General features: G+C 42.8%; 1 protein-coding gene across 1 annotated transcript; it reads right to left on the bottom strand.

Annotated features, from left to right (window-relative positions):
• Nucleotides 1-14942: 14942 nt before the first annotated feature.
• LOC126291781 (uncharacterized) lies at nt 14943-125306 on the bottom strand. The gene is made up of 6 exons (XM_049985473.1): nt 125162-125306; nt 85232-85427; nt 51477-51642; nt 39309-39469; nt 29667-29799; nt 14943-15097 (listed from the first exon to the last, which is right to left on the bottom strand). The coding sequence occupies exons 1-6, from the start codon at nt 125202-125204 to the stop codon at nt 14981-14983; spliced, it is 816 nt and encodes a 271-aa protein (XP_049841430.1). The 5' UTR covers nt 125205-125306; the 3' UTR covers nt 14943-14980.
• Between the last annotated feature and the right edge of the window lie 8902 nt (nt 125307-134208).

Raw genomic sequence — 134208 nt, 5'->3', positions numbered from 1 at the left:
TTAATTAAAATGATAATTAAAACTTTTGTTCTTTAAGCCTTACATTTAAACATCGACACTATCAGTGATTAGTGTGAATAATGTTATTTATTTCATATTTAAATCTGAAGACGTGTCATAAAAATAGACTATAAAATATATTTTGAAAAGGTTTGTAAATATAACTTCGATAATCGATGTATCGCATTATCATCTTTGGACTTGTGTATAACGCAGCTCTTTGTGTATCCAGACGGAGAGCACATGTCCCATTCTATTGTGTGTTAAAATGAAAGGTGGACGTCTATAGTTCTTTGCTCATTTGTGTTGTTACTAAGAAATATGGATATAACAACTGGATGGTAGTAACAGAAGAATAAAATGATGTTTAAAAATGCAACTCGCATCTGAAACTATTTTTCGTGTGATTAGTATCATACAAGAACGTAAGCCCATCAGCTTTTTGCAGCAAAGCAGGAATTAAGAGGCTCTTAGATAAAACTAAGCCAACATACCACATGGAGATGATTTACAAGATTCGACTAGAAACAAGCTAAGTGGACAATTACAATCACCGTGGCCAATATTCGGGTCCTATTAAGTTTTGTTGTTTAATCAACAAACTCGCTGTAGCGGCGAATGTTGAAATATACTCAATCTGACTAGATTTCTATGATGAATTCTTCTCGGGTTATCAACCGAGTGGTGGCGTCGCCTTGTCACAACGTTTTGATGAGTTTCGTACCCATCATCTTCTGACCATAAGATGATGGGTACGAAACTCATCGAAACGTTGCGACAAGACGACGCCACCACTCGTCTGATAACCCGAGAAGAATTCATTGTTGGAATACACCGAGAAAGACTGATATCGCATATATGACTAGATTTCATCCATTATTAGCGAACGAAATAACCACAAAAAGAGGAGAATCTGGCAGCATCACCTTCCCTGGTCTATTCGCGAATGGCGAGTGGTAAGCCTCTGTATTAGCTCTAATTTCTCGAATTTTCTCGTTGTGGTCATTCCCCGAGTCGAATGTGGAAGGAAGTAATATGTTGTGTTATTATTTCCGGAAAGCGTTCTCTCGAAATTTCAGTAGTATATCCCTCCGTGATGCACGATGCTTCTCTTGTAGGGTCTGCAACTGGACTTTGTTGAGCTTTTCTGTAGCGCTGTCGAGCGTACTAAACTATTCCGTGACGAAACGCACCGCTCTTTGTAGGATCTTCTCTGGCTCTTCTATCAGTCCTGCCTGGTAAGGCTCCCAGATCGACGAACTACACACAAGAATCGGTGGAACAAAGACCTTGTGAGCTTTTTTATCTGCAGAGAAGAACTATTACACCCGACTGTTCAGATAAGCTATAGAAATACATAAAGATAACAATAGCTTCAACAAGAAGGAGGAAAGCCTCGAGGTAAACGGATCCTGGATTCCCGTGCTGCAGTGAACGAGCGTTGGAGGTAGTAAGAGGAAAACCGCAGCGGTAGTGACGACAGGAAAGCACTCGGACGTTGGCGTGCCTGGTACATACAATCTGCGACCACGCGCTTGATTCCAGTAATGGAGGGTAAAGCTTTGACAATGCCAACCACCCGGGCTGACAAAACGTCAGAAGTGATCAAACGAATGTCGGCCGATGAACGCCAGACAGTAGCTAAATGTACGTTTCCATAGGTGCGGAAAGTTATAACAACGTCCTGTGGTGTCTTGGTTCGTCTTCCGGTTGTCCAATGTGGTCCACAGGACGCTGAGTGAAACGTTTTCTTAGCCACCGGGTGGCAAGCATTCAGAACGTAAAAAAATGAAGCTGTTTTTTTTATATAATTTGACAACTGTACGTGGCAGAGTGACACGAGACTTACCTTTTGACACCTTTTTCTTTCAATTCTGTGAAAATTTTGTGATACTGAAATAGAGAATCTTTGAGTTTTGGAGAAAAAGTGGCGTCTCGGGATACTCAGTATCTATGACGCCATATCTCCTAAACTAGGTGTCGTACAACAACATTGATATTATATTTGGCTTGAGTAGTAAATGTCGAGAACAATATCAACAGGCAGTTTGTTGTCACTTCATTTATTTCGTGATCGTTGTAGCCATTGTTTCTGAAGACACTGCGCATGTGGTTCAGCTCATATAGCAGATTATTGGCATCTGATATCGTTCTTGCACGATGTATCAATATTTGTAACAGAGTGCAGTTCTCTGTTGGGTGATGCTTGCTGAATGCATACAAGTAGGAGTTTCCTGTTGACACGGTGGCCAAGGCATCCATTTCAACGCGGTGGGCGACAACATCGAGGACGGGCGATGAATTGGATGTTATTGTTAACGCTATTGTGATGCTCTAAGGACAAGTCGAATTTTTCATTGATGTAGGACAAAATAACGAACGTGTCGTCAACTTGTAGGAATCATCAACTAGGCTTTAACGGGAGCGTGACTTAGGCAATAGTAACGAAATTCTGTATAAGAAGTTTGCAACAGGTGGAGCTTACGCGCTTCACATACCAACATATTTGTCTGATCACATACTTGCTGTTGTTGAGAAAATAGGATGAGTGTGTAACACAACAACTCTGTGAGCTACCAAATTTTTTCCCTGTAATTTTACTTTCCGATGTATATTTTCTATGAATTAAAGTTTTAAATAAGAGTACTAATCCAGAATGAGATTTTCGCTCTGCAGTGGAGTGTGCGCTGATATGAAACTTCCTGGCAGATTAAAACTCCGCGCCGGACCGAGACTCGAACTCGGGACCTTTGCCTTTCGTGGGAAAGTGCTCTACCAACTGAGCTACCCGAGCTACCCGTCCGCAGAGCTTTACTTATGCCAGTACCTCGTCTCCTACCTTCCAAACTTTACAGAAGCTCTCCTGCGAACCTTGCAGAACTAGCACTTCTGAAAGAAAAAATATAGCCGAGACATTGCTTAGCTACAGCCTGGGGGATGTTTCCAGAATGAGATACTGGCAGACGAGGTACTGGCAGAAGTAAAACTGTGAGGACGGGGCTTGGGTAGCTCAGTTGGTAGAGCACTTGCCCCCGAATGGCAAAGGCCCGAGTTCGAGTCTCGGTCCGCCACACAGTTTTAATCTGCCGAGAAGTTTCAAGAGTACTAATGTTCGCATGATGAAACGGAACTTCTTCTCATCGTAAAATTAAATAAATGTGAGTAGTATAAGTTAGTGCTAGTAGAGACGCTGACTTAGTCAGGGCGATGCGATATTGTCAGAGAGTATAGTGAACTGGCAGTTGCATTATCACTGGACGCTCAGGCGCACCAGCAGGTCAGCATAGCGCAGGCAGAACGTAAGCGTGTTGACAGAGACAGACGAGTCGACAAATGGTCGTAAAGGAGTGGTGCTAAAGTACGTAATGGCTCGGGGTACATTTGGTGTGGGCGGGTGGAGCATATGGCATTAAATTACTCAGGGTCCAATTTCATTTGTTACGGAGCTATAAGAAGAATAACCTGTGCCACACATCGTCAACAACAATGCCTTACATTGTACCGACGACATCTCTACCTAAAGTCAGATCCAACTAATTACTTGGTCAGACTTTTATACGGCTAGCAAGCGTCGTAGTTCATTTTATGTTTGAATAATATTCAGTTATCCCAAAGTGTTGACCCCCATTTTTACCTAAGACAAAATTCCTAAGTCGGATTCACTACTGACGATCCGAGAGAGTCCTAATGATTGAGAAACTGTTACTGTTCTCGAAAGAAAACATACCATTGATGACCGTGCAGCTTCTCTAGAATAAATTATAATTAATTGAAACCCTCAGCTGCCGACAAGTGTTGTCGATATACCTCGATGGGAAGAGCTGATAATGTGTGCCCCGACCGGGACTTGAACCCAGGATCTCCTGCTTACATGGCAGACGCTCTATCCACTAGTATCACGGGAAGCGTGCAAGGGATAAGTCCGTGCATTCGAGCTGTTCATTTCTGTCCTCGGTGACTCAGATGGATGCAGCGTCTGCCATATAAGCAGGAGGTCCCGGGTTCGAGTCGCGGTCTGGGCACATATTTTCAGCTGTCCCCATCGAGATATATCAACAACATCTGTCGGCAGCTGAGGGTTTCAATTAATTATCAACTATTACTTTGTTTGTATTAGAGAAATAATAGCAATTAAAAATTCAATAATTTTCGGAACAATCATCAAAGCAACTACTTCAGTCTAGTAAGCAGTGAGTTGAAACACGGCGCTTAACAAAGTGAAATTCGGTAAAAGATATTTTTGTTGTACAGTACTGGCCATTAAAATTGCTACATCACGAAGATGACATGCTACAGACACGAAATTTAACCGACAGGAAGAAAATGCTGTGATATGCAAATGATTAGCTTTTTAGAGCATACACAGAAGGTTGGCGTCGGTGGCGACACCTAAAACATGCTGACATGAGGAAAGTTTCCAACCGATTCGTCATACTCAAACAGCAATTGACCGGAGTTGCCTGGTGAAACGTTGATGTGATGCCTCGTGTAAGGAGGAGAAATGCATACCATCACGTTCCCGACTTTGATAAAGGTCGGATTGTAGCCTATCGCGATTGCGGTTTATCGTATCGCGACATTGCTGCTCGCGTTGGTCGAGATCCCATGACTGTTAGCAGGATATGGAATCGGTGGGTTCAGGAGGGTAATACGGAACGCCGTGCTCGATCCCAACGGCCTCTTATCACTAGCAGTCGAGATGACAGGCATTTTATCAGTATGGCTGTAACGGATCGTGCAGCCACGTCTCGATCCCTGAGTCAACAGATGGGGACGTTTGCAAGACAACAACCATCTGTACGAAGTTCTACGACATTTGCGGCAGCATGGACTATCAGCTCAGAGACCGTGGCTGCGCTTACCCTTGACGCAGCATCACAGACAGGAGCGCCTGCGATGGTGTACTCAACTAAGACCCTAGGTGCACGAATGGCACAACGTCATTTTTTCGGATGAATCCATGTTCTGTCTTCAGCATCATGGTGGTCCCATCCGTGTTGGGCGACATCGCGGTGAACGCACTTTGAAAGCGTGTGTTCGTCATCGCCATACTGGCGCATCACCCGGCGTTATGGTATGGGGTGCATTGGTTACACGTCTCGGTCACCCCTTGTTCGCAGTGACGGAACTTTGAACAGTGGATGTTACATTTCAGATGTGTTACGACCCGTGGCTCTACCCTTCATTCGATCCCTGCGAAACCCTACATTTCAGCAGTATAACGCACGACCGCATGTTGCAGCTCCTATACGGGCGTTACTGGATACAGGAAATATTCGACTACTGCCCGGGCCAGCACATTCTCCAGATCTCTCACCAATTGAAAACGTCTGGTCAACGGTGGCCGAGCAACTGGCTCATTACAATACGCCAGTCGCTACTCTTGATGAACTGTGGTATCGTGTTGAAGCTGCATGGGCAGCTGTACCTGTACACGCCATCCCAGCTCTGTTTGACTCAATTCCCAGGCATATCAAGGACGTTATTACGGCCAGAGGTGGTTGTTCTGGGTACTGATTTCTCAGGATTTATGCACCCATATTGCGTGAAAATGTAATCACATGTCAGTTGTAGTATAATATATTTGTCCAATGAATACCCGTTTATCGTCTGCATTTCTTCTTGGTGTAGCAATATCAATGGCCAGTAGTGTACTTTTTCATGGGTAAATAAGTTTTTCATTTTACTTATCTCAGTCAGTCAAAAATATATGTTAACGCCTTGATCCAGTAATAGTACGAATTGCACAAAGTAACTAGCAGTAATTGTTAATGAATAGTAACAAAATTTGAAGTTAAAAGAAACCAGTGAGTCAGTAAAATCATGTTACGAACTTTGTCATCCTTATATATTCTAAATTTAGACTTTCCAAATTGCGTACCTGTAATCCACAGGAAGGTGATTATTGAATGACACTATATCGTTAGACTAAATTTTAAGCTAACTGAGAGCACTCAGTCGGCCGCGGTGGCCGAGCGGTTCTAGGCTCTCAGGTCCGGAACCGCGCAACGGCTACGGTCGCAGGTTCGAATCCTGCCTCGGGCATAGATGTTGTCCTTAGGTTAGTTAGGTTTAATTAATTCTAAGTTATAGGCAACTGATGACCTCAGAAGTTAAGTCGCATAGTGCTCAGAGCCATTTGAACCACTTTGAGAGCACTCAAAAAAAAAAAAAGGTTCAAATGTCTCTGAGCACTATGCGACTTAACTTCTGAGGTCATCAGTTGCCTATAACCTGGAACTAATTAAACTTAACTAACCTAAGGACATCACACACATCCATGCCCGAAGCAGGATTCGAACCTGCGACCGCAGCAGTAGTTCGGCTCCAGACTATTGAGAGCACTCAGTAATGAATAAACACAAATAACTTTTTGAGTGCCTTTGACTGCTGGAAAATACCAGGGGTAGGGAGGAGACGAACTGAACAGTGACTGTCGGCACCTGGAACGTCATAGACGGATCCCCGAGTGTCGTCATGGAATTTGCAGTGGGACCGAGTACACACCGCAGCTAGTGCGAGAACCACTACGCACTGGGCAGCCGCCGCTGCACCATGGTCGCTTGACGTCACCTTCTGTGCGTGCAAACCTGAGCTGACTCGACGGACGTCAGCTGAAATTCGACACGCAGTTGAATAACTAACAGCCGAGGCTGCTGTAGAAGAACGATGACTTGTAAACACCGTGAATAAACAACACAAGTCTGCTTATTAAAACTTTTTTGTCAGATGATTTGTTGGACGTAGGTGTTCTTTAATCAATTTTTTATGCTGCTTCTAGAAAGAACTACTGTTTTTGTCTATCACGTCAGGTTTTGCATAAAATAAGAAGTAATATTTTGACGATTTTCACTTCAGAGCCCACTAATACACTCCTGCAAATTGAAATAAGAACACCGTGAATTCATTGTCCCAGGAAGGGGACACTTTATTGACACATTCCTGGGGTCAGATACATCACATGATAACACTGACACAACCACAGGCACATAGACACAGACAACAGAGCATGCACAATGTCGGCACTAGTACAGTGTATATCCACCTTTCGCAACAATGCAGGCTGCTATTCTCCCATGGAGACGATCGTAGAGATGCTGGATGTAGTCCTGTGGAACGGCTTGTCATGCCATTTCCACCTGGCGCCTCAGTTGGACCAGCGTTCGTGCTGGACGTGCAGACTGCGTGAGACGACGCTTCATCCAGTCCCAAACATGCTCAATGAGGGACAGATCCGGAGATCTTGCTGGCCAGGGTATTTGACTTACACCTTCTAGAACACGTTGGGTGGCACGGGATACATGCGGACGTGCATTGTCCGGTTGGAACAGCAAGTTACCTTGCCGGTCTAGGAATGGTAGAACGATGGGTTCGATGACGGTTTGGATGTACCGTGCACTATTCAGTGTGCCCTCGACGATCACCAGAGGTGTACGGCCAGTGTAGGAGATCGCTCCCCACACCATGATGCCGGGTGTTGGCTCTGTGTGCCTCGGTCGTATGCAGTCCTGATTGTGGCGCTCAACTGCACGGCGCCAAACACGCGTACGACCATCATTGGCACCAAGGCAGAAGCGACTCTCATCGCTGAAGACAACACGTCTCCATTCGTCCCTCCATTCACGCCTGTCGCGACACCACTGGAGGCGGGCTGCATGATGTTGGGGCGTGAGCGGAAGACGGTCTAACGGCGTGCGGGACCGAAGCCCAGCTTCATGGAGAAGGTTGCGAATGGTCCTCGCCGATACCCCAAGAGCAACAGTGTCCCTATTTTGCTGGGAAGTGGCGGTGCGGTCCCCTACGGCACTGCTTAGGATCCTACGGTCTTGGCGTGCATCCGTGCGTCGCTGCGGTCTGGTCCCAGGTCGACGGGCACGTGCACCTTCCGCCGACCACTGACGACAACATCGATGTACTGTGGAGACCTCACGCCCCACGTGTTGAGCAATTCGGCGGTACGTCCACCCGGCCTCCCGCATGCCCACTATACGCCCTCGCTCAAAGTCCGTCAACTGCACATACGGTTCACGTCCACGCTGTCGCGGCATGCTACCAGTGTTAAAGACTGCGATGGAGCTTCGTATGCCACGGCAAACTGGCTGACACTGACGGCAGCGGTGCACAAATGCTGCGCAGCTAGCGCCATTCGACGGCCAACACCGCGGTTCCTGGTGTGTCCGCTGTGCCGTGCGTGTGATCATTGCTTGTACAGCCCTCTCGCAGTGTCCGGAGCAGGTATGGTGGGTCTGACACACCGGTGTCAATGTGTTCTTTTTTCCATTTCCAGGAGTGTATATTCTAACACCATTTCATACAAGGGGAGTTTTTAATCAAAAGGCATTTAAAAAATGAAATACATCTAAAAATACTCCTCAGAACTCCCCTAATTGGTATGATAATTACCTTCTATGAAAACAAGAAGTCGAAATTGTTCCATAAATGTTTAAAATTTCTCTTCTTCGATTTCTTTGTAGATGACAGTCCGTCATCAACATCCAACAGCAATCGGCGGTGTAGTTCCGCAGGTACCTCCTCTTAACGTCTCGGTGGATGCGTTCACTCTGCACTTCAATATAATGTTCCAAGTATCCGGAAAGAAGTTGATACGTGAGTGCAGAAAGTGGACTTTCACACTCATTTAACAGCCCATCTTCAGCAAATTTTGCAACTTTTTCTAACAATGGCCTTGTAATTAGAATCTTTGTTGTTGTTGTTGTTGTTGTGGTCTTCAGTCTTGAGACTGGTTTTATGCAGCTCTTCATGCTACTCTATCCTGTGCAAGCTTCTTCATCTCCCACTACCTACTGGAACCCACATCCTTCTGAATCTGCGTAGTGTATTCATCTTTTGGTCTCCATCTACGATTTTTACCCTCCACGCTGCCCTCCATTATCAAATTGGTGATCCCTTGATGCCTCAGAACATATCCCACCAACCGATCCGATCTTTGTTATTCCACAGGAAGTCTCAGTAACTGATCGGAAGGTGATCATGCATTACTTCGTCTTTTCTTCATGAATTGATGATTAAATCAAGACCCTAATCTCTCGACAGACGTCGATATACATCAACCGGGACAGTTGAAAATGTGTGCCCCGATCGGGACTCGATCCTGGGATCTCCTACTCACATGGCAGACGCTCTTGAGCCACCGAGGGCACAGAGGATAGTGCGACTGCAGGGATTCATCCCTTGCACGCTCCCCGTGAGACCCACATTCCCAACCTAATGTCCACACACTACATTCGTAGTGCCCCTGCCAATCACACACATTACTCGCGTCAGACTATCTTACCCAGTCCCGTAAGAGTTCGGGCAATGCGTGTGCATCCAGCACTGAAGAAGAAAGTGAATGTCCGGTTAGCCTTAACTATATGAGGATGGTATCTGTTCTATCGAATATATCAAATACCATTTTCATATACCTTTTCTCTATTGTCTTCTTAGAATCTTCATCCTTCATCAATTTCATTATTTGCGAAAAAAAAAAAGAAATCCAACTCTCAATTTGTCGAGTGGGGTGACGGGAAATTTTTAAGGAAGGTACTTGACGCAGGGCCCATCCTGCGGTAGAGCGTTTAGAAATTACTTCATCAAGCCCAGTTTTGTCTGTGGAGGTGGAAGCAGGACTTTTTTGTTCTACAAGTGCTTCATGCAGTATATTTTGAATTACAGGCATAAAATTTCTCCGCTGTGACCAAACAACCACACTCCAATGTTTCAGCCTTAAGCGACTGTCACATTCACATGGAAAGTTGGGCATTTTTGTGAACCCAGCCTGTTGTCCCAACAGTTTTCCGATAACTGTGAAGTCACCGCACATATGCCAAATGTGTTCCTCATACTGGATAGCTGGTAAGACTATCTTCACGTTCTCCATACATCGCTGTGGGCCTTAAGAATGGACCCATACACATTTCGATTACGCAGAGACACGCCTTTTAGGCTCCTCATTGACGAGTCTAGAAAAGTCTCCACTGTGTAGCATAATGTTCGATGCCATAGAAATGCATTAACTCGTTTACGTTGCTGCAGTAAAACAAGGACTCGTTTTGTGAAAATAAATGTACTAATTCGCTCTCTCTATGTCTGTACTATGAGTAATGTGTTCCTGGATCCAGAAAATTCTTACTTTTTAACCGGAAGCCAAGTAGATCCGCAGATTCCTTCGGCAAAGCCACATCTCGTTGAAAAGCATTAAGTTAACTCAGAGAACAGTTATGAAATTAAGTCGCATTCAGGCTGGTGGATATCAATATCGCCTTTGGTAGTTGCATCAACTTCATTTTCTTCATCACATTCTGCCACACTCTCTACAACAGTTGGACGAAGAGGAGGAATCAGATATCCTCCATGTGCAAACTTGTCTAATGGATGAATCAGTGCTTGGATACACAATTTGTTTCTTATTTTACGACCTGCAGCCATGACCATTAACTAAGCAGGAGTAACAGCCATTGAAGTGATTTTTAACTCCACCCACACTACTTGAATCACAAAGGGCATGTGTGTATTCTTTCCTTCTGTCCACAGTCTTAACCTTTCCACACAATAGAGGCTAACAGTCTCTGGCACACATCCCTTGTAACTGAAGTCTTCTAATGTTTACTGGCGCCGTTCACACTCCACAGATTCCAAACAGCTATCCTGATTTCATGCAGAGGTGTTTCCGCTCACACCTCTGTGCTGTCGTCCCCTGTGAGAGTTATGGCAGACCTCCACGCCGCTGCAGCCTGACTCTAGCAACTACGCCGTGCCACTGAGTAGGCTCCCAGATGTCAGCACTGGTCGGTGCAGACATCACAGTCGGCCAGTTGGCTTCAACAGTGCACTGCGGATCATCCATGCCGGCAACTAACAGGGGTGTGACCACTGTGTCACAGTGCTACAAGTGTGTTGTTGTTGTGGTCTTCAGTCCAGAGACTGGCTTGATGCAGCTCTCTATGCTACTCTATCCTGTGCAAGCTTATTCATCTCCCAGTACTTACTGCAACCTACACCCTTCTGAAACTGTTTAGTGTATTCATCTCTTGGTCTTCCTCTACGATTTTTACCCTCCACGCTGCCCTCCAATACTAAATTGGTAATCCCTTGATGCCTCAGAATAAGCCCTACCAACCGATCCCTTCTTCTAGTCAAGTTGTGCCACAAATTCCTCTTCTCCCCAATTCTATTCAATACCTCCTCATCAGTTATGTGATCTACCCAGCTAATCTTTAGCATTCTTCTGTAGCACCACATTTCAAAAGCTTCTATTCTCTTTTTGTCTAAATTATTTATCTTCCAGGTTTCATTCCATACACGGCCACACTCCATACAAATACTTAAAAACTTAAATCTTTACTCGATGTTAACAAATTTCTCTTCTTCAGAATTGCTTTCCTTGCCATTGCCAGTCTACATTTTATATCCTCTCTACTTCGACCGTCATCGGTTATTTTGCTCCCCAAATAGCAAAACTCCTTTACTACTTTAAGTGTCTCATTTACTAATCTAATTCCCTCAACATCACCCGATTTAATTCGACTACTTTCCATTATACCCGTTTTGCTTTGGTTGATGTTCATCTTACACCCTCCTTTCAAGGCACTGTCTATTCCGTTCAACTGCTCTTACAATTCCTTTGCTGTCTCTGACAGAATTACGATGTCATCGGCGAACCTCAACATTTTTATTTCTTTTCCATGGATTTTAATACCTACTCCAAATTTTTCTTTTGTTTCCTTTACTGCTTGCTCAATATACAGATTGAATAGCATCAGGGAGAGGCTACAACCCTGTCTCACTCTCTTCCCAACCACCGCTTCCCCTTCATGTCCCTCGACTCTTATAACTGCCCTCTGGTTTCTGTACAAATTGTAAATAGCCTTTCGCTCCCTGTATTTTACCCCTGCCACCTTTAGAATTTGAAAGAGAGTATTCCAGTCAACATTGCAAAAGCTTTCTCTAAGTCTACAAATGCTAGAAATGTAGGTTTGCCTTTCCTTAATCTATTTTCTAAGATAAGACGTAGGGTCAATATTGCCTCACTCGTTCCAACATTTTTACGGAATCCAAACTTATCTTCCCCGAGGTCATCTTCTACCAGTTTTTCCATTCGTCTATAAAGAATTTATGTTAGTATTTTGCAGCTGTGGCTTATTAAACTTAGAGTCCGGTAATTTTCACATCTGTCAACACCAGTAGGTTTTGTATGACTTGCAAAACGCAACTGCTACGTGTTTTATATCGTTCCACAGTGAAACTAGCTAGTGATTATCAGTTTCAATGTTATGATAATAAATACCACAATGAAAACTGAAACATGGCTCTGGTTTCTGTTATACAAAGGCATACATCCACAGAAGAAAATAGAAAAAATTTGTTCGCATTTTATGTATAACTGGTAAAAACGACAAAATGAAATTATTTTTCAGTGCTCAGATCATACCAGTTAAGAGTCTTACTGTAGTTATTAAGTTGATGATAGTGATTGTAATTTGTCGTTCTTTGTCGTTCTTAAGTGGTTTTTTATATAATTGAAGAAAAATTTTCTGTGAAAATTAATGACGAAGGCGAGGCCTACAAGCACTTCAAGGGAAAATTCCTACATTTGAGCCAATCAAAAGTCGAAGGATGTATCTCCGTTGGCCCAGAGATTCGGCATCTGGTCAACGAGAAGCAGTTTGGTGAAAAGCTACATGGCGAAGGGATGGCTGACTGGGAGAGGCTTAAGATTTTGCGTGTCAATTTCTTAGGAAATATGAGACCACGGAATTATATGCAGTGTGTGGATGAGTTACTGTCGTGCTATGAAAAGCTATGACCTGTTTCTTCAAATTTACTACCTTGATAGCCACCTCGAATTCCTTCCCAAAAACTGTGGATCACATTCTGAAGGTCAAGACGAGCGATTGCATCAGGTTATTCCAGTCGTTGGGAAGAGGTGCGCGTTCAGAGGAGTCCTGCTATTTTGGCAGGTTCACTACTGCTAGCGAGCACGAGATGTAACTGACGCACAAGAGAGGAGCCAAGTGCAAAAACAAGGCTGGTTACACTATTGACCATTAAAATTGCTACACCAAGAAGAAATGCAGATGACAAACGGGTATTCATTAGACAAATATATTATACTAGAACTGGCATGTGATTACATTTTCAAGCAATTTGGATGCATAGATGCAGCTTCAAAGGAGTAGTGACTGGCGTATTGTGACGAGCTAGTTGCTCGGCCACCACTGACGATTTCAATTGGTGAGATATCTGGAGACTGTGCTGACCAGGGCAGCAGTCGAACATTTTCTGTATCCAGAAAGGCCCGTACAGGACCTGCAACATGCGGTCGTGCATTATCCTGCTGAAATGTAGGGTTTCGCAAGGATCGAATGAAGGGTAGAGCCACGGGTCGTAACACATCTGAAATGTAACGTCCACTGTTCAAAGTGCCGTCAATGCGAACAAGAGGTGACCGAGACGTGTAACCAATGGCACACCATACTATCACGCCGGGTGATACGCTAGTAGGGCGATGACGAATACACGCTTCCATTGTGCGTTCACCGCGATGTCGCCAAACACGGATGCGACCATCACGATGCTGTAAACGGAGCCTGGATTCATCCGAAATAAAATGACGCTTTGCCATTCGTGAAACCAGGTTCGTCGCTGAGAACACCTTCGCAGGCGCCCCTGTCTGTGAAGCAGCGTCGAGGGTAACCGCAGCCATAGTCTCCGATCTGATAGTCCATGCTGCCGCAAACGTCGTCGAACTGTTCGTGCAGATGGTTGTTGTCTTGCAAACGTCCCCATCTGTTGACTCAGGGATCGCGACGTGGCTGCACGATCCGTTACAGACATGCGGACAAGGTGCCTGTAATGTCGACTGATAGTGATACGAGGCCTTTGGGATCCAGCACGGCGTTCCGTATTACCCTCCTGAACCTACCGATTCCATATTCTGCTAACAGTCATTGGATCTCGATCAACGCGAGCAGCAATGTCTCGATACAGTAAACCGCAATCGTGATAGGCTACAATCCTACCATTATCAAAGTCGGAAACGTGATGGTACGCATTTCTCCTCCTTACACGAGGCATCACAACAACGTTTCACCAGGCAACGCCGGTCAGCTGCTGTCTGTGTATGAAAAATCGGCTGGAAACTTTCCTCATGTCAGCATGTAGTAGGTGTCGCCACTGGTGCCAACCTTGTGTGAAAGCTCTGAAAAGCTAATCATTTGCATATCACAACATCTTCTTTCTGTCGGCTAAATTTCGCGTCTGTAGCGCGTCATCTTCGTGGTGTAGCAATTTTAATGGCCAGTAGTGTAACTGATCAAAAATAATTTGTGAAGTCATGGGAAGTTTGAAAGGTGCGAGACGAGGTGCTATGGAAGTGAAGCTGTGAGGACGGGTCACTAGTCGTGCTTGGATTGATCAGTCGGTAGGGCACCTGCCCGCGAAGGCCAAGGTCCCGAGTTCGACTTTCAGCCTGGAAGGTAGCTTTAATCTTCCAGGGAATTCTAGCACTTATGTGCTTCATTTATTAGAAATACATGAAATATTTGAGGTTGGTAATACCAACAGAAGACGCAGACGAGTTTCGTTAACTGAAGTCGATGTTTGCATAGTGTCTGTCTGTCAGAATACGTTGCTTGGGATGCAATAGGGTGAGAAGCTATAGCCCCAATAGCACCACCAAGGACTGTGTGTCCCCTGTACACTTCTTGCTCAGGACATAATTAACAGCCAGTGTTGGCAATCAGACTCTTCACAGACAACGTGACAGTCCACCATCAACCTTGTGTGAGAGTTCGCGGTGAGTCACCGTATTAAATATTTTATAGTCCATTCTACACCAATGTCTTTCCTTGAGCTGTGTCTCTATTGAGGAAATACGTTGCCATTATTTATGATAATATGTTGTAGACTAGTGTAGAAAAACAATCGACAGCAAACAAAAATAACTTTTTATATGTGATATATTTATACGTGTCAGCATTTACACAGACGAAACTTGACCAACACGGCACGCATGACGAGTACTGCACCTGTCGGTCGCCACCAGATCCTTCAGCACCAGGAACAGCAGCGACAGCACCACGTCCAACCCGGAGACCTGAAAGGACAGAAAAGGTCAATGTCAGCACCAGTCACAGGCAGCAGATGCATGCAGGTCAGCTTAAAGCAACAAGTCAGGCGACGGGTGTGAGCCTCATGGAGCATATGACCTGTTTTTTCTATTGTTATGTTCGGTATGAGCAGATCGCAGCACTATGTGACTCGTTATCAAGACATTCGCCGATTCTGTAACACAAAACATAGCACAGCGGTTGCCAGACCGTTTCGTATAGTACGAAGCGTGTTTTTTAAGTAACTACCGTTTTAAAATTTAAAAAAGACGTGCTAAGATACCTCAATTTTTATTTTTACATGAAAGCCTGTACCTTAATCTACGCACTGACGCCATTACAGTCTGATTATTCGTTGTTTACGTTGTGTACTGAGTGTTGAAGATGCCTCCGATAATGGTGGATCCCGCCGACTGTGAAGCACGGGCTGTTTTATGATTTCTTAGTGGTAAAGGCCTAAAAGCAATCGATATTCATCCTGAGATCTGTGCAGTTTACAGAGAAAACATTATGAGTGATGAAATGGTAAGAAAGTGGGTGAGAGTATTTAAAGATGGCCGCACAAATGTGCATGATGAACAACAGAGTGGGCGTCCTTCGGTCATTAATGAAAGTACGGTGCAGGATGCGCACAATAAGCTGAGGGAAAACAGACGCCTTACGATTTCCTCCTTCCGGGATGGCTTTCCTAATGTTTTTCGTAGAGTTCTGTATAGCATTGTGACTGAGCACTTGAATTACCGAAAATTCTGCGCACATTGGGTACCGAAAATGTTGACGGATGTGCACAAAACCAAACGTTTAGACAGTGGATTGACTCTCCTTGAGCGGTACTCACAACGAGAGTGATGATTTCTTAAGCCTAATTGTTACGGGCGATGAAACATGGGTGGCCTACGTCACACCAGAATCAAAGCAACAGTCCATGGAAGTTGAGCAAGGGCATTGTTTAGCTGCAAGACAATGCCCGTCCGCAAGTGACGAATCAGACCAGAGATCTCATCACATCTTTTCGATGGGAAACTCTAGATCATCCTCCGTACAGCCCCGATCTTGCGCCCAGTGACTGCCATCTGTTCCTGCACTTGAAGAAACAGTGGGCGGTCAGCGTCTTCAAGATGATGACGAAGTCAAAACAGTGGTGATGCAGTGGTTAACAAGTCAGGCGGCAGACTTCTATGAGGAAGGTATTCAAAAACTGGCACAACGTTATGACAAGTGCCTCAATAATGACGAAACTATGTAGAAAAGTAGAATAAGGTACAGACTTTCATGAAAAAAATTATTGAGATATTTTATCACGTCTTTTTTTAAAATTTCGGAACGGTACTTACATAAAAAACACGCCTCGTATTTACTTGATATATATATATATATATATATATATATATATATATATATATATATATATATATATATATATATATATATATATATATATATACTCTAATAAAAAAAGAAAACAAAACACATGAAACAGTTATCCGAATGGGACGGAAATTGGTAGACTCGATCTACATGTACATAAAACAAAGTCATTACGCATTGGTCCGCCTCTGGCCATTATGAAAGCAGTGATTCGGCTTCGGATTCATTGACAGAGTTGTTGGATATACTCCTGAGGAATATCGTGCCACATTCTGTCCAATTGGCGCATTAGATCGTCAATGGTTGGAGAGTCCTGCTCTTAATGCACCAAACGTTCTCAACTGGATAGAGATCCGGTGATCTTGCTGCCCGATGTAGGGTTTAGCAGGCACGAAGACACGGAGTACAAACTCGCGCTATGTGCAGGTGTGCATTGCCTTGCTGAATTGGAAGTCCAGGATGGCTTGCCATGAGGGGCAACAAAACGCAGCGCAGAATGCTGTCGATGTACCGCTGTGGCGTAAGGGTGACGCAGATGACAACCAAAGGGGTCCTGCTATGAAAAGTAATGACGAACCAGACCATCACTCCTGGTTATCACGTCGTTTGCCAGGCGATACTGAGGATAGTATCCCACCGCTCTGGTATTTGGGGCTCAGTTCGAAGCGGACTTATCACAGAAGACAATTTTACTGCAGAAAATGAGATTTCAGGTCAAAGAGTGTATGGGGACACCATGAACAGCCGTGGAGCACCAACATTACTTTCGCCCGCCATATAGTCCGACAGCTCCACTGATGGTCTGCAGTGCCATTCCCTTGTACTTCTGGACCTCTTTAGTTGTTATCTGCGGCATCCTTATAGCACACCGGTACGTCTAATGTATTTACGCCCCCTTTGTTATCCTTTGTGGCAAGTCATCGTGGACTTACATTTCAGCAAGATAATGCCCACTCAGACATAGTGAGAGTTTCTACTGCTTGTTTTCATGCTTGCGAAACCTGTCTTGGCCAGCAAGATCACCGGATCTTGAAAACTGCGAATATGTGGAGGATTAAGGGCAGGTTCCCTGAGCCAGCTCGATATTGTGACTATTTAAGGCGCCAATTGTACCGAATTTCGCACGATATAGAGGGGGCGGGGAGGGGGTTCGATATCCAAGAACTCTGTAAAATCAATGCTTGCGTAAGGGCCAGAGGTGGACCAAGATGTTATGGTCTTTCTCCAATTGGCCGAGAGGTTCTAGGCGCTTCAGTCCGGAACCGCACTGCTGCTACGGTCGCAGGTTCGAAGCCTGCCTCGGGCATGGATGTGCGTGATGTCCTTAGGTTAGTTACGTTGAAAGTAGTTCTAAGCCTAGGGGACTGATGATGTCACGTGTTTAGTCTCATAGTACTTAGAGCCATTTGAACCATTTCCCCAATTTATGAAGCTCTTTCTCTTGAAAGAATCATCCATTTTTTCTGAAATTGTAATTATTTGTTTGCCTGTACATGCTCATATCTATCGATTTCGGCCCTTTTTGGTTAATTCCTTCATGGTGCGGTTTATTTTTCGTCTTAGTGTGCATAACATACAACATTTATATGATCTACTTCAGTAGAAGCTAGCCTTATAATGAACATCGTACATTGAAAAATTTACTTGTCTGTACTCAAAAACCATGTCTATTAAGTATTCAATCCGGTTGTATGTTGACTGAACACTCCAACGTACAGACCCAGACTATACTCTTAGAAATGTGTACTGCAGTATAGGCGATGCTAGCTTACACACCATGTCAACTGCAGTGCAATAATCCAATCTGCCGTCTCAACTGCTACATGTTGGTCTGCACTACATTTTTAGCATTTAACAAATTAAGTCAGTTGCAAACAACGATTCTTAAGTTCTCCTACTTTTTGAATGTTGTTCCGTAACATATAACTCACACGTTACCAGGCGAGGAGTGCTGGTGTCAAAATGACAAGTCATCCCTGCAAGTCTGTACTATCATCGCAAAAAAAAAACATTGATCTTGTGGCAGTAAATAATGAGAGTTCATCTCTCATACTTGCCATACGCTTAATGAATTATTAATATATACAGGGTGGCCCCTTTGAAGTTTCAGATGAGATTATCTCGAAAACCATACATTGAGTGGATAAGACAAGTTCGGAAGTTCTAAGGCGGACACGTGACCTCCAGTCCCCTTCACCTTGGGTGGGGCGGGGGCGACTTTTAAATTAAACCCACATTTTTTTATTGCTGTTTCGGATTCTCCATAAAAAAGTAGTCATGTTTTGCCTGAAATGACAGATGGCGCTGAAACCGAGAAAAAATAAAATTGAGGAAGAACTCTGATTTATTTAGAATTATTCGAGAAAGATGCATCAAATAGATAAAAAAATGTGCAGCAATTCTTTCGTTACGCCAAGTTAAGCTATTTTTGTACAAAACGTACTGTATCCTACTTTAACCGTTACTCTGGAACAACGACATGGACGTAGTAGAATGATGTTCCCATGGGGTGCTTCATTAGTGTGAGTCCCCTTGCCTCTCACATGTTCGGCTGCTTAATTAATGAAATTAGCCGTGAATAAATTGTTCAAAATTATCCCCATTTGCTTCAATGCATAAAGACAATCGTCTGCGAAAGCTGTCCACAGTTTTGAGCAGCACATCCCATGGTTTGGCTGCACACGCTCTTCGAATGTGTTGGTCCATATCGTTTTTGGTTATGGGCTGTCTTTCATAAACAATATTTTTTAAATAACCCAGCTAGAAAAAAAATCAGGAGATGTTAGGTCTGGTGAACGAGGAGGCCACTGAATTGATCCTCCGTATCCTATCCACTGACCAGGTTATCGTAAATTTAAATCGTCCCGCACATTTTTAGCATAATGGGGAGCCACTCCGTTCCGTTGGACCCACATTCGTTGCCTAGTTTCTAAATCAACATCTTCCATTCACAGGCGAGAACGTTAAGGGTACGAGCGTCATTTTCATAGTATTCGCTATGACGAGGTGGACGGTGCATGTATGCATTTCGAGCTCACTGAGTCCAACTTCGAATAATGTTTTCGTTTGGATATCGTCTGTTTGGGAAACGATCCGCATACAATTGCGCAGCTGCAGCGTAATTGTTACGGCGTTCACCTAAAATTAACATAATATCAATAATCTCTGTAGGAGGTTAGTGAGCCATGTTTCGCTAAGTAATAATTTACTTTCGTCAGTTGGTATTAACGGTTCACAATCTGAAAGTGAAGTGACGTCTGGTCGCATTGCACCGACCTTTATACTGAGCCACAGTTTGCAGTTTGGCCAAGGTAGCACCACATTCGGGTGAGTAATGTACTTGTGAAGAGTTCTCTAACGAGGTTTTAAGATTATTCCACCTGCCTCCATCAAAAACTGTTGCAGGTAGGATAATACATTTTGTGAAAAAAAGCTTAATTAAGCATAAAGAAAGAATTGATGCACATTTTGTATCGATTTGAAGCGTCCTTCTCGCATCATTCTAAATAAATCGGAGATCTCCCCCAATTTTAATTTTTCTCGAGTTCAGCGCCGTCTGTCAGTGGTTTAAAAATTTTTCAGACAAAACTTGATTACTTTTTGATGATGGAGAATCCGAAACTGCAATAAAAAATGGGGGTTTCCATTTAAGATTTAAAAGTTGCCCTCGCCCCATCCAAGGGAGCGGGGGCTGCAGGTCACGTGTAGTATCATTTTATGTCCCCCTTTGAGCTTACGAACTTTCATTACCCACTATTTTTACCCGATGTATAGTTTTCGAGATAATCTCAGCCGAAACTTCAGATGGACCACCTTGTATGTATTACAACACAGGGTTCGAAGGGTGACAGGTCACCTTATGGGGAACAACTTTTGTCAAAATTATCCAATCCTGGGACAACGAGATGTCACCACGCTAGCAGGGTCTACAGCTGCGTGTGCACAGTAACTACCCCAGAAAATAGATAGAGGGATTTTCAACAACAAAATCTTAAGAACGAGTGTGTCTAGGAGGAGAAAGATATTTTAGAAGCGAATCAGGAACTTCAATTTTTACTCGGCCGGAACTCACGTGGAGCAGATTACTAGATTACGGCAAAACGCGTTACATACGCACGCAACAATATGTCTGCACCCTGTCAGCTCACAGGGAGATATCCAGTATCCCAGAGAACTGTGAGCAAACATTTTGTCTATAACAAAAGTTATTTCCGATGACGTGATAAATCATTCCTAGGTATCAGATGAAAAGACTGAAACACCCTGTCCAGTGAACAGGTAGTACATACACTCCTGGAAATTGAAATAAGAACACCATGAATTCATTGTCCCAGGAAGGGGAAACTTTATTGACACATTCCTGGGGTCAGATACATCACATGATCACACTGACAGAACCACAGGCACGTAGACACAGGCAACAGAGCATGCACAATGTCGGCACTAGTACAGTGTATATCCACCTTTCGCAGCAATGCAGGCTGCTATTCTCCCATGGAGACGATCGTAGAGATGCTGGATGTAGTCCTGTGGAACGGCTTGCCATGCCATTTCCACCTGGCGCCTCAGTTGGACCAACGTTCGTGCTGGACGTGCAGACCGCGTCAGACGACGCTTCATCCAGTCCCAAACATGCTCAATGGGGGACAGATCCGGAGATCTTGCTGGCCAGGGTAGTTGACTTACACCTTCTAGAGCACGTTGGGTGGCACGGGATACATGCGGACGTGCATTGTCCTGTTGGAACAGCAAGTTCCCTTGCCGGTCTAGGAATGGTAGAACGATGAGTTCGATGACAGTTTAGATGTACCGTGCACTATTCAGTGTGCCCTCGACGATCACCAGAGTTGTACGGCCAGTGTAGGAGATCGCTCCCCACACCATGATACCGGGTGTTGGCCCTGTGTGCCTCGGTCGTATGCAGTCCTGATTGTGGCGCTCACCTGCACGGCGCCAAACACGCATACGACCATCATTGGCACCAAGGCAGAAGCGACTCTCATCGCTGAAGACGACACGACTCCATTCGTCCCTCCATTCACGCCTGTCGCGACACCACTGGAGGCGGGCTGCACGATGTTGGGCCGTGAGCGGATGACGGCCTAACGGTGTGCGGGACCGTAGCCCAGTTCTTGGAGACGGTTGCGAATGGTCCTCGCCGATACCCCAGGAGCAACAGTGTCCCTAATTTGCTGGGAAGTGGCGGTGCGGTCCCCTACGGCACTGCGTAGGATCCTACGGTCTTGGCGTGCATCCGTGCGTCGCTGCGGTCCGGTCCCAGGTCGACGGGCACGTGCCCCTTCCGCCGACCACTGGCGACAACATCGATGTACTGTGGAGACCTCACGCCCCACGTGTTGAGCAATTCGGCGGTACGTCCACCCGGCCTCCCGTATGCCCACTATACGCCCTCGCTCAAAGTCCGTCAACTGCACATACGGTTCATGTCCACGCTGTCGCGGCATGCTACAAGTGTTAAAGACTGCGATGGAGCTCCGTATGCCACGGCAAACTGGCTGACACTGACGACGGCGGTGCACAAATGCTGCGCAGCTAGCGCCATTCGACGGCCAACACCGCGGTTCCTGGTGTGTGCGCTGTGCCGTGCGTGTGATCATTTCTTGTACAGCCCTCTCGCAGTGTCCGGAGCAAGTATGGTGGGTCTGACGCACCGGTGTCAATGTGTTCTTTTTTCCATTTCCAGGAGTGTAGTAATAACATTACTAATAACAGCAGTAAAAATATAGTAATCATTAAAATATGCATATTAAAAGAGGACTACATAATGATAAAAGAAAACAACAAATATAGCACTGAACATATGGAATTAACGAAATGTCACTCTTTCTATCTTTGTGTCTCCATGATTTGTTCTTGTTCATTGTAATGAGATCTAACAGAAATCCTTAGCAACGGTATAGAGTGAATGAGAGGTGGAGGAGTTAACTGCACAGACGAGTGCGAGAAATAAATGGGTGAAGTTAGCAGATGAGATGAAAGGAAGCAAACACAAATATGAAGGGGTGCGACATGCATAGTCAGAGTTGACATTCCGACTGAGATACCTGGTCTGAGAGAAGGGAAATAGCTGGGATATACCGAGAGCGAAGCTACGCTGATAGCGAGAGATCAGGGTAGAAGCCCTTGTTGAATGCTGGGTGGTTTTGGATATGCTATAGGCTAGAGCGTAGTTTTTTCCTGAGTATTGTAGTTGAAAAGGAGAAAGAGATGGAGATACATTTAGTATTTACTTACATATCTGGATGAAGAGACAATAACGACAACTGAGAGCCGTACGGAACTAATCAATACAAATAAAATTCAACCAAGAAACATAACCTAAGAATCCCCTACTTAGCCTTTGCAGACGATCTCGCAATAATGGCAGATTCTAGTGAGATGGCTATAAAACAGGTAGAAATTCTAAAAGAATGTGCAGAAAAAGTCGGCCTACAGATATCATTTGAAAAGACAGTGTTTACAACAACAAATTTAGAAATTTCCAAATTACAAACAAAATACGGAGAAATCAACAGAGTACCATACTTCAAATATCTTGGAGAAATTATCTCGGAAAAATTTGCACAACAAGAAAGAATACAAAAAGCTCGTAAAGGTTTAGGATTAGTGCAAAACCTCTATAATAAAAAATGTTTATCTTTAAATGCAAAAATTAGGCATTACAATACAGTCATTAAACCATCAATGTTATATGCCAGCGAAACCTTGGCACTAAACAGGAAAACTGATCTAGAAAATCTAAAGAAAGAAGAAAGAAAAATAACTAGAAAAATTTTGGGACCAAGATGGACCGAGAATGGATATAGATTACAGAAAACATCAAAAATTGAAGAATATTCTAACATAGAGATAGACATGAGGAAAAGACGCCTTAAATTCTATGGCCACATAATGAGACTTCCTGAACACAGATTAACAAAAAGAATTGTAAAATACGTAGATTCTCTTGTTAATGGAGGATAGTGGATCCCAAACGTTAAAAAAGAAGAAATAGCTGCAAGGAACAATTTTAGAATAAAAGTTGAAAAGTGGGAGGTTCAACCGGAGACAAAAGCACCGAGAACCGGAACAAAATGGAGCGAAGAAAGAAGAACTAAATTTTCGCAAACAATGAAAAACTGGTGGGCAAATAAAAATAACCAGAAGACCAAGAAGAACGGAAAGTGAACCAGCTTTACTTAGCGTCTTCCACATGGAAGCTTTACGACTAATAATAATAATAATAATAATAATAATAATAAAATTCAATTGCAGCATGTGTGAAAGTTCATCACCTGACAATGGCTCGACCGATTTGGTCGAGGATGTGGTTTGTATGAAAAAAGAAATTGGAACATCCAGTGGAAAATCCAGATATTTTGATAGTATTTTAGTATGAAAATCTCAATGGAGCAAATGCGGCCAACGGACTGATGGTTGTGCCGTCATATTTTTTCATAACAACAACAAAATTCCGCATTGAATATTGAAATTTACGAACAATAATGCAACTGAAAGAGCTATTTCAGTCATTTATCGGTAGAGGTCATACATCTGGTACGTTGCGAGGACAGAAGTGATCTCAGATCAACAATTTGGTGACTTGAATTTGTAGTTCATCTGACTGGAAAAATTCCACCAGTGAGTGTCAAAGCTTCGAAAGGTCCTAGCGCATTGCTTACCAAGTACATGATCGTCGAGTTAAAACAGATACCATTAGGAGTCAAATCGAATAGGAAATATACAATAAAAACGTATTACAGCGGCTGCGAGAAAGAACATGCTAAGCCGTCCTGCGAAAATGTGTGGTTTTATTTTCCTTGTCACAGTCATTTTTAACACAAAACAGCGTAGTTTTTTATGGCTAACCTTATAATTCTACCTCTTCATATATTAATACCATGCGAAATAGTATCATTAAAGCTACTATCCTCACATATCCGGCAGCTGGAAAGGTCTCTCTCAGACCCCCGTGTGCTAATGATTCCAACCGATTTACACTTTCATTTTGCCTTCCATTCCATGCAAGGTTACGTTTGCAATAACAATAAACAGGATCATAGAGAGGGGCGAGGAGGAGATGGACAAGGTAGGGGGAAGGAAATTGATACATACAGTTGGAGAAGGCGAACATGGGCAGAGAGATGATGGTGGAGGAGATGGATAGAGTGCATATGGGAGAGAGTGGAAGGTGATGGGCAGAGACAGGAGGGAGGAGGAGGAGGGAGAAGTGATAAAGAAGGGGGGAGGAGGAGGTTAGGGCGTATATCCAAGTCCCATGTGTATTCAGCAATTGCGAAGCATTTCCAGGTTCGCTATGTCGAAATAAATTCGCCGAAGGCAGGATGAAGACGATAATACCACGGGTCTGGATCCTCATAGTCTCGTTACCACTAGTGCAGGAATACAGAATAAAGCAGCGAGCATTAAGGAGCCACGGTGGGAGTCTTGCACTGATATCTTTGTAAACTCATGTCTCTGTCATTTTTTGTTCAATTTCATTAAAATTTAGCACACTTTTACAGAACTGTTAACAAAACTTTTAACGCTTTAAGAGATTTTTGAATTTGTTGCACTATTATTTTAAGGTACTCGTTTTCCTTATTTCCAGGCAAATATTTCTTTGGTAAAACAATCTACACTAATAAATGTCGAATCAAGTGCAGTAACATTTTGGAAGATTATCTCTATTATTTTACGTTATATTTCGAATTTGAACATTTTTTACAGATAAACTTTCCGTATGTTATCAACCATAAAACTGTTTATAATGTCTACATTAAAATTTGTTCCACTCGAATATGGCTTCCGTGTAAAAGAATAAAGAATAGGTCTGCCAAATTTGACATTAATATTTCCAATAGTTGATGATATATGTGTCCCTGAAGGTAGAAAACCTAAGTTGCAGAAAAATCGTTTTAAAGTTTGGATGAAATCTTTTGAAAACTTTTTAATCATACCTAACGCTGCCCACATCCATATTCCGGTTCTTCCTCATCATCCTCTACAACTCTTTTAGCTCCTCTGTTCCTCAGCCTAGCAATTTTTTTTATATTCTGTACCAAAGTCTCCGACTTCCCGATTCCTTGTTCATCAATGATCCGTAGTACTAAGTGAAGACTCCAGGTGTAAACTTTCCAAGGATGTGAAATCTTGTCACATTCCCGTCAATAAACACCGCTGCAGCTTCCAAAGCAAAAATCTTCATTGTCAAATTCAAAACAAACAGAGCCTTTGGACATCTCTTCCAAACAAGAGCATTGAAACTTCCATTTGGGTTCTACGTTTTGGCATGCAGAATTTTTTCTTGCAGTTCTAGTAAAGCCAGCGCTCGAAAAGTTGGTTTAATGGCCATTACAACCTCACAAAGAAGGTAATTTTTATGGCTGTAAGCTTCCCCATTTTCCTTGCTTTCCATAAATGTGCACAATTCATTCGAACATTGGCCACGTGTAGTGTCTGTCGGCAAGTAATGAAACCAAATGGCCCAAACTGCCTTCTTCATACTATCCAAATCTGTGACGCTACTTCTAATTGCAGCATCATAATAGATTTGCAGACTGTCACTTCATTTCCTTGTTAGTCTGTTTTTACCTCCCAATAGCTTCCCATCCTCTAGTAGATTGCCCTTATTGTCTGCAACGAGTCTTCTGAGTCGTCCACCCATCCTCTTCTGAATATGGCCTAAGAACTCCAGTTTTTTCAGTAGTGCAGTCTTTTCCATTGGTCTGACTTGCAACTTCATTCTTTAAAGCACTACAATCTCCACCTCCTAAATACTGTGTACCTTATTCTATACTTTCGCAATGACCTATGGAAAAAGAGTCTCATACCAGCAGTTTCCAAGTTTCCATCCCAATACTGGAGCCCACATAATTCCTGTTCCAGGGTCGATAATAACGACTATTGAAACTCCATGCAATGAAGTATGCCTCCTCTTCATCCAGGAACTGTCACAGGAAAGTGATATACCTTTAATATTAGTTGCATCACAATTTTCTTTAATTGTCCCCTGGACTGCCATTTTCATGGTCTCTTCCCTTACTTCTGCAACTGCATTGAGGAGAGTAGCGTTCATTGCTGTAAATTTCAGTGGAGGACCAGGTTTATAGTACCACACAGAAGGTTTCCATCATCTTTTCCAATCCTATACATCTTAGTCCATAAGCTAATCTCATATCGGTTCCAACGTTCTATTACTGGTCTTCGACATCTTGAATGGTGTGTCAGCATCACAGTTTTGCTATAAAATGTGCAATATGCAAACCAACATTCTCTCTTTCAATCATCTTCCAAATTCACATTTCCTCCACAAAAAAGCACTTTCGGGCTTTTCTAAGTGCATGTGCCACCAATTCCAGAGCCACAATTCTGAAAGTTGTATTTCTGTCATGATTTGTTTCTTCTGACACAAAACCTTCCGCGAGTTTTAGCTTAGATGCACTTTAAGACAAGCTAATGTTTGCATCTGCACTCCCAACCCTGACTTTAGCATCGGTTTTTCGCTTTATAGTGGAAATATGGGGCTTACATGTAGAAATACTTTATTAGGTCTAGGCATTGTAAAAATATATTGAACCCTGAATGACACAATAAATCCAACTTCTCTCAAATTCCACTAAACAGCACAAAACTTGTTTACAAAGTTCCGAGGCTTTCTATACCACACTGCTTGGACGAAAAATATGGCTCCAATGCCTTCTATACAACAGTGGTGTTGCATCCAAAAATTCACAGCCTTGTAGAGCTATATTTTCCAAGTGTACAGGAAAAATTGAGCAAGAAAATTTTTCCTCCACTGGGTACCTTGAAAAGTGGGTATGGCGCATTACATTGCTTAGGGTTTTAACTTTTCTATACCATTTGTAGTTCGAATTTCAAAAAGAAATTTGGAATAACAATCTTAACTATATTTATTTTAAAATAAGCAAATAAAAGAATTGTGATTCTCTTCATTACTTCTGTCACCATCTCCCCTTAAGTGATGAATGTAAGGGACTACAGCATACGGATGTAGACAACTCGCGATAAGCGATAAATACAGATTCAAATTCCGGTGCAGTAAAAGGTTTCATGAGTCACTATGAGGTAGTACATCAATATCTGACACAGCTGATGCCAACACATTCGAATTTGACGAATTTATTTCGAATAAATACTTAGTAAGGAGAGTAGGTACAGTCCAAAGGCTGCACGTGTCATGCCGCAGTGGTATGACGACAGGTATCTCAGGTATCTGCTGATACGTAAGGAGAGGTGCTGACAAGGAGGGAAACTCTCCATCGCACCTCCCCGCCCCCCTACCACTTCCCCCCCCCCCCCCCCACCATCCCCGCGTAGATTCAGTCATGGGTAAGATGGCACAGTAGATAGCCCATCAAAAACTGAACACAGATCAAGCATGAAAACAGAAAGAAGGTGCACTGGACTGTGAAAAAGAAGCTAGAATGGAAACAGTGAGTGGTCCAAGAACTTTGACAACATTTAAGCAGCCAACGCTTCGTGATTCTGTGGCTACAGTATTGGACTGCGAAGTAGGAGAAGCATGTTCTAACCTCCCTCGTGCCATTTACTTTTTACGTATTTATCTTTTCACATAATGAACTGTCGGTCCACTCGTTGAATTTTTTTTTTCTTTCTGTAGTCTTGCCAGTTGTCATACTATACGGTGGTTGTCGAATATGAATCATGTGGTAAGAATAAGTTACCGTCGCAAATAAATGTGATGAATAAGGAAAGCAGGCGAGATGCCACATAGACGTCTCACAGAAATGAAATCATCAAATAAACGGGTGTGAACTATGTTACAACAAAGAAATTTTAGAGTCAACCATAAGGGTAGGTAACTTTAAGAACGTCAGAAACATACGTTTTGACAGAGCACAGGGGAAAGTGTGTGATTGTGTTGCAGCTTATGTGACAAATTATTATGTTTTCATCATTTCCTTGGGAGTCATCGCCTTTACTTTCATACGAGCACCTACATCGGGCAAGAAGGCATATCTCACTCACTCACCAGTGCGTCGATAAGAGATTCCTATCGTATGACACACGTGCTGACACAATTGTCTTCCACGTCACACCAGACATGTTTTCCGGTGGAGAATTCGGTTCTCTTTGTCGACTTGTCATCAAACGTTTGCGGTTGTCATTCAAGAGCCACTTCCTTATCGCTGCTAATAGATTAGTTGTGCAGAATGAACTGTCATTATAGGACCCTTCCACACACGTCGCTGTAACAAACGGACATTACACCATGACACAGATGCAAATTTGAATACAGCGAAAAAAAGAAAAGGAACAGATGGGCTCGTGGGAGGTTTGAACAAGGGTTGTCAAGTTGAGACTCCAACACTGTAACCACTTCTCCACGACACCGTTGGTCCGTTACGTTACTCTGTATTGCACTTCCTGAGCTTGGACCGTTCACTGCCTCTATTTTTCTTTCTTTTTCACAGTTCAGTAGACTTTCTTCCTGAAACTTCCTGGTTGATTAAAACTGTGTGGTGGACCGAGACTCGAACTCGGGACCTTTGCCTTTCGCGGGCAAATGATCTACCATGCGAGCTACCCAAGCACGACTTACGTCCCGTCCTCACAGCTTTAGTTCCGCCAGTACCTCGTCTCCTACCTTCCAAGCTACACAGAAGCTCTCTGCGAACCTTTCAGATCTAGTACTCCTGAAATAAAGGATATTGCGGAGACATGGCTTAGCCACAGCCCAGAGGGGAGGGGGGGGGGGGGGGTCGCAGGAGAGCTTCTGTAAAGTTTGGAAGGTAGGAGACGAGATACTGGCAGAAGTAAAACTGTGAGGACCGGGCGTGAGTCGTGCTTCGGTAGCTCAGATGGTAGAGCACTTGCCCGCGAAACGCAAAGGTCTCGATTTCGAGTCTCGGTCAGGCACACAGTTTTAATGTGCCAGGAAGTTTCATATCAGCGCACACTCCGCTGCAGAGTGAAAAACTCATCCTGCTCACTTTCTTCCTGTTTTCGTGCTTGACCTGTGTTCAGTTTTTGACGGGCTATCCACTGGGCCATCTTACCACGAAATCTGAGGAAGTGTGTGATGGGGAATTTCCCTTGTGAGAAGACCAGTTGCTAAGAAACCAATGAACAACCTGAGAAACCAGTGAAGAAAGGTATGAAACTGGGAGAGCTGTTAGACCCCTCCCTCACGACCACACTCACCTGTGGCCGGACGGTGCCACTCCTCCCCTCGTCGCGGTCGTGACTCTCCGGCTCCCTGCTGGGCAGCCACGGCGGCAGCGGTTCCCGCTCCAACTGATCGTTCAGGTCCGTCACCATCTTCTTCATCCACTTCCTGAGGAAAACGTCCAACTGACAATGCTCTATTACCTACGTAAGACCATAAAAGGTTTCCATCATCAAAAAAATGGCTCTAAGCACTATGGAACTTAACATCTGAGGCCATCAGTCCCCTAGACTTAGAACTACTTAACCCTAACTAAGCTAAGAACATCACACACATCCATGCCCGAGGCAGGATTCGAACCTGCGACCGTAGCAGCATCGCGGTGCCGGACTGAAGCGCCTAGAATCCATCATCTCTTCCAATCCTATACATGTTAGACCATAAGCTAATCTCATATTGGCTTCAATATTCTGTTACTGGTCTTCGATGAGTGAAGCTCCTATGCTTATGACATTTCCTTTTCTTCACTTTTGTGGACTGTCAAAAAAATGGTTTAAATGGCTCTGAGCACTATGGAACTTAACTTATGAGCTCATCAGTCCCCTTGAACGTAGAACTACTTAGACCTAATTAACTGTAAAAGTGAAATGGCGGCTGGAGCTGGGGAAAGTCAGTACTCCGAGATCCACATTGTTAAGAGTGTGCTGAGAAATCTAAATTTCAGGCACTGCCTTTCACCAAGGATAACCCAGTGACCGACGGCTTTCGCTTAACAACTGAGAGCAGCGACGTTTCGTAGAGTTGTCAATGAAAAGGAACAAGCATCACTACGTGAAATTATCGCAGAAATAAATTGTGGAACGTACAACGAATGTACTTGTTATGGAAGTTCAGCGAAATATGACATTTATATCCTCTGGAAGAGTATGGCAAACGCGAGAGCCGTTGATAACAGGTTCACTTTGCCTGTAGCGTCTCATGGGCCGGTGGCCATATCGGTTGAATCTTAGACAACTGTGAAACCGTGGCCTGGTCAAATGAATTTTGATCTGACTTGGCAATAACTGTCTCTACTGATGATCCGCACGCCGCAGCTGAAATCCCACTCCTGGGAGAGCGTTTCCAATATCTGGCAAGGGCTTTCTATGAAGGCTCTTCCAGGTCAGGAAACGTCCTCAACCCATTCCCTAGGTCGGTATGACATGTCGCGCTATAAGCATGTGTGATGTCCATCAGACATATCCATGCCCGAGGCAGAAGTCGAACCTGCGACCGTCGCAGAAAAGCGGCGCCGGACTGAAGCGCCTAGAACCGCTCGGCCACAGCGGTCGGGTTCCGACATCTCTTCCAATATTATACATCTTAGTCCATAAGCTAATCTCATATTGGTTTCAACATTCTATTACTGGTCTTCGATGAGTGAAATTCGTATACGTACGACATTTCCTTTTCTTCACTCTTGTGCACTGTCACAGGAAGGGAAGATTTGCATGTACAGTACTCAGTATGTCCAAACTACTGCATCCACATCTGACGCTAACTACATAACAACGCATGGAAGCCACTTAAGACAATAATAATGTGTTAGGTGGATATTTTAATTAATACTTGTACACTTCACATACATCTAAATGAATATTCTGCAACTCAACCCTTTTATGACCAGCGACACATACACAGAGATGACAAAAGTCATGGAATAAGTCCTAATATTGGGTCGCACCTCCTTTTGCACAGCGTAGTGCAGCAGCTCCACGTGACATGGACTCAACAAGTCGTTGGAACCCCATCGCAGAAATATTAAGCCATGCTACCTCTACCCCCATCAAAAATTGTGGAAGTGTTGCCGGTGTAGGATTTTATGCACAAACTGAACTATCGATTATGACCCATATGTGTTCGATGGGATTCATGTCGAGCGAAATGGGCGGCCGAATTATTCGTGCAAACTGTCCACAACATTCTTCAGACCAACCACAAACAGTATTAGCCCAGTAAAATGGTACACTGACATCCATAAAAATGTCATCTTTGCTTGGGAATATGAATGGCTGTAAATGGTTCCTAAGTGCCGAACATGACCATTTTCAATCAATGATCGGTTCAGTTGGACCAGAGGACCAAGTCTATTTCATGTAAACATAAGCAAGAGGCAGAACAAACATTAAACGCCGAATCCCGGCCATTGTCACTTTTCGTCCCAGGTGCCGCTACTTCTCAGTCGAAGAGCTCCTCAATTGGCCTCAAAAGAGCTGAGTGAACCCTGCTTGCCAACAGTACGTGGCAGACCCGTACTGTGACACATCCAAGTGATAACCGAGGCAGACAGCGCTTCACTTCGATGAAGCGACGGGAACCGACGTTACCACTTCGACAGGGTCGTTGGTTCCAGGTAAATACAGGCCATACCACTATGGCACCAACAGGCTTTCACAGTGCCTTATTGCCAACCTGCGCCCATGGCTTCGTGGGGTCTACCCTACACTCTAACATCACCACCAGCTCTTGGCAAGTGAGATCGGGATTCATTTGGCCAGGCCACGGTTCCATAGTTGTGTAAGGTTCAGCCGATATGGCCAAGAGCCCATGAGAGATGCTGCAGGCAAGGTCAGCCTGTTATCAACGGCTCTCGCGTTTGTCATGCTGCTGCCGGAGGCTGTTAACGTCGTCATATTTCACCGCATTCGCGTAACAGATATATTCGTTGCACGTTCGACAATTTATTTCTGCTGTTATTTGACGTAGTGTTGTTTCTTTTTTTTTCCCCCATAGACAACACTACGAAACTTCGCTGCTCTCGGTTGTCAAACGAAGGTGTGTGCGTGTGTGTGTGTGTGTGTGTGTGTGTGTGTGTAACTGAAGCATACACGCAAAGAAAGGGGGAAAAGATGAAGAATGCCACATAAGGAAATAAAACATAACGCAAACGAGACAGGAGCGTCAATGGTACGACAGGAAATTGTGCAACGGGAGATCGGCGCGCCTTCCTGCGTCTGTTGAAGCGACTGACAGCGGACGGTTCGGGAGAGCGATTTGGGGGTGCTGCGCCACGTTTTCTCGAGAAATCGCAGTTTATTAGAAGTTAAGTGATTGGTGATATTTTGTTTGATTTACTTTTGTTAAATTCTACTTGTTTTTTGGTGAGGCCACCAGCCGTTTTGCTGTGGGGTCGTCCCTCCATTCTTCTCCGTTTGCCCATCCACAGGTAGGTGGTGGTTTATAATTTGAGTGGTCCGTTTTTCCCTTGTGTAATTGGGGAGTTTAAGAGCAATCTGCGGTTCGGGTTGTTTAGTGAACCCCCCCCTCCCCTCTCGTCAATCTACCATACGTTAATAGCTGCCTCTGTCATGTCATTCGGATTCGGTGTTAACGAATTTATTGCTTAAAGGCCGAATTCTTGAAATATGTTTCTATCTTGCTTATCATCTTGCGAGGTCGTGTATGTGTAATGTAGAGCATGTCGTGCATTTTATGTAAGTCTGCATTTTATGGGTTTTATTTCAATAGTCATTTTAGGTTATAAGCTTGCCACCCTTCCACAGTAAGAATGCTTAAATTTTTTTTTATATATATATTTCACTTTCGGTCGAAAATAATTTGAGGGTTGTATCATTTCCATTCCTCTTACGGGGTGCATAGTTTACATGTTTGTATGAGTTGTTAAAATTTTTTGTTTAAAGTAATCTGGTGTGTTGCAGATTTACACCAGTGTACTCTTTCAGAGGTTGTAGTGAGCGGTCATGCCTATGACCGTGTTGAGAGGGAGCCGGCAAGCTTCTCAGCCCGAAGGCTCCTACTGTTAACATTGTTCCTGCCTCTAAATAAAACTGTAACTTGATATTTTGAGGGTGCTTTTCTGCTTATAATTTTAAATCTGTTTTGAAAAGCTTTTAGGAATAAATTCACATTTGTTAAAGGTATAGTTCCATCAGTTACTTCCTGGCAACTACTTCCAAGCTCACCTAGTGTGATTAAATGTGTTGATGTTCTTGATGAATCGCTAGTACATAAAGTAAATTCTTTACGAAAATATTTTGAAAGTCTAAATCTACGGTTCAGGAAGGTTGGTCCTATTATGTTACACGCAGTTCGATTGGTTAAAATTCCGCTCCCCTCGAACTCTATACGTTTCGCTTCTACAAATACTACCTGCTCAAAACAACTTGCTACTACTATCAAATTTCCATAGGTGGAGAAGATCCAATGCATCCCGTCCCATTGCAAGCTCGATTTTGGCTCCATGATGTCCCTTGGACATCGTATTTCTTCCGTCCTGGCTAAAAATAACTGCACCGTGCACGTGTCCGTATTGGTGCTTATCACCCTGGCTGAACATACCATTACCTTCCCTCTATGGCAGCTCCATAATTGCTCTGTCATCTTGGCGTACCGGCTGTTAACTGCCGACATCAGCAATACCTTCTTAGTTTCTGCTCCTACAAACTTGCTCAACGATCCCCTTTTCATTGACCTGAGGACAGGGATCACCATCACCCTTCCTCGCTCTTCAAAAAGACTGCTGTACCTAGCAAGCTCACAATACTCCAAAAATATGAAAATCCAATGCCTAATTAGTTTACGCAAACCCAATGACACATAACAAAAAACAAGAAACTACAAATACTCCACTACTTTCTGGATCGCAAAGCGTAAGGTACGGCATGTTGTACTCTATCTTCCTGGTTTTCTTTGCGCTGAACACCTCTCTTCACTCTCTCTTTCTTCCTCTTCCCTTCCTGTGACAAGCCTGGAATCACATCCGGACAACCCTTAAGGGGAGTAGGACGTCAAACGGGCCGACTTGGAGCAGGAGAGGCACCACAGGACATTTTAATTTCTACTGTCTATAATTTTATAAATAAATTCATAACACTTTGTCACCATGACCAGAAAGGATTGAGGACTCACACTCATCGCAGTGGAAGTTCAAAAACGTAGCAAAATACCTTTTTTTTAATGTGAAATTTCATCGTTTTTTCACTTATTACTGGCTGCATTTGTTGCTATAGGTACACTTCTCTTCTTAAGTAAGAGAGATTCTTAGATGAATTTTTCATAGCATACAAACAGTAGTTACAGGTGTATGAAAATCTAGAATTTTCCAAATTGAGATAATTAACTATAAACTTGAGTTTTTTCTAAACATGAAGTTTTTCATAAATTAAATAACTTCTAGAGTTTCATACACCTGTAATTATGGTTTGTATGCTGTGCAAAAGTCATCGAAGAATATCTCTCACTTAGGAAGAAAAGTTTACCTATAGCAACAAATGCAGCCAGTAGTAAGTGAAAAAATGATAAAATTTCACATGTAAAAAAATATGTTTTGTTTCATTTTTGAGCTTCCACTGCTATGAGTATGAATCCTGAATCCTTCCTGGTCGTGCTGTTAAAGTTTTATGAATTTATTTGTAAAAGCATAGACAGTAGAAAATGTCCTGTGGAGTCTCTCCTGCTCCAAGTCGGCCCGTTTGACGTCCTACCCCCCTTAAAAGGCGGCAACCGCCCAGTGTGTACTATCGTTGTCTAGTTGACAGCTGAAGTTTAACTTTAATGGGGAATGTGGTTTCAACTACCTGGTATGGCCCTCGATACCTCATGACGAGCTTCTTCGTTTTCCCTTTTGGCGTATAGGGACTGGATAGCATCACCCATTGCCCTACTCTAAACTTTAGTTAACTTCCTTTCCACTTCACTGCGTCTTCCTGCCTTTGCAAACCCTTCGTATTGGCCTTTTGTACCCATTTTCAAACATTCCGAATTGTTCTCGCGAATTGACATACAGATTCACCAATCCTTCCTTTCTGTAGCTTCATTAAATCAAACGGTGACGGCATTTTTCGCCCGTATACTGCCTCGCACGGAGACAAACTGGTACTGGTATGGACTTTTGCATTGTATGCGCACACAATATGCTTCAAATACTCGTCCCACTGACAGATGAGAATCCACATAAAAACTCAGCATCTTCCCTATTGTTCTGTGTGCCCGTCCTGTCCTTCCGTTCGCCTGTGGATGCAACGTGCTCGTCCTCAACTTCTTTATGTTCAACAATTTACACAGTTCGTTCATTAAATTCGACATGAAGTAGATCCCTTGATCAGTAATTATTGTCTTTGGTACACCAAACTTCAAAATCCAGTTGTTTACTAACGCTTGCACGACCATTGCTGCGTGTTGATTTGGCATAGCCACCATCTCCACATACCTCGAAAAATGATCTATTATTGTCAGAACGAATCTGTTCCCCAATGGTGTTTGACTGAAAGGTCCTAAGACATCAGTTCCCAACAAATAAAATGGACATGTCGCTTTCAGTAATTGTTGTAGCTGTATCTATTTCTGACTCAAATCTGCTTTCTGCACACATGGTGCATAATTCTTTACATTCTGATCCACATCTACTTTCCTACCTCTCCACCGTTACCTCTCCGCTACTCTCCTATTCCAAAGCAGAGGTTGAAAATACCACTCCAGTTATAAATTACCTTGTTTTCACATGACCGGTTTTGGACTGTTATAAGCCCATTCTCAGGTATCGTAGTTGTCTGTCGTCCCCGGGCGCCATGCGTACCAGATGCGGTGGGCTGTCTATGGGTGCAGGAGTCTCTTTACACCCGCCATGACCAGATAACACGTGATTATGTGCTTCCCTTAAAACCTTATCTCTCACTGCCCCCGGCCCTAACTTCGTTTCCCTGCACAGAAGACTGTCATGCATATTAAACTGTGGCTGTATCTGATACAATTTACAATCGTTGTCAGCATCCTGTAGTTTTTGCCATACTGCTAGGTCACAACCTATGTCTTCTATTTTTGCCACCTTTCTACTGAGTGCATCCACACTACCGTGGTTCTACTCACGTTTGTGCACCACCTCGCAGTCGAATTCACTAAGCCTCACAGCCCATCTAGGGAGTCTAGTGGGTGGATCCTTCAACCCCAACAACCACTTTAACGCAGCATGATGTGTCACTACCCGAAAACTTCTCCCATACAAGTAACATTTAAAATATGTGGTTCCATAGATTACGCTAAGCATCTCCCTCTCTATTTTTGAGTAGTTCCTCTATGCTGCATTCAGCTGCTTAGACACATAGGCTACAGGATGTTCTTTCCCATCAATTTACTGACTAAGAACCCACCCTAATGCTCTATTTGATGCATCACCTGCTAGAATAAATTCCTTTTCAAAATCTGGAAACACAAGAACCAGACTTGAGGTTAACACTTCTTTCCATTTGTCCAACGCTTTCTGGCACTCATTCGTCTACTCAAATTTCATACCCTTCCATTACAATCGCGTCAATGGCTCTGCTAAATCTGCAAAATCCTTCACGAACTTGCGATAGAATTGCAAATTCCGACAAATGATTGCACTTCCTTACCTGTTTTCGGCTCCCAATAATCCCTTACAGCCTGGATATGACCCAAATATTTTACTTCTTCCAATGCAAAATGACACTTCTCCAGGCTCAACGTCAAACGAGCTACTCTTAACCTCATGAAGACTCCCCTTAACCGCTGTCTATGCTGCTCCATACTACTTGAAAACAATATGTTTTCCAAATAGATAAGACACTTCCGTGGTGTCCAGCCCCTTAACACACTGTCTAGCAACGTCTGAAACGTTGCTGCAGCGTTTTTCAGACCGAGTGCCATTCTGATGGCGCCCCATCTGGTGCTGCGTGTAGCCAGTGGTGTGACATGCCCCGCCGTCCAGGAGAGCTGTCACACTTGAATGCCTTGTTAGTGAACTGGGGCCTATTTATACGCAGCTGTGCACCACTGTTTTGCTAACACGCCACTCCGAATCACGTGCTCATAACACCTAGATTGGGCAAGTGGGCCCCTTCTGCCTGTAACTTGCGCAATGCAAACCGCTGCATTTACTCTTTTCAGCAGTTGAAAGGCCCTGTGGCCTGCATTCTGTTCCGCAACTGCTGGTCAACGTAACTTACTGTCTTATCTTACTTTACTTTTTCGTGTCCGGAAACTACAATTTGTTTGCCCAGTATTGGGCAATGTCCAATGTTTCTTCTTTAGCCTGCCATAGACCGTCGAGGGTGCATCTGTGGGGGCAGGCAGGCAGGCCATTGTAGGAGATGTTCCATGTCCTGTCGAGTGCCGCTGTCGCATTTGTCGTCATTTTCGTCCAACAAACCCCATTTGATCAAATTAGATTTCACAGGAGCCACCCCAGTTCTGTTGCGGTTAAGCATTCTCCAGGTCTTCCAATCACCAGAAACGCCGATTGGTGGGTCCTCTCTTAGTGGATAGTAGATGTGGGGCTCATCTAAGGCGCAACTTAGGATACGGCGTCTGGATTTGAGTCCGCTGGGGCCACACTCTAGGCCAAATATTGAGTGACCGGCATCAAAGGTTTGTTTTAGCTTCTCGGTACGTTCATGGGCTTTCCTAAGTGAGTCAGGGTTTGTGAAACCTGCGGCCCTGTGAAGATTTTCTATGGGGGTTGGTTTCATGCAGCCTGTCACTATCCTGCATGTTTCATTCAAGCTAATATCTACCTTTTTTGCGTGGGCAGGCACATTCGGCAGTTGAGAAGCACAGAGCTTGGGCTGAAGTTCTGACCACGGTAGGTTGGGCACCCAATTTCCTATTGGAGAGCTTTCTTATTAGGGAATTTCGTGCTTCTACTTTTTTGCCTGTTTTTTCCGCGATGATATTTGTATGTCAATGTTCTGTCCAGCACGACGCCAATGTAGGTTGGAGTATCTGTGTGTTCTAGTAATGTCCCATCCCAGGTAACATTGAGCCTGTACGTAACTTACTGTCGACAGGCCTGCGCCTGGCTGTAACTTGTGGGCTCAGAAATATTGCACCGAATCTGACTTTTCTATCTTAAACGGTGGTGCCGCTACATAATTTACACCATTTTTAAATCCCAGATGGGAATGAAACAGAGATAAATCTTTGTTTGGTGTAGCATTGTTTCTTCTGTCGTTTTCACAAAGTAGTTGTGTCTGTTCTTTTGGACATGTCGGAAAAACAGACACCCATCCACCGTCCCCCCACCCCCTGCCCCCCCCCCCCCACAACACACACAGAATACAAAGGTTAGATGGCCAATTATCTGTTTAGTGCATATGCAAACTAAACTCACTCTTACGGGAATGGTGAGATGCTGCCAGTAATGAGGTTAAAATGGCTCTGAGCACTATGGGACTCAACAGCTGAGGTCATCAGTCCCTTAGAACTTAGAACTACTTAAACCTAACTAAGCTGAGGACATCAGACGCATCCATGTCCGAGGCAGGATTCGAACCTGCGACCGTAGCAGTCACGCGGTTCCGGACTGAAGTGCCTAGAACCGCGCGGCCACCGCGGCCGGCAAGTAATGAGGATAATGTGCAAGAGAATTACATTAGTAGTGTGTGAATAGTAGAGAATTTGGGTCTGACGGGAGGCGTGCTAGGATACTCCATGCAGTTGCGATGACCGCTGTGTTTGGATGGCTTAGTGGTCAGAGCATCTGCGTAGGAAGCAGGAGACCCAGGTTCGACACAGATTTTCAACTTCCCTTACTGATGACAGCCAATGTCTGGTCAAGGTCTTTAATTCCCTTGTTCTTGATGTGCGTAGATATCTGTAAGGCCTTGCAGCACTTAATCCAGTTGAATAGAAGATTTAGTTAAGAAAACGGAAGGAGGTCATACGCGTAGGTGTGGACTTGTACGTAGACGTTGCCCTCGACGCCGACAGTGCAGGAATGTGGCTTCATTCTGCTGTAGATGACTCCCGTCGCCACAGCCACCAGGTGCAGATTCCCGCCCACGCGGCAGATCGCTGCAGCACCCAAGTCGCCTGGACACACCGCCTACACAACACAAAGGGACACACTTGCCTCAGAACACCCCGTGTTCCAAATGCACAGCAGCTACATTCATACAGGACAGATTATTCGATTGCTTGTCATTTGTTTTGCAGCTAATGGGCTGACTCTCAATTGCAAGTAAACACTTATCTCGTTTATAACAACTAATTCAACTCACACCAATATTCAGGTGTAGAATACTGACACGTTATAGGTCACTATGGTGTAGTCAAGTGTGCTCATGAAACGATGTCATACTGCTGCTTCCCCACCATCAGATGTAGAATACAACAGGTCGTAAAGAAATGTGTAATCTGTCAAAGGACCAAACACTTACACAGATCATAGTTCAACGAATTATATCCTATTACACCATTACAATCCTTTGATCTCTTGTCATTCAATGCCACAGAACCTTTTCTCATGGCAAACGGAGGAGTGAAATATGTAATAGTTTTCTGTGATGTTTTTCTAAATATCTGTATATATGTGCCACTAAAACTCTAATCAAAGGGTCTATAATCAAACAAATTGTGAGAGAATATTTTGTGAGTGTGGATAAACAAGCTATTCTGACTGGTAATCCAAATGACTTCATAAGTGTGAAGTCGAAAAAATTAGCCAAGTCACCCAAATTTCATCCTCCTGTTACGTGTATATAAAGATAAAGAAGAAGGCGAAACATATGCTGATTTACCAAAATCCTTATTAGCTAGTTCAGAAATGTGGTAGGTGCGAAATGCAATAATGTCTCTGTCCACAAAACTTTCAAGTCCAGGAACATTTGGTACTCCTGTACCACCACGAACAATGGCTACGGTAAACCATCCGTTACCATGACCAAATGAATCATTTACGTCTAAACTAAAATTCAGTCTGCAACTGACGAAAACAGCAGGACCATCCAGCAGGGCTTGAGCGGCGACAGACTTAACTGGAATACGATTCTTCTTGTCTCCAGCTGTTGTAGCAAATTCGATGTTCTCGATGGTCTTGTAGAATCGTATTCCAGTTAAGTCTATCGCCGCTCAAGCCCTGCTGGATGGTCCTGCTGTTTTCGTCAGTTACAGATGGAATTTTAGTTTAGATATAAATGATTCATTTGGTCATGGTAACGGATGTTTAACAGGTCTGTCAGAACGTATACACCGCACTGACACACCAAATGAAGTGAAACATGGCACATTTTCAGCAAATACTAAATAATTTGCTGCACTCATCAACGAGTTTTACACCAATCGAATTAATGTACGATAAGTATAAAGTAGGCGACTGGGTTTAGCTCCGTAAGTTTTCTTATAAGAAGATACCGTTATATAAAGTTTAGGCAAACCTTAATAACGTTGGAAGCAAAGGCAAGAGCTAGGAAACAACAGTACCATAACTGCTTTTCACATTCGACAGGAGGTGTTATTGCACATACAGCCTCAATCCACCAAGCACAAAAATCTTGAAAAAAATGCCCATACATTATACATACATATGGCCATACATTATACACAGGATACCACACCCAGGATGCTATTTATTGAGCAACACAAAAGTAGAGGAAATACGTGAATTATATCCACACAAAGATATCAAAGACTCTAATATGCTAAATGTAAGAGGTCAATGCGCCTCAACCTCTTCAGTACCTACAGTCTTTACGGAAAATATAACAGTCTATAATGCTTCTAGAAATTTGGAGAGTCCATCTGATAGTAAAAAATGAAATCACCTTTGGAATGTGACTCAATATACATTCTTCGCTTAACTACAAGCAAAATACCCTTGTTACTTCTGAAACAAATTTGTGACTCCCGAAATGAATGTTAGACTAGGTACAATCCAAGGTAAGTAGGAACATTCTTTGAAATCTATTACGTAAATTTTGTTACTCTATTCAGAGCGAAATGACAATATACAAACTGGATGAATGTAAGAGACACAACGTGTTGTTCAAACATTTACTAGTGACAATGACAAAATAAGACTTAGTTGAACAAACAAAATACTATGAATAAACCGCATTAAGTTAACACTGACACCGTGTAAGACCAAATTACATGAAATTTGAACAAGTGAAGTAACAAATTTTCAATGTTATTTATAAACTAGTAATAGGAAAAAAGAGCACTCTTAATAACCCATATCGCTGGCCAATGTATTAACCATAAACTTGTACATATACTATTACCACACAATTTGTATTTTCTACACAGATTTTGCTATTGGGAATTATTTTATCTAATGAAATATCTATTTTGCCAAGCCATTATATGACAAACTTCAAAACCAACGTCACACATACAATCGTATGTAGCCGTATATCAGAGTAAAAAGTTATATACAAAGAAACTATTTACACGGAAAGAGCTATGGTCCCCCGTGAAGAAAGAACTATTTACAGAAAGGTTACGATTATACTAAGTAATATGTAAAACAAATGTCATCGAATAAGCTGTGTAGAGGAACAGGCTAATGAATATAGTGACAGTACTCAAATTAAGTGCGATTGGTATTACATTATGTACTGCTGATCACAATAAAAAAGAACTATGCTATTCATATGTAACTACAATAGATTAAACTATGACGATTATACAATACTTTACACTGTTCAATTGAAAACTACCTCTACATTATCACAGGACGTTAAACCCTAATCTTTCTTCTTCTTCCTTTTGGAAAAAGCAAAATGAGATACAAATTTTCGACACCGCATTAGAAAAGTTAAAATCATAAAACTTTTTTTTCTTTTTACAATTACATATATAATAGTCGCAGGTAATAAAAAGTATAAAAAGATCGGAGCTATCTTTTTAGAGGCCGCTGGCCGTCTGCTATACAGGGTGTTACAAAAAGGTACGGCCAAACTTTCAGGAAACATTACTCACACAGAAATAAAGAAAAGATATTATGTGGACATGTGTCTGGAAACGCTTAATTTCCATGTTAAAAATCATTTTAGTTTCGTCAGTATGTACTGTACTTCCTCGATTCATCGCCAGTTGGCCCAATTGAAGGAAGGTAATGTGGACTTCGGTGCTTGTGTTGACATGCGACTCATCAGTACGTAGCATCAACAGGTTAGTGTTCATCACGAACGTGGTTTGCAGTCAGTGCAATGTTTACAAATGCGGAGTTGGCAGATGCCCATTTGATGTATGGATTAACACGGGGCAATAACCCTGGCGCGGTACGTTTGTATCGAAACAGATTTCCAGAACGAAGATGTTCCGACAGGCAGACGTTCGAAGCCATTGATCGGCGTCTTAGGGAGCACGGAAGATTCCTGCCTATGACTCGCGACTGGGGAAGACCTAGAACGACGAGGACACCTGCAATGGACGAGGCAATTCTTCGTGCAGTTGACGATAACCCTAATGTCAGCGTCAGAGAAGTTGCTGCTGTACAAGGTAACGTTGACCACGTCACTGTACGGAGAGTGCTACGGGAGAACCAGTTGTTTCCGTACCGTGTACAGCGTGTGCAGGCACTATCAGCAGCTGACTGGCCTCCACGGGTACACTTCTGCGAATGGTTCATCCAACAATGTGTCAATCCTCATTTCAGTGCAAATGTTCTCTTTACGGGTGAGGCTTCATTCCAACGTGATCAAATTGTAAATTTTCACAATCAACATGTGTGAGCTGACGAGAATCCGCACACAATTGGGCAATCACGTCATCAACACAGATTTTCTGTGAACTTTTGGGCAGGCATTGTTGGTGATGTCTTGATTGAGCCCCATGTTCTTCCACCTACGCTCAATGGAACACGTTATCATGATTTCATACGGGATACTCTACATGTGCTGCTAGAACATGTGCCTTTATGAGTACGACACATGTGGTTCGTGCACGATGGAGCTACTGCACATTTCAGTCGAAGTGTTCGTACACTTCTCAAAAATACACTCCTGGAAATTGAAATAAGAACACCGTGGATTCATTGTCCCAGGAAGGGGAAACTTTATTGACACATTCCTGGGGTCAGATACATCACATGATCACACTGACAGAACCACAGGCACATAGACACAGGCAACAGAGCATGCACAATGTCGGCACTAATGCAGTGTATATCCACCTTTCGCAACAATGCAGGCTGCTATTCTCCCATGGAGACGATCGTAGAGATGCTGGATGTAGTCCTGTGGAACGGCTTGCCATGTCATTTCCACCTGGCGACTCAGTTGGACCAGCGTTCGTGCTCGACGTGCAGACCGCGTCAGACGACGCTTCATCCAGTCCCAAACATGCTCAATGGGGGACAGATCCGGAGATCTTGCTGGCCAGGGTATTTGACTTACACCTTCTAGAGCACGTTGGGTGGCACGGGATACATGCGGACGTGCATTGTCCTGTTGGAACAGCAAGTTCCCTTGCCGGTCTAGGAATGGTAGAACGATGGGTTCGATGACGGTTTGGATGTACCGTGCACTATTCAGTGTCCCCTCGACGATCACCAGAGGTGTACGGCCAGTGTAGGAGATCGCTCCCCACACCATGATGCCGGGTGTTGGCCCTGTGTGCCTCGGTCGTATGCAGTCCTGATTGTGGCGCTCACCTGCACGGCGCCAAACACGCATACGACCATCATTGGCACCAAGGCAAAAGCGACTCTCATCGCTGAAGACGACACGTCTCCATTCGTCCCTCCATTCACGCCTGTCGCGACACCACTGGTGGCGGGCTGCACGATGTTGGGGCGTGAGCGGAAGACGGCCTAACGGTGTGCGGGACCGTAGCCCAGCTTCATGGAGACGGTTGCGAATCGTCCTCGCCGATACCCCAGGAGCTACAGTGTCCCTAATTTGCTGGGAAGTGGCGGTGCGGTCCCCTACGGCACTGCGTAGGATCCTACGGTCTTGGCGTGCATCCGTGCGTCGCTGCGGTCCGGTCCCAGGTCGACGGGCACGTGCACCTTCCGCCGACCACTGGCGACAACATCGATGTACTGTGGAGACCTCACGCCCCACGTGTTGAGCGATTCGGCGGTACGTCCGCCCGGCCTCCCGCATGCCCACTATACGCTCAAAGTCTGTCAACTGCAGATACGGTTCACGTCCACGCTGTCGCGGCATGCTACCAGTGTTAAAGACTGCGATGGAGCTCCGTATGCCACGGCAAACTGGCTGACACTGACGGCGGCGGTGCACAAATGCTGCGCAGCTAGCGCCATTTGACGGCCAATACCGCGGTTCCTGGTGTGTCCGCTGTGCCGTGCGTGTGATCATTGCTTGTACAGCCCTCTCGCAGTGTCCGGAGCAAGTATGGTGGGTCTGACACACCGGTGTCAATGTGTTCTTTTTTCCATTTCCAGGAGTGTAGATTCGGTGACCGATGGATTGGTAGAGGCCTGCCATTTCCATGACCTCCACGCTCTCCTGACCTCAACCCTCTTGACTTTCATTTATGGGAGCATTTTAAAGCTCTTGTCTGCGCAACCACGGTACCAAATGTAGAGTCTCTTCGCCCTGGTATTGTGGACGGCTGTGATACAATACGCCATTCTCCAGGGGTGCATCAGCGCATCAGGGATGCATGTATCCTCGCTAACGGAGGACATTTTCAACATTTCCTGTAACAAAGTGTTTGAAGTCACGCTGGTACGGTCTCTTGCTGTGTGTTTCCATTCCATGAGTAATGTGATTTGAAGAGAAGTAATAAAATGAGCTCTAACATGGAATGTAAGAGTTTCCGGACACATGTCCACATAACATATTTTCTTTCTTTGTGTTTGAGGAATGTATCCTGAAAGTTTGGCCGTACCTTTTTTTAACACCCTGTATACGGTAAATCTACTGCTGTCACCGGCTCGCCAATGGTTCGTCCATGTCGGGTATATTAAGCCACGTTGCTCTGATAACCGTTCGTCCAACACGAAACGTTGTAAATAAACACGCTCTGTCGAAACAGACAACATTCCAGTAGAACTACTGATAGCCTTGGGAGAGCCATTCATGACAAAACTCTTCCACCTAATGATCAAAATGCTTTAGATAGGCAAAATACCGTCAGCCTTTCAGAAGAATATAGTAATTCCAATCCTAAAGAAAGTGAATGTTGATAGATGTGAAAATTACCGACCTATCTGTTTAATAAGTCACGGTTGAAAGATACTAACACCAATTCTTTACAGACGAATGGAAAAGCTGGAAGAAGCCTACCTCGGGGAATATCAGCTTGGACTGAGTAGAAATGTTGGAACAAGCGCGGCAGTACTGACACAACGACTTATAAGATGGGTTAAGGAAAGACAATCCTGTTGTTGTTGTTGTTGTTGTTGTTGTGGTCTTCAGTCCTGGTTTGATGTAGCTCTCCATGCCAATCTATCCTGTGCAAGCTCCTTCTTCTCCCAGTACCTACTGCAACCTACATCCTTCTGAATCTGCATAGTGTATTCATCTCTTGGTCTCCCTCTACGATTTTTACCCTCCACGCTGCCCTCCAATGCTAAATTTGTGATCCCTTGATGCCTCAGGACATGTCCTACCAACCGATCCCTTCTTCTAGTCAAGTTGTGCCAGAAACTTCTCTTCTCCCCAATCCTATTCAACACCACCTCATTAGCTATGTGACCTACCCACCTAATTTTCAAAATTCTTCTGTAGCACCACATTTCGAAAGCTTCTACTCTCTTCTTGTCAGAACTATTTATTGTCCATGTTTCACTTCCTTTCTAGTATTTGGTGGCTTCGAGAAATCTTTTGACAATGCTGACTGGAATACTCTCTTTCACATTCTAAAGGTAGCAGGGTTCAAACAGAGGGAGTGAAAAGCCATTTACAATTTGTATGGAAACCAGGTGGCAGCTACAAAAGTCGAGCAGCACGAAAGGTAAGCAGTGGTTGAGAAGGGAGTGAGACAGGGCTGTAGCCTAAATCACATGTTATTCAAACCGTATATCGAGCAAGCAGTAAAGGGAACAAAAGAAATTTTGGAGTAGGAATTAAAATCCAGAGAGAAGAGATATAAACCTTGAGGTTTGCGAATGACATTGTATTTCTGTCAGAGACAGCAAAGGACCTGGAAGAGCAATTGAACGGGGTAGACAGGAGGATATAAGATGAACATCAATTACAGCAAAACAATGATAATTGGGTGTAGGGGTAGCTGAGGGAATTAGATTAGGAAATGAGACACTGAAAGTTGTACATGAGCTTTGCTATTTGGGAGCAAAATAACTGACGATGGTAGATTAGGAAATGAGACACTGAAAGTTGTACATGAGCTTTGCTATTTGGGAGCAAAATAACTGACGATGGTCGAAGAAGAGAGGATGTAAAATATAGACTGACTATGGCAAGGAAAGCATTTATGAAGAAGACAAATTTGTTGAGGACGAATATAGAATTAAGTGTCAGGAAGTCATTTCTGAGAGTATTTGTATGGTGTGTAGCCATGTACGGAAGTGAAATATCAATGATAAAGAGTCCAGACAAGAAGACAATAAAAAGCTTTCGCAATGTGGTTCTACAGATAAAAACTACCCTTCACTCCCAGTCGCCCCATACTAAACTGTCAAAAGTCGCGACTTATTTTAAACGCACTGTAATATTTATATTTTTCACTCAGCTAATCGCTGCTGAATCCTTCTTATTATGCTACAAACCGATTATATATGTATACCTGTTTCCATTGCATTTTATGTTAGGTTCACTGGTGACTCTGAGTGTGAATATTGTGTTTAAATGCCTTTACAACAATAATTTTGTATTACTCTTTGTACAACGTGAACATATGTCCAATGAAATACAAACGTGGTGCCACATTTGAGGGTGAATGAACACAACACTCAAAGCTGTACGTAATCGCTTAACACGCAGAGTAAATTAATGTGAGATTCACTGTACTTCAGCTAGCAGAGCTACACTAATTTTCAGTTGTTTCAACGTGCTGAATATAAATGTACCTACTTACCCACAAATCACAATTATACGTAATTTGAGGGGGAAGGGTTTTTATTTGGTACCTTCCACCTCCAGTGCAAACCTTCCGCCAAGAGGGATGTGCTATTTCGCACCATTCCCTACAAAATTCTTATTGCTTCATAACTCCTTAATTATGAATAACTGCCCTTAGATCAATCTGCGTGTGTATTCACATATACATACACATCAAGCACAACTCGGTACATTCAGTACTTTTCCTAATAACTTTTTGTCTCCATACCACTCAGAATATATGCTTATCAACATTTAATATTTTCTTATACGTTCTTTGACGATGATTTGCCTGCTGCATTGTTTTTGTGTAAGTAACGTTTCTTCCATAATGAAACTTAACTTATCTTCAGGTTTTTAGTTGCAAGCTATAAAAGATTTTGCCAGTTTCATCAGGTATGCCTAATTTCATTCAATGAGAGGAAAGGAAATCGGCCGTGTCCCTTCAATGGAACCATCCCGGAATTTGCCTGGAACGATTTAAGAAAATCACGGAAATCCTAAATCAAGATGGCCGGACGCGTGTTTGAACCGTCGTCCTCCCGAACGTGAGTCCAGTATGCTAACCACTGCGCCACCTCGGTCGATGGATGTCTGCAATATAGTTTCATGTGGATCATGAAAGTAACTCTCTGTAACTGTAAGTCGTTTAATACAGCAAAAAGAGAAAATAAATATTTTATTTGTGAAACGAGAAATGTTACATCTTACGAAGAAATATATTATGTCAGTCCCCCCATTTTGTTCATGCGAATGATAAAAACGCAAAAAATAAAGTAATCAATTTACATGAAATTACGAGATACGTAAAACCAATGTACTCTGTACAATAAGTATAACAGAAATATCTATAGTTCAAAATAATGACAATGTTTCGAATATTATAAACGTTATTTAAGAAAGGAGAGAGAAGTGATACACCAACACAGCGTACCACAGGTTAAAAAATGTTAATCTAGTCAGTTTCTTCAATTCAGTAATATGTCAGGTGCTAAGCATAAATTACATCGCAGATTATCGCGACAGCAAAGGAAAATAAAGAACTATTTCCGGTTCTGTCTTCTTACGTAATTGCACAAACTGCAAAACTACCCGAAAGCTTATATAACTGTGTTCAAAACCCTGGAAGAATTTAGAAAAAATAAGAAAACATAGGAGCTTTATAAAACTGACAAATACAAAACCTAAAATTAAGTTCATGAGAGAAATTTCGGACTAATTTGAGATTAAGACAGGAGTTAGACAAGGTGTCAGATCATCTCCAGTGTTGTTGAATTGCATAATTGAAAGCATCATCACGTAATATAGAAAGAAAGTAGCAGAATTTAACATCAAAATTGGAATACACATTGTCTGAGAGACGGATAATTTCAAAATTGGTTGCAAACGATTTAGTAATTCTGGCAGACAGCTTAGAGGCGGCACAAAATTAAAGAGCAGTACTTAACAAAATAACAAGAAAACATGCGCTAAGAATCTGCTTCGAAAACACGGTAGAAACTTCACTATCAAAATTAATCAAAAAGTATGGAAATACCAAGAGGACAGACAAAATTAAACATCTCAGACTAGTTAGTCAACCCAATGGAAGGGGAGAAAGAAGCCGTTAACATATGATTATGAAAGATATATCTGTACTTGCTATTTCATCTAGCAGAAGACGTTTATAATAAAAAACTCTCTGATTCAAAGAATTATAAGAGAAGGGAGTGAAATGCCATGACCACTTGAAAATAATGGGGAAATATCTGCGGCAGGGAGAGTATATGAGTGACCATTTCGGCTATCCGTAAACACTTCACGGTGTCCGCCTCGATAGCTGAGAGAGAATGCCATGCAAAGGGGCCCGGATTCGATTCCCGACTGGGTTGAGTATTTTCTTCGCTGAGGGACTGAGTGTTGTATTTTCTTCATAATCATCATATCATTTCCATCAACACGCAAGTAGCCGAAGAGGCGTCAACTGGAAAGGCAACTGGTCTACCCGATGGGAGGTGCTGGCCACACGACTTCACGGTCAGACTCAAACTTACGTATATCGTCGTCCATGTATGTATTGAAATGTGCTTGTTCAAAGAATTAAAAGAGAAAAGAGTGATATGGTATGGCCATATGAGAAGAATAGGGGAAATATACGAGGCATGGAGAGTTATATGAGTGAGCATTTCGGCTATGTGTGCACATTTCATGGCCAGATCCATACTTCCTTATGTATGTATATTGAAATATACATGTTCAAAGAATTAGAAGGGAATACGGTGAAATGCTATGGCGATTTGTCAAGAATGGGGGAAATAGCGAAGGCATGGAGGGTATCGAAGTGGCATCAGAAGAGAAGCAGATGATGGAGATTAAGAAAGAGCTGGACAAAACAAGTGTTGTTAAGAAAGCAAGAAGGAGCAATAGGCCCAAAGAGGTTTCTTGGTATGGTAGGGAATATTAGTGAAGACGTGAGAATGGCCAGAAAACTTCCAACGAACTCTAGAAATAAACTAAGTTGTATCCTAAAGATGTGGCCACCTCTGTGACTGAGTGGTTAGCCTACACGGCTGCCATGCGGAAGACCCAGACTGGGTTACCGATAATTCAAAGTCTGGAAAGACGGCAAAACAACCGAGAGAGTGGTTTGCTGCCGACGTACCCCGCATACCACATTCACATGATGCCGAGTGATAGCGGATGACACGGCGGTAGGTCGGGGTCTCTTAGTCCTTCAGAGCCTGGACTAGTAGCCTGTTTATGTATCGATGGTTTGAGACTCCCAAATGCCATCATGGATATAAGGTGTGGAAGGAATGTAGGGCGCATGACCGCTGAAGTGTCGGAACATTGATGTTGTCAATCACCTGAATGGCTGTCTTCAGCTCAGCAATGGTTTTGGGGTTATTGCTGTAAACCTTGCCTTTCATAAAGCGCTACAAAAAGATTCAGAGAGTATGGCAGCCAATTGAGGCCCATGCCAGTGGCCTCAGGGTACGCCAGAGTCAGAATGCGGTCCCCAGGACATCAAACACTCAATGGTATCGAGCTCTATCTTCCATGAACCACATCTTGAAATCAGGGTGACTATGGATAATGAGGATGAAATCATCTTCCAAACCTTTTACATACCATTCAGTAGTCACCATGCCATTAAGGAATATCGCACCAATTAATCTGTGACTGGACACTGCACATCACACAATCACCTGTTGAGTGTGAAGAGACTTCTCGATCAAGAAAGGTGGATACACAGTCCCCCAAATGTCCCAATTTTGCTTATTGACAAACCCTTCCAAATGAAAGTGGGCTTCATCACCAAACAAAACCGTGGATGTGCATACTAATTACCATCATGCCCCATGGCCAACCATGCAGTTTGACTGTCCTAACATAAACTGACAATTTTATTTCATATTGTTCAGTAACTGTCACAGTGTATGTACCTTATAGAACAGTTCATGATGGGAAATGTGGTGTTATACAATATCGACAACATGCCAGGCAATCTATGTCCAGAGGATGCAGTGAAACGTGCCACCTGGCTCATAGAGACACACCCTCTGCTGCATGTGTGAGTAGTGCCACCACTGAGCCAGCTCGTAAAGACGCCACACTAACGCCAGTCAGTCTAACCATGGAGTTCACTTGGAGCCTATGCAGCATTGCCAGTTTGCCCCTCCATTATTGTGATTGTCTGTAAGAACTAATTTGGCATACTATTTGGGCTTTCAGAAGAAAGAAAGTAAACAACATTACATAAATGTTATATGTGGGTCTAATTATTATGCAGTCTGACTCAAGCGCCAAGCTGTCCCTCAGCCTCCAGCTATGGACTGACCCAACAACTAGCAAGAAGGTTGTAACCAAGGAAGTTCCCAAAATTGGCCTGCACTTGGTAATGTTTTTTCGCTATTTTGCGTCTCTAACAAATAGTTGGATATGGTGAAGATGAAGAAGTACAACAAGGAGAAGAGTATGAAGATAGTGGTGGTGGTGGTGGTGGTTATGAATTCGTAGTTGTTAGTGGTAGCATTTCCTACACTGCTGGCCCGGCCACACCTCCGGCAGTTGGCAGGGGCGCTTGTTGCAACTGACCTGGGTCTTGGTGTCCCTGGTGCAGATCGAGGTAGGGCCCCTGGCGTGAATACCGGGGCAGTCCCACGTATTGGGAATCTCCTGCAGAATGGACCGACCCACGAGGCACTGTTTATGCGATTCGTCGCTTAATCCAAAGCCTGTTACTATGCACGTTAAATTTGTTCTGAAACAAAAAGAATTAGAAGGTTTCTAAGTTGACAGATTGTAATCGGATGTAATACACTACTGGCCATAAAAATTGCTACACTACGAAGATGACGTGCTACAGGCGCGAAATTTAACCGACAGGAGGAAGATGCTGTGATATGCAAATGATTAGCTTTTCAGAGCATTCACGCAAGGTTGGCGCAGGTGGCGACACCTACAACGTCCTGACATGAGAAAGTTTCCAACCGATTTCTCATACACAAACAGTAGTTGACCGGCGTTGCCTGGTGAAACGTTGTTGTGATGCCTCGTGTAAGGAGGAGAAATGCGTACCGTCACGTTTCCGACTTTGATAAACGTCGTATTGTAGCCTATCACGATTGCGGTTTATCGTATCATGACTTTGCTTCTCCCCTTCGTCGAGATCCAATGAGTGTTAGCAGACATATCGAATCGATGGGTTCAGGAGGGTAATACATAACGCAATGCTGGATCCCAACGGCCTCGTATCACTAGCAGTCGAGATGACAGGCATCGTGTACGCATGGCCGTAACGGATCGTGCAGTCACGTCTCGATCCCTGAGTCAACAGATGGGGACGTTTGCAAGACAACCACCATCTGCACGAAGTTCTACGATGTTTGCAGCAGCTTGGACTATCAGCTCGGAGACCATGGCTGTGGTTACCCTTGACGCTGCATCACAGACAGGAGCGCCAGCGACGACGTACTCGACAATGAATCTGGATGCACGAATGGCAAAACGTCAATTTTTCGGATGACTCCAGGTTCTGTTTACAGCATCATGATGGTCGCATCCGTGTTTGTTGACAACGCGGTGAAAGCACATTTGAAGCGTGTATTCGTCATCACCATACTGCCGTACCACCTGGCGTGATTGTATGGGGTGCCATTGGTTACACGTCTCGGTAACCTCTCGTTCACATTGACGGAAATTTGAACAGTGGACGCTACATTTCAGATGTGTTACGACCCGTGGCTCTACCCTTCATTCGATCCCTGCGAAACCCTACATTTCAGCAGGATAATGCACGACCGCATGTTGCAGGTCCAGTACGGGCCTTTCTGGATACAGAAAATGTTCGACTGCTGCCCTGGCCAGCATATTCTCAAGATCTCTCACCAACTGAAAACGTCTGGTCAATGGTGGCCGAGCAACTGGCTCGCCACAATACGCCAGTCACTACTCTTGATGAACTGTGTTATCGTGTTGAAGCTGCATAGGCAGCTGTACCTGTACACGCCATCCAAGTTTTGGTTGACTCAATGCCCAGGCGTATCAAGGCCGTTATTACGGCCACAGGTGGTTGTTCTGGGTACTGATTTCTCAGGATCTATACACCCAAATTGTGTGAAAGTGTAACCACATGTCATTTCTAGTAAAATATATTTTTCCAGTGAATACCCGTTTATCATCTGCATTTCTTCTTGGTGTAGCTATTTTAATGGCCACTAGTGTAGAATAGATGAAAAAAGAATCACTTTTAGCAGGGCGGCAATCCTGTTTCACAGATTTGTAAGCCCACAGTTTGCAAAACGGTTCAGCACACAGAACGAATTTCACGCATGTGGGGCAGTGCAATAGCATAAAAGACGTTAGTGGCATCTTGTATATTTGTAGAAACTGTTCTCTCTCTCTCTCTCATCATAATCTACTTGGCGTTGGTTGAGCTTATTAACACTGAAGATTTGGCGCCGCACACAATATACAGGATGTTCGGAAATTCCTTTTGCAAACTTATAGGACTTGTAGAAGGGAGTGAGTACATAATATTTTGAATTGTAACCCATGTATTTGAGTACATGCTGGTAATGCTACCTGTTTTACAATAATTGGTTAGGCGTGACCAAGTGCATCACTTGCTTTACATTTCCACTCATTAATAGCCAAATAAATTGCTCATATAGTTGCTGGCGGGTTCTCTTCAACTTGATGCAGTCCCGCCTCTTCCAGTTAGGGTGAGCGGTGTCTCCTTGGAGCATCACAATCACACTTGCTGATGGTGAAGCTGCTCTTTCGTGAATCCGGTGCGTAACTGTGACAAAAAGGGTATGCGAAAAAGGGTATGCGATGGAGCCGGACGTTGTGGAAAATAATGTTAATAAAGGCGACTAGCAGCTCTTCCATTACCGTGATATTCCCCATTCATAAGGATCATGTCGGTGTATTCTACAAACCTTTACTCAACCATGTCGCCGTAACACTCGCGTACATGTGACCGAGGCTCGAACCAGGGCAGAGAGGTAGGATAGACGTCAAATGACATCAGCCGATCCGAAGTAACCACCTCCCACCATGACTACCCTGTTGCACACCTACCTAGCAAACATGCTGCCAAACGGCTGTAGCACGGAAATGGTACGTATCCAGCCATGGGTTCCTATTCAAAGTATTATATACTCACTCCTCTCCAGGAGTCCTAAAAGTGCGTAACGGGAATTTTCGAGCACCCTGTTATTTCAATAGGTTGTCTCCATTGAACAAGTTTTCTAGTATTTCTATAAAAATCGGTTAAAGAATATTAATGAGGAAATAGCACCTCTTGTCATTTTTATGGGCTGTCTAAGGCATCTGACTGTACATATCAGAAATTTTTGTAGCCACTTAAAGTTTATGGCCCTCTCGTTACAACGAGTAAATGGATTACTTTATATTTAACTGATACCAGATGATCATCTATTTTCTGTCTTGTGTATGTTTATGATGAATCTTCTTCTAATCTGGGACAAATTAGTATTGGTAGTCTACAGAGCTCAGTCTACATCTACAGCTACATTCGTAAATATACTGCGTAAACCAGCGTACGGTGCACCTATACATAAAACTGTAATTGGTCGATGTCTGCACATAGGACATCTTTAAGAAAACTTAATATAGGGGGTCGTTCTAACATCAATAGAAAGTAAAACAATTACTTTTTGGAATATTTTTTGTTTGTCTGTCAGTCTGTCTGTCCGTGTGTTTGTATGGGTATCAAGCAAAACTGCTGAACGAAAGTGGATGTGGTTTTCCACAGTTGTATTGTTGGAGGTGTAACGTAATATCTGGTACATGTTTCATTTTCATATGCAGCCTAGAAGCCGAGTTCTAGTTCTCTATGCATACAAAGTGTTTTCTTTAACTGTATCAGCAATGGGAAATCGGAATCCATTGCAGATACAGGGAGATTGTCTTAGGAACATTTAGGTGTTTTTTCTGAAAACATTTTTGCTCTAATCAAATGTTTGTCAAGCATGTTGTAAGGTGTCAGGCGAATCCAACACCTTCCATGGAAACCCTGACATGATAAGCAAATCCAGTAGTATGTCAGGTAGCTCCGAATATATCGTGACATTAAATTAACCAAAGTAATACCAGTAACGAGTGAGCAAATGGAATACCACAGACTAACACAAGAATGCCTAAATGCATGTCGTACCTTCCCACCGTGACACCGACGCAGTTCCGAGGGGAGAAACGAGAACAGAAGCCGAGAGCAGAACCGTGTTAAGCTAGAAAGCCCTACGAAAAGGGACCGACTGGACACCCACGTCGCCAGCTAACCACTAGGACCACCCCAGCTGCAAGTTTTAGTGTGGGACTTTTTCGCGTCTCTGTTACGTTACGACCACCCCCCAGCCCATGTTAAAAGCTAGAGCCCTCCAGGAAAACAGTATAAATCTTACGATAACACAAAAAGGGCCACACCACCTGCTAGTTTTAGCGTGAGACTTTTTCGCGTCTCTGTTACGTTAGGACCACCCCCAGCCCATGTTAAAAGATAGAGCTCTCCAGAAGAACAGTATAGATCTTACGATAACGCTAAAAGGACCACACCAGCTGCAAGTTTTAGCGTGAGACTTTTTCGCGTCTCTGTTACGTTGCAAACTTTAAAAACATTGCCCCACCACGAAAAGTATAACGTTTCTCATTGGATAGACAGAATTTTTATAGGCAGAGCTTAAGGTTAACATTGAGACCCGGATTGGTCAGATGAAAACACAGACAGACAGTTTTTTTTAAACCAACTTCGGTAAATTGTAGTATGGAGAAGTTAGGACAGAGTTGCTTCCGAGAGGGCGAGCTGGACGGAGTTGGGCCGGCCGCCGCCCCCTCACAAACACCGACAAGGTAATGAACGCACGCGATGCCGCATAACAGCGCATAAAGCTTCACTCAGAACTGCAGAAGTCTCATCTGTTACACCCCCTTTTTGCGTAATACTAGTGTCGATCGTCAATTAAAGCTCATGGTGTTCACATTCGCCACTTGAAGTAAAAATCTGAAACGCGATGACTTTTGTGTTATATAATTATTGAGAAGCCACATCAGCCACTGTGATTTACGACAAGTTAGATAAGTAATTAAAGATAATTGATGGTCACTGTAGACCATTTAGATAGTTTTCTCTTTTGTGAAACTTAATTTAAACCTAGATTATAGATGCGATATGGCATAGGTCATCCTTCGATCCATTGTAGAACTTGGAAACCCATTCAGGGAATATTCGTTCACATTTTTGTTGAACGCAGTTGGTTTTTACCATCCTGTATTAAAACATTTCCTTTTATCAATAGTGCAATTTATAAACAACGTTTTGTGAGTAGAATAAAGCTTCCAATGGTAAACGTAACAGCTTTTTCGACGTTATTTTTCCAGCTAACTAAAAATAGGAATGCCTTGAACCCCTTCCACTAAATTTAGTTAGTATTAAGATTCTTTTACAGGGAGTGCAGTGGAGCTGACGCTGAAATCATTAAGTATTTGGTTATATCATCGCTAGTCTCACTGAACACTTCTGAATTCTACATGTCATGTGTGGTCTGACGTCTCCTTACCGGCAACAGGTCCCAGGTTCAAACTAGTCAGTTCCCCAAAAAACACGCTCAGAGCGTCGTTGCGCGAAAGTGGTAGGGAGACACGATATAGAACAAACAGACACCATGCAGAATGTTAGAATGTTTGTCTATGAAAATGAGTAATATCGTCAAAATTCTTTTTGATGTAGCTCGATTCAATTTAGTGCATCGATAATTTCATTATATCGGAATAAAAGAATCGAGACACCAGAAATTTCATAATACTAACCAAAATAAAGCAGGATAGAATTTATAAAATCTGTAAGAAGTAGTATTTTGGAACGTTTTATCATCAGAATAATATTGTTAACAGTTTAATACCGTTTCCCATTGACATTCTTGAGTCGGTAAAAACCATTACCGTTGTAAGTTCGTCACGTTGATCATTAGGCCTAAAATCACTTTTGTACGTGTCCTTAGAGGTTTTTGTCGTGTGTTGTTGATATAACAAGTGATATAATTATTGTGGTTCCGTATCAGTGTCTTCGTTTGTTTAAATTCTTTCATCCTTGAATTCAGTCCTCATTTGTTGCAACTATTATCGACGGTAAGTTTCCTGAGTAGTAGAAACGCCTTGCCCACTATTTCGAGAGCGCGTACCTCGAAACTCCATGAATGCTGAAAATACTCAAGCTTATTATCAGTAATAAAACGGACATAAAACACTGAAAGCGAAGCTGTCAAAAGGGCGCAAGGTTAAAGAATTGATGTGTTTGTAAGCACAGATTCTTTAATTTTCATAAGTTCATTAAATACAACCCTCCCCTATTCAGATCTATTGGTATTCCGTACTTTAAATGTCCGCTTCTGTGCTTAAAAACAAGTTAATTTTTTACTGTTGTGCCCTTTGCCAGCTTCTCCTCCGGTTTTCGCGAATTAATTTTAGACTACAAAAAGATTCGACTTTTGCGACACGCAAATATGCACATAATGGCGAGCTTGAATGACACGCAAATCGAAACGTCACTAAACTGAAACTTATCGGTTCCCAACGTAATTAGATCTGAAACACAGACACTTGCTTGACATTTGATTATTACAGGATATTAAATGGTTACGGTAAATTGAACTGCGTATTTCACATTAAAGATTGTGATAATTATTCTAAATAACAGGAGTAATATAAAAGTGCATCCTTATAATGACGTGGACGGATCAAGACAGACCGTGGATACGACTCTAACTCGTGCGTCATCTGTTTTTCCAACTAAACATCAGAATTTAGCTCAATGGTTTTGTACAATGATAGTATTACACAGGAAAACGTAGCCTTATTTCAATTATAACAAATTAATTTCTTACATCACTATCTTTTTGTCGCGACTTCGTCCGCGTGGATCTCGAACCTCCCTGAGTTTTAAAAAACTCCTTAAGCTTACTATCGGAGGGAAAAACAGATATAATAAACTGAACGTGAAGGTGTCAAAAGGGCGCAACGGTAAAAAAAACTGATATGTTTGTAAGCACGGATACGGGTATTTGAAGTGTGAAATACCAGCAGACATAGATAGGGAAACAGGCAAGTGTTCTGCTTGAAGAAATTATGAAAATTAAGGGCTTCCTTTACATACTGTATGAAAGTAATTTTTACTGCTAGCTCCACAAACTTGTCAACAACAATAGTTTCACCAGTTGAAGAATAAATTCGAGAATGAAAGATGTTAAACGGACGTAGTCACTAATATGAAATCACAGCAATTGTACTTGTTCACTTATATCAATAAGTTACGGTGAACGCCTCTGAAGAAATATATTAAAGTCATTTTTAGTGTCAACTCGTCATCCTCAAAAAACGATAACAGATTTAGTATCAACTCGGCAAAGCTATCAGCCATAATAATAGCGTCAATTTGAAATACGTATCAAAGATAATAGTCACACTGATTCAAGAACGAATTCAACAATATCTATGCATAAGGGAATTAAACTGTTAACAATATTATTATTATTACGATAAAACGTTCCAAAATAATACTTTTTACGAAATATATCATTTCTATCCTGTTTTGATTTTTTATTCCAATATAATGAAGTGATTCTTACGCGAAACTGAGTTGATCATGCATAAAAAATTACCAGTTTCTCTCGTTTCCATGGACAACTCACCCTTGACAAAAACTTTATGGCAAAATTGTTTTAACACAAAAGCACTAAAAGTTTCGTAAGACAGTTTCCCTGTATCTCCTATGGATTGCGATTTCCCTGCACTGCCCTAGTTAAAGAAATCACTGTGTATGCATAGATAACGCGGCTTCGAGGCGCGGTATCAAGATGAAACATATATTTTAAGGTAGATCCCCAACAATACAAGCATGAAAACCGCATTCAGTTTCGTTCAGTAGTTTTTACGTGATGTGCATACAGACAGACAAGTAAGCAAAGATTATAAAAATAATTGTTGTCTTCTAAGGCTGTTGTAAAGAGACTCATGTTACGTTATCTTAAATATCTCTTTAAGTCATCTTAAATATCTCCTTTGTACAGACATCGGCGAATTATAGTTTTGTTACATGTATATAGATGTAGATGTTAACACGGTCAGCCGTCATCAATCTTATCTGCCCGCCAGCAATAAATGTGGACCGAACGACTACTAAAACACATGATCAAATTACTTTCTTCGACGAGAAGCTGGCTAGTCACCCAATACTGAGAATTTTTTTTAATGTCTTTCCGTCTTCTTCCCCTGCTGTGCTCCTTCTATTGTTTTCGAGACTTTGGAACAATTAATTTGTGAAAGAATGCAGCCCTAGCATTTCAATTCAATTTCCATTTCCTCCTTTTATTATATACACTAATGCTCATAAATTAAGGATAATTGCAGAATGTGGTGCCACATAACGTGGCACTACACAAAATAGGCGGTAATAGGGAACACACACGACACAGATCTGTAAGTGCACGGTATTGGGGATAAGTTGAGAAAAACGTCCCGAAATACATATGCTGCAAAACGCTACTGTTTCCTGCGCATGTACCCTGACATTAATATGGGATATGATCAGCATGCACATGTACACAGGCCGCACAACGGATTGGCATACCCTGGATCAGGTGGTCGAGCAGCTCCTGGGGTATAGCCTCCCATTCTTGCACCAGTGCCTGTCGGAGCTCCTGAAATGACGTAGGGGTTAAAGACGCTCAGCGATACGTCGACCTAGAGCATCCCAAACGTACTCGATGGGGTTTAGGTCTGGAGAACGGGCAGGCAACTCACTTCACCTCATATCTTCTGTTTTTAGGTACTCCTCCACGATGGCAGCTCTGTGGAGCTGTGTGTTATCGTTCAGCAGGAGGAAGGTAGGACCCACTGCACCCCTGAAAAGGCTGACGAACTGGTGCAAACTGGCGTCCCGACACATGACCTGTTACACTTCCTCTTCTAAGACATGCAGGGGTGTACGTGCACCAATCATAATCCCACCCCACATCATCAAACCACGACCTCCATACAGGTCCCTTTCAAGGACATTAAGGGGTTGGTATCTGGTTCCTGGTTAACGATAGAGGAAAACCCGGCGAGAATCACTGTTCAGACTATACCTGGACTCGTCTGTGAACATAACCTGGGACCACTGTTCCAATGACCATGTACTGTGTTCTTGACACCAGGCTTTACGGACTCTCCTTTGACCAGGGTCAGTGGAATGCACCTTGCAGGTCGCCGGGCGAATTAACCATGTATTTTCAGTCGTCTGCCTAAACTGTGTGTCTGGAGACAACTGTTACAGTGGCTGCGGTAAGGTCTCGAGCAAGGCTATCTGCAGTACTCCGTAGCCGTCTAGGGACACTGATGGTGATATATCGGTCTTCTTGTGGTGTTCTACACTGTGGATGTCCCGTACTGTAGCGCCTGGACACGTTTCCTGCCTGCTGGGACCGTTGCCATAATCGTGAGATCATACTTTGTGGCACACGGAGGGTCAGTGCTACGACTTGCTGTGTTTGACCAGCCTCCAGTCGCCCTAGTATTCTACCCCTCATACAGTCATCAATACGTGTTCTTTGAGCCACTTTCAACACACAGTCACCATTAGCACACTTACTCGCTGCACCGTACTCTGACATGCACCAACACACCTCTGCCTATGTGGACTGCTGCCAGCGCAACCGTGCGACGACCCCAGGTCAAATGCGTCGCATGGTCATACCCCGAGGTGATTTAAACCCGCAAACCGACCACCAGAGCGTTGTTTCACCATGTATCAGCATTATCCTTAATTTATGAGCATGACTGTACATTTCCTGTTCTAGTGACAAACAGAGCAAAGTAAAACTGGATGTTCATATGCTTCCGTAGGAGTCGTGATTTCTGTTATCTTCACGACCCTTACGCAAGACGTCAGTTGATGGCAGTACGGTTGCTCTGCAGTCTATCGCAAACGTTGGTTTTTGAGGAAGTTCTCTAAACTTCCTCAATATTGAAATTTCCTGGCAGATTAAAACTGTGTGCCGGACCGAGACTCGAACTCGGGACCTTTGCCTTTCGCAGACAAGTGCTCTACTCAATATTGTTTCACGAAAAGGACATCATCTTCCCTCGAGGGATTCCCATTGGATTTCACTCAGAATTTCCGTAACGCTCGCAAGTTGACTGAAGCTGCCTGTAACAGATCTAGCAGCTCACCTCTGAACTGTTTCGGTATCTTCCTTTAATCCTACTTGGTGCGGACCACACACTCAAGACTGCCGCACTAGTATTCCATACGCGGTCTCCTTTATAGATGAGCTACACTTTCCTAAAATTCTTCCACCAAACCGAAGTCGCCATTCTCTTTACCTGCTAGCGACCTAGTGCCCTCGTTCCGTTTCATACCGCTCTACAATGCCACGTCTATATATTTACTCGACGTGATTGTGTCAAGTAGGACGCTATCACTCCTGTTTCCGAATATTACTGGATTGTCTTTGGTTTTCATCTGTATTAACTTACAGTTCTCTACATTTAGTGCTAGCTGCAATCAACCGCACAAACTAGGAATTTTGTGATAGACATTTTCTGTTGTCATGCAGTCCCTCAATGACGAAGTTTCCCTGTACACTGCAGCGTTACCAACCAACATTCACAGGTTTCTGTTCACCGTATCCGTCAGACCATTTATGTGTATGAGAAAAAGAGCGCCCCTATCTCCTGGGGCACTCCTTACAATACGATTATATCCGATGAACACTCACTGACCATGACGGCGTGCTTCTATCACTCACATGAGTCTTCAACCCAGTCACATACCTGCCCACGTACTCCGTACACTATGACATTCGATAAGTCTTCTGTGTGGTACAGTGTCAAACGTTTTCGGAAATCTAGGAATGTGGAACGAGCCTGTTGGGACTGCTGCTTCCTGTTCCTGCTATAGACAGCAGAATTCCGGGTCTTGCGTAACTGAGTCAGCATTATTAGTACTAAATATGGACTAAGAGCAAACTGAAGAAAGGTTTTTAGTAATGAGCCTACCAGAAGCAACGAAAAAAGCATGCCAAATTTAAAGGAACCCAAAATGCTGATAAAATAGCTCCATATTTAGCAATTATATATAGCCACACGCTCACTGAAACATCCGTACCCAAAGACTGGAAAGTCACACCAATACCCAAAAAGGGAAGTAGGAGTAATCCGCTGAATTACAGCCCTATATGACTAACGTCGATTTGCAGTAGGGTTTTGGAACATATACTGTATTCGAACATTATGAAGTACCTCCAAGAAAACGATTTAGTGACACATAGTCACTACAGTTTCAGAAAATATCGTTCTTGTGAAACACAACTAGCTCTTTACACTCTTGAAGTAAAAAGTGCTATCGACAGGGGATGTCAAACTGATTCCATATTTTTAGTTTTCCGGAAGGCTTTCAACACCGTTCCTCACAAGCGTCTTCTAACCAAACTGCGTGCCTATGGAATATCGCCTCAATTGTGCGACTGGATTCGTGATTTCCTGTCAGGAGGGCCACTGCTCGTAGTAATAGACGGAAAGCCATCGAGTAAAACAGAAGTAATATCCGGCGTTCCACAACGAAGTGTTATAGGCCCACCATTGTTCCTGATCTACATTAACGACATAGGAGACAATCTGAGTAGCCTTCTTAGATTGTTCGCAGATGATGCTTTCATTTACCGTAAAGTCATCAGATAAACAAAACGAACTGCAAAATGATTTAGATAATATATCTGTATGGTGCGAAAAGTGGCAATTAACCCCGAATAAAGAAAAGTGTGAAGTTATTCACATGAGTACTAAAAGTAATCCACTAAATTTCGATTACGCGGTAAGTCACACAAATGTGAAGGCTAAATACTGAGGGATTACAATTACAAATAACGTAAATTGGAACGATCACATAGATAATATTGTGAGTAGAGCAAACCAAAGACTGCGATTCAATGGCAGAAGACTTAGAAGGTCTACTAAAAAGACTGCTTACACCACGCTTGTCCACCCTATTCTGGAGTATTGCTGTGCGGTGTGGGATCCGCATCAGGTGGGACTAACGGATGCCATGGAAAAAGTACAAAGAAGGGTGGCTCGTTTTGCATTATCGCGAAATACGGGACCTAATGCCACAGACATGATACGTGAATTGGAGTGGCAATCATTAAAACAAAGGCGTTTTTCGTTGCGACGGGATCTTCTCACGAAATTTCAAGTTTTCTCATCCGATTGCGAAAACATTCTGTTGGCATCCACCTACATAGGGAGAAATGATCATCACAATAAAATAAGAGAAATCATGGCTCGCACAGAATAATTTAAGTGCTCGTTTCTCCAGAGCGCCGTTCGAGAGTGGAACGGTAGAGAGACAGCTTGAAGGTGGTTCACTGAACCCTCTGCCAAGCACTTTATTGTGAATAGCAGAGTAATCACGTAGATGTAGATATAGATGTAGAAATGAGATTAGAGGTAAAACTTAAGATCAAAACATGGAACCACGAAGTAGACGTATTAAAGGAAGTTTACACCGACTACAATTTGGTCAATTTACTCTCCCTTGGGTCCGCAGGAGAACCAGACGCAACCTCAAATCACTAATCCATTTCGATAAAGGAAACCCACTGCTACACGTACAACCACGCATATATAAAATAAATTTTAAAAGCCGTGATAAATTCTATATAGGACAGACAGTCAGAAAGTTCGAAATTATGTACAGATAGAACACACAAGAATTAGCGACACAAATCCATCCACTGTCTTCAGTCATCTAAAAACAGAAAATCATGAAGGTGATCACATAAAATATGCAATGAAAATCTTACATAATACACCAAAGGGACGTAAAATGAACGTTCTGGAAGAAATCGAAATCTATATACCGGGCGATCAAAAAGTTAGTATAAATTTGAAAACTTAATAAACCACGGAATAATGTAGATAGAGAGGTAAAAATTGACACACATGCTTGGAATGAGATGGGGTTTTATGAGAACCAAAAAAACAAAGTTCACAAAATGTCCGAAAGATGAGAGTCGTTTGGTGATGATCGTGTGCTCAGCCGCTACTTTCGTCATGCTTGACTCCCAGGTCCCCAGACCTCAGTCCGTGCGATTATTGGCTTTGGGGTTACCTGAAGTCGCAAGTGTATCGTGATCGACCGACATCTCTAGGGATGCTGAAAGACAACATCCGACGCCAATGCCTCACCAGAACTCCGGACATGCTTTAAAGTGCTTTTCATAACATTATTCCTCGACTACGGCTATTGTTGAGGAATGATGGTGGTCATATTGAGCATTTCCTGTAAACAACATCACCTTTGCTTTGTCTTACTTTGTTATGCTAATTAATGCTATTCTGATCAGGTGAAGCACCATCTGTCGGAAATTTTTTGAACTTTTGTATTATTTTGGTTCTAATAAAACCCCATGTCATTCCAAGCATGTGTGTCAATTTGTACCTCTCTATCTACATCATTCCGCGATTTATTCAGTTTTCAAATTTATACTGACTTTTTCATCACCCTGTACATTCACGGACAGACCCTGATAAAATATTAAACGAGCAAAGCGACCGAAAACATAAAAATTTTCCGGGTAATTTTACTGAAATCACACAGATCGATTCGGGTTTGTCACAGTAAATAAAAATACGGATGTATACACATTACAAAAACACAACAATGATCATAATACCATGCCGTAGACAATTACAAATGAATAAACAAATTGTAACCATATAGCATCGCTGGATTAGCTGTCAATCGTAGCTCTGGACCATAGCTGTCAAAACCGCATCAGTATACATAACCGATAAAAGACCTGGCTTACATCTGCGAACAACAGCAATGCATAGAGATTAAGATAAATATTTAAAACTTGGTGGCAGTTGGAAACGACCTATGCAGCATTAAGATTATAAGTCAGCGACAGCATCACGATGCAACATGGAAGTAAGTACTAGCGCACAGTAAAACAAAACAGTCGTTAGTTATATTGTTACAAATTTTGACAAAGCGTATTTGATTGCAGATAGCCTGAAGATGACGATAATGCTGAAGGAGGCTTATTGCTAATATAAAACATTTAACAATTAACAATTATAGCAGCATTCTGAGACATTGCCGTCTTTCATTTCATTATTCATTACAGTCTAGTCACCCGACGACGGTCGGGTGGGGCAATAAAAAAACAAAAACAAAGCTGCAAAATTGCGCGTATGAATGATTCACAGTCGGTATTACAAACATACTGTCGTTGGCCCTTCGCACAAACTCCCACAAGGAGGACATAGTAACACGCTATGTGATCAAAAGAATCTTTAAACCTGGCTGAAAATGTCTTAAAAGTTCGTGGCGCCCTCCATCGGTAATGCTGGAATTCGATGTGGTGTTGGCCCACCTTTAGCCTTGATGACAGCTTCCACTCTCGCAGGCATACGTTCGATCAGGTGCTGGAAGGTGTCTAGGGGAATGGCAGCCCATTCTTCACGGAATTCTGCACTGAGGAGAGGTATCGATGTCTATCGGTGAGGCCTGGCATGAAGTCGGCGTTTCAAAACATCCCAAAGGTGTTCTATACGATTCAGGTCAGGACTCTATGCAGACCAGTCCATTACAGGGATGTTATTGTCGTGTAAACACTCCGTCAGAAGCCGTGCATTATGAACAGGTGCTCGATCGTGTTGAAAGGTGCAGTCGCCATATTCGTACTGCTCTTCAACACTGGGAAGCGAGAAGGTGCTTAAAACATCATTTTAGGCTTGTGCTGTCATAGTCCCACGGAAAATAACAGGGGATGCAAGCACCTCCCATGAAAAACACGACCACATCATAACAACACCGCCTCCGAATATTACTGTTGGCAGTACACACGCTGGCAGATGACGTCCACCGGGCATTCGCCATACCCACAACCTGCCATCGGATCGCCACATTGTGTACCGTAATTCGTCACTCAACACAACGTTTTTCCACTGTTCAATCGTCCAATGTTTACGCTCCTTACACCAAGCGAGGCGTCATTTCGCATTTACCGGCGTGATGTGTGGCTTATGAGCAGCCGCTCGACCATGAAATCCTAGATTTCTCACCTCCCGCTAATTGCCATAGTACTTGCAGTGGGTCCTGATGGAGTTTGGAATTCCTGTGTGATGGCTGGGTTGATGCCTGCCTATTACACGTTGCGGCCCTCTTCAGCCGCCGGCGGTCTCTGTCAGTCAACAGACGAGGTCGGTGTGTAGCTTTTGTGCTACCTTCACGTTTCTACTTCACTATCACATCCCAAATAGTGGTCCTAGGGATGTTTAGGAGTGTGGAAATCTGGCGTACAGACGCATGACGCAAGTGACACCCAATCACCTGACCACGCTCGAAGCAGTTGAGTTCCGCGGAGCTCTCTTACTATGTCTAATGACTACTGAGGTCGCTGTTATGGATCACCAGGCAGTATGTTTTGGGGTGCTGCCGGAGCGGAGCAAATGAAAGAGTTAGACATAAGTTAGTCACCAGTTCAAAATCCAATCCCGATACGGTTTTTCGAAAGAGTACTTCACGGCATTGGGCCCGTACTTAGCTTGCACTTACCGAGCGAGGTGGCCCAGTGGTTATCACACTGGACTCGCATTCGGGAAGACGACAGTTCAATCCCGCGTCCAGCCATCCTGATTTAGGTTTTCCGTGATCTCCCTAAATTGCTCGAGGCAAATGCCGGGATGGTTCCTTTGAAAGGGCACGGCCGACTTCCTTCCCCGTCCTTCCCTAATCCGATGAGACCGATGACCTCGCTGTTTGGTCTCTTCCGTCAAACAACCCAACCCAACCAATTAGCTTCCATTTATCGCGATCTCTCACTCAGCGCAAAGTGCGAATTGACTGGATTAAAACGCAGGCGACTCACGTGTCTCATGCGAGGAAAGGAAAAACGGATCCGCAAAATAACAGTCCAGTATCGTTACCGTCGGTTTGGAGTAGAAGTCTTGAAAATATTCTTAGTTCGAATATAATTAATTGCCTTGATACGGAAATGGCCGGCCGCGGTGGCCAAGCGGTTCTAGGCGCTACAGTCAGGAATCGAGCGACTGCTACGGTCGCAGGTTCGAATCCTGCTTCGGGCATGGACGTGTGTGATGTCCTTAGGTTAGTTAGGTTTAAGTAGTTCTGAGTTCTAGGGGACTGATGACCTCAGATGTTAAGTCCCATAGTGCTCAGAGCAATTTGAACCATTCGAACGGAAATGCTTCTATTCACAAATCAGATCGGTTTTCGAAAGCATCGCTAGTGCGCAATATAGCTTTTCTCACATGACATCCATGATATTCATGATCCATTAAGGTCAACAGGCAGATTCGTTACTCCTTCGTTTACTGAAAGTATTTAATAAGATACCCCACTGAAGCCTGTTAAAGAAGGTACGAGCATACGAAAAAGCTTCCGTGATATGTGAATGACACGAGCAATTCTTAAGTAGCGTACGTTTACCTCGACGGAGAGTGTTCTTCGTCAATCGTCAGGAGTGCCCCGGCGAACTGTGATAGCAGCGCTATTATTTTCTACACACATAAATTATCTAATGATCTGGCGGAGAGGGTGAGGAGCAGTTTACGGCTGTTTGCTGATGAAACTGTGGTGTACAAGATCATCTCATCGTTAACTTACCGTAGGAGGATACTGGATGTAAATGTTGAGAAACGTAAACTAATGCAGGGGATTAGGAGAAACAATTCATTAAATGCTCGAATATAAAATTAGCAGTGTGCTGCTGATACAGTCACGTCGTTTAAATATTTAGGCATAACGTTGCAAAGCAATATGAAATGGAACGAGAATATGAGAATTGTGATAGGCAAGGCGAATGGTCGACTTGGATTTATTGGGAGATTTTTAGGAAAGTGGTTCACCTGTAAAGGAGACCGCATGTAGGACGCTGGTGCGACCTATACTTGAGTACTGCTCGAGTGCTTGGGATCCGTACCAGGTCGGATTCAAGTAAGACACTTAAGCAATTCAGATGCGGGCTGCTAGATTTGTACCCGTAGTTTCGAACAACACGCAAATGTTCCGGGCTTGCTTCAGGGACTCAAATTGGAATCCCTAGATGGTAGGCGACGTTCTTTTCGAGAAGCGCTATTGAGAAAATTAAGAGAGGCGGCATTTGAAGCTGACTACATAACGATTCGAATGCCGCCAACATACACTGCGTGTAAGGACCACGAGTATAAGGTTAGAGAGATTAGTGTTTGTACGAGGGATATACAGGGTGTTACAAAAAGGAACGGCCAAACTTTCAGGAAACATTCCTCACACACAAATAAAGAAAATATGTTATGTGGACACGTGTCCGGAAACGCTTTCATTCCATGTTAGAGCTCATTTTATTAATTCTCTTCAAATCACATTAATCATGGAATGGAAACACACAAAAACAGACCGTACCAGTGTGACTTCAAACACTTTGTTACAGGAAATGTTCGAAAGGCCCTCCGTTAGCGAGGATACATGCATCCACCCTCCGTCGCAAGGAATCCCTGATGCGCTGATGCAGCCCTGGAGAATGGCGTATTGTGTCACAGCCGTCCACTATACGAGCACGACGAGTCTCTACATTTGGTACCGGGGTTGCTTAGACAAGAGCTTTCAAATGCCCCCATAAATGAAAGTCAAGAGGGCTGAGGTCAAGAGACCGTGGAGGCCATGGAATTGGTCCAGCTCTACCAATCCATCGATCACCGAATCTGTTTTTGAGAAGCGTACGAACACTTCGACTGAAATGTGCAGGAGCTCCATCGTGCATGAAGCAAATGTTGTGTCGTACTTGTAAAGGCACATGTTCTAGCAGCACAGGTAGAGTATCCCGTATGAAATCATGATAACGTGCTCCATTGAGCGTAGGTGGAAGAACATGGAGCCCAATCGAGACCTCGTCAACAATGCCTGCCCAAACGTTCACAGAAAATCTGTGTTGATGACGTGATTGCACAACTGCGTGCGGATTTTCGTCAGCCCACACATGTTGATTGTGAAAATTTACAAGCTGATCACGTTGGAATGAAGCCTCATCCTTAAAGAGAACATCTGCACTGAAATGAGGATATACACATTGTTGGATGAACCATTCGCAGAAGTATACCCGTGGAGGCCAATCAGCTGCTGATAGTGCCTGCACACGCTGTACATGGTACGGAAACAACTGGTTCTCCCGTAGCACTCTCCATACAGTGACGTGGTCAACGTTACCTTGTACAGCAGCAACGTCTCTGGCGCTGACATTAGGGTTATCGTCAACTGCACGAAGAATTGCCTCGTCCATTGCAGGTGTCCTCGTCGTTCTAGGTCTTCCCCAGTCGCGAGTCATAGGCAGGAATGTTCCGTGTTCCCTAAGACGCCTATCAGTTGCTTCGAACGTCTTGCTGTCGGAACATCTTCGTTCTGGAAATCGGTTTCGATACAAACGTACCGCCCCAGGAATATTGTCCCGTGTTAATCCATACATCAAATGGCCATCTGCCAACTCCGCATTTGTAAACATTGCACTGACTGCAAAACCACGTTCTTGACGAACACTAACCTGTTGATGCTACGTACTGATGTGCTTGATGCTAGTACTGTAGAGCAATGAGTCGCATGTCAGCGCAAGCACCGAAGTCAACATTACCTTTCTTCAATTGAGTCAATTGGCGGTGAATCGAGGAAGTACAGTACATACTGACGAAACTAAAATGAGCTCTAACATGGAAATTAAGCGTTTCAGGACACATGTCCACATAACATCTTTTCTTCATTTGTGTGTGAGGAATGTTTCCTGAAAGATTGGCCGTATCTTTTTGTAACACCCTGTAGATGGTCGTTTTTCTCTCGCTCTATTTGCGAGTGGAACAGAAATGAAGTTACTCATAGTCGTACAGGGTACCCTCCGCCATGCATCGTATGGTGTCTTGTGGAGTATCTATGTAGATGTACATGATTATACCCTTTCATATCCCGACAAATTCTTTCACACATATGTTTGAGTATGTTGACTGATCCAAATTGTTTCCCAGTGATATTTTACATACGAATTATGTCCACAAAGTAAGTTCCGTTTGGTTGTATAAAACAAACGTGTACAGATACAGCAAAAATATTTATTGTACAAAAAATCTACAACTGTTAAACCACTTTTCTACATAACTTCAGAAATTTTGTAGGCACTTGTCATAGTGTGGTACAAGTTTTTTACGCCTTCTTCATAGAATGTTGCCGCCTGTGTATTCAACCACGTGGTACCATGTTCTTTCAGATCATCATCGCTAAAGTGTTGACCACCGAGGACAGAATTTAAGTGTAAGAAGAGGTGAAAGTCAACAGCAGCGAGGTCCGGGCTGTATGGAGGGTGATCAAACGCGTCCGAGCGGAATTCTCGCAAGAGTTGTTTGGTCACTTTCGCCGTGTGAGGTCGGGCATTTTCGTGGAAAAAACACTACCTTTTGACGGTAATCCTCCCCGCGCTTGTTCTGTATTACGTGGCGCAATTTCTTAATGGTCTCGCAGTAACCATGTGCACTGATTGTTTGGCCTCGTGGTAAGAATTGAATCAGCAAAATACTTTTTCTGTCCCAAAAAACGGTGCACATTACTTTTCTAGGTGTCGAGATTTCCTTAGGCTTAGCCTTCGTTGGGGATGAAGTGTGCCTCCATTCCACTGATTGCCGTTTTGTTTCAGGGGTGTCGTACGATACCCAAGTTTCATCCCGCGTGACTATCCCAGAAAGAAAACCATCGTCTTTTCATTGTAGTGTGTCAAAAACAGAATTGCACTGCCCACCTGTTGCTTTTTTTCGCGTTTTGGGTACCCAACGTGATCAAAGTTCTCAAAATTTCAGTTTTTCAGTAACAATTCCATGAATTAGTCGTCGTGAGATTTGTGGAACTTCCATAGCAAGGGCACTAAGTGTTAACTTACAGTTGTGCTTAATCTTCTCTTCAATTGTGTGAACCAGTTCGTCAGTAACCAGAGACGGGCGTCCACTTCGTTCCTCATCGTGCACTTGATCACGTCCTTCATTGAACAGTCTGACCCATCTTCTAATCATTGAATCCCTCATAGCACTTTGTCCGTAAACCTCACAGTTTTGCCGATGAATTTCCTTTGGTTTAAGTTTCTTTGCATTTAGAAAACGAATCACAGATCTAATTTCACGCGCGGCGACGGGCCGGCTGGTGTGGCCGAGCGGTTCTAGGCGCTTCAGCCTGGAACCGCGTGACATGCCTCGGGCATGGATGTGTGTGATGTCCTTAGGTTAGTTAGGTTTAAGCAGTTCTAAGTTCTAGGGGACTGATGACCACAGATGTTAAGTCCCATAGTGCTCAGAACCATTTGAACCATTTTTGAACGCGGCGACATTTTTAATTACGGCTGACATTATGAATAAGCGCTACGAAGCACACGTCGGCAGCAGCGATCTGAAAATGGCGCACATGTCTTCTCCTTGAGTCAGAGTAACTGCCGCGCATGCTCGGAACTGCGATCGTAGCGCTGCAGCGGATAGAAATAGAAACGGAACTTACTTTGTGGACGACCCTCGTATAAGACACAATTTTTCGGTGTTGTTTGGAGTACGTAGTTTTATGTTTATGAACATTTAAAGTAACCCGTACGTCTCTGCATCACTTTGGAAGATTATCAAGATCCAACAGAATATTTCTGCATCTTTTTTGAGAGAGTACTTTACTATAAGTAACTGCATCATCCGCAAAAAAATTGACGTTGCTATTTACGTTGTCAGCAAGATGATTAATATGCGTCAAGAACAACGGGGGACCCAAAACGCGGGGGCATAACATCTGTCGATGACTCTCCATCCAAGATAGCCTCCTGTGTTCTCCCTACCCAGAAATACTCAATCCAATGACAATTTAACAGCGCATACGATTAACAAATGTATGTGTGTACCGAGTTAAATGCTGCTGAGAAGCTATGTGAACCTGACTACCCTAATCTATGGCATTTACTGCGTCCCCTGAGGAAATCGTGATTTGGACTTCGCATTGGCGATGTTTTCGAAATCCCTGCTGGTTGGCGTGGAGGAGGTCATTGATTTACAGATACTTCATAATGCTTGACTGTGTAATTGCCTATCCACACAGCTAAATCATATATGCTAAGTTCGTCAACAGAGAAAGCCGCTTTACGCTAGGTCTGATGGACTGTAGTCTTCAACTTACAAACTAGAGTCTTACAGACGTTCTCATTATAACTGATCAAGCGTGTGCACATCTCAGGTCGCTCGCGGCACGTTAGCGGAGTTTGCTGTGCATTTTTTTTTATTGTAAAAGCAACGATTTGGTGGTCTCTTATTTCAGTAGTGGGGGGGCAAGGTTACTCGCGTCCGTGACATATCCAAAGTCACACGTGCCTCCTGGGTGGTGCTAAATGAGTAACAACAACAGGATGAGACCCAACTGCACGAAAAGGTCTCCCGGTCATAGAATGCAGAGCAGACAAGCAAAAAGTGCTTCTCAGGACCAACAAGTTCGTAGAATTCGACCATATTTTCGCATATGCCAACTTAACATGGAAGGAATAAGAAGATCGAAATGTGACTATCTATCCAAACCATCGAAAAACCATACATTCGATGTCATAACGCTCCAAAAAACACACACAGCAGATGATCAACACATAAAGAGCTGAGGGAAAATACCAGGATATAAACCAATAGCCTCAAATAAACATCCGAAACATGGTCTTACAATGTACGTCAAGCATAATATGAAAAATTATCAGGAAATTTCAGTAAGCAGCGAAAACGATGTTTTCACAATTACAGCAAAAATTGATAGTGTAACAATAGTCAATGTCTACAAGCCTCCCGGAGTAAGCTGGCCTACTCCTCCTTTACTATCTCAACAGCATCCATCTCTATTCCTGCGCGACTTCAACGGCCGTCATAATCTATGGCGATATTGTCAAAACGACGGTAACGGTGAAGTTCTTTGTGAATGGATATAAGCCGAAAACCTGAAAGTAGTTTTTGATGCCAAGGATCTACCTACCTTTCATTCAGGACGTTGGAACAAAGGTTATACACCTGATCTGCGCCTCACAACTCAGCTTCACAGCACCCATACCCAGATACGTCGGTCAGCACTTAAAGCAGCATAGACTTATTACTCTAGACTGGAATATGTGTACCCCTTGTGCAGTCGCATCCGAAACCAAGGTGGAATTTCAAGAAAGCTAACTGCGCTGGACTGAAGTCAGAAAACAAACAGATAACAATATCAGATGGATTAAGCCAATACACAATAACTACAGTCAGTTTATAGGCATAATTAATGGAGCAGCCAGACGATTTATCCCCAGAGGCTATCGTGAAGAATATACACCTGGCTTGAATGAGGACAGTAAAAAATTGCTTGAAGAATGTGAATAAAATCCACCTTTTAGCAAAGCTACGGACCTTCTGCAGTCAATGAGAATAGGAAGAAGATCTGGCATGAAACCGTAGAATCATTCCACCACACACATTCAAGTCGCAAAGCCTGATCCGTTATCAGAAAACTTATGCAACAAACTCAGCACCGGCAACACATAAAACTGCCATCATGATGAATGATTTTGCCAAACATCTAACCTCAAATTCCAAGAGCCCAAAGGATAAGCAGCCAAAAAGGGAAATCAAAACCCAGTGCAACGCCTAGAAAAGAGCAGCCCCAAATTTCTCTAAATTTTCCTATCCATTCAATGAAGAGGAAGTAAGAGATGCCATCAGCAACATGAAAGTTGGGAAGGCAGCTGGATTCGATGGGATGTACCCTGAATTTCTCACACAATGTGAACCAGCAACTATCAAATGCCTTTCTAACTTCTTTTCAGACATTCTCTCCACTGGAAATCTCCCACCACTATTCAAGAAACGCAAGCTAATAGCAACCGTTAAACCGTTAAACAACCCAATAAAAGTAGAAAGTTACCGCCCAATAGCCCTCTTAAGCGTTACTTAGAAAGTACTTGAACGTCTCATCTACAACAGGATCTATGAAACGATTAATATACAAATACCCATAGAGCAAGCTGGATTTATGCCTGGTAGAAGCCGTAATGACAAAGTGTTTGCATTAACAACCCATGTTGAAAACGGATATGAGAAGAAATGCGTAAGCATAGCTGCTTTCTTGGATCTATCCACCGCCTACGACACCGTATTGCGAGAGGGCCTTCTCTTAAAATTCGTGAGCATCATTCAGTGTCAGAAACTCACAAACCTACTCCAAATTTATACTGATAACGACAGAAGCGAAGTCTTCAGAGTATGTGACGGATTACCTCAAGGATCTGTATTGGCCCCTCTCGTTTTCACTTCATAAATCTATAACCTGCCAGCCACAACCTCAAGGAAATTCATATATGCTGATGACATCTGTTTGGTAACCCAGAGCTCTAGTTTCACCTCTGCTGAAAGCACATTAACTGCCGACATGGAAATCCTGGATTCATACTTCGGGAAATTGTGCCTCCACCTAAACCCTCAGAAAACTGTTACTTCAGCATTCCACCTACAAAACAGACACTCTGACTATAAACCAGAAGTTAAACTCCGAGGCCAAACCTTGAAGAACTGCAGCACACTGAAGTACCTCCGAATAACACTCGATAGGTCCCTAACTTTTCGACAACATCTCTCCAACGTGGCCACAAAAGTGAAGACCCGTAATAATACCATTCAGAAGCTTGCTGCTACCTCCTGGGGTTGCAGTGCTCAAACCCTAAGATCAACTGCTTTGGCACTACCATACTCTGTCGCTGAATACTGTTGTCCAACTCGGATGAACAGAGCCCACTGTAGCAAGATAGATGCGCCACTCAACCAGACAATGCGACTTATCACAGGCTGCATACGTAGCACTCAAACTGCGTGGCTACCAGTTTTAAGTAACATCCAACCTGCAGCTCTACAAAGATCAGATGCTCTCCTGAAGACCTGGAGAAACATTCAGTAGAACCCCCAGCTACCTGTACACAGCGATATATTAATAGCAGAACATCAGCGTCTGAAGTCAAGAAAATAGCCTTGGCGAACTGCACAACATCTTGTAGCCTCCGACTTTAACATCAATAGAGAATCAGTGGGAAGAATCGTCTGTGTTCAACGGTCATCTGGTTGAAAAGCCTTCAATGCGAGTTCCAGGTTTCACACTCCCCAGACGCCAGTGGAGAACCATCAACTGCATCCGAACAAGACAAGGGAACTGCGGATATCTAAAGCACAAATGAAGCTGGGCAACATCTCCAGATTATGACTGTGGAGCTGCCCTGCAAGCAACAAATCACATTGTTGGTGAATGCCCGAAACCAGCCCTTGGGGATTAATAAATTAAGTCCACCATGCATCAACTGAAGGGCTCAACTGGATCAAGAGATTGGACTTAGAAATCTAAGAACTTGTGTCATGTGTAGATAATTTAGCATAATACTTTGAACATTTAATTCTGTACATGTATTTTGCTTGTCATTTCTTACACTGTATACCCTTAAAATTATGTATTTGATCCAAACTCTGTATCATCATATGATAAATAATAAATTTCACTAGTAACTAGGGATACCTATTAAGTTTGGCTTCATAAGTTTCCAGCAAGGTTGCCACATTGCAGACTGGTTAGGTGCCGTCTTCCGCCATTGCTGAAAGTTCGTGTCGTCATCAGTCCTCTGTTCAACCGTGGACTGTCCTCTCAGGAGCAGAGACGGTGATCTCTGCTCAGATATGACGTCACTGGACAGTCCTTGCACTGTGGTTGGTCCTCTGTTGGACAAGGGATCCGCTTACGAGATGGTAGCACCCAATCAAGTGGACGAGTTACCAAGCCTGGAAATTGGAGAAGGCTAGCTGTTCCAGGGTGTGTGCTGGGCGACATATGTTCATCCCTTCCTTCCAGGCTTTCCTATTCCTGACACAGAACACTATACGAGGGTGAGTCAAATGAAAACCTTAAATATTTGTTTAAATATTAAATACTGTGCAGAAGTGGTACAAAGATGTATCGCTTTTCAACATAATCTCCCCCACGCTAAATGCAAGTCCTCCAGAGCTTACCAAGTGTATAAATTCCTTTAGAAAAAAAAAAATTCTTTTGGTAGTCTGCGCAACCACTCATGCACCACGTGGCGTATCTCTTCAACAGAACGGAACTTCTTTCCTCCCATTGCGTCTTTGAGTTGTCCAAAATCACTTGGGGCAAGGTCTGGTGAGTATGGTGGATGAAGAAGACACTCAAAATGCAGGTCTATCATTGTTGCAACTGTTGTACGGGCGGTGTGGGGCCTTGCATTGTCATGTTGCAAAAGGACACCTGCTGACAGCAATCCACGTCGCTTTGATTTGATTTCGGGCTGCAGATGATTTTTAGGAGATCTGTGTATGATGCACTGGTGACAGTGGTCCCTCTAGGCATGTAATGCTTCTAAATAAAGCATCTTCCGTCCCGAAAGAGAGCCAGCATAACCTGCCCTGCTGATGGTTCTGTTCGAAACTTCTTTGGTTTTAACGATGAGGAATGGCGCCATTCCTTGATCGCTCCCTTTGTTTCCGGTTGGTGAAAGTGAATCCAGGTTTCGTCCCCAGTAACGATTCTTGCAAGGAAGCCATCACCTTCTCGTTCAAAGCGCCGAAGAAGTTCTTCACAAGCATCGACACGTCGTTCTCTCATTTCAGGAGTCAGCTGCTGTGCTGCTCTAGCACCCATCTTGCAGACACTTTGTGAAACTGGAGCACATCATGCACAATGTGGTGTGCTGACTCATGACTAATCTGTAAACATGCTGCAATGTCATTCTGTGTCACTCGGCGGTTTTCCTTCACTATGGCTTCAACTGCTGCAATGGTATGTGGAGTCACAACTCGTTGTGCCTGACCTGGACGAGGAGCATTTTCCACTGAAGTCACACCATTTGCGAACTTCCTACTCCATTCGTAAACTTGCTGCTGTGACAAATATACGTCACCGTACTGAACCTTCATTCGTCGATGAATTTCATTAGATTTCACACCTTCACTACGGAAAAACCGAACAACAGAACGCTGTTCTTCCCTGGTGCAAGTCGCAAATGGGGAGGCCATCCTTATATTGATACTGCGACGGTATGTGTGCATCTGCACTATGCTGCCACCTACAGGCCATTCTGCACGATGTCTGTAGCACGCTTACCAACTTACAGGATAACGTCGCGAAATTTCGATTTGTTATTACAAATTTAAGGTTTTCATTTGACTCACACTTGTACCCCGACAGACAGGTGACATGTACGCTGATGGCACAATGAGCTACGTCATCCTTATAGCTGCCACATTACCTGAATCATTTCCGTCAATCGCCATGTGCGTTAAAAGGGGTTGCCAAAAAAAGACGATTCCTAACCATCGATCACTTTCAGCAACCGACCTTCCCCCACAAACTGCCATAAAATACTGCTCCTCAACAGAGATATGGCATCGTCCACGGGAATTATGCACTATGTTGTTTGTAATTTCGTACACAACGTTAAGGAGATGAGGACCAGAGTGGTGCAGCATCTGTCATCGTAGGAGAAGCAGACAGTAGCAGAAATGATTAGTGAACAAGTTAACACAACAATTACAAAGTTTACTTAACTTGTATTTCCCCTTGTGAACGAAGACTCGTTAACCAGAGACCAGCTCGTACCTCTACGGTAGCAACTGGTATGAGGCGCGCAGTCCTAAGCATGACTTATGTTGCCACAAGGATGAACCTCGAAGTGCATGTGGGGCTGAGTGATTGCCGTGGCGCAGAGGGCGGTCTTGGTACGAAGCCACGGGAGGTGTGCCTCGTGAGGCGCACACCGTTCGGTCAACCAGGTCCCATGCGGCTGATATAGGTGATAGGCGAAAACTTTCTATTCAACTGCCAACTTGAATACGAGGTGCGACTATAAAGTAATGAGACTGATTTTCTTCCCAAGATATTGATAGCATCTGACTCTCAAAGCGTTCTTAAAAACATTCAGTACAGTCGATGGAACAGAACAACCAACAGTTACATCTTGGATGTAATATCTGAATATATTCGTAACACACGCACGGGCCGGACGATCCATTTGTTGTGGGTACCTTCTCACTCTGGTATCCTCTATAATGGTGAAGTTGATGCATTAGCGAAACAAGCGGCAACCTTACGCACCGTCCTGGATCTGCGCCTTCCTTATACAGAGTACTTACGTGAAGTCAGGAATCACGCAAGACAACAATGGCAGGAAATGTGGAACGTTTCTCAACAGACAAAAGGCGGTTATTTCGCAGTGCTACAACCTCGGATTCCTTCACAGCCGTGGTTCATGAGGACACATCTGGACCGATCCACGATTTCTACCATCATAAGACTCCGCCTCAATCATGCCTCTTTCCCACAACATCTACATCGGATGAACGTTTACATGTTTACCAGCATGTGAGTTTGATCCTGAGTCCGAAGCTGATGTCAACCACATCTTATTTAAGTGCCTCAAATTTGACCGTGAACGGTTGGTCTTTCTGAAGACATTGCTGAGTATAGCCTACCATCTTCCTCAATCAGCTTCTTCTCTAGACGTTCGTCTATATAAAGTGATAGTTAACTTCATCAAGAGTACTGGTCACAATCTGGAGGTTTTAATGGTGTACGTAAATTATAAATATGTCTTGCTGATGACGAAATTTTAGAAGTGGTGTGAATTGTAAGCCAAGGCATTTTTAATTATTTTCCAATTCAATTCAATTCAATTTTTAAAACATTATGTACAAACCTGTAACATTTTCAAACATTATGTACAAACCTGTAACAGTTAAGCTTTTTATTCTTGTAAATATGCATTTCTGTATTTGTTTATTCAATTATGTGTACATTGTCACTATGTGATGCCGATGGCTAAGTTGAGTACACACTCAAAGGCCAAATTAAAAAAAAAAGTGGTAACCCTGCAGGTTTGTGCAGGGACAATATCTTTGACCTTGGTCTATAACCACACTGGACTCGCATTCGGGAGGACGACGGTTTAATCCCGTCTCCGGCCATCCTGATTTAGGTTTTCCGTGATTTCCCTAAATCGCTTCAGGCAAATGCAGGGATGGTTCCTTTGAAAGGGCACGGTCGATTTCCTTCCCCATCCTTTCCTCACCCGAGCTTGCGCTCCGTCCCTAATGACCTCGTTGTCGACGGGACGTTAAACAGTAATCTCCTCCTCCTCCTCCTCCTTGGTCTATAAGCTGCTTCTAGTCCAAGCGGCACATTCATGCAACTGCTCCATCGTGAGTTGAGCTGTAATACATTAACACGTGTTTGTGTCTCTCGTCACAAAAATGGAACCACATAATATTGCGCAACAGTATGCTATTTCATTTTGCGTTAAATTGGGTGAAAACCTGACGACAACTTTCGGTAAGCTTCAGAAGACTTTTGGAGAGGAGGTTATGTCAAGAGCTAAATTTTTCGTTGGCATAAAATGTTTAGTGAAGCCAGAATGCACGAGGAAGATGAAGACCGCAATGGACGACCATCAACCTCAAAGACGGATGTCAACTTGGCCAGGGTGCGTGAACTTGTACGATGTGATCGAAGATTATCCGTGAAAATGATTGCAGAAGAATTGAACATCAATCGAGAAACGAATCGTCTAGTAACAACTGAATATCTTCGTATAAGAAAGATTTGTGAAAAAATCCTCCCCAAAAATCTGACACCACAACAGCGAGAAACACGGGAAATGTGGCAGTCGATCTGTTAGAACAAACTGAAATCAAACCAGAATTGTTGAGCCGTGTTATCACTGGTGATGAAAGTTGGTTTTTTCAGTACGATCCAGAAACAAAACGCCAAAGTTCGCAATGGTGCTCAAAGGGATCACCCAGACCAACAACAGCTCGCATGTCAAAGTCAAAAGTGAAATGCATGCTCGTGTGCTTCTTTGATTCCAAGGGAACAGTTCATAAAGAGTGGGTGCCTCCTGGACAAACAGTTAACCAATATTACTACAAAGAAATTTTAGAAAGACTTCGTAAAAGAATTCTGATAATTGGATTCTGATTCACGATAATGCGCCATCTCATACTGGTCTGTCAGTACAGCAATTTTTAACATAAAAAAGCCGGCGGGGGTGGCCGAGCTGTTCTAGACGCCACAGCCTGGAACCACGCTGCCTCTACAGTCGCAGGTTCGAATCCTGCCTTAGGTTAGTTAGGTTTAAGTAGTTCTCAGTTACAGGAGACTGATGACCTCAGAAGTCCCATATTGCTCAGCGCCATTTCAACCATATTTTTAACCTCAAAACAAATTTCAGTAGTACCACAGTTATCTTATTCACGACGTATCTCTCTGTTCGACTTTTTTCTGTTTCCAAGAGTCAAAACGGCGGTCAAGGGACACCATTTTCAAACACCACAAGATGTCCAAAAAGCTGTGATGAGGGTCTTGGAGGATATTACAGAAGATGAGTTCCAGAAATGTTACCATCAATGGCAGAAGCGCTGGAAAAAGTGTGTGCAATCAGAAGGGGACTACTTTGAAGGAGACAACACTGAAACTGACTAAAACAGTAACCAACATTTTATATTTACATCAGCGTCATTACTTTATTTTTGCACCTCGTATACTGGTAGGTTGTTACCAATACGTCATATCACACATTCAGCTACGACATCTCCATCATGTGTGTCTGTAGATAACACACTGGCTAACTCATTCTTTGAATCCGTATCTACTGCAATGAGATACCCAACTCTGCTTTAAACTGCAGTCAGTTCCCCAAAAAAATCACACTAAGTGATGTGAAATTTATATGACACCTTATCTAGTATAGTTTGACGCACTACATTCACACTCTGTTTATTAATGGAATGAGACATAGGATGTGCATTTCTCTCACTGCATTGGTCTATAGTTCCGTCACTCATTTTACACTATTGCATTTCTAAGCACTAATTTTGAAATTATGTGGCTTTGTAGGTGGAAGACAGTGCTGCCAAAGCAGAGTTACTAAACACAGCCTTTCGAAATGCCTTCACAAAAGAAGACGAAGTAAACATTCCAGAATTCGAATCGACAATAGCTGCCAACATGAGTAACGGAGAAGTAAGTATCCTCGGAGTAGTTAAATGGCTCTGAGCACTATGGGACTCAACTTCTGAGGTCATCAGTCCCCTAGAACTTAGAACTACTTAAACCTAAATAACCTAGGGACATCACACACATCCATGCCCGAGGCAGGATTCGAACCTGCGACCGTAGCGGTCTCGCGGCTCCAGACTGTAGCACCTAGAACCGCACGGCCACTCCGGCCGGCTCGGAGTAGCGAAGCAGCTTAAATCACTTAATAAAAGCAAGTCTTCTGGCCCATAGTGTATACCAATTAAGTTCCTTTCGAAGCATGCTGATGCATTATCTCCATACTTAACAATCATATACAACCGTTCGTTCGACGAAAGATCCGTACCCTAACACTGGAAAGTTGCACAGGTCACACCAATATTCAAGAAAGGTAGTAGGAGTAATCCACTAAATTACAGGCCCATGTCGTTAACGTCGGTATGCAGCAGGATTTTGGAACATACATGGTGATCGAATAAAACGGTCTACTGACACACAGTCAACATGGGTTTACAAAACATCGTTCCTGTGAAACACAACTAGCTCTTTATTCACATGAAGTACTGAGTGCTGTTGAGAAGGGATTTCAGATCATTCCATATTTGTGGATTTCCAGAAGGCTTTTGACGCTGTACCACACAAGCAGCTTATAGTGAAATTGCGTACTTATGGAATATCGTCACAGTTATGTGACTGGATGTGTGAGTTCGTAATAACTGACGCAAAGTTATCGAGTAAAACAGAAGTGATTTCTGGCGTTCCCCAAGGTACTGTTGAAGGACCTTTGCTGCTCCTTATCTATATAAACGATTTGGCAGACAATCTGAGCAGCCGTCTTCGGTTGCTTGCTGATGTCGCTGTTGTTTATCGACTTTCAAAGTCATCGGAAGATCAGAACAAATTGCAAAATGATTTAAAAAAGATATCTGAATGGTGCGAAAAGTGGCAGATGATCCTAAATAACTAAAAGTGTGAGGTTATCCACATTAGTGCTAAAAGGAACTCAAACTTCGGTTACACGATAAATCAGCCTAATCTAAAAGCCGTAAATTGAACTAAATACCTACGTATTACCATTAAGAACAACTTAAATTGGAAAGAACACACTGCGCGGCTGGTCCCGGCGGAGGTTCGAGTCCTCACTCGGGCATGGGTGTGTGTGTTTGTCCTTAGGATAATTTAGGTTAAGTAGTGTGTAAGCTTAGGGACCGATGGCCTTCGCAGTTAAGTCCCATAAGATTTCACACACATTTGGACGTTGGGAAGGAACACATAAAAGATGCTGTGGGGAAGGCTACCCAAAGACTGCGTTTTATTGGTAGGACACTTAGAAAATGTAACAGACCAACTAAAGAGACTGTCTGCATTACGCTTGTCCGTCCTCTTTTAGAATGCTACAGCGCGGTGAAACAGTTCAAAGAAAGGAAGCACGTTTTGTATTATCGCGAAATATGGGAGAGAGTGGTACAGAAAATGTACAGAATTTGGGCTGGACACCATTAAAAGAAAAGTGTTTCTCGTTGGGACGGAATCTCCTCACGAAATTCCAATCACCAACTTTCTCCTCCGAATGCGAAAATATTTTGTTGACACCGAGCTACATATGGAGAAACGATCACCACGATAAAATAAGGAAAATCAGAGCTCATACGGAAAGATACAGGTGTTCATTCTTTCCGCGGGCTATACGAGATTGGAATAATAGAGAATTGTAAAGGTGGTTCGATGAACCCTCTGGCTAGCACTTATATGTTATTTGCAGAGTATCCATGTAGATGTAGATATAGGTTGAAGGATTGGGATTTTTTGTTAGATCCTTGACAATTGCAAGCGTTGGTTTTAGAGGCCTGCACAAGTAGCTGGGTATCTACATGTGGACTCTGCAAACCACTTTGCAGTGTGTGGTGGAGGACTCCCAGCACCACGATTTTCCCTCCATTTTCTGTTCCACTCGCGAATAGCGTGGGGGAAGAATGAATAATGGCAAAGCTCCACATGAAATTCAGTATCTCTTGTTTTTCTCTTTGCGGTAGTTCCGCGAGAGGTATGCGCAAGGAGGAAATATATTAGCCAACTGTTCCTCGATATTGCTGTCTAGAAATTTCCGCAGTAACCACCGCTGTGATGCTCAACGCCTCTCTTATAACATCTGCAACTGGAAATTGTTAAGCATCTCCATAACGTTTTTGCGAAGACCGGGCAACTCTGTGATGACAATCATTCTAGAGCTCATCAGATGTTTCTCTAATCTATTTTATTTCTTAGTTTTAGGAAAACAATTTCAAAGGCATGTTTCAAAATTTTTGTTGATCTTTCTTTAGGCCATTTAACCTAAACAGCGCAAACCACTCCACACATCACCCGTGTAGCAACCTCCTGCAAGATATGGACCACTGACCTATTACGCGGAAGCCGACACCTCTGCACACAACAGCACAAGTCAGGGAATCAGAGGCTCACATTGCCGTAGAACCATCTGAGCCTCGGGTTCAGACCCTCCAATCGGCTCACTACCAAAGGCCTGTTTAATATAAATAAAATCGTACAGATTTTCTTTCTACAAAGTAATAGCCTGTCTCACAGTTTACTGCGCCACATTTTGAAGCTGTATGAACGAACAGTGTTAAACAGTATAGCTCAGTGGTACTGACTATTACACTACTGCTCATTAAAATTGCTACACCAAGAAAAATTGCAGATGATAAACGGGTATTCATTGGACAAATATATTATACGAGCACTGAATGTGATTACATTTTCACGCAATTTGGGTGCATAGGTCCTGAGAAATCAGTAGCCGGAACAACCACCTATTGCCGTAATAACGTCCCTGATACGCCTGGGCATTGAGTCAAACAGAGCTTAGATGGCGTATACGGGTACAGTTGCCCATGCAGCTTCAACACGATATCACAGTTCATCAAGAGTAGTGATTGGCATATTGTGACGAGCCAGTTGCTCGGTCACCATTGACCAGACATTTTCAATTGGTGAGATATCTGGAGAATGTGCTGGCCAGGGCAGTAGTCGAATATTTCATGTATCCAGAAAGACCCGTACAGGACCTGCAAATTGCTGTCGTGCATTATCCTGCTGAAATGTAGGGATTCGTAGGGATCGAATGAAGGGTAGAGCCACGGGTCGTAACACATCTGAAATGTAACGTCCACTGTTTTAGGTGCCATCAATGCGAACAAGAGGTGACCGAGAATTGCAACTAATGGCACCCCATACCGTCACGCCGGGTGATACGCCAGTATGAGGATGACAAATACACGCTTCCAGTGTGCGATGTCGCAAAACACGGATGCGACCATCATGATGATATAAACAGAACCTGGATTCATCCAAAAAAAATGACGTTTTGCCATTCGTGCACCCAGGTTCGTCGTCGAGTACACCATCGCAGGCGCTCCTGTCTGTGATGCAGCGTCAAGGGTAACCGCATCTGTTGACTCAGGGATCGAGACGTGGCTGCAAGATCCGCTACAGCCATGCGGATAAGATGCGTGTCATCTAGACTGCTAGTGATACGAGGCCTTTGGGATCCAGCACGGCGTTCCGTATTACCCTCCTGAACCCACCGATTCCATATTCTGCTAATAGTCATTGGATCTCGACCAACGCGAACAGCAATGTCGCGGTACGATAAAGTGAAGTCGCGATAGGCTACAATCCGACCTTTATAAAAGTCGCAAACGTGATTGTACGCATTTCTCCTCCGTACACGAGGTATCACAACAATGTTTCATCGGTTGGAAACTTTCCTCATGTCAGCACGTTGTAGGTGTCGCCAGCGGCGCCAATCTTGTGTGAATGCTCTGAAAAGCTAATCATTTGCATAACACAGCATGTTCCTCCAGTCGTTTGAATTTCGCGTCTGTAGCACGTCATCTACGTGGTGAAGCAATTTTAATGGCCAGTAGTGTATAAATGAAGTCTTAGAGATTTTCTTTCTTCAAAATAATAGCCTGTCTCTCAGTTTACTACGCCACATCTTGAAGCTCTATGAACGAACAGTATTCAGCAGTGTAGCTCAGTTATACTGAATAACAGAAAGTAAGAGTGAAGTTCGTATCTTGTTGCTGAACACTCCACTTTGTACTATATCCTCGAAGGTTCTCCTTAGTGGAATTTAGGATAAGCGTTGAATGACTGATTAATTAGTCAATTAATTAATTGAGTAGTATGAGATACTCACGGAACCGAAGAACCAACTACGTTGACCTTGCTGACGTATAGCGACTCCATGAACGGCTGCTGTACGAAACACACCATGATGTCGTGGACAGTTCTATTTCTTGGGTCATACATTACGCATTTTTTTGTGAGTCTAAACTGCGTAGGTGGGTCGAAGTCCCTCTCGTTCAGGTACTGTGAATTGCCTGCTAGCACCACTGCAAAGCGAAAAAACAAAGAAATTGGTAGATCGTCTTGGAGCGATTCAGAACTATCGATTATAATATAGTGAGAAAGGAAAGGAAGTAATGTTGATATTAAAGAAATTTCATTTTTTGTTATATTTGTCAGTTGGTTGTAATTACACGGGGCAACTGTTGCACAGCCATGCATAATTTTTTTTTTAATTCCATAAGATTCTCTTAGTGTCTGTAGCAGGTTACTAGGTTTAATCATATGGTCCCAGTAGAATACTCAACGCTGAACACTTATTTGTTTTTAGGTATTACTCATATACAAGAGGAAAATTGGTATGGAACACCAAAGGAGAAGTGCTCACGTTAAATATGGCATACGGGAGTGATGCAGCGTTTGACCTCTACCGTTCAATCAGAGCATCGAAGAAGCATTTTGGGAAATGAAGTTGCCGAGTGACAGCTATAGCATGGCGTTTCATAATGGTGGAAAGCCTAAGAAAAGGATGATTTGTCAACCAATAAACACAATTCGACAATATGAAATGCTGCCAAATATTTAACATTCTGGGATAATAACGTAGAATATTTTGCAACATTTTATATCCAAGATCGAACAGAAAGGCTGCAGGACGAAGGAAAAAATGCTCTGATTAAAAAATGTGTAAGATTAGGATACAGTGTTTCTGATGAAGTGGTAGAAGAAGAAATGGCACTCAATGCGGATGACATAGGTGAGGCAACAGTGACGGCACGTAATTATACATTCTAGATATTCACAAATTTTTAATTTCTGATAAATATAAGAGTCTGAAATTAATGGCATCTGCTGTATAAAAGTTATACTTATGAACATATTTATACAGTTTCAATAATAATAATAATAATATGCATATTGTCTGTAAAAATGTAGAATTGTTTTTGTCCCATTTCGTTGTTTTATAGATAACTAATACAGTTTTTGCCAAGAAAGAAATTATGTTCAAGTTTTCACAACTCTCCGTTTCGTACTTTGCTGTAGTGGGAGTTTTCGTGCTTCTTTTTCGGACAAATGTACAAGATCGCTAATACATGTTTTCCAGAGTTAAATTCTGGACTGAAGATCAGACACCCTTACGTTGCACTAACACAGAAACTTACGCTAGCTACACATTTGTAATCACACTTATCTTGTTTTGTCACTTTCTCAGACAACGTATTTGCTCCTAGAAGCCCTAGTTCCTTTGCAGCCGAGTGATTCTAGGCGCTTTAGTATGGAACCACGCGATCGCTACGCTCACAGGTTCGAATCCTGCCTCGGGCATGGATGTGTGTGATGTCCTTAGGTTAGTTAGGTTTACGTAGTTCTAAGCTCTAGGGGACTGATGACCTCAGATGTTGAGTCCCATAGTGCTTAGACCCATTTGAACCATTTTTGAAACTTTGCAGCCGTTTTTCCTGGTACTTTTATTTTGTGTTAGCACTTAAAACATATTCAACAGCGTTCATGTTGACACTGCACAGTAAACAACCAACTGCAAACACAAATTGCCATTTGCGAAAAATGATTAAATTCAGTTAGTACTATCTACCAACAAGGTCACTTGACTAGAATACAAATGAGGGGCGGAGAGCCATAAGGGCCAAAAGGACACAGTCTCCGCCCCCACATTTAAGTGAATATCAAAGAAACCAGAAATGTTTATATATATATATATATATATATATATATATATATATATATATATATATATATATATATATATATATATATATATATATATATATATATAGTGTGGGTATACAGTACAGATAAACCTGACCTACCAGAATACTGGAAGACTCTCTTTCAAATTCTGGAGGTGGCAGGGGTAAAATACAGGGAGCGAAAGGCTATTTACAATTTGTACAGAAACCAGATGGCAGTTATAGGAGTCGAGGGGCATGAAAGGGAAGCAGCTGTTCGGAAGGGAGTGAGACAGTGATGAAGCCTCTGCCCGATGTTATTCAATTTGTATATTGAGCAAGCAGTAAAGGAAACAAAAGAAAAATTCTGAGTAGGTATTAAAATCCATGGAGAAGAAATAAAAACTTTGAGGTTCGCCGATGACATTGTAATTCTGTCAGAGACATCAAAGGACTTGGAAGAGCAGTTGAACGGAACGGTCAGTGTCTTGAAAGGAGGGTATAAGATGAACATCAACAAAAGCAAAACGAGGATAATGGAATGTAGTCGAACTAAGTTGGGTGATGCTGAGTGTATTAGATTAGGATTTGGAATGATGATTAATGCCATGACCAGTGAAATTGTTTGGGTTTGGCGAATGCTTGGACAATTATACGTGTCATCAAGTGTAGTGTCAAGTATGTAAGCGGTGGTGCTATGGTTCGTGGTTAGAGTTTGGCCCACTTATTGCACGTAAGAAAATGCTAAATGCTGAAGGATGCAAACACATTTCACAGAATTGTGCACTATATGTAGAAGAGGAACAGTTCAGACGCAATGACTGTTCATATCAGCATGATAATGCACCCTGTCGTAAAGAAACATCTGTGAGGCATTAGTTTATGAGCAATGAAATTCGTGAAATAGACTGGCTTACACAGCTCTTCAACCCGAACCCAATGGAACATCTTCGGGATGAGTTAGAACGTCAACTTCGCTCAGACGGCAACATCCGACGCCATTACGTTCTCCATGTTTGGGTCCTGTGGAAGAATGAGCTCCATTTCCTCCACAGGTACTTGTCATGTTGCAGCCTTCAATCCGAAGACTGGTTTGGGCAGCTCTCCATGCTACTCTATCCTGTGTAGACACCTTCACCTCTCAATAACTACTGCAACTTACATCCTTCTGAATCTGCTCAGTGCATTCACCTCAAGGTCTCCCCTCCGACTGTCCCCTCTCCCCACAATTTCCTCTAAACTGGTGATCCCTTAATATGTCAGAACGTGTCCTATCAAAAATGTTCAAATGTATGTGAAATCTTATGGGACTTGACTGCTAAGGTCATCAGCCCCTAAGCTTACACACTACTTAACCTAAATTATCCTAAGGACAAACACACACCCATGCCCTAGGGAGGACTCGAACCTCCGCCGGGACCAGCCGCACATTGTGTCCTATTGTCCTATCAACCGATCCCTTCTTTAGTCCAAATTCTTATCTTCCTAATAATATTCTGTACAAACTCAATAGTTACATGATCTACTCATGTAATCATCAGCATTCTTCTGTAACACCACGTTTCAAAGCTTCTATTCTCTTCTTGTCTAAACTGTATGTTGGTCATGTTCCACTTTCATGTATGACTGCACTCCAGACGAATACCTTCAGGAACGACTTGCTAACACTTAAATCTATATTCCATGTTAGCAAATTTCTTTTCTTCACAAACGCTTTATTTGCCACTGCCAGTCTACTTGGACACTATCCATTCCGTTCAGCTGCTCTTGCAAATCTTTTGCTCTCTGTGAGGTACTACAGTGACAGTTCCAAATGTGATAGTTTTTGTTTCTTCTTCATGAACTTTTAATCTCTTCACAAAATTTTCTTTGGTTTCCTTTATTGCTTGCTCAATGTACACACTTAACATGGGTGACAAGCTACAACGCTGTCTCACTCCCTTCTCGACCACTACTTCCCTTTCACGTCTTTCATGGCCCTGCCGCCTGGTTTCCGTACAAGTTGTATATAACCTTCTGCTCCTTGTATTATATCCCTTCTACTTTCTGGATTTCAAAAAGTGCATTCTTGTTGATAGTGTCAAAAACTTTCTCCGAACCTACAAAAGCTATAAAGGTAGGTATGCCTATCTTAATATTTCTTCTAAGGAAAACTGTGGGACCAGTTTTGCCTCACGTGTTACTACATTTCCCCAGAATCCAAACTGATCTTCCTCGAGGTCGGCTTCTACCAGCTTTCTCATTCTCTTGCAAAGGTTTATTGTTAGTATTTTCCAGCCATGACTTCAAATGGCTCTGAGCACTGTGGGACTTAACATCTATGGTCATCTGTCGCCTAGAACTTAGAACTACTTAAACCTAACTAACCTAAGGACATCACACAACAGCCAGCTATCACGAGGCAGAGAAAATCCCTGACCCCGCCGGGAATCGAACCCGGGAACCCGGGCGTGGGAAACGAGAACGCTACCGCATGACCACGAGATGCGGGCGTGACTTATGAAAGTGATAGTTAAGTAATATTCACAGCTATCATCACCTGCTTTTTTGGTCTCTAGAATTATAATATTATACTTGCTGAAGGTATTTTGCTTGTCTCATAAATCTTGTCCACCAGATAAAATAGTTTTGTCATGTCTGGCTCTTCAAAGGCTACCAGTAGTTTTGGCGGAATTTCGTCTATTCCAGGGGACTTGTTCCCACTTAGGTGTTTCAGTCTTCTGTCGAATTCTTCTCACAGTATCACACTCTTTTCATATGCACAATGAAAATGCAACTTCCCGCAGTGAGCAGAAACCGGCACCTAATATTGCGGCCTGTTTCATCTTCCAAAACTGCACAATAATGAAGTCTAAAGGATGATACGACACATCTTGAAGCATCGAGGAGTCATCGGTTTGATAATAGTGAGAAATGTCGATGGAAAAGCCAGAGGAGGGAACCAGAAACGTGAATTCAATAAGTAGATCCAACGCGATATGGCTTGAGTAGTTATGCAGTGCCCCGAGAGACCTGTACAGGGTAGACTAGCCTGGAGAGCTCCATAATGAGAGGACTGGGAACAGTAAAAGATCATAATTTTATTAGTGCCATGTAAAAACAGATGAGCCAACAAGTACTAATAATAATTAAGCAACAGTAAAATTATTGTTTGTTACCAGCAACACCTCTTTAGACAACACACGCAGATGAACCAAAACATTGTAATGACGTGCTTAGTAGCGTTAATATATAGATCGCAGTGCACCGACGATCCTGAGCGGTGTGTATTCGACATGTCATTGGTACGTTTCGGGTCTTATGTGAAACCAGACGTGTACGCAAAGGTCACGCAATTCCAGTAAATTACGGACTGATGGTTTGTGGCTCAGAGCCGCCACGCAATATCGACCCAAATCTTCTCCATCAGGTTCAGATTGGATACATGAAGCTCAGTTCACTATCACGCTCCTCCAATCACTGTAGCACGAGAGTGGCTATGTGATGACGACTATTATCCTCCTGGAAAATGCCGTATCCGTCATAGAAGGTATCGAGCACGAATGGGAGGAGGTGATCCACACTAACTGCTCGACTACCGTCCCATGACAGGTTGACTACCGTCCCATGACAGGTTGACTACCGTCTCATGACAGGTTGACTACGTCCCATGACAGGTTGACTACGTCCCATGACAGGTTGACTACGTCCCATGACAGGTTGACTACGTCCCATGACAGGTTGACTACGTCCCATGACAGGTTGACTACGTCCCATGACAGGTTGAATACGTCCCATGACAGGTTGAATACGTCCCATGACAGGTTGAATACGTCCCATGACAGGTTAACTACGTCCCATGACAGGTTGACAGAAAACGAGCGGAAATATGTTGACTTTTATTGTTGTCTATCACTGTCCCACTGCTAAATGTAAGCCTGCTAACAGGTTTCAGAATTCTTATAATTACAAACTGCACCTTTAGGTTGTGCTTTCTTCAAGTTTCGTTGTTAACCGTCTGTTCTCTGTTATTACAACTAATTAGTTCGTGCCAGCAACCAGACAACCCAATTTGGAAAGCAATCTGCTGTCGCACCTTTCCAAACGATTCATGTCAATCAACTCCAATCATATATTGACGTCTGTCATGTCAGAAACTGTGCCCTTGTTGAACACTTGTGTTGTGTTGTGCTCTACACACGTATGCTTGTCTTCTCTCAGTATATCAGTTTTAAGCGCTTGTTTTCTGAAACCATCGAGGTACTTATAAAGAATCCTATACGTCCAATCCCTTCCTGAACTTATAATTATTTATGTGCAACATGCTCTATTACATGCATGCAGTGTGTGTGTGTGTGTGTGTGTGTGTGTGTGTGTGTGTGTGTGTGTAATGATGATCATGAGAAAAGGGAGAGGGTGAAACCCAATGCTGGCACACAGTGATCTCCTCGCAAATAGCACCTGTGGGGTCACCAAGTTTAACACCCCTATCTGATGGATGGACCACCATGTACGGTGTCACATGCACTCACTTCATAAGAGACTATGGAGAGGTTTGCTATCTAAACCACGACACTGGCCCGAAGTCTGGTGATCAGGAACTTTATGCACCACCTTTCCTCCCCTTGCCAGCTAAATATTGGCAGTGAAAATTATTTACCCCACTTACTCCCAGCATAGAGTGCCAATCCACATGTGTGCGTTAGCGTGCTCGGCCACAGAGGTGGGTAAATGAAAGAGTGGGAAATAGTTTCATTTCTCAGTAAGACAGTAAATAAAATGACCACACATTGATGTCTTTAACTAACTCAAACACACACACAATAAATATATATATATATATATATATATATATATATATATATATATATAATGGTACATTGCATGTTACGAGAAGCATATATATATATATATATATATATATATATATATATATATATATATATATATATATATATATATATACAAGGGAAGCAGGTGTTAACAAATGTGAAAATTACCAAACTATCAGTTTAATAAGTCACAGCTGCAAAATACTAACTCAAATTATTTACAGACGAATGGGAAAACTGGTAGAAGCCGGCCTCAGGAAAGATCACTATGGATTCCGTAGAAATGTTGGAACACGTGAGGCAATACTGACCATACGACCTATCTTAGAAGAAAGATTAAGGAAAGGCAAACCTACGTTTCTAGCATTTGTAGACTTAGAGAAAGCTTTTGACAATGTTGACTGGAATATTCTGTTTCAAATTCTAAAGGTGGCAGGAGTAAAATACAGGGAGCGAAAGGCTATTTACAATTTGTACAGAAACCAGAAGGCAGTTGTAAGACTCGAGGGGCATGAAAGGAAAGCAGTGGTTGGGAAGGGAGTGAGATACGGTTGTAGCCTCTCCAATATGTTATTCAATCTGTGTATTGAGCAAGCAGTAAATGAAACAAAAGAAAATTCGGAGTAGGTATTAAATTCCATGGAGAAGAAACAAAAACTTTGAGGTTCGCTGATGAAATTGTAATTCTGAAGAAGAGAAATTTGTTAACATCGAGTATAGATTTAAGTGTCAGGAAGTCGTTTCTGAAAGTATTTGTATGGAGTGTAGCCATGTATGGAAGTGAAACAGGGACGATAAATAGTTTGGACAAGAAGAGAATAGAAGCTTTCGAAATGTGGTGCTACAGAAGAATGGTGAAGATTAGATGGGAAGATCACATAACGAATGACAAGGTGCTGAATAGGATTGGGGAGAAGAGAAGTTTGTGGCACAACTTGACTAGAAGAAGGGATCGGATGGTAGGACATGTTCTGAGGCATCAAGGGATCACAAATTTAGTATTGGAGGGCAGCGTGGAGGGTAAAAATCGTAGAGGGAGACCAAGAGATGAATACACTAAGCAGATTCAGAAGGATGTAGGTTGCAGTAAGTACTGGGAGATGAAGAAGCTTGCACAGGATAGAGTAGCGTGGAGAGCTGCATCAAAACAGTCTCAGGAATGAAGACCACAGCTAATATATATATATATATTGGGTGGAGAAAAATTATGCCACGAAATTTTAACATTAGATAGCTGATGCCAGTGCGAACCAAAATTAGTAATGTTGTATAGATCGATAACACACTATTTTTAAACTATGGAAACTTGGCCCCACGTGCTCCGATTGGCTGTGGGTTTGCCCTGTTATCAGATTCTCTGGACAATGCATGACCGTTCCTCAGACAACCGCGAGCTTCATGCTCATTACAGTCGGCTAGTCCATAAACAAAAAACATATGTCGTTCTTCAAACGAATAGTCTGCCTCCAAAAGAACAACGTCCAAAAGAACATACACAACCCATTCATATAAAATATTATTGCAGTCAAAGGGTTAATGTTCGTATAGTCTGTAGGTGTCATAGTGTGCTCGATTACTATCGCAGGCATTATGGAGGCCGAGGTTGGTGTCCCTGTAGCCTAATATTGCCCTTTACAGTGTGCAGCATGGCACATTGCATGTTGTGGCCGGCCGCGGTGGTCTCGCGGTTCTAGGTTCGTAGTCCGGAACCGCGTGACTGCTACGGTTGCAGATTCGAATCCTGTCTTGGGCATGCATGTGTGTGATGTCCTTAGGTTAGTTAGGTTTAAGTAGTTCTAAGTTCTAGGGGACTGATGACCACAGATGTTAAGTCCCATAGTGCTCAGAGCCATTTGAACCATTTTTTTTTTTTTATGAGAAGCAATTCATCTGGCGGATGATCTATCTGGACACGACCATCGGCCTGAAGTAACTATATACGTGGTTCATCGAACGAGGCAAAATATTTCCATTGATCAATGACTCGATCTCTATGACTGCATTATTTCTCCAGCCATAGCTGATAATGTCTTTGGGTCAGGATGTAATGGCATAGGAGTCGTCTGTTGCAGGGCACTGTGTTCGACAACGTGCGCTGAACAGCGTACTCTGAAACACTTGTTCTTGTGTTACCATTGTAAACAGTTGACAGACCTGCAACGGATCACCTCTTATTCTGCATTACAGAGCTGGCAAGAGCCCGACCTCCATGTTCTGTGACGGATGTCCAACATGTGTCTCATAATCGTGCTTTCACCGTCCTTCAAGCATTTTCAATAAATGTTCGTGCCAGTAGGACACAAACAGCCGACCACCTTCGCCATTTCTGTAATGCTAGTTCCCAGGCGCCAGTCCATAACGACCTGCTGTGTGGTTGGTTGGTTGATTTGGGGGAGGGGACCAAACAGCGAGCTCATTGATCCCATCGAATTAGGGAAGGATGGGGAAAGAAGTCACGCATGCGCATCCAAAGGAACCATTCCGGCATTTGCCTGAAGTTATTTAGGGAAATTACGGAAAACATAAATCAGGATGGCCGGACGTCGGTGTGGACAGTCGTCCTCTTCTGTTTGGCGAAGTCGCTTAAGTCAGTAGGTCTCCCCATTCGCGAGTCGAGTCATGACTAGAATGATTCGTCATTTATCTCCAGCTCCACTTACATAGAGGATGGAATTAAAGTTAAGCTTCTCACGAAGGCCCCCGCGACAAATGAGTGATCGCAGGACAATCAGACTCCGAGGATAAATTTGAAAGGACACACACAAGACAAATAACAAATAAAAACACGTTTCAATTTCCAACTGAGTCGGTAGCATTCGTTAACTGCGTACCGTTTTGCCGTTCAAGGTCACAAATGTTGTTGAATGGAACGACTATCTGCATCCACGACGAAACGAGACTGAACTCGAGTTTGCTAAACTGCTGTCCGAAACATCTCATATGCGATACCCTTGCTATGCTCACAGTGTTACTGTGCCGTTGACAAATAGTCCTTGATGTGGCCCCAAAGCCAGAAATCACACTAGTCCAAATCTAGTGATTTTGGTGGCCACAGAGTCCAAAGCATCTCTCTTTCGTACACCAGGGATCGCATGTTAATGAAACACATCACAGTAATATGTGCGGTTCACGCTTCATGCCCTTCATCCTTGTGGTCCAAGTCTCTCAAAGGAAAATGGAACAATCATGAACCGTACCAAGAAGCGACCCTATACAGTGATGCATTCACTATGCAGGGGAATTTCAGGAACAGCTCATTGGCGACAACTATCCTAAAATGCGAGAATTGTGTGTGTTCACTGCCCCAGTGAACATAAAGTGTGCTTCATCACTCCACAAATGTTCCAAGACCACGTCCCAAATTCAACTTTTTGAAGGAATGTTAGGGAAAAGTCTACTTGAGTGTCTGCAAACGTGTTGAGCAATGCGAACTTTTTACACATGCCATTTCACAATTATTCGCAACAGTTTTCGAACGGTGGACCATAGAATGTTCAGCTGTCATGATAAAGCTTGTACACTACTTGAAAACTGCGCATTGCGCCCAGTATTCTCAACTGTGGAAATAGTAACTTCATCTGCAACTTGTGGTACAGTGGGCTGCTACTCTCTCTGTGGAGTAATTCCCAAATCATCAGTTAATTCGAAATTTCCAGTTGTGGTACGCAAACTGTAAGACCTTTGGTACACACACCATCAGATTATTTGACTTGTCGCTCTAACGAAGTAGGCGAGTGTCAGCAATATGTCTCGTGGTCTTATCGTGGCGTGTTTATCTTCTGCCGTTAGGTCAGACGATACAAATGCCATGTGCACGCTTAGAGTAGCAGATTGACGGTGACCAACTTTAAACAGAACTGGATTAATTTTCACACACATCTATTAAAATAATAAAAAGCATAGACATTACGTAACTTGATTCTGGATGCTGTTTACAATTGACAATCTGAAGTTCCTTTGGTCTTGGTATGTTAATCTTATTCTCACATATCTCTGATACTTGACAAAGTGTCTATTCATTTATCTCCATGGCTATGTACAGGAATATGATAATCCTATTAGGCGCAGACAAAATTGACTATAGACTGGTACAGACTAATACAGACTGGTAAAGACTAATACAGACTGGTACAGACTAATACAGACTGTTACAGACTAATACAGACTGGTACAGACTAATACAGACTGGTACAGACTAATACAGACTGACTAATTGGAGGTCTGTACACTCGTTATAATACCTCACGCGTTCATGTATCACTGCGGGAGTGTGATCCGTGAGGAGAAAAGGTTCTACGTTAGCAGCAATCTCATTGGCTGCGTTACATATTAATACGGGGATCGGCGGAAGCAGAATTTGGTCCGTCCCTAAGACAGCGCCATCTCGTAGTGCGGAGACGGACGAGTGCTGCGCCTGCGCTGTTGTGCTTAGCGGGGCGCGGTCTAATGGGAAAGTTGTGTACGCACTGACTATGCAGAACTATGTACACAACAGATAGAGATCGAGAATGCAACTAAAAGCGTTGAGGCGTGGTTTATGGAAGTGGAATGGGACGAACTGCGTCGTGAAAAAGCCTACATCAAGCAGCAGTTGACCGCTGAGTATCATCCGAGCCGTCCTCCTGTGGACATTTACTGTGGCGCTATAAGTCTACCCATTACAACAGTGTACAATGACTCCGCACTCTGTCTGAAATCAGGTGACCTTTCCATTTATCTACAGCACTTCATCGTTACAAACTTGAGCGGGCTACAGATGGTGCTATCCATTGTGTTGGAAAGACTGGACAGATAGCTGCCTTGTGTTAAAGCTGTGTATAGGGCATTGCAAAGTATCTAAGTATGAACAGTTAAAAGGGGGCTAAGCTGAGTCACAGCGCCAGAGATTGCGCCAAAGATTATTATTCCGCCGCCTCCATTGGTACAGAGGTTTCCATGGGCAGTACATGTTGAGAGGATGTTGAAAGCAGTACTAGTTCAAAGGATGTCGAGGGCAGTTTCTGTTCTGTTGGGCGTGAGAGTAGATGCTCTTCGGTTGGTGTAATGTATAGTTGGAAGACTTTGCAACAATCGCAGTGTATTTTTCGTCAATATATACTGAGGTAAAAAAAAATTATTTCACATTTCCTTAATGACAATGCCTCTTGGTCACAGGTTCAGTCAACAAAGCATCTGGGTCGTGTTCATATATTAGACTAGTAATTCTGGCCTCTATGTGCAATTATAGTATTTCTGGTTTTTCAATTAGTTCATTGTAAATGGTGTTTAAAATATCTTGCGTATTGAGGAAGAACCGTGACAGATACATGTACATTGAGTCACACTACCACACACAGAACAGTTACACTTGTGCTTCGTTGTTTCGTAGCTTTTATAGTTGCAGGGGACTTAATTAATTAATTGTGTTAATGGAAATTTCTTGTCATTCTTTATTTTTATTTTATGCAGTCAGATTGCGTCCTAATATTACTCAGGGTCAACCGGTTACGAGATTTCGTAACCGGACACACAGCTACTAAAATAATTTCATTTTAATTAAGCCCCTATGCACAGTGTGCATGTGACTACTTCGAACAGTGGAGCAATAACGTGCCTACGAAAACTAAGAACTGTCAAAAAATCTGAAAGCTTTATTTTCTATATTCAGTACTAGTGCTAAGATAAACAAAGAACCTGTTGATGTAGTGCATCCTGTGTATGATTACCAAATAAATATGTATGTAACCATGTCTTATTTCTTACCTCTCATTATATAGCAACTTCTAAAGCTATTACCATGAGTATTTTCACTGCAAACATGCAACAGCAGAAAATTACGTCATTTGACTAAATTCTCTGTAAAAGACTGACATAGCCGTTATCATGGCAGGGTATAGGGTTTATTTTTGTCTATAGAAGCCCATTGAACGCCAGTACCTGACGCAGCACGGTGGGTGGAGAATAAAGATCTTGTTGTAAGCTACTGGAACTGTGACATTGTGCAAGAATACTGGAAGAACAACAGTGTAGTCCTTCGCGACAACATACATTCAATAATTGTTGGTCCATCCAACTGCGGCTAGACAAATGTTCTCATGTCACTGCTAACACATCTGCATTGACTCCACTTTGAGCATGTATATGTATTTTCAATCTTCGTCGATGGTCCCGTACTTGTAGGATCTTTTTCCAGCAGCTGCAATGAAAATAATTTGATGTTTTACCGGATTCCTGATATTCACTGTACACTTCAGTGCATATTACGACGACCCCAATGAGCTAAGAGACAGGCTGTGACTGCTCATTGCATCAGCTGCCGCTGGTAATACAGCTCATTCGAATGAAATTGTTTGAATAACTTCTGAGCTTAGATAGAGGCAGCACCGAATAAGTGTGGAGACCGTAGTTTCAGAACTACATAAACCTCAACGCAAAACATAACCTTGAAGGTATGTTGTTATAGGTTTGAACGACCTGTGACAGGCGAATTTTGTGACCTCACGGAATGTTCCCGTGTGAATGACAGATTCAAATATATTTTAATGATCATTGATACTTATTCTAAATATGCCAGGGCATTACCCGCGAAAGTGAAAACAGGGAAGTATGTGACATGTATTTGAGGGACTGCTGTAGACGTGACGACTCGAAGCCCAGACAACTTTCAAACAGATCATGGTGGAGAGTTTTACATTAGATACTTCAAGACCGTGATGGAGCGGTATGGAATACATCACTATTCGACGTTTACCCACCAGAAGGCGAGTATCGTGGAACGTCTGAACAGAACAGTGAGAACCGAAATGTCGATGCGATTTAATCTTCGTAGGTCACACAAATGGAGGGATATACTGCCGCAAATGCTTGCACAGTATAAAGGAACCAATCATAGCGCAATAAAAAATGGCACCAATCGGTGTTCATGATAGCAGACTTCTAGACACAGTATACAATCATATTAAATTTTAACAGCAATTTAATGTAGGTGATTTAGATGTATTTCAAAACGCAAGACAGTATTTGGGAAGTCATATATGCCAAATTGGTCAGCCGAGATATTCACAGTTTGCGAAGGGCAGAGAACGAATACTAGAACCTACCTGGTAAAAGACAGCAGTGGTACTGAAATTGCAGGATGCTTTTACTCAGAAGGGTTACAGAAGAGCTCGGAACCAGATGTGTATTTGTTAGAGATGGTCATATGGCGTCGAGGGATTTTCCCGCATCACAAAACAGCTGAATCGACGCTGACGATTTACTATTTAACAGGATGTACTGACCACAATCACCTCAGTAGCATAACATGCATGATTGGAGACGCATTATAGGAGGAGGCGGTATTCTTGACAAACTACCAGGCGAATTACACATTCCTGGATATAACTACTGTGGAGCTGGAACAGGTACACGAAATTGCATACACAGCAAATAAGATCGTCACGCTGCCAGTCGAATTTTAGCTGATAAAGCTAAGGCAATACGTGTGAGAAGGAATATTGGTCTAGATCGACGCATTGCAGCATCTGCTGTTGAAAGACTATGCATGATAAAGCCCAGTTGTGTGAAGAAGTTCAGTAAAGTTATGAGCGCTGCACGTAAGAAAAAGGTGACACTCAAAGGGTGTGTCAAAAACTGTATCCTGACAGCGTTGTATGCAGCTAAAACACCCTGAAGCAGAAAGGATGGAGAAAGAAAGATCGATTGAGCCACCCAGGTTTCTGGCAATACCCAAGATGTCGGGTGGAATTATTCCCTTCCTCATTCTTGCCCTAGCCGGTCTCTCAGTGGTGGGTTCAGTGGTTAGGGGGTGTTGTGGATATTGGCAGGACAGTCAACAATGCACAACTCTGAGGAGGATCTGCAGAGGGCAAGAAGATCTAACCGCATGATGGAGGCAGCAGCCAGAAACCATAGAAGAAAGGTCTAGGTCTATTCATAGACAAAAAACCTCTAGCAGTCTTACCGGACAGGACGCTTGCAAATACAGATCTGCTTAAGTTTATTAAGAAGAAATTCAACATTTCGAATTCCGAGTTGTGTTTATGCGGTGTACAGTACCGAAGGCTTTGTGGAAATCAGGAGAATGCCGAATTGTGAATTTGGGTGTAGCAGAAAGACCTGGAACTCACTGGGTAGCATATTGAAAACAAAAATACAAATAACGTCGACTATTTCGCCTCATTCGGTCACTTGCAAACCCCAGAAGAATTACAACGATACTTCACAGACACAAGACATTAGTTCTACAATTTTCGACACTAGCTTGACTTTAATATATTCCTGTGTGGTCATCTATGCATCGTGTTCCTCCTGATGCCTACGAATGATATATAAGGACGTGTATTAAGCATTCATTCACCAGCTGATGTCTGGATGAAACGTACACTCTGACTTTAAAAGAACGGTCTCTCTATTACTTGCGAGTTACTTCCGACCAATTGATTTAAGCGTTGAAGACTGGAATATCGCGCTGACTGGCCTGGAGACATACAAGACCATCCCAGATATTACAGAGGCTAACAATAAAATGTATCTGCAAATTTATGGTAAAAACGAAATTGTGGAATCTGAACCTGGTGTATTCGATATTGACGATTTGAACGAAGTTTAAAAACGGTCTGGAAAAGGGATTGAGCTCCATACAAACATCAGTACACTTAAATCTGAAAAAGGACGGTGAATGCCACTACTGGGTTTCACAAAGGGTCGGGTTTTGAATCCCAATAAATTTTACAAATCTGATCAGACAGTGGATATTCTCCCTGTCAGTAATATCCGTATTGAGTGTAATATTGCAACGAACTCATATCTCAACGATAGATGGGTTCATTCTATTTACTGATTCTTCCCATGGGTTGGAACAGGATATAACATTGTTGAGACTCCTACCAACGCTATATACCTTTCAGTAGCAGCTCAGACATAGGATTATCTGGAGCTGCGTATTGTGGACCAGAATAAGCAACTTGTGTGACCTTCGTGGTGAGGAAATCATTGTAGGACTACATCTAAGACACAATGAGCATAAGGTATAAAACAAGAGCACACAGAGCACAGCACAGCACTTCGCAGCAGAACCTCAAGGTGATAACACGTGCGAAGTGCGAGTTTTTTAAATCAGTGGTTTTGAAACATCGCAATGACGTCGTCGCTCAATACATCTCACCCAGAGAAATGTGATGAGCGAATCATACGCCTGGAATACTTCTCGCATAAACCTTATGCTTCAACGACATTTAACAAGAATGATGAAATCAAGATTCTCATCCAGTATCACGACGCTTTAACTCTTCCATGCAAGAGTTTCATATATTCGGATCGATCATTTAAGAGAAAAGATGGTAGTCATACAGTGGGATCAAAGATTGCACGTAATGATTTGGCATTCTGTTCCAGGGAATACGATACGAACTTAATGGAGTAGAGCCGCGCTGGATTAGCCGAGTGGTCTTAAGGCGCTGGCAGTCATGGACTGTGCGGTTGGTCACGGCGGAGGTTCGAGTCCTCCCTCAGGCATGGGTTTGTGTGTTTGTCCTTAGGATAATTTAGGTTAAGTAGTGTGTAAGCTTAGGGACTGATGACCTTAGCAGTTAAGTCCCGTTAGATTTCACATACATTACCCTTAAAATACATATCTCATCATCACCCTTGGATTTAAATGATTTAGAAAATACAGGATGGTTCACAGACGAGCCTGTGGGCAGAACAGCAAAAGAGTACTACCGATTTACTGCATGCATACCTCTGAAAATGCTTTTTGGGTACTTGGAGAACATGCAGCGAATTATTATGAATGCTAAACAAGAGCTTATTCTGGTACGGAGTGCAAAGGATAGCAACACATACATTCAAGGAGCTCAAAAGGAGAATCAGATTATCATCAGGAAAATTATATGGAAAATGCCACCCATTCATTGTGGCAGACAAGGAGCGTTTGAAGCTTTTAATAGTTCTGAATACCGGTACATATCTGCCATTAACTTTCCGGTCATGGGAGGTTTTTGAGTACCCAGTGCTGCTGAAGATTAGATGGGTAGATCACATTGGGGAGAAGAGAAGTTTGTGGCACAACTTGACTAGAAGAAGGGATCGGTTGGTAGGACATGTTCTGAGGCGTCAAGGGATCACAAATTTAGCATTGGAGGGCAGCGTGGAGGGTAAAAATCGTAGAGGGAGACCAAGAGATGAATACACTAAGCAGATTCAGAAGGATGTAGGCTGCAATAGGTACTGGGAGATGAAGAAGCTTGCACAGGATAGAGTAGCACGGAGAGCTGCTACAGTGGGTGCAGAATGTATGTAGTCTAGCATTTGTCATGTATACAAGGTCCCGTGTTTCTTACTGTGAAGATGTTAAATCGGAACGATGCCTACTCAGTCCATGTAAATTCAAGGCGCTGGCAGCAACCATCGTAATAGACTTTTCGAAGCAAAATGAGATAATTAAATCAGTACCAACATATGTACGAATCGAATTTGAATCCTCATCAAATTTTCCCGAACACAATGCAGCGTATGCTCTTGTTCTACATGTCCATGTGATTAACTATTGCCCACTTAATGGTGTTGTTGCAATATGCTGTATAAATGACCAGGTGTTGTGGCATACCCATAGCATTTCACAATGACAACTTGAAATGTGAACGTAGTTACCGACATTCAAGGTTTCAATAATGATGAGCGTAGACAACTCATATTGAACTATGTTGCACTCATAACATACACAGAAGTTGCTAGTATAATACAGACATTCTCAGCAAGAATTGCAACACCAAAGACTCTCAAGGATATGAATTGTACTAAAACACGGAGGAGTGAAAAGTGGCTAACACGTTTCTTGCATGGACTCCACTGGGACTATCCTGGTATAACTTATAAAGAAATGATAGCGCCACTTCAAATCTTCTATCATCCTGAGACCATCATGTAAACGAAAGACGAGGAGAACATCACATGGATGCATCGAATCTTCAATTTTGCTTCTATTCAAGACCTGGAATTCTACTGGTGCCGCCGTCCGCTGTCGTCTACCATTTCGAGGCGCCTCAGTCCGGAGCCACACTGCTGCTACGGTCGCAGGTTCGAATACTGCCTCGGGCATGGATGTGTGTGATGTCCTTAGGTTAGTTAGGTTTAAGTAGTTCTAAGTTCTAGGGGACTGATGACCTCAGATGTTAAGTCCCATAGTGCTTAGAACCATTTACTGGTGCCGTGTTATCCATCAGCTCAAGAAGAAGAAGACGTGCAAACATAGTGTTGTACCTGCTTATGAAAACGTAAAATTACTTTTAAGTTCGATTAATTGAAATAAATTAGTTTTTTACCTTACATTCTACCTGTTTGCTTTGTTTCTACCTAGTTTCTACTTAGATAGTATGTAGCTTTGCCTAGATCCTACGTCTGCGGCTTCATTCAAGCACAGGAGATATAATTTCAGTCATGTTTGCTATATCTCTGGAAGCAGACACGATCACGTGACGCCTGTTCCCAAAACCTACATATGCAGCACGATAGGTGAAACCCCATCCAATCATTGCACACATTTCATTTTCCTCCACATTAAATGTCCCCTTCCTCATGCTTCAAACTAATATTTTGTGTGTCTTGCACAGCTTTTATATGCATTTGTAAGGAAAGGGATTTATGAAATAACGACAAAGACGTATGGTAACGAATAGCAATTTTTTATTCAGACAAATATTCACATTAGCTATACAGCTCGAAACATATGTTGTTGTTTTCGTTAGGACTCCGTTGTGAGAGGAAGACGGTAACCTTCGAAAACGAATCTATTGTTCCGGTTGGATGGCCGACAAAGCACTTCACTGGAACGGTACTGTACATCACAATCATCTGACGATTTCCAACTGCTGGCTGCCCCTATGGTGAACCACTAGTTTGGGCGGGGGTGGCGGACAAATGGTCACCGAACAGACCCCCAAACATCTTAATGAGTTTGTAATAGCAGAATATGAAACGTCGAAGCAATCAGAAGTTAAACAAGAGTCCTGTCCAACGAAATGCAAATTATGCCCTTTTCAAAGCATTCTGTTTACGTTTTATAAACAATTTCCGTTGCTATTACGCCGTCTGAATTGACAATTCACTTGTTGTCGTTGTTGTTGTCTTCAGTTCTGAGACTGGTTTGGTGCAGCACTCCATGCTACTCTATCCTGTGCAAGCTTTTTCATCACCCAGTACGTACTGCAAACTACATCCTTCTGAATCTGTTTAGTGCATTCATCTCTTGGTCTCCTTCTACCATTTTTACCCTCCACGCTGCTCCCCAATACTAAATTGGAGATCCTTCATGCCTCAGAACATGTCCTACCAACCGATCCCTTCTTGTAGTCAAGTTGTGCCACAAGCTCCTCTTCTCTCGAATTCTATTCAATACCTCATTAGCTATGTGATCTACCCATCTAATCTTCAGCATTCTTCTGTAGCACCATATTTCGAAAGCTTCTATTCCCTTCTTGTCCAAACTATTCATTGTCCACGTTTCACATCCATACATGGCTACACTCTATACAAATACTCTGAGAAAAGAATTCCTGACACTTAAATCTATACTCGATGTTAACAAATTTCTCTTCCTCAGAAACGCTTTCCTTGTCATTGCCAGTCTACATGTTATATCCTCTCTACTTCGACTATCATTAGTTATCTTCCTCCCCAAATAGCAAAACTCCTTTACTACTTTAAGTATCTCATTTCCTAATCTAATTCCCTCAGCATCACCTGACTTAATTCGACTACATTCCATTATCCTCGTTTTGCTTTTGTTGATGTTCATCTTATATCCTCCTTTCAAGACAATGTCCATTCCGTTCAACTGCTCTTCCAGGTCCTTTGCCGTCTCTGACAGAATTACAATCTCACCGGCAAACCTTAAAGTTTTTATTTCCTCTCCATGGATTTTAATAACTACTCAGATTTTTTCTTTTGTTTCCTTTATTGCTTCCTCAATATAAAGATTGAATAACATCAGGGAGAGGCTTCAACAGTGTCTCACTCCCTTCCCAACCACTGCTTCCCTTTCATGTCCCTCGACTCTTATAACTGCCATCGGCTTTCTGAACAAATAGTAAATAGCCTTAAGCTCCCTGTATTTTACCCCTGCCACCTTCAGAATTTGAAAGAGATTATTCCAGTCAACACTATCAAAAGCTTTCTATAAGTCTATAAATGCCAGAAACGTAGGTTTGCCTTTCCTTGTACAGCAGAATTTCGAAAATGTGGCTGAAGTTCGAAATTCCCACCAATAGGGGTTGTGGGGGAGGAGGAGAGGAGGGGTGTAGGGCCCCATATGATCAACTGATCAATTTAATTAATGTGTGTATCAATTTGATATCATGCCGGCCGCAGTTGCTGAGCGGTTCTAGGCACTACAGTCTGGAACCGCACGACCGCTACAGTGGCAGGTGCGAATCCTTCCTAGGGCATGGATGTTTGTGATGTGCTTAGGTTGGTTAGGTTTAAGTAGTTCTGAGTTCTAGGGGACTGATAACCTCAGAAGTTAAGTCCCATAGTGCTCAGATCCATTCGAACCATTTTGATATCAAAAGTGCACCAGTACCGCCCTTACCCTACTACTGTACCGCACATCTTTAGACATTCCTCTTTTAAAGTGGGCGATACCCCAAACGGCGCATTACCAAATATGACTGTCCTGATTCCTTTCTGGAACACCTATAACTATATAATAGGAATCTCCAATAATAATGTACACACTGAGTGGAAGTGAAGCCCGTGAAAATGCAAAAGGAGAAATGAGCAGTGGAGCGCTGTAGAGGTGTACTGACTGCCTTGGGGTGTGTGGCACTGGGCGGCGCTGAGCACGGCGGTGGGCGAGATGATGGCGCCCGAGCACGGCGCAGTCACCCCCTGGCGCAGCAGCACCACGGCGTACGGGAAGTCGGCGCAGCGGATGGCGCGCGCCCCCGTCTCCTGCAGGCGCGCCTGCACGTAGCTGTACGCGCACACCGGCTCCTCCGGCCTCGTCTGGGCCTCGCCCTCCAGCCACGCGCGGGGGTCCACCGACTTCTGCACAGGGCCGCCACCACACACGTGACGCTAACGCCTTCTAAGGCGGCCCCTAAACGCTAGACAATATTCCACAATAATATAGAGTGTCCATAACGTTTACCCTGATATCTAGATTAATTATTAATTATACAGGGTGTTACAAAAAGGTACGGCCAAACTTTTAGGAAACATTTCTCACACACAATAAAAGAAAATACACTCCTGGAAATGGAAAAAAGAACACATTGACACCGGTGTGTCAGACCCACCATACTTGCTCCAGACACTGCGAGAGGGCTGTAAAAGCAATGATCACACGCACGGCACAGCGGACACACCAGGAACTGCGGTGTTGGCCATCGAATGGCGCTAGCTGCGCAGCATTTGTGCACCGCCGCCGTCAGTGTCAGCCAGTTTGCCGTGGCATACGGAGCTCCATCGCAGTCTTTAACACTGGTAGCATGCCGCGACAGCGTGGACGTAAACCGTATGTGCAGTTGACGGACTTTGAGCGAGGGCGTATAGTGGGCATGCGGGAGGCCGGGTGGACGTACGGCCGAATTGCTCAACACGTGGGGCGTGAGGTCTCCACAGTACATCGATGTTGTCGCCAGTGGTCGGCGGAAGGTGCACGTGCCCGTCGACCTGGGACCGGACCGCAGCGACGCACGGATGCACGCCAAGACCGTAGGATCCTACGCAGTGCCGTAGGGGACCACACCGCCACTTCCCAGCAAATTAGGGGCACTGTTGCTCCTGGGGTATCGGCGAGGACCATTCGCAACCGTCTCCATGAAGCTGGGCTACGGTCCCACACACCGTTAAGCCGCCTTCCGCTCACGCCCCAACATCGTGCAGCCCGCCTCTAGTGGTGTCGCGACAGGCGTGAATGGAGGGACGAATGCAGACGTGTCGTCTTCAGCGATGAAAGTCGCTTCTGCCTTGTTGCCAATGATGGTCGTATGCTCTAGAAGGTGTAAGTCAACTACCCTCGCCAGCAAGATCTCCGGATCTGTCCCCCATTCAGCATGTTTGGGATTTGATGAAGCGTCGTCTCACGCGGTCTGCACGTCCAGCACGAACGCTGGTCCAACTGAGGCGCCAGGTGGAAATGGCATGGCAAGCCGTTCCACAGGACTACATCCAGCATCTCTATGATCGTCTCCATGGGAGAACAGCAGCCTGCATTGCTGCGAAAGGTGGATATACACTGTACTAGTGCCGACATTGTGCATGCTCTGTTGCCTGTGTCTATGTGCCTGCGGTTCTGTCAGTGTGATCATGTGATGTATCTGACCCCAGGAATGTGTCAATAAAGTTTCCCCTTCCTGGGACAATGAATTCACGGTGTTCTTATTTCAATTTCCAGGAGTGTATGTTATGTGGACATGTGTCTGGAAACGCTTACTTTCCATGTTAGAGATCATTTTACTAGTTCTCTTCAAATTACATTAATCATGGAATGGAAACACACAGCAACAGAACGTTCCAGCGTGACTTCAAACACTTTGTTACAGGAAATGTTCAAAATGTTCTCCGTTAGCGAGGATACATGCATCCACTCCCCGTCGCATGGATGTATGTGATGTGCTTAGGTTAGTTAGGTTTAATTAGTTCTAAGTTCTAGGCGACTGATGACCTCAGACATTACGTCCCATAGTGCTCATAGCCATTTGAACCATTTTTAACTCTTATAATTGCCATCTGGTTTCTGTGCAAATTGTAAACATCCTTTCGCTCCCTGTATTTTACCCCTGCCAGCTTCAGAATTTCAAAGAGAGCATTCCAGTCAACATTTTCAAAAACTTTCTCTAAGTCTACAAATGTTGGAAACGTAGGTTTGCCTTTCCTTAATCTATATTCTAAGATAAGTCGTAGGGTCAGTATTGCCTCACATGTTTCATTATTTGTACGGTATCCAAACTGATCTTCTCCGAGGTCAGCTTCTACCAGTTTTTCCATTCGTCTGTAAATAATTAGTGTTATTATTTTGCAGTGGGGTATGATGGAGGCGGCAGGTGGCTGGAGAAAGAAGACCCAGGAGGTCTGTTTCTGTAGAAGCTCGATAGCGTAATTTCTGTTTGTGAAAGCCTCAGCGAGACTCTGGGCATGTTTGAAGAGGGATTGCTTTTTACAACAGATGGACATGGCTTTGGTTCAAAGCTGAGCGTGTAACAGTAGTTTTGCTGTGCCTGTGTGCAACTCAGCGTGTCGTCTTTACAGTAAGTAACAATCTATCCTTTTGTCAATATTCCAACGTGCACATTCCATTGTTTGACAAAAAATCTGTTAAAAAATAATATCAAATTACACCTTACCTATGAGTACATCAGCAGCACAAGTATGAATGCTAATGTTTACAATTTCATGACATTATATCTTGAAGAAGTGGAGACAGTCAATGTAGAATATGAGTGAACGAAGTACTGTATACCCACATAGGAAGAAGGAACTAGTCACAGAAACGAAAAGCGGCTCTGTAGTGGGTGTCATAAAAAATAAATTCAAAGGAGTTGCCTCTACCCATATTATTGATAGCCCTTGTGTAGTTGTAGACTGTCATTTCAATTTCGGTCCTGAACACGAGAGACGTCAGTTATATCGTGACCTATCGGTTGGTGAAGAAATACCTGTACTGATGTCAAGTTTGCAATATTTTTTACTCGTGTCCATCTGAGAGTTGAGTGCCCAGGCAATGCATCAGGGCCTGAGATAGGTCCAGGCTGAACAGTGAGTTGTTGCTGTTCTATAGAAAAAACTGTAACTGAATTATTAATGTTATGATAAAAAAATTAATTAGTAAAAATGTATAATAATCCAAAATATTTTATGAATTAATACCTTTTGTCATCTGAGCTGCTTCAGACATTGGTGCTGCAAGGGGCTCGTTAGGGCCATCTTCGTCTTCTATGTATAAAAGACGTTGACGATGTTGGAGTACGACCCTTCACATTTCTGGCAGAGTTTCATGAAGAAAAGCTTTGCTCCCCTACACCCATAATCTGCTTTGCGTCTGTAAGGTACAACCTGAAGATTCCTCTTGGGATTTGGGCTTACCTGCACCGTAGTGGGCGCCAACCAATTTTTTGTCAACTTCCATACCGACTGCTCTGGATGCAAGTAGTTTCTGATCCACTGCAGCACTGAATGGAAAACTCTGAAGATGAGTTGCAGAGTAGCGGCTTCGAAGGGAGGTATGGAAGCCATGTTTCCTGACGCCGTGCAGGCTAACGTAACACACTGCTTATACCTAAGCTTGTTCAGTGTTATAGTTGAATGACTACTACCATAAACAGCAATCAGAAATTTCTTACCAGCTGCTATTATGTCCTTCGAATGGACGGAAGGATCAGTGAATTTAGGAATGTATGATTCGAGATGCTGATATATGGAGAGAGTGAAGATAATTTCAGCCTTGCAACAGTTGAATAACGTAGACATCCAGTCGCAACCAGTCATTCTGCAGAGGAGGAGAATGTGATTGGCAACATTCTCCACTTCTCTCATAGCAGAGAAGCCAAGAGGCTGTACCTCTAGCTGGTTTCAATCACCAGAATATGGAATCTGTGGGTTCAGGAGAGTAATGGAGAGTAATACGGAACGCCGTGCTGGATCCCAACGGCCTCGTATCACTAGCAGTTGAGATAACAGGCATCTTATCCGCATGGCTGTAACGGACCGTGCAGCCACGTATAGATTCCTGAGTCAACAGATGCGGACGTTTGCAAGACAACAACCATCTGCACGAACAGTTCGACGATGGTTGCAGCAGCATCGAGTATCACCTAGAAGACCATGGCTGCGGTTACCCTTGACGCTGCATCACAGACAGGAGCGCCTGCGATGGTGTACTCAACGACGAACCTGGGTTGCACCAATGGCAAAACGTCATTTTTTCGGATGAATCCAGGTTCTGATGGTCGCATCCGTCTTTGGCGACATCGCGGTGAACGCACATTGGAACTGTGTATTCGTCATCCCCATCCCGGCGTATCACTCGTCGTTATGGTATTGGTTACACGTCTCGGTCACCTCTTGTTCGTATTGTCGCCACTTTGAACAGTGGACGTTACATTTCAGATGTGTTACCACCCGTGGCTCTACCCTTAATTCGATCCCTCCGAAACCCTACATTTCAGCAGAATAACGCACGACCGCATGTTTGCAGGTCCTGTACGGGCCTTTGTGGATATAGAAAATGTTCGACTGCTGCCCTGGCCAGCACATTCTCCAGATACCTCACCAATTGAAAACGTCTGGCTCGTCACAATACGCCAGTCACTACTCGTGATGAACTGTGGTATCGTGTTGAAGCTGCATGAGCAGTTGTACCTGTACATGCCATCCAAGCTCTGTTTGACTCAATGCAGGCGTATCAAGGCTGTTATTACGGCCAGAGGTTGTTGTTCTGGGTACTGATTTCTCAGTATCTATTCACGCAAATTGCGTGAAAATGTAATCACATGTCAGTTCTAGTATAATATATTTGTCCAATGAATACACATTTATCATCTGCATTTCTTCTTGGTGTAGCAATTTTAATGGCCAGTAGTGTACTTGCGTGTTATTCGAACCTACCGTTACTAAACCTAGTAGCCCGTGTCGTTTTCCTTCAAACCGATCTGGCGCGGATCCCAATCACTCGAGCAGTCCTCAACAGTGGGTCGTATTAGTGAGCTATATGCGATTTCCATCACAGATGAACCACATTTTCCTACAGTTGTTCCAATATATCGAAGACGACCATTTGCCTTTCCTGCTACAATCCATGCACATTCCATTTCGTATTGCTTTGCAGCATTACGCTTATATATTTAATGTATGTGACCATGTCGCGAAGCACACTACTAATGCTGTATTTGAGTACTATGAGTTTGTTTTTCCTACACATCTGCATTAACTGACATTTTTCTACCTTTAGAGCTGGCCATGATTCATCACACCAACTAGAAACTACCTTTAGAGCTGGCCGTGATTCATCACACCAACTAGAAACTTTGTCATCGTATACCCTACAGTCACTCAACTTCGACACCTTGTCTCGCACCACAGCACATTAACATCCTCAGACCTCTGCTTGCCCTGTCCGTCAGATCACTTATGTATAAAGTAAATAACAGGCACTACTAACGATACCTTTGTACCTGATGAACAGTTGCCCTCGAGAAAAACGTACGGGATTCTCTCACTAAGAAGTATTCGAGTCAGTCACACCGGGGAATCTATTCCATATGCTTGCACATTCTTTAACAATGGGCAGTATGGCACCGTGTTAAATGCTTTTCGGAAATCTAGGAATTAGGAATACAGAGTTCTCTTGCCCTTCATACGTAGTTATCGGGATATCCAGTAACAAAAATTGAATCTCAGTGTTAATACGAGCGATGCTTACTAAACCCGTGCTGATTATTGGGTGGAAGCCTTTCCCTCCCAAAGAAATTCATTGTATTCAAATTGGAAATATGTTAAAGGATCCTGAGCAAACCAATGTTAAGAAAATTAGTCATTTATTTGTCGGGTTCGTTCTTTTATCCTTCTTACATACAGGAGTCACCTAGCCGTCAGGTTAGCCGAGAGCGCAAATACGCTGCCTCCTGGACTCGGATAGGCAAGCCGGCCCCGAATCGAATCAGCCCGGCGGATTGGTTTTTCCGCGGTTTTCCACATCCCGCTAGATGAATACCTGGCTGGTCCCACATCCCGCCTCAGTTACACGATTCGCTGACATCTGCACACGTTCGCACTATTCCATGAATTACACTAGACACAGGCAGCTGCGGTACACTCATTCCGTCCCAGGCGGCAGGTAGGGCTTCCGGCCACCCCTTAAAAAATTAACCTTGCCAAATCCGTCCTAACCATGCCGAGCCTGCGAAATTTCGGGACAAGGCGCCAGTAAAAGAAAGAATACAGGAGTCACCTTTGTTTTTTCCCAGTCACTTGGGTTTTTGCGCTGGCTGAAAGATTTGCTATAAATGCAAGATAAGGAGCTGACTCTGTAGAGTACATTTTGTAAAACCAAACTGGCATTCCATCACCGTCTTGCGTCTTATTTGCCTTCAACTCCTTCAGCTGTTTCTCTACGCCAAGAATGCTTACCACAATGTCGTCTTCCATACGGGAGTCTTTGCGATGTCAAACGATGCTATGTTCGTACTGTTCTCTTGCGTGAAGGCTTTCTTAAATGCTAAATTTGAAGCGACCGAGCAGAAGCCTTAGCAACTTTTAACGATTTTACGTAGGTTCTTGGTAAGATGTTTTGCTAAGGTATGACGAAGGAAGTTGATCGCGCGGCCATCTTTTTACAGACGCACGAATTTCTAACTTTTGTCTGTCGTCATTTGCACGTTGTGTTTTGAACCGAGAGCTCAACAGCCTTTGCTTCCTGAGACCTTTTCGAATTTCGTTGTTAACCCATGGTGGGTCACTTCCGTCCTTCTCACTTTCTAGGCAGATATTACTCCATTGTATGATTAACAATCTGTTTAAACTTTGCCCGTAATTCCGCCACACTAGAACTAAATTATATAGGGTGACAATTATTGAACTATATGAAATGAAATCTTCATAACGTCTCAACGGTTTCCGTTAGGGCGTTCGAACTGCACGGTTGGCCGCGGGGCCTTTGTACGCTCATGCCCAAGTGCCTTGTTGAGTAGAAATTTACTCTGTAGGAATCAGCATGGGTTTCGAAAAAGACGATCGGCTGAAACCCAGTTCGCGCTATTTGTCCACGAGACTCAGAGAGCCATAGACACTGGTTCCAAGGTAGATGCTGTGTTTCTTGACTTCCGCAAGGCGTTTGATACAGTTCCCCACAATCATTCAATGAACAAAATAAGAGCATATGGACTAACAGAGCAATTGTGTGATTGGATTGAAGAGTTCCTAGATAACAGAACGCGGTATGTCATTCTCAATGGAGAGAAGTCTTCCGAAGTAAGAGTGATTTCAGGTGTGCCGCAGGGGAGAGCGTAGGACCGTTGCTATTCACAATATATATAAATGACCTTGTGAATGACATCGGAAGTTCACTGAGGCTTTTTGCGGATGATGCTGTAGTATATCGAGAGGTTGTAACAATGGAAAATTGTACTGAAATGCAGGGGGATCTGCAAGAACTGGCGCATGGTGCAGGGAATGGCAACAGAATCACAATGTAGAAGAGTGCAATGTGCTCTGAATACATAGAAAGAAAGATCCTTTATCATTTAGCTTCAATGTAGCAGGTCAGCAACTGGAAGCAGTTAATTCCGTAAATTATCTGTGAGTAGGCATTAGGAGTGATTTAAAATGGAATGACCATATAAAATTAATCGTCGGTAAGGCAGATGCCAGACTGAGATTCATTGGAAGAATCCTAAGGAAATGCAATCCGAAAACAAAGGAAGTATGTTACAGTACACTTGTTGGCCCACTGCTTCAATACTGCTGACCAGTGTGGGATCCGTACCAGGCAGGATTGATAGGAGAGATAGAGAAGATCCAAAGTAAAGCAGCGCGCTTCGTTACAGGATCATTTAGCAATCGCGAAAGCGTTTCGAAGATGATAGATAAACTCCAGTGGAAGACTCTGCAAGAGAGACGCTCAGTAGCTCGGTACGGGCTTTTGTTGAAATTTCAAGAACATACCTTCACCAACGAGTCAAGCAGTATATTGCTCCCTCCTACGTATATTGCTCCCTCCTACGTATATCTCGGGAAGAGACCATGAGGATAAAAATCAGAGAGATTAGTGCCCACACAGAGGCATACCGATAATCTTGCTTTCCACAAACAATACGAGACCGGAATAGATGGTTGGACTGATAGAGGCACTCAAGGTACCCTCAGCCACACACCGTCAGGTGGCTTGCGGAGTATGGATGTAGATGTAGATGTCGGCCGTTTGCACGTGAAAAATGTCAGGATACAGCAAAACTAGTGCATTTGAGAGACTGAGAACTCGCATTTCACGATCGAGAACTCTCTCCACCGTCAAAAGGTGACTGTATGGGGCGCCATGAACAGTCACGGAATAATCGGTGCGATATACCTTGATGACACGGTAGCTACCGAACGCTACGTGAAGATTTTGGGTGGTAAATCCAACCCCTCAGTCCAAAGTGACCCTAATTTCGACAATATGTGGTTCATGGAAGACGAAGCTCGACCCCATCGAAGCAGGAGAGTGTTTGCTGTCCTGGTGGAGCACTTTTGGGCTGCATTCTGGCTGTAGGGTACGCAGGGGCCACTAGTATAGGCCTCGATTGGCCGCCATATTCTCCCGATCTGAAAACTTGCGACTCCTTTTTGTGGGGCTATATTACAGACGAGGTGTACAGCAATAACCCCAAAACCACTGCTGAGCTGAAAATAGCTTATCAGAAGATCATCGACAGCACCGATGTTCCGACACTTCAGCAGGTCATGCAGAATTTCGTTATTTGTCTGCGCCACAGCATCGCCAATGATGACATGCAATTCTAAAAGGTCCTAAACAAAATCTGAAAATCTGTAGTGACGTTTAAATGTTGAATAAAGTGTGTGCACGACGTAGTTCGTAACAAATATACGTTTTTTTCATATGGTTCAATAACTGTCACCCCGAATGAAATTTTCACTTTGCAGCGGAGTGTGCGCTGATTTTGAAACTTCCTGGCAGATTAAAACTGCGTGCCGGACCGAGACTCGAAATCGGGACCTTTGCCTTCGTGGGCAAGTGCTCTACCAACTGAGCTACCGAAGCACGACTCACGCCCGGTCCTCACAGCTTTATTTGCGTCAGTACCTCGGAACTTCTGTTAAGTTTGGAAGGTAGGAGACGAGATACTGGCAGAAGTACAGCTGTGAGGACGGGGCGTGAGTCGTGCTTGGGTAACTCAGTTGGTAGAGCACTTGCCTGCTAAAGGCAAAGGTCCCGAGTTCGAGTCTCGGTTCGGCACACTGTTTTAATCTGCCAGGAAGTTTCAATTGTCACTTTCTATCAATTCATTGTCTGTGGAATGCTAACAACTGTTTATCTGCTCTATCCATCAGAAATACTATCCTAACCTTCTTGATTAACCTATCAATTTTAGTAGGCAAAGGCTCCCTGATGGCATCATGATCACTAATTTCCGTTTCCCTACCGACGCCATCGATTAGATCAGGTCTGTTTGTTGCTAAGAGGTCTGAAATACACTACTGGCCATTAAAAATGTTACACAAAGAAGAAATGCAGATGATAAACGAGTATTTATTGGACAAATATATTATACTAGAACTGACAAGTGATTACATTTTCACGCAAAACGGATGCACAGATTCTGGGAAATCAGTACCCAGAACAACCATCTGTGGCCGTAATAACGGTCTCGATAAGCCTGGGCATTGAGTCAAACAGAGTGTGGATGGCATGTACAGGTTCAGCTTCCCATGCAGCTTCAACACGATACCACAGTTCATCAAGAGTACTCACTGGAGTATTGCGACGATCCAGTTGCTCGGCCACCATGGCTCTGAGCACTACACGACTTAACTTCTGAGGTCATCAGTGGCCTAGAATTTAGAACTAATTAAACCGAACTAACCTAAGGACGTCACACACATCCATGCCCTAGGCAGGATTCGAACCTGCGACCGTAGCGGTCACGCGGTTCCAGACTGAAGCGCCTAGAACTGCTTGGCCACACCGGCCGGCTGCTCGGCCACCACACCCGAAGTTTTCACTTGGTGAGACATCTGGAGAATGTTCTGGCCAAGGCGGCAGTCGAACATTTTCTGTATCCAGAAAGGCCCGTACAGAAACTGTGACATGCGGTCGTGCATTATACTGCAGAAATGTAGGGTTTCGCAAGGATCGAATGAAGGGTAGAGCAACGGGTCGTAACACATCTGAAATGTAACGTCCACTGTTCAAAGCGCCGTCAATGCGAACAAGAGGTGATCGAGACGTGTAACCAATGGCACCCCGTACCATCATGCCGGGTGATATGCCAGTATGGCGGTGACGAATACACGCTTCCAATGTGCGCTCAGTGCGATGTCACCAAACACGGAGGCGACCATCCTGATGCTGTAAATAGAACCTGGATTAATCCGAAAAATTGACGTTTTGCCATTCGTGCTCCAAGCTTCGTCGTTGAGTACACCATCGCAGGCGCTCCTGTCTGTGATGCAGTGTCAAGGGTAACCGCAGCCACGGTCTCCGAGCTGATAGTCCATGCCGCTGCAAACGTCGTCGAACTGTTCGTGCAGATGGTTGTTGTCTTGCAAACGTCCCCATCTGTTGACTCAGGGATCGGTACGTGGCTGCACGATCCGTTACAACCATGCGGATAAGATGCCTATCATCTCAACTGCTAGTGATACGAGGCCGTTGGGATCGAACACGGCGTTCCGTATTCCCCTCCTGAAGCCAGCGATTCCACATTCTCCTAACAGTCATTGGATCTCGACCAACGCGAGCAGCAATGTCGCGATACGATAAACAGCAATCGCAATAGGCTACAAGCCGACCTTTATCAAAGCCGGAAACGTGATAGTACGCATTTCTCCTCCTTACACGAAGCATCACAACAACGTTTCATCAGGTAACTCCGGTCAACTGCTGTTAGTGTATGAGAAATTGGTTGGAAACTTTCCTCATGTCTGCGCGTTGTACGTGTCGCAGCCGGCTCTAACCTTGTGTGAATGCTCGGAAAAGCTGATCATTCGCATATGAGAGCATCTTCTTCCTGTCGGTTAATTTCGCGTCTGTAGCACGTAATCTTCGTGGTGTAGCAATTTTAATGACCAGTAGTGTATTTCCATTGCGTGTGGGCTGTCGAACTAGCTGCTCAAGGCAGTTTTGGGAAAACTTGTTCAAAAGAATTCCGTAAGACCGACAGGCTGCGAATCCTGCAACGAATCCATAGACGTCCCAGTCTGTACTCGCTAGGTTAAAGTCGCACCTCCTGCGACCACACACATCATGCACACATCACTCCCATCCAAATATTACTAACTAAAGAATTATGTATGAAAACACGGACAGAAACATAGACATGCAACTTCATAGCCTTCTGAAATATTACTGACGCCTTATGAGCTGTATAACTGGCTGTTCATCAGAAATGAAAGATGCACTACAGACTGCCTGACAACATTACCTTCGATGATAGAAACTGAAGTAGTTAATAAAAATTTGTAAAAAGGTTTGGAAATGGGCCAAGGTTTCATGCTTAGTAGATCTATGCACTAACCACTACATCACCATGGTATTGTGGCTCACATAGCTACGAGGACTACCCTAGTTTCTGATAGGGAGGACATTGGACTACCACTGGTGAACACATCTGCCCAGTAAACGGGAGACCCAGGTTAAAGTCCCGGACTTGGTACAAATTTTATATTTTTACTTCTTTCTTTACCGAAGATAAAATTTGAAACTCATACGATCCAAGAAAATGTAATGCCTGACAACGCCTTACGAGATTATACCTCTTAAAACACGCACAAAATCTACGAAATATACTACTAAGAAAACACAAAAGAAGCTAAATACGCATCTTCCAGCTGTCCAGGAGTGTAACAGGCTGATATTGGAGCCAGACTCCAGATAAAATGACTGTACTATTTCATTACGAGCTTCTCCTACAGGGTGACTACATAATGATTTGGTCTTCCAAACACTCCTGATACAGACCTCACATTTATTACTTTATCCACCATGTATTGTGATGCTGATTGAATGTGATCTATTTTTTTTTCGAAATGACTCTGGGATAACAGTTCACACTTAAACATTTTCACTTTAGGGTGCACGTAATTCAGCAACTGAATTGATGCTTGTGAAATCTTCTGGCAAATTGTGCAAGCTTCATTTGTTTCATTTTCTCCTGAAGATTGAATTTCTAGTTTGGAGGGTGTTGTCAGTTTTACTTTGTGTGCATCCCAGTAGTTTCAGTAATTTCTCTGCGCTTACTTGTTACTTGATGCAAAGAGTTTTATGACTCGACTTCACTGACAAAGGTTTCTTAACAGGACTAACACCTACTTCCATAGCTGACCGATTCAGGAATGTAACTATTCATCTAAAGATGCAAAAGGTGCCTCTTCTGCAGCGTGGAAGACTTAATGTTGTTCAGTTACTGACACCATTGATATTCCATCAAAACAGTTAGAACACAGAAAGTCGTGACTGGAAACACCTTGACTTTGAAACAGAATCTTGAAATGGGCATACCTACTCCCAATCTGAAGAAAGTCTTTTTTCCCATTGTTATACCTCACTCTTTATAGATATGCAAATAGTCGGCACACTTTATTCTCCTGTTGCGGCAGTCAGAAGACACTAGGAACAGTCCTTTCCACCAAACACTCTACAATTCTGTCAGTCACCAGAATCCTCACGGAAACAGAATTGGCTGGATGGTCTCAGATATCGTATAAGGCTCTGCAATAAAGAAACTAGATACGAAAAACTGCAATAAAGAAACTAACAAGAAACAAGTTCTTGCTACCGCACATTCCCGTGACCACCTTTGTCAGCAATCATGGTCAATGGATAAATTCCTTCCAAGTCTTTCTGCAATATCGCAGGAGGAACATCAAATTTTTGCTAACTAACCCATGTCTAATCATCTTTTTATGAAAAATTCAAGTCTTCTTGTTTCTAATTACACATTGTAGGCAAAATTCCAGTTTTCATTCCAAATATAAGTTATTAACTATTGTCATTTTCGAAAATATGGTTAATAAATGTTCTTTAAATTAAGGGAACATAACATATTAAATTTTTATGACAAAAATGAAAAATCAAATATTCTTTATTTGGATACTAGTACTAGCGAAATCCAGCTATCCCAGCTGAACTACGGAGGTTGTATCCTTTTTTCAAGTGACCTATATACGCAACTGAAATACAGGCTACAAATTTTACATTTGTCGCTGTTTTCACCTTCACTTGTACTAGTATCCTATTCTTCAGTTGACCTGCATAGGTCAGCTGAAGTACAGTACACAAATTTTAAGTTTGCGCATTTTCGCCTTCGCTTCTACAAGTATTCTATACAGGTCAACTGAAATACCGGATACAAATTTTACGTTTGTTGCCTTTTTTCGCCTTCGCTGGTGCTGGTATCCTATTCTTCAGTTGACCTATATAGGCAAACTGAAGTAAAGGATGAAATTTTACGTTCGTAGTTTTTTTTCGACGTTCTAATACTAGTATACTATTCTTCAGGTGCTCCTGTCAGTTGGTAGCAAGTCCACTGAGGTATAGGTTTCAAACTATTCAAATCAACTGACGTATTTCATGTAAATATTACATATTCCGAAACTACATTCGGAACATGGATGTACTTGTGGTATATGTCTACGATTTGTTTTCTACGTACTATATTCCTTTGTTTCTCAACACTGGTACATTTCCGTGCAATGCATCAACTGTGATAACTTGTGAAGTCATTTTTCAAAGTCGATAGGTGTATCCCATTAACATGGATGTCTACGATTTGTTTTATATGTACTGTATTCCTTTGTTTCTCAACATTGGTATATTTCCGTGCAATGCATCATCTGTGATAACTTGTGAAGTCATTTTTCGAAGTCGATGGGTGTATCCCATTTTTAAGTACTACAGGGATTTAGGTGCAAAATTATATTGTGTTCATTATAAGAATAAAGCTGATGTAAGCTTTACGCCTTGTATTCTTCTTCATCTGTTGAAACCTCATTGGATTTCATTTCAGGGTCAACTACAGAATGGGATATAACTTACTGGATTTGACCAATGACCTCATATTTAAGTCATACATAATAATTTTATTACTTAGCTATACATAATAAATCGGTTATCTTGGAGAAAGAAGCTTCTAATCGTAACTTTAAATAAAAGAATGTATCATTAAAAAAAGAGATTGTGTACACATTTTGTTGTTGGTCGCCGGCCGGAGTGGTCGAGCGGTTCTAGGCGTTTCAGTCTGAAACAGCGCGACCGCTACGGTCGCAGTTTCGAATCCTGACTCGGCATGGATGTGTGTGTCGTCCTTAGGTTAATTAGGTTTAAGTAGTTCTACGTTCCGTGGGACTGGTGACCTCAGATGTTAAGTCCCATAGTGCTCAGAGCCATTTGAACCTTTTTTTTTTTTTGTTGGTCGTCATTTTAAGGAACTTGGGGTCTACTGAAGCAAGGGATACAACCCGTCGGCTATGACCAATGACGTCATAGGTTGCTCATAGATATTAATGTGTTTGCTTCCCAGCCATAGATAATAAATCGGTTGTCTGCTGTGGATAAGCGCCATCATTGTACATTAAAAAAATTGAATGTGGTTTTAAAAGAGAGCGCTAGATACTGCGTAAAAAGTTTTTCGTGTGCTTTGATTTAAATAATTTGGTTGTTAGCAATTCATTCGGTACTTAATTTCATTCTTAGTGAGTTTGAGTAATTTGGACTAATAGTTTTTTTTATTTTAGGAGAATTTTTAGTTTTTCATTTCTTTTGTAGGTATGGCTTAATCTATTCCAATGAATCTGGATGATTTAAAGGAGGCTAAGTGCGTAGACAGGTTGGCCACGATTCAATTTTTTCAAACTTGTGGTCTTGATGCCGATTATGTTCGATGTCGTGAATGCGGAGAACATATGTGCCTGATACGTGTGTGTACTCGCCGTACTCACGACTTATTCGTATGAACAGCAGCAAAGATCGGTTGTGGCAGGCTCCTCCGGCCTCGTCTGGGCCTCGCCGTCCAGCCACGCGCGGGGGTCCACCGACTTCTGCACAGGGCCGCCACCACACAGGTGACGCTAACGCCTTCTAAGGCGGCCCCTAAACGCTAGACAATATTCCACAATAATATAGAGTGTCCATAACGTTTACCCTGATATCGAGATTAATTATTAATTATACAGGGTGTTACAAAAAGGTACGGCCAAACTTTTAGGAAACATTTCTCACACACAATAAAAGAAAATACACTCCTGGAAATGGAAAAAAGAACACATTGACACCGGTGTGTCAGACCCACCATACTTGCTCCGGACACTGCGAGAGGGCTGTACAAGCAATGATCACACGCACGGCACAGCGGACACACCAGGAACCGCGGTGTTGGCCGTCGAATGGCGCTAGCTGCGCAGCATTTGTGCACCGCCGCCGTCCGTGTCAGCCAGTTTGCCGTGGCATACGGAGCTCCATCGCAGTCTTTAACACTGGTAGCATGCCGCGACAGCGTGGACGTGAACCGTATGTGCAGTTGACGGACTTTGAGCGGGGGCGTATAGTGGGCATGCGGGAGGCCGGGTGGACGTACCGCCGAATTGCTCAACACGTGTGGCGTGAGGTCTCCACAGTACATCGATGTTGTCGCCAGTGGTTGGCGGAAGGTGCACGTGCTCGTCGACCTGGGACCGGACCGCAGCGACGCACGGATGCACGCCAAGACCGTAGGATCCTACGCAGTGCCGTAGGGGACCGCACCGCCACTTCCCAGCAAATTAGGGACACTGTTGCTCCTGTGTGTCAATAAAGTTTCCCCTTCCTGGGACAATGAATTCACGGTGTTCTTATTTCAATTTCCAGGAGTGTATATAAGAGCCAGTAGTATTTTCACGTTAACTATATCGCGTGTTTGTATCTTAGTATTTCTCCGCAAAATACAATGGAAAGAAATGAATGAAATATATTACTAGTAAAGAATACATCACGTTACATGTATGTCAGTTGAATCTCGAAACTCTTTGAAACTGTATTGCTTAAGTGCAGTAAGGGATACAAGTTCAGCGTACGTCGATTTCTTAGTTTCAACTAGCATTGCTGTCCTGTTGTTCACTTGAACTATGCATCCCCTGCTTCACTAAACCGTAAATAAAACACCGGAAACAAATTAAAAGCTCACTCGAAGTGTGTTGCTTGAGTACAGTACGGAATAGGAGTTTGTCGTAAGTCGATTTCTTCGTTTTCACTAACATTACTGTCGTGTTCTTCACTTGAACGATGTATCCTCAGCTTCAGTAAACCCTAAGTGGAACACGGGATACAAATTGCAGATGTGTTGTTTATTTCGCCTCCGCTATTACTAACAGTCTTTTCTTACGTTCATAGCAAAGTACTACTGATGACAGAAGGACCTACGTATGTAATATATGTATACCAGACTTCCGTTGACCTCTATATATGTACACTGGTAACGAAAAGGTGGACATAGACGTAAGTTACATTTGCAACCTGTACCTCAATTGAACTACACGGAGACAAGAAGACGACACATGTACAATTTGTATCCCGTACTTCACTATGGGGTACAGTTTTCTTGTTGCCTTGGACGCTATTTGGTTCCCATTCGTTACTTGAGCTATATAGCTATATGCTACATTCGTATCTTGCTCGCCAATTGACATATATAGTGTCAGTGTAAAGGTGAAGTGAAGGACGGGATACAAATTTTAGTTGTGTCGTCAATGTAAAGGCGAAGTGAAGGACGGGATACAAGTTGAAGTTGTGTCTGGGGTTTCACCCGTAATATAGCAAGTACTCATTCGACAATGTCGTACTGATACTAGTGCTGGGAAACGAAAGACGATCGACAGCCGAGAAATTTCTATTACGTACTTCACAACACGAAAACACACATATTGGTGAAAAAAAAAAACAGTGCAATATGTCAAAATAGTGAAATACAGTGAAAGAAGCTAATGGGAAAGTGAACTTATCACACGGAAATATCGATTAATAACCGAAGCTCGCCTAGATAGACAGTAAGGAAAATTACATACCCACAAACAGACAAATCCATTCCCATAAACGAAAATAAGACACTAAAAATTGTTCTACAATAACAAACTAATATTCCAAATTACCTCAATATCATTACGAATAATTATTTTAATGTACGATGATAGCGCTTATCTGGAACACAGAACTGCTTTATTATCTATGCCTCGAAGTGAAGACCTTACTAACTATGACTAATGTATGACGTCATTGGTCAAAGCCGACGGGTTGTATCCCCTGCTTCACTAGACCCTAGAATTTTGAAGGTACAGGAAGTGGTATATGTGGGTACTGTCATCAAACGAATAGACTCGGTATTAAAGAAGTGGTAATTTCCAAGAAAGATTTCCTATCGAAGTAGCTGGGTCCAAACGATATATATCAAACGTGCGATCGGAAGTCGATCATGCGACCCTGGTGGCGGGTGTTATGAGTATGTTTACGTTGGTCACTACAGCAACGACAAAAGAAGGGCGTTACAAAAATACTTGTAATTGCAAAGGAGACGACTTACCTTACTCGTCGTCGGTGTTGTCATGTGGAAGCCCATTACGGTGGATTGATGGATAACTTGGAAGAGTCGAACCATATATTCTTCCTGACACTCGTTCGTTTTCCGCACTGTCCACAATGAAATTGTAACGGTATTTCAGCATCGAAACTGTTCTTACGAAGTTTAGCACACTTCGCACCTCCACAGTGTACACAGTCCCTTCTTTCCTCCTCCGGTAGTACTCCGTATTAAGGGCAAAAAGTCGAACCATTTTCTACGCTGGATAAACATGGAACTAGATTCTTCCATGTGAGAGGATCCGCCGAAGAAACGTCAAGAACAACAGACATCCCACTCACTAACGACATAAATCGTCTGGATTTCCCTAGCAACTCACAAATACTTCGCGGAGGTATGCAATTTAGAGCAAGTAAGACAACGACAGAAAACAGATAAAAATTACGATCAAAAATAATTGATCACAACGCATGCCACCGGGGTCAAAGGATCGACTTCGAACGCACGTTCGGTATGTATCGTTTGGACCCACCGACTTCGATAGGCAATCATTCTTGGAAATTACCAAAGAAGTAATAAGAGTATCGGCCTCGCCGCAGTGGATACACCGGTTCCCGTGAGATCTATGTTTTCGGGGTGCACTCAGCCTCGTGATTCCAATTGAGGAGCTACTCGACCGAACAGTAGCGGCTTCGGTCAAGAATAGAATCATAACGACCGGGAGAGCAGTGTGCTGACCCCACGCCCCTCCTATCCGCGACTTCCTCTGAGGATGACACGGTAGTCGGATGGTCGCGGTAGGCCACTCGTGGCCTGAAGACGGATTGCCTTTTTTTGTTAAAGAAGTAATAAACTAAAACGTCACGCCGTTTAGCTGCATGAATACCGAAAATGTAGCAGACGATAAACTTTTTTTTTCCTTTCATCATTTTGTGGGCGGATGTCATTGTAAAAATTGCTGGGAATCATTAAATGACCTCATTCTCAAATACTGAACCGTCCACAGTTAATGCATTACATTTATGGTTTTCCATGGATCCCTTGGAGAGGAGTCTCTGAGATGTGGAAAGAGTCAATGTTTTTTTTATGCTGCCTCAAAATAAACACACAGCTTTTAACTGCAATCTCTAACTTAATGTTAAGCTTTTAACGTAATAGTATACCGCTTAATGAGCAGATTATGACAGCATTTTAAAGTTTTAAAGTCTGTCAATAACTACGTGAAATATTGGAGATCAAAGCCGTTAGTTACACAACTATCATGTCGTTTCTGGATAGTCGCTAAGCAATAAAAACTATGTTTCTTATCTTGATATAATGTCGGTATCTGTAAGGGATTAAGAAAAGGCATAAAAGTCAAATGTTAAGCTTGTTTACAAACCAGACATTTCGAACAGTAATGGATGAAAGTACTTATAAAAGCACAATAAATCATGTCGCACTTATTGTCGAGGAATCGCCAGAAAACTAAATTCTTCCAGCCAAGTCGATATTTCGTTTCCCGTGGCTGTGGAAGCGGCGAACTAAATAACTCGCAGTGCAACACAAATAGAAATTCACTGAAGAACTGTAATTCTGTTGTCTCTAAAATGAAGGAAATGGTAGTCCAGCGATTCAAACATTCTGTTACACTTTCAGCTGGTCAAATCTAAAAACGACAACCATCACAATACTACTGAGAATTTCGCGGAAATTAGGTTGACTGAAGTACTTCTTGTGGAATAGTTAAATTTTTAAAATCAGTGCTGGATTTAACCTACAAATGACAAAAACTGAAATTGAGAGCTCTGTTTCGCGTATTGTGTAATGAAACGAAGTCGGCTGTTACGTAACTGACATACTGGTTTCAAATCTTAATACGGCAGAGACAGTGAGTGCGCGGTCTGTATGTACCTATGGTCTAAGGCTGCCACTGTATATGTTACACTGCTAGGACGGTATTCGCAGAATCAATATTGCAGCGTCTACGTGGCCAACCAGAAGCTGTATTTTGGAATCAGTTCACGAAAAGTGGCGTGTAAACGTAGCGACGGAAACTGCTTACCTCTACAACTGCGCAGCTGATGCCAAACTGCAATAGAAACCATAGGGTAACGTACGAACGACAGTGTAATGCGCGCATCACTGCTAAATGTCGTACTCTAAAATGTTTGTTATGTGATGACACAAAACGGCGAGAAACAAGCTGCGAGGCGACCGGGATGTAACTTCTTTGGTTTGACAACGGAAGATCTGTGTTCCGTTATATGCAACACCACTGGTAGCAAAGAACATAAACCAATATTGACACTCAGTTGTATAATTTTCCTAAAAGTGGCTGCTTGCTGAGCGGTTGTATTTTACAAGCTTACTCTGAACGCTTTCACTCCGTTCTGCCATTCAAGTCAAACGTAGAGAGGCAACTGAAATACTGTTGGCGACTATGACATTATTGGCGATATTTTGAAACGAAAAAAATAAAGGCAGTTTCTGTTACGACAATGAGGAAAAATAGCTCGAATTACAACTATTATGGACAATCAAAAATAAATAAGAGAAACGATTTTTGGAATTAAAGTTTATTAAGCATCGCAAAAACAAGATCTACAGCTGTAATGAGCACCAGGACACACAGTAGAAACTAAAAAATTGTTTGTCGCAAATAAATCAGAACTGGCATTGGAAAATACACTTCAGCTATATTGGTCTTCTTCCAGAGGAATGGAAAAACTGGTAGCAGCCAACCTCGAGGAAGATCAGTTTGGGTTCCGAAGAAATGTAGGAACATGTGAGGCAATACCGACTTATGACTTAGATGATAGCTTAAGAAAAGTCAAACGTACACTTAACAGCATTTGTAGACTCAGAGAAAGCTTTTCACAATGTCGTCTGGAATACCTTCCTTGAAATTCGGAAGATAGAAGCGGTAAAATACAGGGAGCGAAATGTTCGGCTTATACAGAAACCAGACGGCAGTTATAAGAGGCGAGGGACATGACAGGGAGGCAGTGGTTGAAAAGGGAGTGAAACCTAGTTGTAGCCTATCCCTAGTGTTATTCAGTATGTACATTGAACCAGCAGTAAAGGAAACCAAAGAAAAGTTTGGAATAGGAAGTAAAGTTCAAGGAGAAGAAATAAAAACTTAAAGTTTGCCGGCGACTTTGTAATTCTGTCAGGGACAGCAGAGGACTTGTAAAAGCAATTGAACGGAATGGACAGTGTCTTGAAAAGAGGGTATAAGGTGTACATCAATAAAAGGAAAACGAGTTTAATGGAATATAGTAGAAATAAATCAGGTGATGATAAGGGAATCAGGTCAGAAAACGAGACACTTTATGTTCTGCTATTTGGGCAGCAAAATAACTGATGGTGGTATATATAAAAAAATGTAGAATGGCAATGGCAAGAAAAGCACTTCCGAAAATGAGAAATTTGTTATCTTAGAGTAAAGGCTTGCCAGGAGGCCTTTTTTGAAAATATTTTGGTGTCTAGCAATATATGGAAGTAAAACGTTGACGATAAACAGTTTAGATAAAAAGAAAGTAGAAGCTTTCGAGATGTGGTGCTACAGAAGAATGCTGAAGATCACGTAACGAATGGGGAAGTACTGAATAGAATGGGGTGACATGAATTTTGTTGGAAACTTGACCAAGAGAAGATATCGGTTAATAGAACACATTCCGAAACAACAAGTGGTCACCAGTTTAGTGTTGGAGGGGAGTGTGGAGGTTAAAATTGGTGGTTAATGGTTTGGCTTTCTGACATAATTTGCATTTTGCTGCATATAATTAAAGTAACAAGTCGTACACTGTTCGTGAAAACATTTTCTCGGAATACACTTAGCATAGCTGAGATATGTGTAACAAATAAGCTTATTTACAAAACCATCAGGTATGCACACAACCCAAAGAGAGTCACTGGCTGTACGTCTTTTGAAAAGAATCTTGTTATGTACCAAATAAAACTGTCTTATCACAGTGTTTGTTTGATTTTATCATTTACATTTTACTTTTTTCCAAGTAGGGTCATTATCCTGTTCCTGCTCTATGTCTCGTGAAGAAGAAGACAGGAAATTCTCAAGGATACCTTTTGTATATACAACGAACTGCGGGTTTTCTCCAAATATTTTTCAGAAATCTTCTTGACAAAACCAATAGGAGCACGTTATAAAGTATTCACTACAACACTTAGAGTACCAGGAATGTGAACAACAGTAAAGTTAAACTTGTAAATACAAAGCCCACTGTTTTAGATAATCCTGGTTTAGTTTACATGACAGTAAAAATTGGAGTTATCTATGATCAGTGTACACCCTAGTACATTTGCATAATAAAAAGAACGGAAATTTAGAATATTCCCAAATAATTACTAATGCTTCCAACACGATTACAGAACATTTCCTTTCAGATTTAGACAAGAAACGACTGGCAAAGGCTATACTTCTCTGCACAGTTACACCATTCCCTTCAAATTCTTGGAATAGATAAGCATCAAGCCCAATTTTCTACGAATTTATTGATAAGCAAAAATCTCGTGGTAAATCAGGATGAGCAATTAATGGAGCATTAAGTAGTATATCTGCCTAACTTTGAAACTCTAACTGTGCCTTTATATCCCAGGACCTTATGGTGCTTTTTCCAGTAAGTGATTATAATTAACGAATGGCAAGAATTTTCATATTTAAAAATCGGCGATAAAAATTTGCTGAGCCAAGGAAACTCTGAATTTGACGTTTTGTGGAAGGAGGGGGATTTGCGCCAAGCGCTCCAAGTTTCTCCGGGTCTGGTTCAATACTTCCTGATGAAATCATATGACCAAGAAATTGTACTCGTGTTTTTGCAGACTCTGACTTTTCTAAGTTGAAATGATTCCTAAATCCTCAGGAATGTGCAATAAGCTTCTCAAAACACGGTTATGTTGTGACCAAGATTCTTCTACTGCAAGTATATCGTTAACATAGTCAACATGTGTCTTTTCAAGTAGTCAGGTAAGATAGTGTTCAAACTTCGAATATAGGCAGCTGATGAGATGTTAAGGCCAAACGATGATTTACGAATCTGGTAGCATACACCATAATGTAAGAAAGCAGTATATTTTCTACATTTTGTGTGTAACTCCATTTGACAGAAACTAACACATAGGTCAACAGAAGATAACATTTGCACACCATAGAAATTTTGGAGAATTTCCTCTAATGTTTGTGGTCTATCAGTTTTTGTTGAAATAATAGTGTTAAACTCTCTAGGATTCAATAAAAGTCTAATCGCGTAATCTTTCTTCTTCACAATACGCAGAGGGCTGTTATATGAACTGACTGCAGGTTCTACGATTCCCTGTTCTAGCATGGACTGTATTCTGCCTTAACTTTTCCTCTGCAGCAAGCTGGAATGACGTATGGTTTAGCGAAAAACTTATGTGATTTTTGACCTCGACTTTATATTGAAAATTCTTGATAGTTCCTGCACAATGTGTAAAAACAATGGAATGTGTGCCCAAAATGCCAAGGTGACCCTTTCTGTCAGTTTCTGTACGTTGCTCTACTCTAACCACGTTTCATGAGACTCTGTATATCGATTTCCTAATTCATTTCATCATGAAAAGTATATACTCAACCTGTGTCATTGCGAAAGTCTTGTGACGGAATCTGAGATGCATTAGCTGTCAAAAACATTAGCAATTTATCTCTCCTTCTTGATTCGAGATCGTCTTGAAATGTTAATGAAACTGACTTACCCTCCACTTTCATTCCTACTTCGGCATCATTGAAATTCGAAACTGCTTTATATTTGTTTAGAAAGTCTACTCCTAATATTACTTCAGTGGACAAGAGAGGAACAATCAAGAAATTTGTCGAAATCTTACAGCCTTGACAAAAACGTTTAAATAGGTTTGACTCTTCACGTCAGCACTTTCTCTGGAAATCGCTCCTTGCATTTTAACCTTACGTAAAGATAGAGTCAGACAATCTATTGTCATACATTTCTGGAATGCAGTCTCACTGACCACCGAAATAGGGCTACCGGAATCAAGGACAGTACAAAGAATGCCTACTGAAATGTTTATTATTGTATCAATTACAAAGATTTGTTTGTCATCACTCTCTTTTCTTAAAATGTCTCTAATATCTTCAAAACGCACAAAATTCGAAGTTTCGGCAGCGGCATGTTTTGTGTGATACACAGTATTTTGTTTGCTTCCGGAGTCCCTAGTCAATGTTCTATATTACTTCCTCGTCGTTGATTATCTCGTGGATTTGGTGACCTGATTTCAGTTACTTCTTTCTATCTGTCGAGCGGGGCTTACCCTGCCAGAATTTTACCACTGCGATTTATGATGATAAATACTGTAACTGTTGGTTGTTATTTGCATAACTTTTGTTGTGCATTTATTTTGCTTGTTTATTATATCTGAATTTTGTCCATGAAAATCTGCATGATTACCATACGCGGTAGGGTACTGTCTGAAATAAATTTGGTCGTTATGGAAATATTGGTTACGCCTGTCCTCATCACCGTAATTCTATCTTATCTGTTGTTACGTTCATACCCAAAGCTCCAGAAATTACTTCTATTGTAACAATCATTATTCAACTACGCGAAAAGTTTGTCATACGGACGATTTCGGTTATCACGTCAGTAATTGTTTCTGTTCCTCTGTTTGTTATGCGAGATCGCGTAGTTTTTGTTTTACGCGGTACAAAAGCATCTTGCGTTTCATAGTTTATGTTGTAATTGTTATTGTGTTTTCTCGTTGAGGTGTTGTCACTGTCCAATTCTAATTCCTGGAGTAATTTTTGAAATGCTTCTAAATCATCTTCACATCTGACAGCCAAAAATTACTTATCTCAGATGTGTAGGTAACTTTCTTAAACAAAAGCGAATTAGCTCCGACGGTCTGTAAGAGTTTGATAAGCACAGGTTTATGGGAACTATGTCTTCAAAGGAATTTCCTGGGTTAGAAAAGTCAAAGTTTCGTAACATTACGCTGCTATGTTTTATCCGACCTTGTGTGGCCTGCGACAAGTAGGCTTACAAAAATGCTCGGTAGAAATCATTTACGCTTTCGCAATCTCTCACCGATGAGCGTATTCTGACTGCAGGTTCATTTTCTATATAACCGTAGAAAAATTCCTATTTATGTTCAGCTGACCAGTTTGATGGTAAAGAATACAAAAAATTAGTAATCCGAGCTTGGCGGTGAATCTCGTTAATTTAATTCCAGGAAACATAGTAGGTGAATATGGATTAGGGCTAAGAAATGAAAGAGGAAGCCGTCTGGCAGAATTATGCACCATGGAAGAATCATGGAGATACTAAAAGGTATCAGATAGATTATATAATGATAAGACAGAGATTTAGAAACCAGGTTTTAAATTGTGGGACATTTCCAGGGGCAGATGTGGACTCTGACCACAATCTATTAGTTATGAACTGTAGATTAAAACTGAAAAAATTGCAAAAAGGTGGGAATTTAAGGAGATGGAACCTGGATAAACTGAAAGAACCAGAAGTTGTACAGTGTTTAAGGGAGAGCGTAAGTGAACAATTGACAAGAATGGGGGAAAGAAATTCAGTAGAAAACGAATGGGTACCTGTAGCTCTGAGGGATGAAATAGTGAAGGCAGCAGAGGACTAGTAGAAATCCTTGGGTAACAGAAGAAATATTGAATTTCATTGATGAAAGGAGAAAATATAAAAATGCAGTAAATGAAGCAGGGAAAAAGGAATACAAACGTCTCAAAAATGAGATCGACAGGAAGTTCAAAATGGCTAAGCAGGCATGGCTACAGGACAAATGTAAGGATGTAGAGGCTTATCTTACTAGGTGTAAGATAGATACAGCCTACAGGAAAATTAAAGAGACCTTAGGAGATAAGAGAACCACTTGTATGAACATCAAGAGCTCAGATGGAAACCCAGTTCTAAGCAAAGAAGGGAAAGCAGAAAGGTGGAAGGAGTATATAGAGGGTCTATACAAGGGCGATGTACTTGAGGACAATATTATGGAAATGGAAGAGGATGTAGATGAAGACGAAATGGGAGATACGTTACTGCGTGTAGAGTTTGACAGAGCACTGAAAGACCTGAGTCGAAACAAGGCCCCCGGAGTAGACAACATTCCATTACAACTACTGACGGCCTTGGGACAGCCAGTACTGACAAAACTCTACCATCTGGTGAGCAAGATCTATGAGACAGGCGAAATACCCTCAGACATCAAGAAGAATATAATAATTCCAGTCCCAAAGAAAGCAGGTGTTGACAGATGTGAAAATTATCGAACTATCAGTTTAATAAGTCACAGCTGCAAAATACTAACGCGAATTCTTTACAGACGAATGGAAAAACTCGTAGAAGCCGACCTCGGGGAAGATCAGTTTGGATTCCGTAGAAATGTTGGAACACGTGAGGCAATACTGACCTTACGACTTATCTTAGAAGAAAGATTAAGGAAAGGGAAACCTACATTTCTACCATTTGTAGACTTAGAGAAAGCTTATGACAATGTTGACGGGAATATTCTCTTTCAAATTCTAAAGGTGGCAGGGGTAAAATACAGGGAGCGAAAGGCTATTTACAATTTGTACAGAAACCAGATGGCAGTTATTAGAGTCGAGGGGCATGAAAGGGAAGCAGTGGTTGGAAAGGGAGTGAGACAGGGTTGTAACATATCCCCGATGTTATTCAATCTGTATATTGAGCAAGCAATAAAGGAAGCAAAAGAAAAATTTGGAGCAGGTATTAATATCCAGGGAGAAGAAATAAAAACTTTGATGTTCGCAAATAACATTGTAGTTCTGTCAGAGACAGCAAAGGACTTGGAAGAGAAGTTGAACTGAATTGACAGTGTCTTGAAAGGAGGATATAAGAGGAACGTCGACAAAATCAAAACGAGGATAATGGAATGTAGTCGAATTAAGTTGGGTGATGCTGAGGGAATTACATTATGAAATGAGACACTTAAAGTAGTAAAGGAGTTTTGGTATTTGGGGAGCAAAATAACAGATGATGGTCGAAGTAGAGAGGATATAAAATGTAAACTGGCAATGGCAAGGAAAGCTTTCTGAAGAAGAGAAATTTGTTAACATCGAGTATAGATTTAAGTGTTAGGAAGTCGTTTCTGAAAGTATTTGTATGGAGTGTAGCCATGTATGGAAGTGAAACATGGACAATAAATAGTTTGGACAAGAAGAGAATAGAAGCTTTCGAAATGTGGTGCTACAGAAAAACGTTGAAAATTAGGTGTGTAGATGAGGTAACTAATGAGAAGGTATTGAATAGGATTGGGGAGAAGAGAAGTTTCTGGCACAACTTGACTAGAAGAAGGGATCGGTTGGAAGGACATGTCCTGAGGCATCAAGGGATCACAAATTTAGCATTGGAGGGCAGCGTGGAGGGTAAAAATCGCATAGGGAGACAAAGAGACGAATACACTAAGCAGATTCAGAAGGATGTAGGTTGCAGTAGATACTGGGAGATGAAGGAGCTTGGACAGGATAGATTAGCAAGGAGAGCTGCATCAAACCAGTCTCAGGACTGAAGACCACAACAACAACAATTCCTTTGAATTTACAGACTGTCAAAAAGTGTTTCTAATCGAAGTTACCATTTTTGTGCGAACCAGTTTGTTCTCTATCGCACTGCATCGATGATTCACTATCGTATTTGGATGTGTGGTACTATTTTCGTGGAAATTCACCTAAATACAGTAAATTTGTACGGCCACCAAAGTTTTCTGAATATGAATGTGAACGGTCTGATTCATCCTCGAGGTTTACCTTTGTTTCAATACGCTCGACTTAGTATTCCCATAACGCTTATTTTCCCGATTAATTTTCTTCTGGTTGTCTTCAAGAATTTTTAATGACTGATCTTCTGATGTGTCTGAAAACTGTGCTGACAGCGTGTCATTTGAATCTCTATATGCACTGGTTGCCAAAATTGCCATTTTCATTGTCAGGTCATCAACCTTTTCTTTAGCTGTTCTTAAGTGTTCTTTTCGTTCTTCAGAATTTAATGTCTATGTTTACCATTTGTCTACAAATCCTATGAACCTAGGTTCCCATCTATATGCGTCTGTATGAAACTTAGCCAAAATTTACCTCCAACTCTACATTACCGAAACTACGTACCCACAAACTGTTATCCAATTTAAATTCGTATGATAACTTGTGCTAAACAGACCTTGATTTTAACTGAACTGTAACTGGCCGAATACAACTTGTCTTTAGTTTAAATGAGTAACTTTTGTAAAACAATTATCTGGCCATAAAAAATTTCCACTTACCTCGCATCTTGACAGCATTGTAGTCGATTTCTCGAAAGCACAACAGCAAACAGCAAGCAGACAACGACTAAGCTAGATTTCCATATTTAAATAAAATTTCCAACCAGTAATCAGACTGTTGCATACCATATGATGCAATGTAACGCGTAACGGTAAACCTTCTTTAAACAGTGAGATGGGAAGAGTAATTATTTCTATGAAATTATATTCCAAAACAACCATTTCAGTATGAAGTATGTATTCAAAAAGATGGAGTAAAACTTCGAGAGATCTTCGCACGTAGCATTGGTCTGAACAACACTATGATTGACAAAGTGAACAAGGATTTAAAAAGGGTAACATGTTAACAGAGTGTTTCTATAAAAGTCGAACAGCTCAATCGGATGATGTGTTCATGCATGGCTCAGGGAAGTGAGTTAGTCATACTCTCAGCTCTGAGCAAGTGAACAAAGCTATCTAGCTGACAATAATCTTTCCGATAAATTAGCTGCCCAGCGCTGCAGCCCTAACTCAAACTTCTTCTCCCCAACAACTACCACACTTCTACAAATAGTTTATCAGTTTGCGAAGAGGAAAAGACTGTGCCACAACAAAACCAAAGATCTTTTAACAGTAACATAACCTGCTCTCTCTCTTTCTGATGTGCAAATCGATAACTTGTAAAATCAAAATGACCTACCGCCTTACATTATGAACAGTGTTTTTTTAATGTACAAAGCATGCTGATAACACAAACCTACGAAAGTAACTCACAAAGGTAAGTACAAATGTATTTCATCGCAGGTTACTTCGAACAGTTCATTAATTTACCTAAAGAAAATTTTG

Source organism: Schistocerca gregaria, chromosome 9 (genome assembly GCF_023897955.1).
Source record: "Schistocerca gregaria isolate iqSchGreg1 chromosome 9, iqSchGreg1.2, whole genome shotgun sequence".
NCBI lineage: Eukaryota > Metazoa > Arthropoda > Insecta > Orthoptera > Acrididae > Schistocerca > Schistocerca gregaria.
Note: the sequence above shows the minus strand (reverse complement) of the source record. Positions and strands in the feature narration are given on the sequence as shown.

Coding starts and splice junctions, on each gene's coding strand:
- LOC126291781 (XM_049985473.1), bottom strand. CDS start 125,204: ATGGTTTCTATTGCAGTTTGGCATCAGCTGCGCAGTTGTAGAG. Junction 39,470..51,476: donor CCAGGGACACCAAGACCCAG/GTCAGTTGCAAC, acceptor TGTGTTGTGTAG/GCGGTGTGTCCAGGCGACTT. Junction 29,800..39,308: donor GTACAAGTCCACACCTACGC/GTATGACCTCCT, acceptor CGTTTTCCTCAG/GAAGTGGATGAAGAAGATGG.